This window comes from Rhinoderma darwinii, chromosome 1, assembly GCF_050947455.1.
Source record: "Rhinoderma darwinii isolate aRhiDar2 chromosome 1, aRhiDar2.hap1, whole genome shotgun sequence".
NCBI lineage: Eukaryota > Metazoa > Chordata > Amphibia > Anura > Rhinodermatidae > Rhinoderma > Rhinoderma darwinii.
In genome coordinates this window covers 499,053,478-499,197,656 of record NC_134687.1, presented here as the reverse complement: position 1 = coordinate 499,197,656, position 144,179 = coordinate 499,053,478, and the positions used below count along the sequence as shown (strand labels likewise).

The 144,179-nt window shown below is 43.7% G+C and overlaps 1 protein-coding gene across 1 annotated transcript; it reads left to right on the top strand.

The window, feature by feature from the left end:
- Positions 1-26,819: 26,819 nt before the first annotated feature.
- SLC27A6 (solute carrier family 27 member 6) lies at positions 26,820-125,346 on the top strand. The gene is made up of 11 exons (XM_075835818.1): positions 26,820-27,048; positions 27,138-27,769; positions 42,008-42,217; positions 42,685-42,843; positions 58,905-59,029; positions 103,584-103,778; positions 106,188-106,278; positions 108,411-108,609; positions 115,493-115,590; positions 120,925-121,055; positions 123,938-125,346. The coding sequence occupies exons 2-11, from the start codon at positions 27,289-27,291 to the stop codon at positions 124,112-124,114; spliced, it is 1,866 nt and encodes a 621-aa protein (XP_075691933.1). The 5' UTR covers positions 26,820-27,048; positions 27,138-27,288; the 3' UTR covers positions 124,115-125,346.
- The last annotated feature ends 18,833 nt before the right edge of the window (positions 125,347-144,179 follow it).

Sequence of the window (144,179 nt, the reverse complement as noted above, 5' to 3'; positions counted from 1 at the left end):
GACGCCGTCATCACCTTGTCACCTGGTTCCCACGTCCTGTCTAAAACAACATCATCATCATAGCCTTCCTCATCATCCCCGCCACTTCTGTCACTGTGTTGTGAATGTGATGTAACATCATGGCGGGCTCCATGCCCCCCCTCATTACTGCGTCTGCCACCACGGCTACCACCACCAACACCCCCACTACCGCAGCTATGCGTCTCGGACACCGCTTCCACCTCCACCACCGCCGCAACACACTCCGTTGGCTGACTCGCGGAAAACAAATCATCATCATCACTATGTTGTTCAGTATCTTCCTTCGCACCCGAGGAGATGTCTCTTAGGACTCTCAGGAAAGATGGCTCCCCGCTAGGAAGGGGGAGCGAAGACATAGATGATGGAATGGAAACACTAGAAATACCTATATTACTACTGTCACTGTGCCAAGGAACTGTAGAGGATCTGGAATCCAACGAAACCTGGCTTGAAGCCAGATCGTCAGAGTCTTCCTGCTGAGATGACCGCGAGCCAGCCAACCAGTCCACAATGGCCGTATTGTCTAAAGTAACCCGCCCACCGGAGGAGATGGACAAGTCTGGCTTGCTGATAATGCTACTACTACCAGCAGGCACATGGCTGCTGCTACTAGTGGAACTGGGCACATATCTTGTGCCACAAATGCTGGTACTGGGTCTGGCACCAACAGATCCAACATTTGGACTGGAAGAGGAGACGGCATGGGTGTTTTTTCCTCTACCCCGTCCTTTCACAACCTTTTTTTTACCAGACATTTCACTGCTGGAGTGCAGCAAGATGAATCAAAACCTGGGGGATCAGCCCCTTCTAAAAGCGTATTCGCACACTGACACTGGCTTGGCAAATGGCAATGAATGAGAATTTCTATCAGCCACGCTGCAGTGCACTCAGGGAATGCTGGGCGTTGTAGTACTACGTCTACTACAAAGGCTGCCTGTATTGCAAGTTGGATTGTTATTTGTTTGTTATGTTAACGGCCGGGGATGAGCCCCTTCTAAAAGCGTATTTACACTGACACTGGCTTGGCAAATGGCAATGAATGAGAATTTCTATCAGCCACGCTGCAGTGCACTCAGGGAATGCTGGGCGTTGTAGTAATACGTCTACTACAAAGGCTGCCTGTATTGCAAGTTGGATTGTTATTTGTTTGTTATGTTAACGGCCGGGGATGAGCCCCTTCTAAAAGCGTATTCACACTGACACTGGCTTGCCAAATGGCAATGAATGAGAATTTCTATCAGCCACGCTGCAGTGCACTCAGGGAATGCTGGGCATTGTAGTACTACGTCTACTACAAAGGCTGCCTGTATTGCAAGTTGGATTGTTATTTGTTTGTTATGTTAACGGCCGGGGATGAGCCCCTTCTAAAAGCGTATTCACACTGACACTGGCTTGGCAAATGGCAATGAATGAGAATTTCTATCAGCCACTGTGCACTGACTCAGGGAATGCTGGGCATTGTAGTACTACAAAGCCTGCCTGTATTGCAAGTTGGATGCAACGGGGATGAGCCCCTTATAAAAGCGTATTCACACACTGGCTGAGTAGTGAGTAGTGGATGAGCCCCTTCGATTGCTGGATTCCTGCCTTTTAGATTCCTAAAGCTTTCCCTTTCTGCACAGAGATGCTACCCCTACAGCTCCTGTCTGTAAAATGGCCGCTGAGCTCCGTGCATAGACTTTTATTGCAGGCTGGAGCCCACCCCTATGCTGCCTCCCGATTGGCTGGGAGAGCCGTTTGCAAGGCATTATGGGGTAGCCTGATGTCAGGTGATCTTGTGAAATCCTCCATTTTAGATGTAACATGTGGCAGGCGCCAAAATGTAGCCGGGTTCGGTCAAAACGGGTTCGGCCGAACCCGGTGAAGTTCGGATTCGCTGCGAACCGAACTTTTCCCGAAGTTCGGACCGAAACCGGGTTCGGTTGTCCCGGTTCGCTCATCTCTAATCACAACAGTGGAAATCCCCAAAAAGTAACCTCATTTGGGAAACTACACCCCTCAAGGAATTTATTTAGGGGTATAGTAAGCATTTTGACCCCACAGGTTTTTTGCAGAAATTATTGGAAGTAGGCTGTGAAAATGAAAATTTTTTCAAATAAAATGTAGGTTTAGCTAATGGTTTTTCCACAAGGGCGAAAGTTGAAAAAGCTCCACAAGCTTTGTAAAGCAATCTCTCCTGAGTAAAACAGTACCCCACATATGGTCATAAACGGCTGTTTGGACACATGGCAGGGCTGAGAAGGGAAAGAGCGCCATTTGGCTTTTGGAGCTCAAATTTAGCAGGAATGGTTTGCGGAGGCCATGTCGCATTTGCAAAGCCCCCAAGGGGACAAAACATTGGAAAACCCCACAAGTGACCCAATTTTGGAAACTACACCCGTTGAGGAAATTATCTAGGGGTATAGTGAGTATTTTAACTCTACACCATTTTTGCAGAAATTATTGGAAGTAGGCCGTAAAAATGAAAAACTAAATTTTTTCAAATAAAATGTAGGTTTAGCTAATTTTTTCATTTCCACAAGGGCGAAAGGAGAAAAAGCTCCACAAAATTTGTAAAGCAATCTCTCCCGAGTAAAAGATTACCCCACATGTGGTCATAAACGGCTGTTTGGACACACGGCAGGGCTCAGAAGGGAAAGAGCGTCATTTGGCTTATGCAGCTCAAATTTAGCAGGAATAGTTTGCAGAGGCCATGTCGCATTTGCAAAGCTCCTGAGGGGACAAAACAGTGGAAACCCCCCACAAGTGACCCCATTTTGGAAACTACACCCCTTGAGGAAATCAAGGGGTATAGTGAGCATTTTGACCCCACAGGATTTTTGCAGAAATTATTGGAAGTAGGCAATGAAAATGAAATGTAGGTTTAGCTATTTTTTTTTTCATTTCCACAAGGGCAAAAGGAGAAAAAGCTCCACAAAATTTGTAAAGCAATTTCTACAGAGTAAAACAGTTCCCCATATGTGGTCATAAAAGGCTGTTTGGACACACGGCAGGGCTGAGAAGGGAAAGAGCGCCATTTGGAGCTCAAATTTAGCAGAAATGGTTTGCGGAGGCCATGTCACATTTGCAAAGCCCCTGAGTGAATAAAACATTGGAAACCCCCCAAAATTGACCCCTTTTGGGAAACTATGCCGCTCAAGGAAATTATTTAGGGGTATAGTGAGCATTTAAATAAATGATGCAATAAAAAATCCATGGATGTGTGATAAACTTTGAAGCACTCCTTTATACACAGGCAAGGCTTTTCGGGGCAGGTGTCGCACTGATAAATGGTGTCTTTTCTTCTCCCCCTTTTGTAGCACATTTTGCACCTTTTTTTGGTCCTTCCCTTTTTACCAGTGGAGGGGATTTCGCTGGGAAAGTGTTGTCCTAGTACAATACGTGGACCATTGCTTCTAGAAATACTGGGTCCCTCCCCTTCCTGGTTCCCAAATACAAGGGCCTTGATAACCAACTCTTGAAAATTAAGGAACGTCCCTGTCCGGCCTGCACATTGGTATAGCACGTAAGCGTTATACAATGCCATCTGTACCATGTGCACGGCTAGCTTTTTGTACCACACCTTTGTTTTCCGCATGGCACTGTATGGCTTTAATACTTGATCCGAGAGATCAACCCCTCCAATGTACTTATTGTAGTCCAGGATGCAATCTGGCTTGGGGGTCATTGTAGTGCTACCTCGTACAGGTACAGGGGTGCTGCCGCTACCGTGTATTGTGGTCAACATAAGGACATCCCTCTTGTCCCTATACTTGACCAGCAACATGTTCTCGCTATTTAGTGACCTGCTTTTTCCCTTTCTTATTTGTTGTCCAATCAGAGTTTTAGAGAGGCTTCCCTAGTTTTTGCGCACGGTGCCGCATGCTACAGTACTTATGGTGGAGAGACAGTTAAATAATGGGATGCTGGTGTAGAAGTTATACACGTAAATGTGATAACCCTGGTCCAGCAGTGGGTGCACCAAATCCCACACTATTTTCCCACTAACTCCCAGGACAGGGGGACATTCTGGAGGTTTTATCCTGGTGTCCTTCCCTTCATAAACCCTAAACCTGTAGGTGTACCCATAGCTACTCTCGCACAGCTTGTACATTTTAATTCCGTAAATCGCCCTCTTGCTTGGCAGGTATTGGCAGAATTTTAGTCTCTCCTTAAAATGTACAAGGGACTCGTCTATTGCTATGTTCTTTTCGGGGGTGTAAGCTTCTTGAAATTTGGTGCAGAAATGATCAATGACTGGCCTGATTTTGAATATGCGGTTATATGTGGGGTCATCACGAGGCGGGCACTGTGCATTATCATTATAATGCAAAAATTCCAGAATCATTTCAAAACGTGTCCGGGTCATTGCCATGCGATTAAATGGGGTGCTGTATAAAACGTCCGTATTCCAGTATTGCCTAATCTCTGGCTTTTTTACTAGGCTATATGTAGCACAAGGCCCCAAAATTGCATAATCTCTGCTGCCTCTATGGGGGTCCACCTAGCAAATGATGACGTGGGGTTTTGGGCTAAAAATTGCTGGGCGTATAAATTTGTCTGGGCCACCATTACATTAACAAAATCCCCAGAGAAAAAGACCTTGAAAAAGTCGTGGTGCTTTTCTGCTTTCATTCATAGTTTTTACTGCTGTTGCGCGAATAACGCGCGTCACACGGAAGTGCTTCCGTGTGCTGGGCGTGATTTTCACACACCCATTGACTTCAATGGGTGCGTGATGCGCGGAAAACGCACAAATATAGGACATGTTGTGAGTTTTACGCAGCGGACACACCGTGAAAATCACGGACAGTCCATGCGAGGCGCGTGAAAATCACGCGCGTTGCACGGATGTATTATATGTCTGTCTAAATAAGCCCTAAAATTGTCGCAAGGCTATAAAAATTTTAGTGAACGAACTTCAGTTAAAAAAAACTGAATGTCCGTCACTAATGGATCCTAACTATAGCGCTGTAAATTTATACTAAAACTGTCACTACGCTATCAAAAATTTAGTGACCGAACTTCAGTTAAGAAAAACTGAATGTTCGTCAATAATGGATGCTGACTATAAGCCGTAAATTTACTCTAAATCTGTAGAAAAAATATATAGCTAATACTTCTGCTATATATATTTTTTACAAAACGAACGTCAGTAAATGTCCGCTACTTTAACGCCCTTAAGTTACTCTTTTTTACAATTATATAAAAAAAAAAAAGAGGCCCAAAAAAAACCTGCGTCAACAAATTACCACTGAGGCTGATTATAGACTCAGCACTCAGTAGCCGCAGGGCACACACAAAAGATGGTGCAGTAAAAAACGGACAAAAAAATAAAAAACCTGGTCCAAAAATTTAGCACAAATGCTGATCAGTGACGGCGGTCACTGATCAGTGCTCAGCGGTCACAGGATGCACACACTAAAATGGTGTGTACAATGGGTACAAAAAGACAAAAAAAAAAACTGCGTCAAAAAAATTACAACAGATGCTGATCAGTGTTGGCGGTCACTGATCCGCAGTAAGCGGCCGCAGAACATAAAAAGGGGAAGAGGGGGAGGGATACAGGGATAAGAAATTTCGGGACAAAACTAGTGCTTCTGCTAAAAAAAAAAAAAATCAGCAGCAAAACAGTTGATGATGATGACCACAGCAGAGGTGATCACACAGCAGCAGGAAGCAGACGGATGAAGTCGTCACAGCAGGATCGCAGCACAGAAGACCTCAGAACTGGTACGTATCAGCTCACAGACGGTCACACCAGCTCTGCTCACTGTTCCTAACCGGAATGAGGTGGGCAGGGCTGGTGGAGGGTGTTTCAAAACCCTGCCATGGCTGCGAATGGTCGGTCGATGCAGACCGACCAACCGTAGCGATCGTGGGGGGGGCATCACCGCCATTTTTTACATGGAACATGGTAGGAATTGGTGCTGTCCTAGACATCACCAATCACCACCATATCACTGTATGATTGATTTGAATTGATTGAATTGACCGGCCAATGGCGGCGATCGCTGATGCGGGGGGAGGCAACACCCCCCTGGGCATCGTGTACAGATGGCCTGCTGTTATGAACAGCAGCCATCTTTACTTTAAAACTTTCTTATTTTTTACTATAACCGTTTTCCCGTTTGTCGTAAGTATACGACATTTTGCGGGAAGCACTGGCTTTCCATGTCGTATACTTACGACACATATTGGAGAGGGGTTACCTGTCTCCTCTTCCCATGATGAAATAAAAGCAGGCTTAAAGAGGCTCTGTCACCATATTATAAGTGGCCTATATTGTACATGATGTGATCGGCGCTGTAATGTAGATTACAGCAGTGTTTTCTATTTAGAAATACGATCATTTTTGACGGAGTTATGACCTATATTAGCTTTATGCTAATGAGTTTCTCAATGGACAACTGGGCGTGTTTTACTATATGACCAAGTGGGCGTTGTACAGAGGAGTGTATGAAGCTGACCAATCAGCGTGATACACTTCTCTCCATTCATTTACACTGCAGATCGCGATATAGTTATATCGCTATATGCAGCCACATAAACATGCTATAACGCTACTCATGTGTCATGACAATGAATATATATTACCTCCAGCCAGGACGTGTGTATTCAGAATCCTGACCACTCTGTGATTTACAGCATAGCAGGCGTAGCCTCGCGAGATTACGCTGTAAGCTGTCATTCACAGTGAGATCTCGCTGTGCTGTGCTGTAAATCACAGAGACGCTACAGAAGTGTCAGGAGAATGAATACACATCACATCCTGGCTGGAGGTAATGTATATTCATTGTCATTACCACCGTGTAATAAATTGTTGCATACCTGCGTGTGATGTGGAAGTAGAACATCTTGGAATTTTTTATAATAAATTAACGGAAATACATCCGGGCCTGGACTTTTCCCTTGCGGAAAACTGGCTATGATATTTCGCACCTCTTGAGAGGTAATCGGCGCTATAAGTTTATCAGCAGAGTCCGAATCAATGGAGGGGAGTTTGAGAGATGGCAAGAAAGTAGCAGTAGCTTCCTCTTTACAAAAATTAGAGTCGGTAGGTTCAGAATCTGCCAAATTATAATGTCCAGAATAAAAGGTTTGGAATGTCTGTGCAATATGTGTTGTAGAAGAAAAAAGATTACCCAAGTCATTCTTGACCGAAACTATGTGAGATCGCTCTCTAGCTTTTTAAATTAAGCGTGACATAAGTTTTCCCCCCTTATTACCATGTGCATATATTCGGTGTTGCATATAAAGATACGCCTTAGCAGCCTTAGCGTTCAGGAACCTCTTAAGAGAGTCTCGCAATTTGGATAATTTCTCTTGAGCTAAAAGGGACGCTGATCTCTTATGAACACGTTCCATGGAAGCTATTTGTGCCAACAAGGAATCAATCTCCCTCTGTCTGTCTTTCTTATCCTTGGAACCCAAAGCTATCATAATACCCCTAATATAGGATTTGTGTATTTCCCATATCATAGGGTGATTTCCATTATCAAGAGAGTTAATCTCAAAGACAGTTTAAAGATGTTGTTTGATGTGATCACAGTCACTATCTTTGTCCAAGAGCGACTCATTTAACCGCCACCTCCACTCCTTAGGAGAAAGTGACAACAGCGAGACAGTGACCGAGGAGGGACAAGTTGTTTTTTTTAATAGCACCATTTTGAGGTACATATTATTTATTGATTAACTTTTATGAACTTTTTTTTGGGGGGGAATAGAAAAAAAACAGAAATTTCGCCACACTTTTTAGCGTCCTAAATCTACGCCGTTTACCGTGTGGTATAAATAACACAATAACTTTATTCAGCGGGTTGTTATGATTGCAACAATACCAAATTTGTATTGATTTTGTATGCTTTACTACTTTTACACAGTAAAAACGCATTTTTTTCAAAATTATTTGTTTTCGTGTCTCCATATTTGAAGATCCATAACTTTTTTATTGTCCCGCTGATGCAGTTGTATGAGGGCTTTTTTTTTTTGCGGGAAGACTTGTAGTTTTTATTGGTACCATTTTGGAGTAGATGCGACTTTTTGATCACTTTTTATCAAATTTTTTTTAAGTCAGGATTCACAGAAAACAGCAATTTTTCCATAGTTTTTTATTTAATTTTTTTACGGCGTTCACCGTGCGAGTTAAATAATGTAATAACTTTATATTCGGGGTCGTTACGGATGCGGCGATACTAATTATGTGTAACTGTTTTACTTTATTTTGTTTTTTTAATAGTAAAGCAGTTTGTAAGGGGAAAAAGTGGGTTTTTAATTTTTTTTTCAAATTTTTTTTTTTATTAACTTTCTTAAACTTTTTTTGTACTTTTTTACTAGTCCCACTAGGGGACTTTAATATGCGATCATCCGATCGCTATTATAATACACCGCAATGCTTTTGTATTGCAGTGTATTTCTGCCTGTCCATTTAAAACGGACATGATCTAGCAGGCATTCACTACAGGCAAACCTGGGGACCTAATAAAGGCTGCCATCGGAGACACAGACACTCGGCGATCTTATCGCCGGGTGTCAGTGGGATGAGAGGGAGCTCCCTCCCTCTCTCCAAAACAACTCAGATGCGGTGCACGCTATTGTGCACCGCATCTGAGGGGTTAAACGGGTGAGATCGATACTTATATCGATCTCACACGTTCGAGCAGGGAAGCCCCTAGCTCTCAGCTACATCTGGCAGCTGAGAGCAGGGAGATTTGACAGCTACCTGCTCTGTTTACTTATTCTGATGCAGCACCATAAAAAGGCTTATGCATCAGAAAAAAGCCCATTAGCGGCCACCGTGAATAGGTGTATTGGTGGTCACTAACAGGTTAAGGGGTATTTACCTACATGTCCTTGGGATAGGCAGGCATACGGGTTTTCACTGACCTATGTTTAAAGTAATTTAGAGTTGGTATTTTTGATAAAGTTAATAAAATATTATTTAATTACTTATTTAAATTACTAAAGCTGTGGCCGACCCCTGGCTCAGTCCCACTTTCAAGGAAGTCATGTGTCAGTTTTAATTATTAAGGGTTATTTAATTTAGCTAGACTACCGTTTGGTTTTAAGTAATTCATATGCATACAGTCCTATACATCCTGCCTGATTCTGTCTATCCTCTGCTTTTAGGGAAACCCTTGTATGTATGCCTCACTTATCAATTGGGACTTAGAACAAACTCTACAGTGGGGGCCTTGCTGTTGTCACGGACACTGGGTTTGTGGACCCACTAGGCCGCTCTGCCGTAGCGGGGAGGCAGCTGACCAGGTCACAGTCTATGTGAAAGTAATATGGCAGACAGTAATGCTTAGGTACCTGAATTAGTCCGGACGGTGGCTGTGGCTTCAGCACGGATGGAGGCAGGTGCGGCAAGTGGCACCAGACGTGGCGGGCAGTATCCGATGAGCGGTAGACCCTTGATGTGGCAGATGGCACTTGACGTGGCAGATGGCACTTGACGTGGCGGATGACACTTGATGTGGCGGATGGCACTTGACGTGGCGGATGGCACTTGACGTGGCAGATGGTACTTGACGTGGCAGATGACACTACGGGACCCAGCCGGATGGAGCGGAAGTTGGCGCTGGCATCTCCCAGGAGGGAGACGGAGGCCAGCGCTCACAGATCCATGGCTGCGGGCATCGGGAGGTGAGTAAACCCGACGGCCCGCGGCCATGGGCGCTACAGCTGTCTATCTAGATCTCTCATCGAAACGCATTCCACATCCCTGTATTCAGTTTAACAGAAATTTACCAGTTTACCCCCTATGTCTCCTGAGTCTGCTGATTTGTTGTTATAGCCTTAACACTACATGACTCAAATAAGTCGAGTCGCTTCTCCCCTTATGTAAATCTACCCTCTCAAAGCAGACACTGAAACAGAGTTGGATTTTAATGGCCACAGCAGCCGTTTATTATTTTAAATAACAATAACTTTAAATACCATAATTTTGAATCCCCAAAAAAGGGGATACATCATAACAACAAATAACCCACTGCGACCCTATCAGGGTCATAACATTATAAACCAACCAGAATGACAGGGGCAAGTCCTTGAAGCCACCGATACTTAATTTTGGCCATCTGCCCACAAATACCTTACCCCCAGCCGTAACCCGGCCCAGGAGCACCAAATTACCTTTTTGCAGATGACCACCATATATATATAAATATATATAACCCAGCTTTCAAAAGGGGTAACACCCTAAGAAGCCGACAAATTGGGGGTGCATCCCGTGATGCATTCCCCCCCACCACTTTTTACGACCTACTTCAAGGACTCCCCCCCGCAGCTGCAATGACAAAATTTAACCTCCCCCAAAGACAAATGTCAATAAGCAAATAAACTTTGACGAGAAGAACCACCATCCGCAGCAACCTCTTGCCGCGGTCAACCGATCCACATCAGGGCGGGCGGGCGGGAACATGTTCCTGCTTCTGTGTCCTGGCGAAGAGAGGGAGAGCACAAACAGGAAACAGGTACATCCCCTTCAATCCCCACCCCTTCTCACCCAAGCCCTCCTGCTGTCCCCCCCCTCTTCCTCTCATAGGCCAGCCAACTCTGTGTCCCTCCCATCTATTTTAGTCATGGAGGCCTTCCCTTATTCCTTTTTTCTTCTTTCAGTACGGCCTCTTCTTGACTCAAATAAGTCGAGTCGCTTCTCCCCTTATGTAAATCTACCCTCTCAAAGCAGACACTGAAACAGAGTTGGATTTTAATGGCCACAGCAGCCGTTTATTATTTTAAATAACAATAACTTTAAATACCATAATTTTGAATCCCCAAAAAAGGGGATACATCATAACAACAAATAACCCACTGCGACCCTATCAGGGTCATAACATTATAAACCAACCAGAATGACAGGGGCAAGTCCTTGAAGCCACCAATACTTAATTTTGGCCATCTGCCCACAAATACCTTACCCCCAGCCGTAACCCGGCCCAGGAGCACCAAATTACCTTTTTGCAGATGACCACCATATATATATAAATATATATAACCCAGCTTTCAAAAGGGGTAACACCCTAAGAAGCCGACAAATTGGGGGTGCATCCCGTGATGCATTCCCCCCCACCACTTTTTACGACCTACTTCAAGGACTCCCCCCCGCCAAAGCGAAACAGGCCTTGACCACCTCACGCCTGCGAGCTCCTCCACACTCCCACCGCTCGCTCAATTCCATCGGTCAAAGCCAGACTCCACATATCCATCCCCACCTCATTGAGGTGCACACCGTCCTCTCTCCAGTACCTGCCTGTCCCAGCCTCCAGATCCCAGTGGCGCACCGCAACCCCACCATTACACGTCACGAAGCTCGATATGGCCCTATTAGCCTTAATGCGAGCCTTGTTAATTTTTCCCACAGAACGGGCCATCCGCCAGCTCTTCCTAGGGACCATCTCGGACCACACCGTCACCAATTTAGGATAAGTTGCCCATAAGCAGAGCAAATCATGCTTGACGTCCCGTACCAACTCCCGGAAAGGGCGTATACCCAAATCGTTGCCTCCCACATGCAACACCAGTACCTCCGGCGCCCTGTCAAGCAGTACAAAATTGTGAAACTCGGGCAATACCCTGTTCCATGTCATTCCCCGTATACCCATCCACCTCACAACCGCCGCGTCCCGCGAAATCCTGAGCTGTCGACCGTCCGGCCGTACATCCGCGCGAAGGGCACCCCAGTACACAAAAGAATGTCCCATAATCCACACCATGCATGAGTCACGGCCTGCAAAACAAATGAAGAACATACACGCACCACCTCTTGCTGCCGCGTACCATCAATACTCAGGCGGAAACGCACGCACCCGGAACATGCTATACATCAATATATCACAACATGTTCAAGCGCACATAAGAACGGAAACGCGCCGACTCCCAACGCCCTATCCGCTGCACGCCTGCATCATCTAAACCCCATCTCACCGCCTCCGTCGCTGCCCCTATCCGGAAAGAATGAGACGAGTATTGCTCTGCCTGCACCCCGCTAGCCACCAGACACTTTCTGAAAACCGAAATAAACTGATACCGCGACAGAAACGAGCCATCCTCGTGCTGCAGCAACGGCCCGTCTGAGAGATCTAAACCCGCCAAGTACTCCTTGACACACAACACTGGACAAACCGGATTCTTTGGGACCGCCAACAAAACCACTCGACGTCCTGCCCCTCCTTGGTCCGTTTTGGACCTTCGCAACACTATCTCCACCCTGTCTTCATACAAATCGACATTATCCTGCAACAAGCCCCCCGCTTTTACCGCACTGGGGGAAACCAATTCCCCTACCCGAAAGGCTCCAAAAAATGCTAACGCAAAAGCCAACCGGAAAAGCTTGCTCTCATACTCCGAACGACACACCTGCCGCACCACCACCTCCAGGGAACACAACAATTGAAATGACACGGGACGCCTCTTATCCCTCACCACTACACCCCGTCTCAGCCCCTTCAATGCCTGGCCCACCAAGAACCGCTTCGTGATATCTACCAACCCCCGTAACTTACAACCGAAAGCAATGGCCGCCACGAAGCGATTAACCTTAGCGACCGTGCAACCCCGGGCAAACGCATCCCCCAACCAAAACAGCAAGGCCACCATCCTATCATCATCCGAGCACACATCACCCAAAGATCTCACCCACTCCTCCCATTGCCTCCATCCAGCCGCATACGACGACCACGTCGCACTGGCCAGTGAACGTTTAATCAATGCACCTGCCGCCTGGATACCAGCTCCCACAGATGACTGGGACAGTCCACCCCTGTTAACTCCGCGTCCGGGACCAGCTGCCGGAAACGATCCCACTGCGAGCGAGAAAGCGCGTCAGCAATACAATTCTCTACCCCGGGAACATGCACCGCCACCACCCATGCATTTAAACTCAAACAGCATCCAATTGACGAACGTTTTTGGAATCAACCTGTACCGTCTCTTTTCTTCCTCATCCTTTTTCGTTTCATCCCGCTTCACCTTATCTAAATTAAACTTCTCCAGCGGAAGCAAGGAAAAAATCTCCACATACTCGTCTTTCCAAATCCTTTCCTTTACCTCCTGCTTTAAATGCGCCCCTAACGGGCCCTCATAACAAACATAAACCTCCCCGCGCACACGATCATCAAGACGCACCCCATCAACCTCCTTTGGCGAGTCTGTTTGAACCGCCGCCGCCACTGCCACCGCTGCCCCGGCATTCAACCCCCCACCGTTTTGACGAACCGGAGCGCTTCCAACACTGCCCCCCCACACCGCGACCGGCGCCACACCTGACGGTTCTTGGGAAGGGAAACCACCTAGCCGCCCCACTAACACTTTTAAACATCCCACTAACTCCGCCAAACTATCCCCCGCACCCGCCTGTAGCGACGAGACCCCCGACTCCGCCGCGACGCCCCCCACCACGACACCCTCTACACCGATACCCGACATCAATAAAGCTGGAAATGGTAACGTAGGTGTCAACTCACCAGGCTGCCCAGGGGCTGTGAACCCGTCAGCCGGACCCCCATGTCCACGTGGAGAGGCCCGCCGCTCACCGTCCTCCAATGCTCCGGACTCCCTCTGGTGCTGTCCGCATTGGCAATGTGTGCACGGGGAATTCCGATTTTCGTCTGAGAAAAGGGGGGGTGACATCGCATCATCCAATTGGCCGAGCTCCAGGTCATGCCTCATCCGTCCCGCTGAACCAGCTCCAAGCTGTTCCGTCCCTGGCACTCCAACCACCGACCTCATCCTGCGACCTCTGGTCATTTCCACCTCGACGACACCATGAGCCGACCCTCTGGCTGGCACATCGCCATGCAGGGTCGCCGTTGCCCTTCCGCCACGTGCTGAAGAAGGAGAGGATGTGACCGGATGAGAGGCCGCGTCCTCCTCGCCGCTGCCGCCGGGCGCTGCCGCGTTTTGGGATTCCTCCCAGGACCAGACGAAAGAGCAGCGGCAGGCCGCCCTGGGGTCTGGCCTGCAGGGTCCACTGATGGGCTCCTCTTGCGCCGCCGCGCCCGCGGGATGTCTTCAGGACTCAGCCTTGCGGGCGGGCGCGAGCGCCTCGTGCTGCGCGTCACGCCGGGAGTGCCAGCCCTGGCCTGAGTCATGGGGGAAACGGGCTCTCCTCTTCTCCTGCCCGACCCCCTGGTACGCCGGTCCTGTACCTCGGCCTGCTCCAGCAGCCCCGCGACCACCGGCATGACGGAGCGCTCCCCGCTTGCTCCAGCCGACTCTGCTCGCTCCAGGACCGGAGCGCCCGATTGTCCCTGCAGCAGCGTCGCCACTCGTGCTCCGAGCCATCCAGGACCCTGAGAGGCTGCCGCGGCCCGCAACAGCTCCATAGCCTCCTCATCAGACGCAGCAGGGGTAACAAACATGTTCCTGCTTCTGTGTCCTGGCGAAGAGAGGGAGAGCACAAACAGGAAACAGGTACATCCCCTTCAATCCCCACCCCTTCTCACCCAAGCCCTCCTGCTGTCCCCCCCTCTTCCTCTCATAGGCCAGCCAACTCTGTGTCCCTCCCATCTATTTTAGTCATGGAGGCCTTCCCTTATTCCTTTTTTCTTCTTTCAGTATGGCCTCTTCTCTCATGCTGGTGCTGTCGCACCTTTCCTGCCGGTTAAGGACACGGTGCCCAGAAGATAGTGGTCCAAGGAGGTTTTTGATGTTGTATCATCCTGTGTTCACAATACCCAAAATAGTTCTGCTGGATCTGAGCCTGCCAGTCCCTGATCTTCCTCCCTCTGCCTGTAGCAATCCTCTCATGAAGAGAGATGTCAGAGAGGTAGTAAACCTAGTCCTCAACTCTTTCCTGCTTCTTGGTAATCTGAAGTTGAGTCTGAGTTTCAGGACATTTTAGACTCTGAGGAAGCAAATTGGGAAGATATTGGTTCTGATGAATCTGAGGACATCCTTGACTCTGGGGAAGTGGATCGGGAAGACTCTGATCATGAAGATGTCAATGTTCCAGCCCTTCTCCACTCTGGACCTAAGAAGAGGGGGCTTAAGTGTAACGCCTGCACTCGTCAACGTACTCCGTCTCCTAGCAAATACAGCTGACAGGTTACTTTTAGTACACGCTGGACAATTCCTGAATCTCCACACTGCCGTGCACATGCACTCACTTCCTGCATCTTATAGGGCCAGCACATGCACCCAAATCCATCCACAGCCTATCAATGTCAATCACCAGGTATATTAGTCTGCTTCACTGGTCACACCATGCCTGAGCAATATTGGAACAAAATTGTTTGTATCATGCAAAGGTTCCTGTGTGCATCTGATTTCAGTCCTTGTTGTCAGTCTGTATCCAGTTATCCGTTACCAGCCTGTATCCAGATCGCTATTGCCGTCTGTTGTCAGCCTGTGTCCAGTTATCCGCTACCTGCCTGTATCCAGCCACCCACTACGGCCTGTGTCCTGTTATCCGCTGCAAGCCGCTACTCCCATCAGTGGAGTAGCTCAGTGGGTCCACAGCCCGCTGGTTGCAACATCTATATACAGATATAGCCTTCTTTATCTTGACTTTTGATGCATTAAATACGCAGTGGCAAGAAATTGCAACTTTACTTGTTAATGACTTTTCAATGGCTTTTGCTGTGTGATACCATGCTTCAGCAAGTTATCAGTCAAGATAAACTTGGTTACACCTGTAGATCTCAGTATGGTAAGAACAAGTTAAGGATGTAGCCATCTTTACCTTGACTGTGATAACTTGCTGCAGCGTGATATCACGCAACAAAAGCCATGGAAAAGTCATTGAAAAACTCGATATAAAGGATTTTGCCACTGTGTATTTTATGCTTTAAAGGGAAGGTGTCACAAATTTTTTTTTTTATATATATAATAATGCTTTTAGTATGTCATTAAAATAAATTTTATTTATTTGGGTTTTTGTATTGTACTTTTTACTTTTTTCTTTCTTTTACTTCTCTATGGGGGCTGCCATTTTTTTTTCATCTCTGTATGTGTCGATTAACGACACATACAGAGATGGAATACGGCACATACATTACCATAGAGAATGCGAACGGGAGCCGTTCCATCCACTATAGTGTACGTCATCTGTGTGGGAACGGCCCATGCGCCGCTCTCACACAGACCAAAAGGAAGGTTTTTGGTAGAGCGACATCCGGCGCCATTTTCATGTGGACCGGAAGCCGCGGTCGGACAGTAAGATGACGACTTCCGGTCGCGGCTTCCGGCCATATGTTGAAGGCAGCGCAGACGCAAGGACTAGGAGCGGAGGCGGCAGTGGCGGCAGGAGCAGGTAAGTTATGTTTGTGTATGTGATGTGTGTGTATGTTAGTGTTATACAGTCTGATTACCACTGTATCTAATCCTCCTACACTGTGCATTCGCTCAGAAAATGGCGGCACATAGTGTAGGAGGTTTGAACATTCAACCCCCTCCTTTCTCCTGCCACTAGCCAGGATAAAGGAGGGGGGATTGTGTGAGGACACTAGAGCGAGTGTGTCTACTCCAAATTTGCAGCTTAAAGCAATGAGGTTGCTTTACCACATGCCAATGCTGCAATCTTTGGGAATTGCTCCCTCTAGTGACCAGCACATGGAAATGTTATAAATTAGAATCTAACTTATAATATTTCCTGACTAGTGAAAAAATAAAAAAAAATAAAACAATGTGTAATCATTTATCTACAAACTGTTTAACTGAAAAAAAAAAATTCTGTTATATATATCTGTATGTGCAAAAAATATTTTTTGCCTGCAGAATCTCTACATAAAATAAAAGTGTAAACATTGCGTGTCTGTACATTGAAAATATTTGCGAAAAAAAATAATTGGGGGAATGAAGGATAAGTGATAGAATGCATTAAGATCGTTTTTGGAATTTTTGTCTGTTTGTTTGTTCACGCATCACGTAAAAACTACTGACCCAATTTGGATGGAGTTTTTAGAAAAATATATGAGTCAACTTGAAGTATAATTTAGTTTTTATTTCATCGCAATCGGTTCACTCAATCAGAAGATATGCAAATTTAATGTTTTCAAAAATTCATTTACATTGCATTAGTACAACAACAACAAACACATGGAAACCATGGCAACCAATCACATTTTTACTTTCATTTTGTATTGTCTTGGAAGAATAGACACCAGTAGGTTGCTATGGGCAACTGCTCCAAATTTTATCTATACTGATTGTTATATAAGGGAGAGGTTGCAATCAATCAGATTGCTGCAAATTGTCCAAGCTGCCTCAGATAATTGCAGCTGTGATCTTATTGGTTGCTAAGGACAACAACTCCAACTTTCGTCTATATTGTTTTTTTTATGCATCGGAGGCACATATAACTGCCAATCAGGTTGCTGCTTTCATTCTCCTAGCGGCTTCACAAGAATCTAAACTGTAATCTGATTGGTTGTTATGGACAGAAGTTCCAACATTTGTCTGTACTGGATATTACACATAGAAGAGAGATAAAGCAACCAATGCGCTCGCTGCTTTCATGCACCTAGCTGCCTAAAAAAACTGTAATCTGATTGGTTGTCTCAAAGGGCTCGGACAGCGGCCTCTCAGTCTCAAGAGAGTAAATGCCTTCCAGAAAAAGATCAAATATTTCTCAATATAGCAGAAATGCAAAAAGAATGAGACTAATTAGGTCTCAAGAATCTGAAGAAGATCGTGAGGCGACACTTACTGCAGCTCAAGAACGTCAGGCCAGAACTTGCGCATCAGAAACTTCTACCCACTGTGAGTCTCGGCTAAGTACACAGCGTGCTCGCATGGCGGCCTCTCGGTCTCTGGAAAGTAACAAGGAACGCGAAGCGTGACTATCTGCTGACCGACAGCACCATGCGTCATAACGCGAGTTTGAAACTTTCACCGACAGAGAATCTCGCTTGAGTTGTCAGAGAGCTCGCACAGCGGCCTCTTGAGAGCTTGAAAATAGTGAGGAACGTGAAGAGCGATTAACCTCCGATCGCAAACGTCACAATTATGCCAGAGCTCTCGAAAGCGAAGACCAATATCAATGACGATTGGAATCAGCTAGAGAGAATTACAAACGCACGCGCCAAGATAATGAAAGTTATTTATTGACTGAAAGGGAAAGAGTAGATGAAATACGGCAGGCAGAAACAGCAGAACAACTTCAATCACGCTTAGAGGCTGATCGAATTTGACACTCTCTTAATAGAATGTCTATTTCATCAGAAGATTCAGATGAGTCTCAGGGCTTATTTCGACGAACGTGATATACGTCCGTGCAACGCGCGTTATTTTCGCGCGCCCCGCACGGACCTATATTAGTCTATGGGGCCGTGCAGACTGTCCGTGAGTTTCACGACATGTCCTATATTTGTGCGTTGTTCGCGCATCACGCACCCATTGAAGTCAATGGGTGTGTGAAAATCACACACAGCACACGGAAGCACTTCCGTGTGACGTGCGTGATTCGCACAACAGCAGTAAAAAGTATGAATGAAAACAGAAAAGCACCACGTGCTTTTCTGTTTACAAACATACAAACAGAGCGTCATAATGATGGCGGCTGAGCGAAAATCACGCAGCCACGCATCATACGCGGCTGACACAAGGAGCTGTTAAGTACCTTTTGCGTGCACAAAACACCGCATTTTTTGCGCGCGCAAAACGCACACGCTCGTGTAAATCCGGCCTAAGGAGTATGGTGCGACAAACAATGTTGTTCCTTGGGTCAATAAGGAAACAGCAGGTTTTATGTATTCCCCTGGATTGACTATGCTAAATTTGCTTCCGTAGGTGGTATGGTCGTAATTTGCAATTTTTGCGGTGCTCTCAAATGGAGAAAATAACCAAATGGAATCTGTTCTTCAAGTGGTAAAGTTCACATTGAAAAATGTAAAGAACCTCCAGAGCTTATAAAACAACTTTTAAATGGTGACTATCCACAATCAAAACACTTCTTAGAGAGTATCCGTTTATATAACAGCGCATTCCAAATGACATATTTTGGGGCAAAATTTATTACAGAGGGAACATTCATGCCAACCTTCAAGTTGCAAGGCCAAGTTTACCATCTCATCAGATTTTTGCTACCACAAAATGTCTTCAGATTTATTTAGTATCAGATTAAAATGAACAGGCCATTATCAGAAATCAGAACTTTCCACAACTAAATAGTAACCTTATATCTCCACTTCAAAACATCCTGCATCAGGTGAATCCGTATGTGCATAGTTTCAAAGCTGCATTAGGCTATGTTCACACGGAGTATTTTGGGGGAGGAATATCTGCCTCAAAATTCCGTTTGGAACTTTGAGGCAGATATTCCTCTCCCTGCACAACGATTTTCGCGGCAATTATCGCGCCGTTTTTCGCCCGCGCCCATTGAGCGCCGCGGGCATAAAACAGCGAGAAATACGCTTTCTCCTGCCTCCCATTGAAGTCAATGGGAGGTCGGAGGCGGAAGCGCCCGAAGATAGGGCATGTCGCTTCTTTTTCCCGCGAGGCAGTTTTACTGCTCGCGGGAAAAAGACGCCGACGCCTCCCATTGAAATCAATGGGAGGCGTTCTCGGGCCGTTTCTGCCGAGTTTTGCAACGCGGTTTCCGCGTCAAAAAACTCGGCAAAATACCCCGTGTGAACATAGCCTTACAGTCTATTCCGCAGGGGCAAAGCAATGATTACAAAATGATCATCTGCGCAGATAGACATTCTGTTGCTGAACACCGCGCCAGGTATAATGCCCCCGTCACAGATGAAGTTGCAGTGGTTTTAGTTGATGAGGAGTGTGATAGGCGTGACATCGTGTTGCGCACTCACAACAATCACCTGCAATGCATTATCAAAACACACAGAGCTTACGACGCCCTGCAATATCCTTTAATTTATTGCCACGCCGAAGATGGGTACAATTTTGGACTCTACCAAGTTAATCCTACTACTAGGGTAACAAATTTTCATTAAAATATATAAGCCCAGCAATTTTATTCATACCTGCTGCAGATAAGGTGTAATCGTTTTATCTATTTCGGGGATTGTTCAGCCAATTTATTGTTGGCATGTATGCGAAACAGAGATGGAGCATTTAGTGTACATACGCGCTGAAGATTACGTGCATCTGTGAGACGCCATGCAACAAGATAATAACGTGGAAAACTTAGGGGGCGATTAGTTATCCTGCCATCCAGTTTTACCGGTGGTCCCCCTTACATGCATGAACACAAGATGTTTTCTGCTATGTCCAAAAATACGGCCGGACTGACCTTTTCATAACATTCACAACTAGCCCAAAGTGGTACGAAATTTCCCAAGAACTTCTCACCGGACAGGCGTCTTATGATATTCATGATATTATAGCCAGAGTTTCCCACTTAAAACTAAAGTTGATTATCGACCTGATCACAAAACAAAAAGTTTTTGGTTCAGCTCTTTGTTTCATGTACAGAGTTGAATGGCAAAAGCGAGGCTTGCCACACGCCCACATTCTCCTATGGCTGCAAAAAAAATTTGTCACGATGCTGTTGACACGGTCATAAGTGCTGAATTTCCTGACCGGACAAAGGATCCGATATTGCACGAAATTGTAAAGACGCACATGGTTCATGGGCCATGCGGCTCTTTAAATAGAAACACACCTTGCATGCAGGAGTGTCATTGCTCTAAAAGATACCCTAGAGCGCTATTTGAGCAAACGATGTCGGGGGAGAACGATAACTGTTGTATCGTCGTAGATCACCCCTACAAGGGGGGTTTCACAGCTACAGTCAGGTTACATCGTCAAGAAATTGTTTTGGACAATCGATGGGTTGTATCCTATTAACAGTGTTATTAAGAACATCTCAAGCTCACATCAATGTCAAAATATGTAACAGCGTCGAAGCAATCAAATATATATGTAAATACATCAACAAGTAGTGACCAGGCCACGTTTGCGTTGAGAAATAATAATGAATACGACGAAGTCACGAGGTTCCAATCTGGCCGATATATAAGCTCTTCTGAGTCGGTGTGGCGCATTTTAAGCTTCCAAATTCACGAGAGACATCCGCCAGTGATGCATCTTGATGTTCACCTTGAAGGCGGGCAACAATTGTACTTCAACCCTAAAAATGTGGCAGAGCGGTTAGAAAATCCGAGACAAGCCACTTTGCTGGTATACTTTGTAAAACAGATGATTTCGCAAAAACACTGTTATATAACGAAGTTCCGTCATATTATACAGTACTTATAATAAGCAGCAAGGTGTTTTCAACCGTAGAAGACGTGGAACAGCTGTGAATGGTGAGCCCGGCATTTTAAAAGAACACGTTATTGGAAGAGTCTATACGGTGCATCCAAACAACTCTGAATGCTATTACTTACGCTTACTTCTACATACAGTGCAAGGACCTACTTCGCTTGCCGAATTGCGATATTGAATATCCTACTTACCAGGCTGCTTGCCGAGTGTGTCACTTGATAGATGGTGATCAGCATTGGCATGGCACTTTGGCCGAAGCATGCGTCAGCGATAGTCCACATCGCTTGCGTGATTTGTTTGCCATTTTGCTGTTTTTTTGTGGACTTTCAGATGCTGCACCGTTGTGGCAAAAATATCAGTAGAAATTAGTTGAAGACTTTTTCAGGAATACACAACTAAACAATAACGGCAAACTGAACAACACGTTGCGTGAAAGTAATATGAATCGATGTTTGCTGACGATCCAAGACATAGTTACATCTATAGGGGTTAATCCTGTCTCTCAATATGGTATGCCCGCACCAGCTTTAGACGGGGAACGCATTAACAGGGAGTACACGGCGGAAATAAACTATAATCCTATCGGAACTGGTCGAAACATTGCAAAACGTTCTCAAGTCTGCGTGTGTCATAGCATAGATGGTACTTTGGGAGAAATCCTGTTTTTAGATGCACCCGGTGGGACGGGAAAAACATATCTCACCAAAGTCATCTTGGCCCAATTACACAATCAAAGCAAAATTGCTCTTGCTGTTGCTTCATCGAGCGTAGCAGCCACATTGTTGCCTGGAGGCAAAACCGCCCAATCAATGTTCAAGATCCCGATTGACTTGAATCTTACGGAAAGCTCAGCGTGTAATGTTTCTAGAAACAGCGACAAAGCAAGGGTTCTACGCGATTGCTGCTTAGTAACATGGGACGAGTGCACTATGGCAAACCGTAAAGCGGTAGAAGCAGTAGATAGAACCTTGCGAGATATCAGACAAAATGACCAGCCCATGGGTGGTATGACAATGCTTTTCTGTGGCGATTTTAGGCAGACATTGCCAGTCATACCACGAGGAACGAGGGCAGATGAAATTAGAGCCTGCCTAAAGAGCTCAAGTCTGTGGTGCAACGTTATACCGATGCATTTAACAATAAATAGGCACGGGTGCGAACAGGAGGCAACCCAAATGCACAAGAGTTTTCAGATTCAGTACTAAAAATTGGTGACGGCACGTATACGCAAGAAGAAGGGAAAGTTTTGCCTGATAACTTATATTGTATTGTTCCATCACTAAAAGACCTAATTTCTTCTGTGTAAATTGACCCAACGCAAATAACAAATCATGAAAAGTCTTGGCTATGCGAAAGAGCTATTTTGACCCCTCGCAACAACCAGGCAGCAGCAATAAATGCTGAAATATTGACGTGTGTTCATGTGGTATGTGCAGAATATATCTCTATCAACAGAGTCATTGAACAAGAAGATGCTACCAACTAATTTTTTAATTCCCTAAGCACACCCGGTCTTCCGTCACACAAAATTAATTTAAAAGTCGGCGTCCCCATAATTCTTCTTAGAAATTTAAGCCCACCAAAACTATGTAACGGAACCCGACTAAAAATCACAAATCTACAACAAAACGTGATAGAAGCTGAGATTTTAACGGGATGCGATCCTCATTCCAAATAATATTCCCTTCAGTTTTAAACGTGTAGTTTCCTGTCAGCTTATGTTACGCTATGACCCTCAACAAAGCGCAGGGCAAACGCTGCACGTTGCGGTTGTGGACCTCAGTGTCAGCTGCTTTGCGCACGGCCACTCTATGTGGCTCTCTCCCGTGTTAGGAACTCCACCAATCTTTATGCACACATCCCTGGTGGTTCTACTGCTAACATTGTTTACAGGGAAGCATTGTCGTAGTGAACTTGACTACTGAAAGAAAACTATTTTTAATTGAAGCTTGTTTATTGTCTTTGTTTTTTTTCACTTTGTTTTGAGTATAGTCCAAGGCTAGGAATATACTTATAAAAAAAACAGCATCGGTGCGTTTTTCAGTGGTCTGCGCGTACGAATTTGCGGGCACAGCTAGTATCACATAAAAATTATAAACATAATAGTGGGGAACATTTGGAAACATATGAAGAAACAGCTTATGCTCTGTTCATACATCTTATGCTCTGTTCACACTGTATATCACTAATAGGCCGCATAGAGGCAATTAAAATGTCCATTTGCCTAAATCTCTCTACCTCTTTGACACAAGTCTATGTCACTAGCCCCCGAGCCATACAATCCTCTTTTCTTAACATTATCTGGAATTTTAAGTGCCATCGCATCCCTAAGGCCGTTCGTACCACAAGCACCTTACAGGGGGCTAGCCCTCCTTGACATCACGCTACACTATTACAGATGTAGCCGTCTTTAGCTTGACTTTTAACACATTAAATACACAGTAGAAATATCCCTTATCTTCACTTTTTCATTGACTTTTCAACGGCTTTCGTTGTGTGATATCACGATGCAGCAAGTTATCAGAGTCAAGGATAAAGATGGCTACATCCATAGGCTGCCCTCCTATGCCGTTTAGCTTCTCGGTCTACCTTACCATCCTACAACAGGTGGACCGAGGTGTAGAAGCCATGGCTAGCTCTGATACATCCCAGCTCCCTGACCTGGTGACAGGCACCTGGGTTCAGTCTTGTGCCCTCTTAGGACTAATGTCATTTTTGAGAGAGATCTGGTATAATTGCAGAATCTGTTTCCAGCTGTTTACCCTACACTCCCCTCTTACACCCTTCTTATTCACCCCGAATCCTCCTGAAAGAATAACATCTACAATACAGTTTTGGTATGCTGCTGGATATTCCTTATATGGGAAAGCTCTTAGTATTTCCTCATTGAAAAACACTTTGTCCTGTCCCGAGCATCTTTTGGCTATCGCTAGATAGTCCATTACTTTTAATTACTGTTGGGAACAATGATTGCCCCTCAACTCTATTTAAACACTTTTGCTTACTCTGTGGGCCTGTAATCTGAAATATATAGTTCACTTAATAGTTTAACCACTTGTTCTGGAATTGATCATTCTCTATTGGGAGGAAATACGCTATTCAGGGACGTACTTGATCGGACTATCACTCTAGATCCATTGACCTATGTCCTGAATGTACCTCATAAAGACCAAAGCAAGTCTAGTACTAGGCTGCACTTCCACATTTTCACAGTTGCAAAGTGTCTTATTGCCCTATTTCGGAGATGTTCTGCTCCACCCTCCAGGGTGGACCCGTACACATGTATAAACGACCTCCCTTCTATGAACTATCTGATGGCCGTCATCCTCAATACTACTGACGAATTTCAGAAAACTTGGACTCTCTGGGACTCAATATTGCACCAAGACTCACCTTTAATGTCTACAATCACATGTCCTCTTTGTGTGGAGTCTGTTATGGGATCGACATATAGATTGCTAATTCCATATGCATATTTCTATCATTCAACATTTGCCATATCAGGCTCCATGTTGTGTTTTTGGAGTGATAAAATATTACTTTTCATCTTTATTTCTTGTTTGTGATGACAATGTTAAAAATCTAACATTAAACTAAAGGATATTCACACTTTTGCAACCATTTTTTTTTATTACTTATGTATTATTTATGTAAAATAAATATATCCTCTGTCTTTTATCTACAGTTATTGTGCAGATCTGCGTGTCTCCCAGTGTTGTCTAAGCATGCAGTTATGTTTAATTTTCTTACGCCAGTATCACACACACAGTTTTTATGCAGTTTTAGCTCAGTTTTTTTTTAGCCAAAAAGGGTATGTTCACACGGCAGCGTCCGTAACGGCTGCAATTACGGGGCTGTTTTCAGGAGAAAACAGCTCCGTAATTTCAGCCGTAATGGCATGTTGAGGCGCTGTTTGCTGCGTCCATTATGGACGTTGAATGGAGCTGGTTTTCCATGGAAAACGGCTCCATTTACGTCTGAAGAAGTGACAGGCACTTCTTTGACGCGGGCGTCTTTTTTCCGCCCCACCTTTTGACAGCGGGGCGTAAAAAAAATGCCTGTGTGCACAGAACATCGTAAGACCCATTCTAATGAATGGGCAGATGTTTGCCAACGCTATCGAGGTGCATTTTCAGACGTAAATCGAGGCGTAAAACGCCTGAATTACGTCCGTAAATAAGCCGTGTGAACATACCCAAACACAGAAGTGGACACAACAGAAAGGAGATGCATCAGTCTTTTCTTTATACTTTTCCTTCCTTTTGGATCCACTTTTGGCATTGGCTCCAAAAACTGAGCCAAAAAGTTCCACAAAAACTGCATCAAAACTGTGTGATCCTGGCCTTACAACTGTCCCCTACTACTTGAATGTATATCAGCAAGAAGTATGGGGACAGACTAGAGGATATAGTAGGGGAACAAACTACAGACTGCATTATTAGACTACATAATGTTTGTTTGTAGTCTATTACTATAGAGATGCATACGTCAGTATAGTTGTTGTAAACATAAAATGGTCTGAGATTTTTAAAGAAGTTTTTTTGCAAAGTTACTTTATTTTTATTTTAGATGCATTGGTGCAATAAAAAAAAAAAGCTCCACAGCTCTTATAGTACAGATGTAGCCATCTTTAATATGACATGTTAAATACACTGTGGCAAGAAACTAAAACGTAACTTTTTCCAGAAAACCCTCCCTCCAGGAGTGAGGAAGCTGAGATGTTTTCCTACCTATCCTTACTACAATTCAGCTTGTATTCTCTTTTATCACCAATTTAGGTTATTATACAACTCCTTTTGTCTTCTCTTACTGCTGTATACACTCTAAATAACAATGTCTAATATATATATATATATATATATATATATATATATATATATATATATATATATATCTACATAGGAAATAGAATAAAGTTGAATAGACCCTCTATATCCAAGCTGTCAGCAGCACATTAATCAGAGCAGAAACTATAAAGTCAGATGAATCGTATTATAACAAATAGAATAATGCAGTATAATAATCAGCTTCATTATGTCCTTCTACATAAGGCACACAGAAACTCATTCCGACACAAAGTACGGCTTTCCCAAATAATACTTGGACCATCATTAGGATATCTTTATCACACGGATCATGCTGCCTGTGAGTTTGTATGTTTTGTATTTATTTATTTTTTGCTGTGAAAATAGACTATTTACTGCTTGGGGAAGTATCAGCTTGCATCTATATCAATAGGTAACATGTTACAAAACAATGATTGAATCCCGTTAAATATTTTATAATAGCGTTCTATAGGAAATAGTGTACTTGAGCCTTTATCTGCAACGCATGGTAATAAATAGATGTAATGTGAATAATCAGCTTAATTCCTCTTATTAAATCTTAGATTCTCCTATGTCCTACACTGTGAGCCTGAGAAGCTACTTTAGCTTAACAGTTTATTGTATAACATGCTGCACTTCCTCTTTGTTTCAGCTCCCCCCCCCCCTGTTAGACTTCCTTACAATCCTTCATTGCAATGAGCAGGCGTTTATCTGGGTGTTATCTAAGCTTTGGCTTGTAAACAAGAAGGCGGTGGCTTTAGATGACTTGGGAGTGGACAGATTCCATAGCTCATAGTCAAGTTGCATCCCCTTTTTTGAAAGAAATAAGCCCATTATTCTTTCGTCTCAGGCTGTGGGAGATGTGTCAGCCCTGCAGACTTGCAGAGAAAAGCATGGAATCCAGAACAAAGTGTTCTTCCTTTTATCAGGTTATGTAAGGAACTCTGTGGACAGGACCCGCACTCAAAGAAAGGAGTGAGAACAGAACAAGAAGAGATTGTCCTATTACTCCCATATTCTGAAGTTTAACACCTACAGGATCAAGGTATATTTCATACTTCTCAGAATTTATTTCTGTAGTTACTTTTACGGAAAATATAAGTGGTTATTGATCTTCTACTGTCTTTATTTTAGATTCCTGGAGGCATGGATAGTTGCCATCACTAGTGATTTATGGCACCTTCCAGAAACAGCGGTCTTCCTTTTTGTGTAGTTCTTCATTGAATAAATTAATTGTTTTTTGTGCACATATATTATATATAACACAATTTTGTTCACTAGTCCTATGGCTCTAAGTTGGATTACTGGACTTGTGGCAGGCTTGGCAGCTCTTCATTTCTTACAGAAGAGATTTTACCCATACTTCTGGCTTGATCTGAGATACCTGTTGAAAGTAATCCGCTATGGCCTTCAGATTGAGAAGTATAAAAGGACAGGTCATGTGGTGAGTGTTGTAGAACACTTTGTGCAGCAAGCCCAGCGCATCCCTGATAAGGCTTTTATAATATTCCATGGACAGGTCCACACATATCGTGAAATGGATAGAAGAAGCAATAAGTTGGCCAAAGTTTTCATGAAGTACACAACACTGAAGAAAGGTGACACTGTGGCTATGCTTATGAACAATGAACCAGACTTTATTAATGTTTGGTTTGGTTTGGCTAAACTTGGATGCCTGGTGGCGTTTCTTAACTACAACATCCGATCCAGATCCTTATTGCATTGCTTTCATAGCTGTGGAGCGAAGATCCTTATTGTGGGAGCAGGTAATACAGTCAACATGTCAGTAGGTTTCATAGACTTTTTAAATGTAGTAATATGATATACGTAATAGGATGCTATTGCTAAAAAAAAAATCTAAACAAATAATCAATGTATTGAAATATTGAAATATTGTTTAGTAATGAAGATTATTGAATGGGTTGGACCTAGGTGCAAAAGAAAGCTCACATAGATTTTAAAATACTTCAAGTTGGGAAATTCTGACCATTCCTAGTCTCCACCTAAGGCCTTAGTCACACGATCGTGTTTCTCATCAGAGTGATATTTTAACAACAGACAGCACATTGACCCATGCAATTCAATAAGGGTTTTCACACATATGTGTTTTTTCACAGAGTGTGTCCCCGTTGCGAGAAACTCACTGCATGTGGTATTCTGGTCCGTTTTTGCTGACCAGTCTCGTCCATTTAAGTCTATGGGTGTGTGAAGAAGATGGACAGCACTCAGATGACATCCATGTGCTGTCCGTTTTTCACGTATCAGTTGCTAAATAAATGTGCTTCTTGCATAGGAGAAACATGGACAAAAAAAATGTATGACACAGGAAAACCTCACGGTCGCAAATCAGACAGTCATATGCATAAAAAAAACGGCCTGTTTTTGCAGACTAAAATCAGACACGCTCATGTGAATAGGGCCTATATTCTATCAAATTGTTCCCTGATCTGACATCAGTATATAATGAAGCCGGCAGTGAGAATCTGGTGGGAATTTCAAACTGCATAGAAAGAATAGATGCAGCTAGTTAATGAAAGGGATTGATGCTGATCCATTCACTTTTACCTGACAGCTTTCTCCTGTGCCATCCAAAGGTAAATTGTAAGGCATTGGGAATGTAATAAAAGCAATATTTATTAATCCACCATGGCATAGCTATAGAAAGGCAACATTTGGGAAACTTGGAAAAAAATGATATGAGACTGAAGCATCTTGTTTCCATTGATATGCCCTGATAATAAATATGGCTGTTAGGCTATTTCTTATGTCTTTGAATTTACATTGGATATTGTGTCTCTATCCTGGTTGAATCTCTAAGTTAACATGGGCCTTGCCAAAGTGATTCTGAGGACTGTATCCCATTTACTGTTCTCAAGTGAGAAACACTAAACGGAGGATGACCTCATATGGGTCAGATGGGAGTACATACTTTTCAAATGTATAACTGTTGAGCCAACAATTGTTAAACATATGCAGATTGTGACAGTTTTAGAATGGAGTACCTAAGGCTAAGTTCACACTACCGTTGACTCCCGTTTAGGTCTCTTCTATCAGACCGAATGTCAAAACAGAAAACATTGCTTCCGTTTAAATTACCATTGATTTCAATGGTAGTTCTTTTTGCTGTGGGAACCCAGCCTAAGGGTATGTGCACATACAATCTCAAAAATGTCTGAAAATACGGAGCTGTTTTCAAGGAAAAACAGCTCCTGATTTTCAGATGTTTTTTAAGCCACTCGCGTTTTTCGCTGCGTTTTTCGCTGCACTTTTTACGCTATAGATATATACAGATATATATAAATATATAAATATATATATATATATATACACACACACACACACACACACACACACACACACACACACACACACACACACACACACACACACACACACACACACACAGTATATTGGATTATTCTATAAACCAGAGATAAAATATTGCACAGGAATAAACATTCTTTTGTTTAAAAATTATAGCACTGTTAAATGTAACACTTGTGCAAAAAAAACTTTTGGTTTTTCTTTCCCTTTAAATGGCATTCTCTGTGATGAAGTGGTTAATTCATGACAAAACAGGGCCTCAGTCAGGTGACGCCCTGTTCCTGTTCTCACTGCCATGTGTTCTTTTACTACGAATCTCATGCATTTCATAACAGAACTTGAGCCAAGAGTGCAAATCTGGAAAGACCAACATATACTGCAACAAGCATTGATCTAGTGTAATAAGGAAGGACGCTTAGAATTCTTTTACATATACACTTGACCTTTCTCTATATATATAAAAAAATGAAAAATAGTTTCTGTTAGCGTGTTCTAGCTATTTTTGAGGTACGAGGTCAGGTTGTCTGACTACTAGAGTTTACAGTCCATCATACAGCCGGTGTGTACCTAATACTTATTAGAAAACACAAATTTATAGGTGTATATATATATACACACAGAAGATTTGTTGCAGACATTTCAGCAAAAAAGGTTCCTGTCTGTGAACATACCCTTAGGGAATATTTACATGAGTCATTTCCTTGGCTTTTTTTGCACATTTTTTACATAAATGTAACTGTTGTGCAGCAATATTTAAAATCACAATGAAAATGTTAAAGCAACAATGCACACCCTTAGGCCAGAACCCCCCCCCCCCAAATAAGCAGCGTCTACGCAAATACATTAAAAAACATACCGCATTTCAATTTCTGAGAAATTTTATTCCGCAGAATGTCAATTGTATTTGCGGCAACGCTGCTTATTTGTTGCGGGTTTTCCCCATTGAGTTCAAAAAGAGGTAAAACTCGCAACAAATAGCAGTTGTTGCATTTCTTTCGGCGGGTTCACAGCGATTCCGCCGCAAAAAACACAACTCAGAAAAATAAAAAGTCTCATTCTTACCCAGAAGTCTGTCTGTATTCCTACTTCCAGCACGGCCTCCTGGAATGACGTTTCACCCCATGTGTCCGCTGCAGCCAATCACAGGCTGTAGCGGCGGTCAAATAGGATGAAATGTCATCCTAAAAGGCCGGCCTGGATTATGTCAGAGGGCTGGCCTCCTGGAATGACTCTTCATCCCATGTGACCGCCGCTGCAGACAATCACAGGCTGTAGCGGTCTCCTGGGATGAAATGTTATCCCAGGAAGCTGGCCTGCTAGCAGGCTGGCTAGGTGCTGCAGTTTCTTCAGCGGACACGCCGGGCGAAAAACTGCACAACAATTTGGTGCAGTTTATCGCATGGAATTCCCTGAAGCAGCGACAGATACGCATGCTTTTACGCAGCATATCCAACCCGTGTGAGTCTTTCCTTTATACTTTTCTTTCTTTTTAGATCCACTCCTGGCATTGGCTCAAAATACTGCCACAAAATATGCATGTGTGATTCCAGACTTTTATGGCATGGTAGCAATAGTGGTGCAGTTCTTAAAAAGGTTTTATGAATTCAATATTTAGTCTTCCTTGAACTAAACTTTAATACCAAAGTAAATTTACAATGTTCTCTTTTTAGATATTCACAGATATACAGATATTCCCCTGCCACACATAGAAACCCTGCTAACCTTCTTAACATTTCTTGTACGTCTTCTCCTGTCTCTTTTAACTGTGCTCTCTGGAATTCTCGGTCCGTGTGCAACAAGCTCACCTTTATTCACGACTTATTCCTTTCTAACTCTCTCAACCTCCTGGCTATTACAGAAACATGGCTTCACCTGTCTGACACTGCTTCCCCTGCTGCTCTATCTTAGGGTGGTCTTCATTTCTCTCATGCCCCTAGACCAGAGAACAGGCAGGGTGGAGGAGTAGGTATACTTCTTTCTGCACAGTGCACTTTTCAGGCCATTCCCCCGGTCCCCTCACTCACATTTCCCTCTTTTGATGTCCACACCCTCAAGCTCTTTCGCCCATTCTCCCTCAGAGTGGCAGTTATCTACCACCCCCTGGGCTCACCACGTCAATTCCTGGATCATTTTGCTGCCTGGCTTCCACAATTCCTATCATCTGAAACACCAACTCTCATCATGGGTAACTTTAACATCCCCATTGATAACCCAATCTCCTCATCTGCCTCCCAGTTTCTATCTTTAACCTCCTCCCTAGGTCTGTCACAACTTACTAACTCTCCTACACATGAAGACGGGCAGGGGCGTAGCTAAAGGCTCATGGGCCCCGATGCAAAAATTCTTACTGGGCCCCCCCCCCCCGCAAACTTCTCATGGCCGACGGTCCGCAGCTTTCAGCTGCATCGCTGGGTCTCCTAAGTGACCCAACAATGCAGCACTAGCAGCCGGGGGCGTCACTAAGGCTGGGTTCACACACCCTATTTACGGACGTAATTCGGGCGTTTTAGCATTGAATTACGTCCGAAAATGCGGCTCAAAAGAGTTGGCAAACATCTGCCCATTCATTTGAATGGGTCTTACGATGTTCTGTGCCGCCGGTCATTTTTTTTTACGCGCCGCTGTCAAAAGGCGGCGCGTAAAAAAGACGCCCGCGTCAAAGAAGTGCCTGTCACTTCTTCAGACGTAAATGGAGCCGTTTTCCATGGACTCCATAGAAAAACAGCTCCGTAACAGCGAAAGACGCCTGCACATGCCATTACGGCTGAAATTACGGTGCTGTTTCCTCCTGAAAACAGCACCGTAATTTCAGCCGTAACGGACGCTGCTGTGAACATACCCTCAGGGCTTAAAATGTCAGGGAAATAGCCCCAATACATATGTGTCCGCCCAAAAAAAATGTGTGTATAGGACCCTATAAACTATGGATAGGATTAGATGCAGTGGCCCAGCAGACAGTATCACACATGATAGGATTAGATACAGTGGCTCAGAAGGCAGTATCACACATGATAGGATTAGATACAGTGGCTCAGAAGGCAGTATCACACATGATAGGATTAGATACAGTGGCTCAGCAGACAGTACCACACATGATAGGATTAGATACAGTGGCTCAGAAGGCAGTATCACACATGATCGGATTAGATATAGGGCCCAGCAGACAGTATCATACAAGATACGATTAGATACAGGGCCCAGCAGACAGTATCACACATGATTGGATTAGATACACAGCTCAGCAGACAGTATCACACATGATTGGATTAGATACAGGGCCCAGCTCGCTGACATTGCATCTCCAGCGCTGGACCCAGGATAGGTAAGAATAATAATTTTGCTTCTTTATGTGTTACTGATTATTTTTGTGTGTTTGTGTTTTTTTACAGGTTCGGTTGTTGGACTTCGGATGCGAGGCCTTCAATGACGGCGTTTTTTTTATTCTCAATAAAATGGTTAATGAGGGTTGTGTTTTTTTATTTCAATAAAATATTTTTTCTATGTGCTTGTATCTTTTGAAACTTTATTATCACCGCCTTAGTAATGGCCGCTGGCTGATTGACAACCTCCATTACTAAGGCGGGGCTTAATGTTAGCCGGTGCAGAGGCTACACTAACCCCCATTATTACCCCGGTACCGACCGCCACCAGGGGTACTGGGAAGAGCCGGGTACGAACCAGTACCCGACCATCTGCAGTGACGGTCAGACACCAGGGCGGCCGCAGGCTGGTAGTATTAGGCTGGGGAAGGCCAAAAACAATGGCCCTTCCCACCCTTGTAATGCTGCCTGCTGCTGCTGTGTTGTATCTGGCTGGTTATGAAAATTGGGGGGGACCCCACATCCAATTATTTATTTATTTTTAAATGACGTGGGGTCCCCCCCATTTTTCATAACCAGCCAGATACAATAAAGCAGCAGCAGCCTAGCATCACCAGGGTGGGAAGGGCCACTGTATCTGGCCTTTCCCCTCCTGATAATACCAGCCTGCGGCCACCCCAGTGGCCGACCATCACTACAGATGGTCAGGTACTGGATGGTACCCGGCTCTTCCCAGCACCCCTGGTGGCGGTGGGTACCGGGGTAATAAAGGGGGTTAGTGTTAGCCTCTGCATCGGCTAACACTAAGCCCCGCCTTAGCAATGGATGCTGTCAATCAGCCGGCGGCCATTACTAAGGCGGTAGTAATATAGTTTAAAAAAAAACACAAAGACATAGAAAAAATATTTTATTGAAATAAAAAAAAACACACAACCCTCATTAACCATTTTATTGATAATAAAAAAAAAGCTGTCATCGAAGTAGTCCTGGAATCCGCCGTAGTCCAACGACCGAACCTGTAAGAAAACACACAAAAAATGATTAGTAACACGTGTGTTAGGCTTGGATACAGGGCCCATGTGTGATACTGTCTGTGGGACCCTGTAGCTAAGCCTACCACAACGTAGGCTTAGATACAGGGTCCAGCAGACAGTAATCTTATACAGTATAAGATTACTGTGTGCTGGGGCCCTGTATCTAAACCTACAGTGTGGTAGGCTTATATACAGGGCCCATCAGACAGGATCACACATGCGACATGTATCTAAGCCTACCATGTGATTGGCTTAGATACAGGGCCCAGCAGACAGGATCACGCATGGGCCATGTATCTAAGCCTACCATGTGATTGGCTTAGATACAGGGCCCAGCAGACAGGATCATGCATGGGCCATGTATCTAAGCCTACCATGTGATTGGCTTAGATACAGGGCCCAGCAGACAGGATCACACAATCTGTGATCCTGTCTCATGGGCCCCCTAAGCCTGCTACATCGTAGGCTTAGGGGTTGTACAGTCCCTAAACATTGATGGCCTATCCTCAGGATAGGCCATCAATAGCTGATGTGTCGGGGTCCGTCTCCCGGGACCCACAAATCAGCTGTTTTGAAGGGGCCGCAGCACTCGTACGAGAGCTGCTTCCCCTTCATTTCACTACTCGCTCACACTGAGAATCGCCGACAGGGATTCACAGTGTGACCGGAATGAAGTGACAGGAATGAAGGGGAGCAGCTCTCGTACGAGTGCTGCGGCCCCTTCAAAACAGCTGATTGGCGGGTCCCGGGAGTCGGACGCCGCCAGTCAGGGCTAACCTTACCTTCCTCTTCGGCCGCGGCGGGAGTTCTGTCGTCTCGATGCTGTGCGCGGCGCATAGCGCTGTGACGTCATGCGCTGCGCACAGCGCCTGACGTCAGGACCTCCGCTGCGATCCGGAACCAGGAAGGTAAGTAAAATATGTTACTATAGTAACAGGGGCCCGCTGCCCGAGTTACTATAGTAACTTTTTATTGATGTGGTGCGGGGGGCCGTGGGCCCCCCTGGCTTCGGGGCCCGGTCGCAATTGCGACCGCTGCGACCCCTATAGCTACGCCAGTGAAGACGGGCATGCACTTGACCAGGTCTTCTGTCTCTCTGCTCAGTTTCTGACTTTAATAATTCCCCTCTCCCACTCTCTGATCACAACCTTCTCTCATTTACTATCAAAAATTCTCTGCCTCCACAGGACATGCCTACCTATCAGACATACAGAAATCTACATGACATTAACACCCAGCAACTCATAGACAGTCTACAGTCCACTTTGTCCCCTATCTCTTCCCTCTCCTGTCCCAATATGGTCACCAAACATTACAATAACACTCTCATAAATTCATTGTATGAAGCAGCCCCCCTTACACTCCGAACTACCCGGCAAAGACGTACAGAACCCTGGCACACGCCTCAATCCCAGTTCCTTCAGCGGTGCTTGAGATGAACGTCTGTGGAGAAAATCGCACTTGTCAGCAGACTTCCTCCATTACAAATTTATGCTGAGAACTTATAACTCTGCCCTTCACAGAGCCAAACAAGTCTATTTCACTTCTCTCATCTCCACACTATCTCATAATGCAAAACGCCTCTTTGATACTTTTCACTCCCTCCTTAGTCCTAAAGTGCAGACGCCAATCACAGATCTCAGTACTGAAGACCTGGCCACTTATTTTAAAGTTAAAATTGACAACATCCAGCATGATATTATCTCCCAGTCCCCTCAGGCACCGATCCCCTTCCCTCCCGCACTCCCTCTTCTTTACTTTCAGCATTTGATCCAACAACAGAAGAAGAAGTCTCTAGGCTCCATTCTTCTTCTTGTCCTACCGGCCCCAGTGACCCTATCCCCTCACACTTCGTCCAATCCCTCTCCCCGGCTCTCACTAGTCACCTGACTTAAATTTTTAACCTCTCCCTTTCTTCTGGAATCTTTCCCTCCTCTTTTAAACATGCCGTTATAAATCCATTACTGAAAAAAACAACTCTTGTCTCATCCAGCGCTGCTAACTACCGACCAGTCTCTAATCTCCGCTTTATCTCCAAACTCCTGGAATGTGTAGTCTACTATCACCTTATCCGCTATCTCGCTATTAACTAATTTCTTGACGCCTTACAATGTGGTTTCCGCACTCAACACTCCACAGAAACTGCCCTTACTAAAGTCTCAAACGATCTCTTGGTGGCTAAATCTAACGACAAATACTCTCTACTGATTCTTCTGGATCTCTCTGCATCCTTTGACACTGTAGACCACAAACTCCTACTTAAAGAGGCTCTGTCACCAGATTTTGCAACCCCTATCTGCTATTGCAGCAGATAGGCGCTGCAATGTAGATTACAGTAACGTTTTTATTTTTAAAAAACGAGCATTTTTGGCCAAGTTATGACCATTTTTGTAGTTATGCAAATGAGGCTTGCAAAAGTCCAAGTGGGTGTGTTTAAAAGTAAAAGTCCAAGTGGGCGTGTATTATGTGCGTACATCGGGGCGTTTTTAATACTTTTACTAGCTGGGCGTTGTGATGAGAAGTATCATCCACTTCTCTTCAGAACGCCCAGCTTCTGCCAGATCACGCTGTGACGTCACTCACAGGTCCTGCATCGTGTCAGACGAGCGAGGACACATCGGCACCAGAGGCTTCAGTTGATTCTGCAGCAGCATCGGCGTTAGCAGGTAAGTCGATGTAGCAATAGCAGATAGGGGTTGCAAAATCTGGTGACAGAGCCTCTTTAACATGCTCCACTCTATTGGCCTTAAAGACACAGCTCTCTCTTGGTTTTCTTCCTATCTCTCTGACTGCTCGTTCAGTGTGTCATTTGCTGGTTGTACTTCTTCTCCTCTTCCTATCTATCCAGGTTCCCCAGGAATCAGTCCTAGGTCAGCTTCTGTTTTCTCTCTACACAGCCCCTATTGGACAAACCATCAGCAGATTTGGCTTCCAGTACCATCACTACGCTGATGAAACCCAATTATATACCTCCTCACATTACATCACCCCTGCTGTAATACAAAACACCAGTGATTGTCTATCCGCTGTTTTTAACATCATGTCCTCTCTCTATCTGAAACTAAATCTTTCTAAAACTGAGCTCAATGTTTCCCCACCATCTACTAACTTACCTAAACCTGATGTCTCCATCTCAGTGCGTGGCACTACCATAGCTCCTAGGCAGCACGCCCGCTGTCTTGGGGTTATTTTTTAATCAGATCTTTCCTTTACTTCACACATTCAATCACTTTCACGCTCCCGTCACTTTCACCTTAAAAACATCTCCAGAATCCGCCCTTTTCTTCCTCTGGAAACAGCCAAAACGCTCATTGTCGCTCTGATTCACGCTCGTCTTGATTACTGTAACTCATTACTAATCGGTCTTCCATTCACTAAACTCTCCTATATCCAATCGATCTTTAATTGAGCAGCTAAGCTCATCTTTCTGACCAAGCCCTATACCAAAGCTTCTACCCTCTGCCAGTCACTGCACTGGTTGCCCATACTCTTCAGAATTAAATTCAAACTTATTACTCTGACCCACAAAGCTCTCCACAGTGCTGCACCACCTTACAGCTCCCTTAGCTCTGTTTACCGCTCTACATTCTGCCAACGACCTCAGATTAACATCTGCCATAATCCAAACCTCCCACTCCCGTCTCCAAGATTTTTCTTGTGCTGCACCAGTCCTCTGGAATGCGCTACCCCAGACAATCAGAATAATTCCCAACTTCCACAGTTTAGACGTGCCCTGAAAACACATCTTATTAGACAGGCCTATTCCTTTCCCTGGCCCCCCTTTACATTAATAATGAGGCCCCTTCATTCAGCAGTATCCCCCACACTCCTTGCACCCTAATACACTTCATGTCTGTCATACACTGACACTGATTGGTGACTGGCAGGGATGCAAGATGCATCAAAACTTCGATACTGTTTCGATACCGTGCACCCCCAAACGGTTCGATACCGTTACTTCATGTATTTTTATACTAAGCTGTGCGGCTGCACAGCTTAGTATAGTAATACATGAATGTATGAGAGCGGGGCTGCAGCTGTGTAATACAGTCATAGGCCCTCTCCTGAGTCCTGACAAGTGTGTGTGTGTGCGCGGTCAGCATGATGTGATGCGGCCAACGCTGCACTAATGAGCGGTGGCACTGAAGACGAAACATGGCGGGCGCACTGCAAAACACCCCCATGCCTGAACCACCGCTCATTGGTGCAGCGCCGGCCGCGTCACCTCATGCTGACCGCGCGCGCACTTAATGTAAGGAGCGGGGCAATGGCTGTGTTACACAGCCGCAGCCCCCACTCTATAACAGCGGAGTTCAGAGAAACCTCTCATCTCCACCGCTATTCTCCTGAATGCTGCGATCAAAGATGACCACAGCATTCAGAGGTAAATGAGAAGGGAATCCCTGTGAAACGATTGAGGGCCATACCATATATGGGCAGACAGCCCATGCTCCATTGAAGGATCCCAGGTCTGTCTTACCATATTTCCTGTTAGGGCATACTTAGGTATGCCCTAACAACTACCTGTGTACTATCCGTACACAGGCTAATGTATTGGCATATAGATATATGCTAGTACATTAAAGTTTAAAGATAAAGTAAAAACATAGAGGCAATATTAAATTTTAAAAAATACACATCCACATTTTTTACAATAAACATTAAAGTAAGTCTCAATACATAAAATATACACATATTCGGTATTGGCGCGGCCGTAATAACCTGCACAACTATTTTTTTGCATCATTTATGATGTGTACACTGTAAAAAAATAAAATAAAAACTGCTTTCTTTCACTTATTTTGAGGCACGAGGTGTGATGAATTTAACCTCCATGTGCCTCACATTAATAGTAATTAACCCCATCATGTACCTTACACATTAACCAATTATGACTGGAAAACATGATGGGGTTAATTACTATTAATGTGAGGCACATTCAAAATTGATCACATCTCGTGCCTCACATCAGAAAATGGAAGAACTTTTTTTTTTATTACTGTTGGCAAAGTATCGTTTTGGTATCGAAATCGCAATACTACACAAAGTATCGGTATCAAAGTCCAAATTCTGGTATCGTGACATCCCTAGTGACCGGCTCATGCAGCTTTATGTATACTACCCCATATGTATAAAAGATGGCTGGACTATTGTGCTTAAGCATTTTTTACACTTTGTAAATAAATTGCAAGCTCTTGTGAGCAGTGTCCTCACTCCTCCTGTTTGAATGTAAATTCGTCTTTTCAATATGTAATGTCTTATTTTGTCTGTACAATGTACCCCCTGAACTCTAAAGTGCTGCGGAATATGTTGGTGCTATATAAATAAAAATTATTATTATTATTATTATTATTATTATTTTATTCAGCACTGTCTGAAAGGCATGTTCAACCATACAAGTGACTCTATGGATGATGTGCAAACATAAAAATCATAATTTAAGATCCACAGAGTTAGGGCTTATTTAGACGAACGTGTAATAAGTCCGTGCAACGCACGTGATTTTCACGCGCCTCGCACGGACCTATATTAGTCTATGGGGCCGTGCAGACTGTTCGTGAGTTTCACGCAGCGTGAGTCCGCTGCGTAAAACTCACGACATGTCAAATATTTGTGTGATGTTCGCACATCACGCACCCATTGAAGTCAATGGGTGCGTGAAAATCATGCGCAGCACACGGAAGCACTTCCGTGTGACGCGCGTGATTCGCACAACAGCAGTAAAAAGTATGAATGTAAACACGTGCTTTTCTGTTTACAAACATACAAACAGAGTGTCATAATGATGGCGGCTGCGCAAAAATAACGCAGCCACGCATCATACGAGGGTGACACACGGAGCTGTTAAGTACCTTTTGCGCGGGCGAAACGCCGCATTTTTTGCGCGCGCAAAACGCACACGCTCGTGTAAATCTGGCCTAAGGCTGTGTTCACGTCATGGTTTGGTTTAAAATTCCAGACAAAATAGCGTAGCATGCAGCGCTATTTTGTCCAACAAAGAGACGTAAACCACAACGGTGCTGTTGGTGTCCGTCATGTGACGGATTCGTCACTGCTGTAATTTTTGTGTTTTCCTATGACGGAGCACAATAACAGAAACCTAAGCTGTATGGGTAAGTGTGGGTACACAAATAGTTTATAGAATTTTTGCAATATATTATTATCATTATATTGAAATAATAATATTAATAATAATAGTTCATTATTAGGGTGACAGACATCAGAAAAGAAACAGTAATGTTGCATGTTAGTTACATGCAGGTTTAACCGTTATTTTACTACATTTTTTATTTAAAGAATAATCTGCACAGAATGTTGGACCTAAAAAATGGCATGACGTTAAAAGGTGGACAATGTCTTTAAGTTCTATTGTGGCCAGGAGCTAGTTGGATTCAACATTTATATAGAATTATAGAGTTTTTTGTGCTTATTTAAAATGATTCCTAATGCTGTATGTAGACAGGAATTAGTTAAAACTGAGAAACAGATAAAAACAAGGGGACATATACAAAAACACCGAAAAAGGCCATACTTACAAATGGACACAGCCAGGTCAGAAACGCTGATGAAGGAGAGTGAGCAGGTGCTTTAAATAATAATAGCCACTCCCACTAGTCTTGAGGGGAGTGGTGTGTGTGGTGCATGGGATGTGTAGTAAGAAATAATAAATGAATAGTGTGTGTGCAAGTGTAATACTATAAGTGAAGTATAGGGGGCAGTAATGAGAAGTGCCTCAATAGAAATAAATGGATAATGGGGTGCAAGTGTGTGAAACATGGAGGGATAGTGTGTACGTCATGAGGCACAACGTGTATAGCCAGGTAGAAGCCTATTTGTGACGCCTTGATAGTTCATAGAGCGGGCTACCCTGCTTGCTATGCCAAACAACAACACACCATGCTCTCCCAGCATCAAAGACCCGGCTGTGTCCAAGAGAAGCGAATATACGTAATAATGAAAAATACCTGGGGTATTAGTAATCATTTTGGCCAAAAGGACGCAAGCTCGCCATCCACGACAAGGTTCCCCAGACTTGCGAGTCCCTAACTCCCTAACTGGAACTTAATGTTCCTGATATACAAACCAAACAGATAAAAACAAGGGGACATATATACACAAAAACACAGAAAAAGGCCATACTTACAAATGGACACAGCCAGGTCAGAAACGCTGATTAAGGAGAGTGAGAAGGTGCTTTAAATAATAATAGCCACTTCCACCAGTCTTGAGGGGAGTGGTGTGTGTGATGCATGGGATGTGTAGTAAGAAATAATAAATGAATAGTGTGTGTGCAAGTGTAATACTATAAGTGAAGTATAGGGGGCAGTAATGAGAAGTGCCTCAATAGAAATAAATGGATAATGGGGTGCAAGTGTGTGAAACATGGAGGGACTGAGAAACTGAGAAACATACACAGAATGGATGACAGGTTGGCTATTTGGGGTTAAGAAACATATCCTAATCCCCTAGCTTACATTGAGGAGCAGCCCATATTGAGGAGAGTTTGTACAACCAGACTACATCTTTACCCCTTGGTGCCTTGCACCGTACACTTATGGAACCGGAAGTCTGCCATTTAAGGGTCTTTATTTATTTATTTATTTATTTATTTGTTTGAATAAAATGCATTTATTTAAAATAACTTTTCTAAGTTAATTTGATTTAAAAAAAATTCATCATTTCACTTCAGCAGCTTCTATGTATCACAGTATATAGAAGCTGCAGAATCCCATTCACAGCCGAATTCATCAGTGAGCTCCTCTGAAGCATCGGTCTGCAGCGCTCCTGAGCGATCTTCTAAGCTCAGTTCTGATCAAGTCAAAGGGATATTCCGATGCATTATTTGTTAAAATTAAAATAGTAAAACAGACAGACAAGTAAAGAGCATTTAAAAGTGAACAAACATAAAAAAAATATGTATGTTTGGTATCCCTTAAACGTAACAACCCGCAGTATAAAGTTAATACATTATTTATACTCCATGGTGAACAGCAAAAATTAGGGAATTGCTTTTTTTTTTTTTTTTTTTTTTTAAATATGCAAGTTAAAAGCTAAGATATATGGACACCAAAATGGTGCATTCAAATGATACAACTCACCCCACAAAGAACAAGCAATCATATACAGTATGTATGTAAATAATAAATTAAAAATCGTTGTGGCTGTCGGAAAACAGTGAATCAAATTGAAACATTACCTGTGTCTTCAAGGCCAAAATTGTCTGCATTTTTAAGTGGTTGATGTTTTCTGAAAAAAAACAATGAATAGAAACATTGTTTATTGGTTAATTAATTGATTGATCTATTTATTTGATTTATTTTACAAGATATGCTTGAATCATTGGAAGAAATCCTGCCAAGTCTACAGGAAGACAACATTTCAGTTTGGGTAATGGCTGCAGAAACAACTCTTCCAGGTGCGGACACTATTCTAGACAAACTCGAAGATGTAACGGATGAGCCTGTGCCCCAAAGTCTGGGCTTTGTCAGCAGCATAAAAGCTGCAACACTGTTCATTTTCACCTCAGGGACTACAGGTATGAACATGTGATATCCTGTATTGACCTGTTATGTAATGCACATTTATTATATTTAAAAACTTTAAGAAATAGCGCAAAAGTTTATAATTTCGATATCTGGGAAGAAAAAGAATATTACTGATGAAATGTCTACAGTTAACCCTATGAATCCACATTCCATGATCTGACTTTATTATTTAACTATTTTTATAAAGTAATTGTCGGTAGGTCCCCTACTTTAAATTATATGCTGTTTACAATTAAAGGAGTTGCATGAGATTTTAAAAAAGTGACTTCTTTCGTCCAGAAACAGCGCCACACTAGTCCATAGGCTGCGTGTTATTAATTTAACCTCTAGATAAAATTTGAGTAAATATGGGATTCATCTGTTATGCTATATGATGTTGATCTGTATAGATATTGCTTTGATAAATGGACTACAGAAACATAGCGTTAAATGAGAAAATGTTCTTTATTTCCTACAGGTCTCCCTAAAGCAGCTGTTATTAGTCAGCTACAAGCACTGCGAGGGGCTGCTGGCATATGGGCATTTGGAGGCACCCCGGATGACATAGTGTATGTCACTCTGCCTTTGTACCATAGTGCTGCGTCTCTCATTGGAATTGGTGGATGCGTTTATCTAGGTATGTTTGATTTTTCTTCCACATGTTATTATAGTGTTTGCACATTATCAACACTATTTTAGACGTTAAGAACTGTTATTGCTGTATCTTTGCCAATGTACACAGTAAGTCAAGAATAAGTACCCTCCAACCACATCCTATGTTGAACGTCAACTTAAATGTTCACTTTTTAACACCATAAAAAGAAATAGAAAATATTGAATCAGCACCGCAAAATGTACAATTCCCTGACTGCCCCGATTTCACCTGAAACATGTAAAAGTCCGTCTTCAGAAGGCTAGGTTATTTTATCACAATCAAACCCCAATAAAGAGATGTCAGCATATTAATACTGAGATTCTTTCTTTATTGTTCCACACAATAACACCACAAAGGGACATTTCGGTTCATAGCATGTGGAGCCTTTAAAGGTCAGAGCTCTCTTCTTTTTGTTATAGAGCGCTCCAAATTCCCTCTATAAGCATATATATAGGCAGATATTTAAAATATAACAGAGGGAGCTTAGGCACTGACTGCATACTGTTTTATTATTGAGCTTAAAGGCTATGTACACCTTAAAAATAAATGTATTTACTTTTTTATATTTTTTTAATAAAAATGTCAGTGTATTTGGTGCAACATTGTAATTACATTTTATTAAAAAATATTTTTACTTTTTGAGATACAGCTGCTTTGTATCCTGTATACAGAGCCGCTGTATCGTTCGCTGAATCCTGTACATGGGTTCAGTGTCAGCGGGCCCTGCGTGTTTCTGACACGCAGGAACAAGCTGTTACCAATCACATCTATGTTTATAACTTAGATGTTACATAGTTCGTACGTTTGAAAAAAGACATGTCCATCAAGTTCAACCAAGGGATGGGAAAAGGGAAGTAAAACATTTCTACACATAAGAGGTTATATTTTTTTGTTCTAAGAAATTATCTAACCCTTTTTTTAAAGCCATCTACTGTCCCTGCTGTGACCAGCTCCTGCGGTAGACTATTCCATAGATTCACAGTTCTCACGGTAAAGAAGGCTTGTCGCCTCTGCAGGTTGAACCTTTTTTTCTCCAGGCGGAGGGAGTGCCCCCTTGTTTTTTGAGTGGGTTTTACATGGAACAGGATTTCACCATATTTTTTGTATGTGCCATTAATAGATTTATATAAGTTAATCATGTCCCCCCTTAGTCGTCTTTTTTTCAAGGCTAAATAGATTTAGTTCTCTTAATCTTTCTGTAATGACAGGGATAGGGAAACAGACAAGTGAGCCCTAATCTACACTCTAGTCCCTGCCTACTTGCAACGACCCGCCCTAGGCGACGGGGTACAACTGGGTGACGGTCCCTACACTCAGTAAGTGCACGACAGACAACCAGACAAGGAAACACAGAATAAAGGGAAACGGGGCAGTTGCCCACGGCAACACCGTGAGCAACAAGAGAAGTAAACGAGCCGAGTCAAACCAGGAGAGTACGAGGTACCAAACGCAGAGCAGAAGAGTAGTCAGTAAGCCAGGGTCATATGAAGCAGGGTCAAATAGTACAGAAGCTGCAGCAGGGCCAGGAAACCAAAAGAGAAGATTCACAAGCAAGGAGGAGCAGGAAAGGCAGGTATAAATAGACAGAGGGCGGGAGCTAGCTCCATCTGGCCAGACTGTGATAGGCTCTCCCACTCCTAAGCCTGCCATCCTGAGTGGTGGAAGATGGAGTCAGTCTCACAGACATAGAAGCAGGTGCAGACTGATTACCTATGGACGTGGATACAGAAGCTGTGCCTGGCGGATCCTTAACAGTACCCCCCCCCTTTTATGAGGGGCCACCGGACCCTTTCTAGATAGACCTGGTTTATTGGTGAAACGAAGGTGGAACCTCCTGACCAATACCCCAGCGTGAACATCCCGGGCGGGTACCCAAGTCCTCTCCTCAGGGGTGAGAACGGGGACAGGAGGTTTCCTCGAGGGAGCCAAGGACGGGGAGCAGCGTTTAAGGAGGGAGGCATGAAACACGTCGTGTACTCGAAAAGATGGGGGCAACTCCAGTCGGAAGGAGACAGGATTGAGGACTTCAATGACCTTGTATGGCCCTATAAACCGGGGAGCAAACTTCTTGGACGGGACTTTAAGGCGCAAGTTCTTAGACGATAGCCACACCAGATCCGCGACCATAAACAAGGGGTTAGCAGAACGTCTTCTATCTGCCTGAGTTTTTTGTATGCTCTGGGACGCCTCTAGGTTCTTCTGAACCTGGGCCCAGACTGTGCACAGTTCCCGATGAACGACCTCTACCTCGGGATTGTTGGAACTACCAGGTGAAACGGAGAACCGTGGATTAAACCCAAAATTACAGAAAAAGGGGGAGACCCCTGACGAGTTACTGACCCGGTTATTAAGGGAAAATTCGGCGAGGAGAATGAATGAGACCCAATCATATTGACAGTCAGAGATAAAACACCTTAAATATTGTTCTAGAGACTGATTAGTCCTCTCGGTTTGGCCTTTAGTTTCAGGATGGAAGGCAGAGGAGAAGGACAGATCAATCTCCAACTTTTTACAGAAGGCTCTCCAAAACAAAGAAACAAATTGTACCCCTCTGTCAGAAACAATATTGACAGGGACCCCATGGAGACGCAGGATGTGTTTGACAAACAAGGTAGCTAACGTCAGCATTGGGTAGTTTTTTGAGGGGCACAAAGTGGCACATCTTACTGAAGCGGTCTACTACAACCCACACCACCGACTTGCCTTGAGATGGAGGCAAATCGGTGATAAAATCCATGGAGATATGGGTCCAAGGTCTCTGGGGAATGGGCAAAGAACGTAGTAAGCCCGCTGGTCGGGACCTGGGAGTCTTGGACCTAGCACAAACCTCACAAGCGGCGACGTAGGCCTTAACGTCTTTAGGCAACCCAGGCCACCAATAGTTTCTGGCAATGAGGTGCTTGGTACCCAGGATGCCTGGATGACCAGATAGTGCGGAGTCATGATTTTCCCTAAGTACCCTTAGCCGGAATTGCAGGGGAACAAACAGCTTGTTCCCAGGAAGGTTCCCGGGAGCTGAACCTTGATCAGCAGCAATTTCAGAGACTAAATCAGAATCAATAGAGGAAATGATTATACCTGGAGGCAAAATACAAGCAGGATCTTCCTCCGAAGGAGGGCTGGCCATAAAGCTACGCGACAGTGCATCAGCCTTAATATTTTTAGACCCAGCCCTATAGGTAACCAAAAAATGTAATCTGGTAAAAAAATAACGCCCATCGAGCTTGTCTCGGGTTTAGCCGGCGGGCCGATTCTAGGAAAACCAGATTCTTGTGGTCGGTAAGGACCGTTACCTGGTGCCTAGCCCCCTCCAGGAAGTGGCGCCACTCTTCAAATGCCCATTTAATGGCTAAGAGTTCGCGGTTGCCAATATTGTTCATAGAAAGGATGCCCTGGAGTTGGAAAAAATACAAAGAAGAGCAACGAAGCTAATTAGGGGCATGGAGAATTTAAGTTATGAGGAAAGATTGAAAGAATTAAACCTATTTAGCCTTGAAAAAAGACGACTAAGGGGGGACATGATTAACTTATATAAATATATTAATGGCACATACAAAAAATATGGTGAAATCCTGTTCCTTGTAAAACCCCCTCAAAAAACAAGGGGGCACTCCCTCCGTCTGGAGAAAAAAAGGTTCAAGCTTCAGGGGCGACAAGCCTTCTTTACAGTGAGAACTGTGAATCTATGGAATAGCCTACCGCAGGAGCTGGTCACAGCAGGGACAGTAGATGGCTTTTAAAAAGGGTTAGATAATTTCCTAGAACAAAAAAATATTAGCTCCTATGTGTAGAAATTTTTCCTTCCCTTTTCCCTTCCCTTGGTTGAACTTGATGGACATGTGTCTTTTTTCAGCCGTACTAACTATGTAACTATGTAACTATGTAACTATGTAATATCATAGTTACTCTCAGTGGGCGAAAACTTCCTGGAGAAGTAGGCACAGGGACGGAGATGGGTGAGGGACCTGGTACCCTGGGACAAGACAGCCCCCACTCCCACCTCGGACGCATCAACCTCCACGATAAATGGCTCCATTTGGTTGGGCTCAACCAACACCGGGGCCGAAATAAAGCACTTCTTAAGGGCCTCAAAAGCCTGGACAGCCTCAGGAGGCCAGTGGAGGAGATCAGCACCCTTGCGAGTGAGGTCCGTAAGAGGCTTAGCGATGACCGAGAAGTTAGCAATAAATCTCCTGTAATAATTAGCGAACCCCAAGAAGCACTGTAACGCCTTCAGGGAGGCAGGTTGGACCCATTCCGCCACAGCCTGGACCTTGGCGGGGTCCATGCGGAATTCATGAGTTGTGAGGATTTGACCCAAAAATGGTATCTCCTGCACCCCAAACACACATTTTTCGGTCTTCGCAAACAGTTTGTTTTCCCGAAGGACCTGGAGCACCTTCCTGACATGCTCAATATGGGAGGACCAGTCCTTGGAAAACACAAGTATGTCATCAAGGTACGCTACAAGAAATACCCCCAGGTAATCTCTTAAAATCTCATTTATGAAATTCTGGAAGACCGCGGGAGCATTACACAACCCAAAGGGCATGACGAGGTATTCAAAATGACCTTCGGGCGTGTTAAACGCAGTCTTCCACTCATCCCCCTCTTTGATGCGGATAAGGTTATACGCCCCCCGTAGATCAAACTTAAAGAACCATTGGGCCCCCTGAACCTGATTAAAGAGATCAGGAATCAAAGGAAGGGGATACTGGTTCCTTACAGTGACCTTATTCAAGTTACGGTAGTCAATGCATGGCCTAAGACCACCATCTGTCTTCCCTACGAAGAAGAATCCAGCACCTACCGGAGAAGTAGAGGGGCGAATGTAACCCTTGGCCAGGCATTCCTGGATATACTCTCTCATGGCTTCACGTTCGGGACAAGAGAGATTAAATATCCTACCCTTAGGGAGCTTAGCTCCTGGTACCAAATCGATAGCGCAATCGTATTCTCTATGAGGAGGTAACACTTCGGAGGCCTCCTTAGAGAAAACATCAGCGAAGTCCTGAACAATCTCAGGTAGCGTGTTCACCTCCTCAGGGGGAGAAATAGAATTAACAGAAAAACATGACGTCAAGCATTCATTACCCCATTTGGTAAGATCCCCAGTATTCCAGTCAAACGTGGGATTATACAACTGCAACCAGGGAAGGCCTAAAACCAAATCGGACGATAATCCCTGCATCAACAGTACAGAGCACTGCTCCAAATGCATGGAACCGACAAAGAGTTCAAAAACAGGGTTACGCTGTGTAAAATAACCATTAGCAAGAGGAGTGGAGTCGATACCCACTACCAGGACAGGTTTAGGCAAATCAAACAAAGGCATAGCTAGAGACATAGCAAATTCCACAGACATGATATTAGCAGACGACCCTGAATCCACGAAGGCACTGCCGGTAGCAGACCTACCACCAAAAGAGACCTGAAAGGGAAGCAAGATTTTATTTCGTTTCATATTTACGGGAAATACCTGTGCGCCCAAGTGACCTCCCCGATGATCACTTAGGCGCGGAAGTTTTCCGGCTGCTTATTCTTACGCCGAGGACAGGTGTTCACTTGATGCTTGTCATCCCCACAATAGAAGCAGAGACCATTCTTCCTGCGGAACTCTCTACGTTGTTGGGGGGACACGGAGGCCCCGAGTTGCATGGGTACCTCCGAGTCTTCCGTGGAAGAACGAAGCAACGGAACCTCGGGAGGCATCATGGGGGAGTCAGAGGAGAAAACACATAAACGTTCACGTTGTCTTTCCCTGAGATGTCGGTCAAGTCGTACCGCTAAAGCCATAAACTGGTCTAGGGAGTCAGAAGAGGGATAGCTAACTAGCAGGTCTTTCAGGGCGTTCAACAGACCCAACCTAAACTGGCACCTTAAGGCAGGGTCATTCCACCGAGGAGCTACGCACCACTTCCTAAAGTCAGAGCAATACTCCTCAACAGGTCTCTTACCCTGACGTAAGGTCACCAGCTGACTCTCGGCAAAGGCAGTCCTGTCAGTCTCGTCATAAATGAGTCCGAGAGCAGAAAAGAAAAGATCAACGGAGGAAAGTTCAGGGGCGTCAGGTGCCATGGAGAAGGCCCATTCTTGGGGCCCTTCCTGGAGCCGGGACATAATTATCCCCACCCGCTGGTTCTCAGAACCTGAGGAGTGGGGCTTTAAACGAAAATAGAGCCTACAACTCTCCCGAAAGGAGAGAAAAGTCTTCCGGTCCCCTGAGAACCGGTCAGGCAATTTGAGGTGGGGTTCAAGAGGTGAGGTGAGGGGCACTACCATGGTAGCATCAGGCTGGTTGACCCTCTGAGCCAGGGCCTGGACCTGTAGGGAGAGACCCTGCATTTGCTGAACCAGGGTCTCAAGGGGGTCCATAGTGGTGTGAGGGACCAGGGTAGAGTAGGTATATGGGCTTGTGATTATGTAATGACAGGGATAGGGAAACAGACAAGTGAGCCCTAATCTACCCGCCACTCAGTCCCTGCCTACTTGCAACGACCCGCCCTAGGCGACGGGGTACAACTGGGCGACGGTCCCTACACTCAGTAAGTGTACGACAGACAACCAGACAAGGAAACACAGAACAAAGGGAAACGGGGCAGTTGCCCACGGCAACACCGTGAGCAACAAGATTGGTGAACGAGCCGAGTCAAACCAGGAGTGTACGAGGTACCAAACGCAGAGCAGGAGCGTAGTCAGTAAAGCCAGGGTCAAACCAGGAGTGTACGAGGTACCAAACGCAGAACAGAAGAGTAGTCAGTAAGCCAGGGTCATATGAAGCAGGGTCAAATAGTACAGAAGCTGCAGCAGGGCCAGGAAACCAGCAGAGAAGAATCACAAGCAAAGGAGGAACAGGAAAGGCAGGTATAAATAGACAGAGGGCGGGAGCTAGCTCCGTCTGGCCAGGCTGTGATAGGCTCTCCCACTCCTAAGCCTGCCATCCTGAGTGGTGGAAGATGGAGTCAGTCTCACAGACATAGAAGCAGGTGCCGACTGATTACCTATGGGCGTGGATACAGAAGCTGTGCCTGGCAGATCCTTAACACTATACATTGTTAATGTGCTAAATGACTATTCTAGCTACAAACGTCTGTTTTTTAATGCAATATCTACATAGGTGTATAGAGGCCCATTTCCAGCAACCATCACTCCAGTGTTCTAATGGTACATTGTGTTTGCTAACTGTGTTAGAAGGCTAATGGATGATTAGAAAACACTTGAAACCCCTTGTGCAATTATGTTAGCACCGCTGTAAACAGTTTTGCTGTTTAGAGGAGCTATAAAACTGACCTTCCTTTGAGCTAGTTGAGAATCTGGAGCATTACATTTGTGTGTTCGATTAAACTCTCAAAATGGCTAGAAAAAGAGAGCTTTCATGTGAAACTCGACAGTCTATTCTTGTTCTTAGAAATGAAGGCTATTCTATGCGAGAAATTGCCAAGAAACTGAAGATTTCCTACAACGGTGTGTACTACTCCCTTCAGAGGACAGCACACACAGGCTCTAACAAGAGTAGAAAGAGAAGTGGGAGGCCCCGCTGCACAACTGAGCAACAAGACAAGTACATTAGAGTCTCTAGTTTGAGAAATAGACGCCTCACAGGTCCTCAACTGGCAGCTTCATTAAATAGTACCCGCAAAACGCCAGTGTCAACGTCTACAGTGAAGAGGTGACTCCGGGATGCTGACCTTCAGGGCAGAGTGGCAAAGAAAAATACATATCTGAGACTGGAAAAGATTAATATGGGCAAAAGCACACAGACATTGGACAGAGGAAGATTGGAAAAAAGTGTTATGGACAGACGAATCAAAGTTTGAGGTGTTTGGATCATACAGAAGAACATTTGTGAGACGCAGAACAACTGAAAAGATGCTGGAAGAGTGCCTGACGCCATCTGTCAAGCATGGTGGGGGTAATGTGATGGTCTGGGGTTGCTTTGGTGCTGGTAAAGTGGGAGATTTGTACAAGGTAAAAGGGATTTTGAATAAGGAAGGCTATCACTCCATTTTGCAACGCCATGCCATACCCTGTGGACAGCGCTTGATTGGATTTCATCCTACAACAGGACAATGAGCCAAAGCACACCTCCAAATTATGCAAGAACTATTTAGGGAAGAAGCAGGCAGCTGGTATTCTATCTGTAATGGAGTGGCCAGCGCAGTCACCAGATCTCAACCCCATAGAGCTGTTGTGGGAGCAGCTTGACCGTATGGTACGCAAGAAGTGCCCATCAAGCCAGCCCAACTTGTGGGAGGGCCTTCTGGAAGCATGGGGTGAAATTTCTCCTGATTACCTCAGCAAATTAACAGCTAGAATGCCAAAGGTCTGCAATGCTGTAATTGTTGCAAATGGAGCATTCTTTGACGAAAGCAAAGTTTGAAGGAGAAAATTATTATTTCAAATAAAAATCATTATTTCTAACCTTGTCAATGTCTTGACTATATTTTCTAATCATTTTGCAACTCATTTGATAAATATAAGTGTGAGTTGTCATGGAAAACACAAAATTGTCTGGGTGACCCCAAACTTTTCAACGGTAGTGTACTTGAAGAATGCTTTTGGATTTGTTTTACTATCCTTGGCCACCTGCCTTTCATTTTGTATTTTTGCTGATTTTATTACCTTTTTACAAATTTTATTAAGCTCTTTATAATTTACAAAGGCTACAGCTGTACCCTCAGATTTGTATTTTTCAAATGCCCTTTTTTTGTCATGTATTGCCCTTTTTACAGAAGGTGTAAGCCATGTGGGGTTTCATTTGAGTCGTTTATACTTATGTGATTGATTACATGTGGATTCTGCATGCCAGAGAAAAGCAGGACTCGAGGACACTGAACCCTTCTGTCCCGCTGACCTGACAGATTCAGGTCTCAGCGCATTATACAGCTGCTCTGTATACAGGATACAAAGCAGCTGTATCTTAAAAAGTAATTTTTTTTAAAATAAAAATTAATTAGAAAGTTGCATAAAACACACTGATAGACATTTTTATAATAAATCGTTTTTGAAGGTGTACATAGCTTTTAATGAATATACAATATTAGATCTTAACCCCTAAATACCAAGTCTATTTTGGCGTTAAACCTGCCAGAATTTTTTTGTTTTTGCTTTGCTGCATTCAGACATAACTTTTTTATTTTTCTGTCGACATAGCTGTATGAGGGCTTGTTTTCTTGCGAGATGAGTTGTATTGTTCATTGGCCCCATTTTTGGGGAAACATATGACTTATTGGTTAACTTTTATTAACTCTTTCTGGGGGTGAATGGACAATAACAGCAATTCCACCATTGGTGTTTGGATTTTAAATTTATGCCGTTCACTGTGTGGCATAAATAACATGTTATCTAACATTCTTATTGCTATGGGTATGATAGATTACGGCAATACCAAATATGTATAGGTTTTTATGTTTTATTACTTTTGCACAAAAAAAACTTTTTTCTCAAATAATTAATTTTTGCATCGCCGCATTCCAAGAGCCATAACTTTTTTCTTTTTCCATATATGTAACTTGTAACTTGTCAATATATTTGGGCTTGTTTTTTTTTTCGGGACAAGATGACGTTTTTATTGGTTCTAGTATTTCAAACTTATACCAAGTATTTGAAATTACCTTCCCCCTTTTTTTGTTTGTTAATATATTAGCTTGGACTATGGCTTTTTAAGAGTAAATCAATTAATACAATTATTTTTAACTGGTTGCCGACACAGGACGAGAATACTCGTCCTGAGCGGCGGGTGCTTGCCGCATTAGGACGAGCATTCTCGTCCTGACAGATAGTGTGCCGCGCAATCAGGAGCGGGGTAACGGCTGAAATACACAGCTGCAGCCCCGCTTTAACAGCAGAGAGAAGAGAAACCTCTTCTCTCTGCCGTTAACCCCTTGAATTCCGAGATAAAATTTGACCGCAGCATTCAAAGTGCAAACGAGAAGTGGGAAACCCCTTTGATAGCGTCACAGGAAAACCCTTGTGTGGCCAGACAGCTCAGTGTATATTGAAGGACCCCAGCGCGGTCTAACCATATTTCCTGTTGTTAGGGCATACTGCGGTATGCCCTAACAACTGCCTGTGTACAATCAGTTATGTGCCTGTACATTAGAGTTAAAATATCTAAATCAAAATGAAAAATCCCCTATGGGATTAACAAAAAAGTAAAACTAATTAATTTAATGTTAAATAGGAAAAAAAAAACAGTAAAAGAATACACAGAAATGTAATTATTTTAGGATTAATAAACTTTACAAAATATAATATGTCCCAAAACATGAAATAATAAAGACATATTTGGTATCGCCACGATCATAACAACCTGTACAACAAATGCATAACATTATTTATAATGATCGGTGCATGGTGTAAAAAAAAAAAGAAAATGAAAACTGCAGTGGAACTCCTTTTTTTCTGCATTTTTGGCAAAATAAAAACTTATATAAATGAAGCAATAATGTAAATGTAGCAGAAAATGACACCTACATAAAGTACAACTCTTCCCGCAAAAAATAAAGTCTCATACAGCTACATCGCACAAAAAAATAAAAAAGTTATCAAAAAAATTGTTCTGTCCTCAAGGTCAAAATTGGCTGGGCCTTTAAGGGGTTAACCTCTTGAGTAAAGAGTAAGAGTACTTGAATGTCTGCAGTGAAACATAATTGAATAACAGAGTAGAAATACGGTGATTGAAAATGAACAGTGAAAAATTTAAAGTTTGGTAATATTTTTTATTTTTACTTACAGAGACAATTAAATTTTTCTGGTTTGTTGTGGCAGCCATTTTTGCGAAAGTGACAACAGGAAGTGCAGCCACAGTGGTTGTCACCTTTGAATTGGCTTCTCAGGAACTGATTTTAAAACAGCCATTATTAGGCTGGGTTCACACGACCTATTTTCAGACGTAAACGAGGCGTATTATGCCTCGTTTTACGTCTGAAAATAGGGCTACTATACGTCGGCAAACATCTGCCCATTCATTTGAATGGGTTTGCCGACGTACTGTGCAGACGACCTGTTATTTACGCGTCGTCGTTTGACAGCTGTCAAACGACGACGCGTAAAAATACAGCCTTTTCAAAAGAAGTGCAGGACACTTCTTTGGACGTTTTTGGAGCTGTTTTCTCATAGACTCCAATGAAAACAGCTCCAAAAACGGACGTAAAAAACGCTGCGAAAACGGCGCGAAAAACGGCGCGAAAAATGCGAGTTGGTCAAAAAACGTCTGAAAAGCAGGGTCTGTTTTCCCTTGAAAACAGCTCTGGATTTTCAGACGTTTTTGGTCACTACTTGTGCACATACCCTTATTGGTTGCACATGCTGACACTGAGGGTATGTTCATATGCACAAATCAAAACGGCTTAAAATGACAGAGCTGTTTTCAGGAAAAACAGCCTCTGATTTTCAGCCATTTTTGGAGCTGAAACTATTTTTTGAGCCGTTTTTTGGAGACGTTTTTGGAGCTGTTTTTCGCTACCATTTTTTCACACGTATTTCGGAGCATTTACGCCCCAAAATATGCCTGAAAATACAGCGTGTGAACATACCCTAAGGCTGGGTTCACACGACCTATTTTCAGACGTAAACGAGGCGTATTATGCCTCGTTTTACGTCTGAGGGTATGTTCACACGGCCTATTTACGGACGTAATTCGGGCGTTTTTGCCCCGAATTACGTCTGAAAATAGCGCCTCAATAGCGCTGACAAACATCTGCCCATTGAAAGCAATGGGCAGACGTTTGTCTGTTCACACGAGGCGTATATTTACGCGCCGCTGTCAAATGACGGCGCGTAAATAGACGCCCGCGTAGAAGAAGTGACCTGTCACTTCTTTGGCCGTAATTGGAGCCGTTATTCATTGACTCCAATGAATAGCAGCGCTAATTACAGCCGTAATTGACGCGGCGTTCAAGCGCCTGCACATGCCGGTACGGCTGAAATTACGGGGATGTTTTCAGGCTGAAACATCCCCGTAATTTCAGCCGTTACGGACCCCCGCCGTGTGAACATACCCTGAAAATAGGGCTACAATACGTCGGCAAACATCTGCCCATTCATTTGAATGGGTTTGCCGACGTACTGTGCAGACGACCTGTTATTTACGCGTCGTCGTTTGACAGCTGTCAAACGACGACGCGTAAAAATACAGCCTCGTCAAAAGAAGTGCAGGACACTTCTTTGGACGTTTTTGGAGCTGTTTTCTCATACACTCCAATGAAAACAGCTCCAAAAACGGACGTAAAAAACGCTGCGAAAACGGCGCGAAAAACGCCGCGAAAAATGCGAGTTGGTCAAAAAACGTCTGAAAAGCAGGGTCTGTTTTCCCTTGAAAACAGCTCTGGATTTTCAGACGTTTTTGGTCACTACGTGTGCACATACCCTAAGGCAGTTTTACCATCAGTTTCTGAGAAGCTTATTCAAAGGTGTCAATCAATATGGCTGAAAATGGCCACCACAACAAAACAGTTGTAATAGTAAAGCATACCTCCCAACCGTCCCGGATCCGGCGGGACAGTCCCGGTTTCTCTCCGCTATTCCGCCTTCCCGTGCGGTCTGGAAAATGTCCCGCTGGGCGCTGCATCAAAACAGCTGATCGCTGCTGACTGCAGCAGCGATCAGAAGAAGGCAGGAGTCTTGCGGCGGTGTTCTCACTGGGATCGATGCCGGCACGGGAGTGGACCAGTACAGTCACCTGACCTGTCACCTGACCTGTCATCTGACCTCACCGGTTAGGTGACTGGACTGGTCCACTCCCGGGCCGGCATCAACACCAGTGAGAACGCTGCTGCAAGACTCCTGCCTTCTTCTGACGGTGAGTGACGTCAAAGCAGAGCGGAGATTGGCAGCAGTAGGGCCGGCTACCTCTACCGCTCTCTGCTCTGGCGGCATTGTGGCACAAAGTATAAGGGGGTTCTGTTGCGTTACCTACAAGTGGACTGTGTGTGGAGCTATCTACAGCGGGGCTGTATCTGGCACTATGTACAGGGGGGCTGTGTGTGGAGCTATCTACAGGGGGGCTGTGTGTGGCGCTATCTACAGGGGGCTGTGTGTGGCGCTATCTACAGGGGGGCTGTGTGTGGCGCTATCTACAGGGGGCTGTGTGTGAAGCTATCTACAGGGGGCTGTGTGTGGAGCTATCTACAGGGGTCTGTGTGTGGCGCTATCTACAGGGGGCTGTGTGTGGAGATATCTACAGGGGGCTGTGTGTGGCGCTATCTACAGGGGGGCTGTGTGTGGAGCTATCTACAGGGGGCTGTAGCTGGCGCTATGTACAGGGGGGCTGTGTCTGGAGCTATCTACAGGGGGGCTGTGTCTGGAGCAATCTACAGGGGGGCTGTGTGTGGCACTATCTACAGGGGGGCTGTATCTGGCACTATGTACAGGGGGGCTGTGTCTGGAGCTATCTACAGGGGGGCTGTATCTGTCGCTATGTACAGGTGGCTTTATCTGGTGCTATGTACAGGGGGGCTGTGTGTGGCGCTATCTACAGGGGGCTGTATCTGGCGCTATCTACAGAGGGGATGTGTGTGGCGCTATGTACAGGGGGGCTGTATCTGGAGCTATCTACAGGGGGGCTCTGGTGGATGATTTTTCCATTGACGGGTAGCAGAGTTATACAACTGGAAAAAAAAATCCCCATCATGTAACTCTGCTACCTGTCAATTGAAAAGTCATCAACCACAGGGTCTCCCTCTTGACTTTCATTGTTATCAGCCTTTTGGTTTGTCCTGCAGCTGCCGTGATGAGCAAATGTGAGGGTATGTTCACACGAGGTCATTACGTCCGTAATTGACGGACGTATTTAGGCCGCAAGTACCGGACCGAACACAGTGCAGGGAGCCGGGCTCCTAGCATCATAGTTATGTACGACGCTTGGAGTCCTTGCCTGGCTGCAGGACAACTGTCCCGTACTGTAATCATGTTTTCAGTATGGGACAGTTGTCTGGCAGCGAGGCAGGGACTCCTAGCGTCGTACATAACTATGATGCTAGGAGCCCGGCTCCCTGCACTGTGTTCGGTCTGGTACTTGCGGCCGAAATACGTCCATCAATTACGGACGTAATGACCACGTGTGAACATACCCTTATACCCAAGATAGGAAAAGTAACACAAAGACGATATAACCGGATCCATAATATCTGTAATATCCGGACAGTCTAGAGATCCGCAGTGAGAATTTGCGCGTGTTATTTGCAGAAGGATCTGGCCGTGATTTGATGTGTTTATGCGGGATATTGGGCGTGGTTAGGGGGCGTGGCTTAAAATGCCCCTCTTTTCCAAATTCAAAAGTTGGGAGGTATGGTAGAGTAAGCAAATAAAATATCTCTGTAAGTAATAATATTTGGGCAGTTTTTGTATGTATTTGCAGTGAAGCAAAAGAAAACCACTGGAACATGAGAGTCTCTGTACAAAAAGGGGGTTTGTACCCATTATTTTGGTAGGACAAACCATGTTCTATGTTCTTAGTTTCTGTATTGATTTTTATTGAAAGTGCTTTGCATACTTCATACAGTTTTTTTATTTACTCCACACACTTAATATTTAATACCTGAAAAGGAGCCTTTTAATATTCTCACAAAACAGTTTTGTAAGTTTTACACAAGTTTTAACAGATAAATACTTGTCTTTACAGTGTTACAGTTCACAAATGCCTTTCAGATGTAACTTTCATAATGTCCATAAATGTAAATTAATTGTAAAATAGCTCTAGGGCCAACTAAAACCTTAAAGGTGGAGAAATCTTCTCATAGCATATTTCTTTACTGTGTACTAGGACCCAAGGTATAGGTCTGATCTTGAATGTAAATTTTATAACATGTATTTTATTGTTAGGGCCTCTTCACATCAGTGTTGCCCTTCCATTGAGGGTTTTCGTCAGAGGTTTCCGTCTGGTAACCCACCAACGGAAGGGCAAACTGAAACCTTAGCTTCCGTTTGCATCACCATTGATCTGAATGGTGACGGAAACTTTGCTAATGGTTTCCGTTTATCACAGTTGTGAACGGGTTCTGTTGTTTTGATGGAATCAATAGCGCAGTCGACTACGCTATTGATTCCGTCAAAACGACGGAACCCAATCACAACGGTGACAGACAGAAACCATTAGCAAAGTTTCCGTCACCATTGAGATCAATGGTGATGTAAACCCAAGCTAAACTTTCCATTTACTAAACCAAAAAAGAAATGTCTCAAAAATTGCACAATTTTTTCATCAAAATATATATATATAATTTTATTAGTTCACATATGAACAAACATAACCCCCCTACAAATATATATTACAAACATATAAAAAACATTTATATAAAATCAACCAGGTTTAGCACCATCAAAATCATTTATCATAAGTTCATCCACAGATAGCAATAGTTACAAGCAGGGACAATAAATCAGAGAATGGTAACCCTGCCAGTATAATACACAAAATGAGTGTCACCCTCAAAAGTAAAAGCTAATGCAAGTCATTTTACCTGTGGAAGACATGATGGTAGTTGGACCGCACACCTGGAAAGAACACACCTCCATTAGCTTGTACTTTTGAGGGTGACACTAATTTTGTGTATTATACTGGCAGGCTTACCATTCTCTGATTTATTGTCCCTGCTTGTAAGTATTGCTATCTGTGGATCAACTATGATAAATGATTCTGATGGTGCTACACCTGGTTGATTTCATATAAATGTTTTTTATATGTTTGTAATATATATTTGTAGGGGGGTTATGTTTGTTCATATGTGAACTAATAAAATTATATTCTTTTTTTAATGAAAAAATTGTGCACATTTTTGAGACATTTTTTGGGGTTTATTTTATATTCATATTGTTATATCTTGATTATTTAATTATGTTAAGGATGTATATAGGTTATTATAGGGTTTCCATTTACCTTTCCGTTGAGGGGTTAACCCGACGGAAACCTCCGACAGAACCCCTCAACGGAAGGGCAACGCTGATGTGAACAGGGCCTTAGGCTCCTTTACAAGTAATTTAAGAATGCAGACAAATGTCTCCATTTATCCTAAATTATTTCTTTTTTTATACATAATGAACAGGATCAACGTGTGTATTGAGGAAAAAGTTTTCAGCAAGCCAATTTTGGGTTGACTGCAAAAAATATAATGTTACAGTGTTTCAATACATTGGGGAGCTGTGTCGCTATTTATGTAAACAGCCTGTGGTAAGTCTGAAATGTTACAATTTACCATCTTAGATATTTAAGTGTATTCTGATTGTATATATCATTATTGCATTACAGGTTTGTATATGTGAGCGGTATAAGGCCTGATGCACAAGGCATAGATACCTCTACAACGGAATGCAAAGTCCCTATGGTTCCATATTACAGAGCCATGGGCTCTCCATAAATAAACTCTTCCGTAATACAGTGGACATATGCAAGAATTTATTTCTCATGGATTCCATATGATTTGTGAGAAAAAATCTCTATATGCCTTAATATTAAATCAGAGGTATACAGAGGTATAGAATGGGCCCATAGATTTTTATCGGTGCAATATTACGGATCTGAACAGCATGCTTCCATAATATTTGAATAATTTTGATAAATAAGATTGGTATTTGAGGAATATGAGTAATATACACTGGCTTAAACCTGTGTTGCAATGTCAGTCATTGCCAACTTACAAAAGTCATTATGTAGCTGGAAATAGATGTAGCGTTCACAGTACTTTATTATGAGCTGAGAATACTACATGTGGGGTCTGAAAAAAACCGTGATTTACCATAATATAAATGATTTTCCATACATACTGTGTGAAATATCTAAGAAAAAAGCTTGAAAATGCCTTAATAGAGGAGGTGAAACGGTGTGGTTCCATGTTGCATGAATAAATTCACTTTATTTGAGTGCTGCTTCACGTTCTCTTTTTTGGATAAGAAAAAGCTGAATGTTCATGGTTTGGAGGCAAATATTCCCATCTGACCAGCTTAATGCAAGACGTGTGCTCAATATATATCACCTAGGAAATAACCACCCAACCCCAAACCCAGGTGACCTGACCAATTCAGCTTGTAAGTGGAAGGAATTGAAGAGGCTGTATATTAGGAGCACTTACGCCAGTTTATCCTCTTATGGACTTCATGGCTCATTTCAGCCTCCTGATCAGCATCCTTATCTTTTCAGTGACCCTCCCTTTTGACATTGTGTTATCCACTCGTGCTCTTATCCCCAAAGGCACTCTTACTCACTGTCATACTAACCGATTTAGCAGGTGCTAACAAGTTGTGCCTCTTGGAACTTCCTGTGGATGACATGGCTGTGTGCATGAAAATTTCTACTCTTCATTCTCTGGACTTCAAAAGTAATTTTATGTACAGGCAGGTAGGGCGAGTGAGGTGTAGGGTTTATAAGTGGCTGAAGTGAGCCATCACATGTCTGGTGCCACCAAAATGCCTGCAACAAGAGTCATGTTGAATGTTGTTGCAAACACACACTTCTTGCACATATACATTTCTTGGCTCGCGATGTGAGTAATATGGAAAAGCTGCATTGCTGGTCCCAATGGCTCTGAAAAATATGGGGCACAGAGAATGTGACAGTCAAATTATGTACAGAGTAGCAGCCCCTTATTGTAGATGGTTGAAATGATGAAGGTCTGGATTAATGACCCCTTGGATCCTTAATCTGTCTGTGGGGCACATCATTTACATATACAGTTTCAGCTTTTTGTTCAGTACACCTACAGTCCTCTTTCACAGCCCGAAATGGGCTGTATATACGAGCTCCGATCAATGTTGATCGACGCTCGTTTGCTCCTTTCACAAGGAGTTATGTTTGGGGTCGATCGATGGTTACTATGATCACTCGTCCTCATACATTTCTATCATGTCCGCAGCACACCTCCCTTACACAGGGAGATGTGCTGCCAACAACGATAATATTTCTTGCAGCATAAACTATACAATCAGACGATGAACAAGCTAGGTCAATTTGCTCTTTCATCGGCTGATCGTTGCCCTGCTTACACAGGGCAATGGTCGGGAATAATTTGCCTGAGTAAAAGGGCCTTTAGGAACCATGTAGTGGGTAAAATTGATAAATTAGTTTAGCTTTATTATGGCATCTTACACATTTTTAGGGACCTGTTTGATTGTAGGCTTTCTTTAAATATATATTGTGTGTTCTAATGTTTTTTTCATTTAAAATATACAGTAGATTTGCCTTTATTTTCAAAATTTTCTAGACCACTTTGATCATTAGAGATGTCATTACATTTCTAGAATTTAAAGGCATAGATTAATCAGTGTTCTCCAGTAAGGAGGTCTTATATTAGATGGTATTGTGTTGTAGTTGATACTTAGGTATGTCGTTTTCTGTATATTTTGTAAATGCACCAGTAGGACCACATTGTTTGCAGTGCCAGAATTCCAAGTCTCGACCTCTGACATAGAAAGCAATATTTGTGTACTTAAGTGAAGTTATTTTCACTAGTCAAAAGAAATTAAAAACTGTAACATTGATATACTCCAATATTAATAATAATAATAATAATAATAATAACCTTTATTTGTATAGCGCCAACATATGCTTTATGGCCTGTTCACATCAGCATTGTCTTTCCGTTGAAAGGTTCCGTCGGAGCTTTCCGTCGGGGGAACCCCTCAAAGGAAAGGCAAACGGAAACCATAGCTTCCATTTGCATCACCATTGATCTCAATGGTGACGGATACTTTGCTAATGGTTTCCGTTTGTCACCGATGTGAAAGGGTTCAATTTTTTTGACGGAATCAATAGCGCAGTTGCAGTATCCATCACTATTGAAATCAATGGTGATGCAAATGGAATCTATCGTTTCCGTTTATCTTTCCATTGAGGGGTTCCCCCAAGGGAAAGCTCAGACGGAACCCCTCAACAGAAAGACAACGCTGATGTGAACAGGCCCTTACAATTGGGGAAGAAGCAAATCATAAAAAATAATCAAACAAATTAATAAACAATGAGATAAAAGAAGAGAGTTCCCTGCCTGTAAGAGTTTGCAATCTAAATTAAATTGGCGTAGTGACACAATAGGTACAAGGTGCTAATTTTGTGCAGGGATCCAACTCCTTTTGTTGTCAAGGGGAACATAAATAAATCTGTCTAAACCAGTCACCCATCCAGTATCTGAGCCAACATACTGTAGACACAAAAGGCAAAGCGATGTGCAAGAGTATCTATTTGATGAAAGGATGTAGTAGAGATATCTGTGAGCAGGTCAGGTCGTGTATGGGCCATAAAATATGGTTATGTGACATAGACCTACTTAAGAAATGAGTTTTAATGTTTGGACCAAGACTGGAGACATCCTGCAGATGGGAGTGAGAGGATCTAATAAAGGAAGATAAGAGCCATTGGTCATTTTCTGAGCGAAGAGCACAAGTGATATGGTAAACAGAGATGAGAGTGGATATGTATGACAGTGCAGCATTGTGAATCACTTTGTAGACTAGTAGGGGAGTCTTAAATTTAATTCTACAAGAAACATAAAACTAGTAAAGTCGGAGACAGGGAGCAGAGACGTTACTATAACTGCTAGACAGAGAGATAACCCTGGCCGCTGCGTTCATGATGGATGTAATCAAAGCCAGTTTCAATAAGTAGTGAGTTACAGTAATCCAGGCGGGAAATGCTTAGGGCCTAGATTAATATTTTAGCAATGTCAGTAGTGAGGTAGGGACGGATGCGAGAGATGTTTTCTAGATGACGGCTGCAGGATTTGACAATTCACTGCATGTAAGGAAGAAATTACGAATCAGAGTCAAATATAACTCCAAAACATTGGGCGTGATGTCTAGGAAGAATGTTGGTGTTACAGACAGAGAAGAAGACATCTGGTTTAGGTGAAGATGATGGAGGAAGCTCTGTATTATAGAGATTCATTTTGAGATATAAAGAGGACATGACAGCAGAGACAGCGGACAGACACTCATTAGTTTTTAGGAGAGCAGGAGAAATGTCCTCGGAGGATGTATAGCATTGGGGGTCTTAAGCGCAAAGAAGATACTGGAAACCAAAGTCTACCCGACTCGGATTGTGTAGAGAGAAAACAGGAGGGGGTTCAACACTTAACCTTGTGGAACTCTAACAGAGAGGAAGTAGAGCCAGACAAAGTGTGGTCAGAGAAATAGAAGGAAAATCAACATAGTATAGTGCTCTTTAACCCTGTCATGACCAAGGGTCACTGATGCCCCTGTGTCCAGGTCAAATTTTCCATTTCTGATGTGCACTTCTTTAAACGATAATATCTTTGAAACCGCTTTGAATATCCTAACTATTTTTACTTTGTTTTTTACAAGACTTATGAGGCTTAAATTGTTGTTTTAGTTAATTTTAGTTTAATTAATTCCATGTTTAAATTTTTTATTATGAGCAGACACACATATATATATATATTGTAGCAGTGCAGCTACTAAGGGGCTGTATTGCTCCCAGTCTAAGGAAGACCTGTATTGCCAGTCTGTGGGAGTCAGAGGTTCTGGTAAGAACATATGTTTGTTGTGAGGTGCTGGGCAGAAGGCCTTTCACCCTGATAGCTAGGGAAGCTGTATGTTTAGTTAGAGGCTGTGCGGCTTAGGGTTTATTTTTGAACTGTTTTGTAAAACTGCTTTTACTGTATGAAAACTATAAAGCTGGTTACAGCCAGTTTCATACCGAATCCACTGTCTTGGAGTGAAAATTCTTAAGTGTGCCAACTATCTTACCCTGGAGATGGTGATCCTGTGAGCTAACTTACCCCAAGTTGTCACAAAATATATATATATATATATATATATATATATATATATATATATATATATATATACACACTGTTGCAGCTCTTTAACAGTTAAAGGGGTTGTCCGAGATACCAAAATTTTTTCAAAAACTGTGTCATACATTACCCCTTATACAGACAACCTAAATAAAGCATTATTTTAAAAAAAAATTCTACTTAGCACATTTCTTCTTTGAATTTAGCACAGTTTGTTTACATGCAGTTCATCTCTGGTTTGTTGATCTTTCCTTGTTATGAAACTTTTTTCCCGTGCACGCTCATTGCAGGCTGCAATGAGCGTGCACGTACCTTCCAAGAGTTCATGTGAGCTTTCCTTGCTCCTCCCGCTGACCTCCTTCACTGGACTTGTCTCCTTGCTGACATTCTTGAAGGATGATGAGCAAATGTTCTCCTCCCCATTATGTTTTTCACATTTATGTTTTCTTTCTCTTTTCAGGTCTATAAACCTCTTCGTGTCTCCCCTCACCCTCGTCCACCGTCTTCTATCTCATGTCTCTCTCCACTAAGGCCATGTTCAAACAGAGTTTTTTTGCCGGAGGAATATCTGCCTCAAAATTCCGTCTTGAAGTTTGCGGCAGATTTACCTCTCCCTGCACGTTGATTTTTGCGTCATTTTTCCCGGAATTTTTTGTGCGCTGTTTGCGGCTTTGTTTGCGGTTTTGTTTGCCGCTTTGTTCGGGCCGTTTTTCGCTTCGTTTATCTTGGCGTTTTTTGCGTCTTTTTTTGCTGTGTTTTCCGTTGCGTTTATCGTAGCCTTTTTTGTATCGTTTCTTTTTTTGCATCGTTGTTTGCGGCTATTTTTGCTGCGTTTTTCGTTGCGTCTTTCGTGGCGTTTTCCCAGTTGTTTTTCGCGGCGTTCTTTGCCTCTTTGTTTGCGGCTTTTTCCGCGATGTTTTTCGCAACGTTTTCCGTGGCGTTTATTGTAGCCTTTTTTGCGTCGTTTTTCGCCTCTTTTTTTGCGTCGCTGTTTGCGGTTTTTTTTTCTGCGTTTTTCGTTGCGTCTTTCGTGGCGTTTTTGCCTCTTTTTTCGCGGCTTTATTTGCAATGTTTTTCGCGGCGTTTATCGTAGCCTTTTTGGCGTTGTTTTTGCGGCTTTTTTTGCTGCGTTTTTCGCGTCGTTTTCCGTCATGTTTTTCGCCCACGGCAATTGAGCGCCGCGGGCATAAAACAACGGAAATACGCTTTCTCTGCCTCCCATTGAAGTTAATGGGAGGTCAGAGGCGTAAACGCCCGAAGATGGAGCATGTCGCTTGTTTTTCCCACGAGGCAGTTTTACTGCTCGCGGGAAAAAGACGCCGACTCCTCCCATTGAAATCAATGGTACGCATTTTTTACAAGTTTTGCTACGCTGTTTCCGCTTAAAAAAAAACAGGCGGAAACATCCCCGTAATTTCAGCAGTTATGGACGCCCTCGTGTTAACATACACTAACAATGTAGGCTTAGATACAGGACCCCAGAAGATCTTATCCAGTTCAGGACCGGGCTATTTTGCGCCTTCAGGACCAGATACCGTTTAGCCATTTTTAGCACGTGTTAGTTAAATGGCTATAACTTTTTTATTTGTTGGGCTAACGACGTGATTTTTGCGATGTTTTTTCTGTAGACAATGCAGGTTTCATTTTTTATCGTTTTTATACACACCTTTTTTGCCATTTTAGAATTTTCTTTCATAAAGTTTGAAAATAATAGTAAAAAAAAAAGCTTTTTTACGTTTCAGCTATTTTTTTTTGGGTAATAACATAGTTTTACCCTAAAATATACCTTTTATTTGTGATCGTCATTGTCTACCGTAAATTTTTATATATTACATGTCTATATTAGGGTACTAGGGTCAGCGCTAGCGTTACAACAATGATTGGCGGGGGGAACGGTATTTTTTGGGGTGGGTATTTTATGTGTATTTATTATTTTTTTTTTTTTTGCACTTTACTTTATTATTTTTTTATTACTATGGTCTGTCCCCCAAAGGTCAGAAAAGACCTTTGGGGAACTTTATATATTTTTTTTCTTTCTTTTACATGTTTTTCCACTGTAACTGGAGCTGCACAGCAGCCCCAGTTACAGGGGAAATCAGCCCTCTCATAGTGACGATTGTCACTAATAGGGCTGTGCTGGGTCTAGTAAGACCCAGCAGCAGTCTGTCAGTAACGGCACCCGGTGATCATGTGACCAGTCACATGATCACCGGGAGGAATAGAGACAGCGGCGCGGGGCCGCTGTCTCTATTCCTATACACAGCGTTCATTGCGCGCTGTGTAAAAAGACATCGGAGAAGACAGAAGCAGCTAAAGCTGCTTCTGTCTTCTCCTCAGGGTCCCCGGCAGTCACTGACAGCTGGAGACCCGACATTCAGCTGCCCGATCGCGCGGGCAGCAAGTTAAAACCCGAGACGTAGAAAGTCTATGGCTCGGGTTTTAAGGACCCGTCCCTGACCGCTGGCCGTAAAAATACAGCCAGCGGTCGGGAACCAGTTGTTAAACAGTGTACGGTGTCCCGCGGGCCGCAGATAACAGCCTCAAGGGCTGCATGCGACCCGTGTGCTGCATCGTGTTGTATAATTCCCTATCAAAGCCTACTATGTGTAGGCTATGATAGGGGAAGAACTAAAAGTACAGAGGTCACTGTACCTTTCTAGTCCGCGGGTGCCGTCCCTCTTCACTTTTTTCACTGTGAACACGCATAGGCGCGTTCACAGTGAAAAGATGCATAGGCTGGGCGGGCACGCGCAGAAACGTCACGTCTCCAGTGACGTGTCGTGTCCCATCCGAGGTCTCGCTGGGGCGAGACCATGTGATCGGGACACGACACGACAGTGGAGGAGGAAGAAAACGTGACATCAGAAGACATGTGATCGGCAGAAAAGAGCTGCCAGAACGGAGAACAGAAGCAAGATTGCACAGGTAAGTATATTAGGGAATACTTAATGTGTGCATTGTGTGTTTAACTTTAAAATAAAAATATATCTCGGACAACCCCTTTAACCTTCTTCACTCTCCAGGAGAGAGAAGAAGACTGAAGAGTTAAAACAACACTTTTAGTACCTTATCTGCCCAGATAATGAGCACACCTGCTCCTTTATCTCTGGGCAGAAGCCTACGGAGGGAGAAGGAGGGGGAGGAGCTGACACACACGGGGAGAGAGAAAAGTGCAGACTGCTACATTGTGAGCAGCGATGCACTTGTAACTTTAGTTTAATAAAAAAAATGTTTGTTTTATAAAATTAAGTCAAAGAGGTGTCGGCACTTGTAAAGGGAGCCAACACTTAGATTAGTGCAGAGCTGCTCACGCTGAAGCAGGTCTTCACTCATTAAACCCCGATCACGCTGCAAACGTCTATACACGTGCTAACTGCACGGGGCATCAGCAGTTAGACCGTATATAGCCGCATGGCAGTCGTGAAGGGGTTAATCTAAAGAAGCAGTTAGTTGCTGAGTAGTCTATTCAATTTTCCTTTGTGCTAATGTTATACATCTCCCCTAATATGTCAAGAATTTGAATTGTACTATTGAAAATATAATCAAAATTTCTTGATGATACGTATTAGGGTTTTTAGGCCTAACAAGCTTTTGTCGTTTGTAATGCAGCACGTAGGTGTTTGTGTCATTTCTGCCAGCTGCTATAGCTGAAAGCCCTTCTTTGTTATCTACTGCAGTGAAAATGAAATTCTCTAGTGAATCGAGAACAGGAATGTGGTCACTTTCGCCCATTGAGCCGTGTCTCTGCCTCTATAGTGTGTTCTGACTGCTGTTTCAAAAGAACTTTTGTCTAACACATATGATGTAAAGAGATTCCATAGTATTTATAAAGTTAGGCTTCAAATCAAAGTCCGGGCACATACTAGGGTCATGTACTGTAATATAATAGGGCTGTTAATTCTTCAAGGTATGTCCTTAACACTACAAGAAATAATAAAATTGTTGCATGTTACTGGGCTGTAAAGGGAAAGTTGCCAAAACCACGCCCCCTTCTCTGACATCACTTTTTTCTCTGCAGCTATTTTCTGAAGCTGCACCTCACAGATTTCCTCCTCTTCCCATCTTCTGTGTTAACTCTGCACATAATACAGTTATATAGTTGCCACCATTTGAAAAAAAATTCCAGGGACACTTAGGGTGTGGCTTCTTTGGTGGTTCTGTCTTATGGGGCAGTGGCTTATCTGGTGGGAGTGGCTAATGGGGGGGATGGCTTCCCAACATTTCTGCATACAAATAAACAAAAGTTTCTGCACTAGTTTCACTGACAACTATTATGGCGGCCAGTATCTCTCTCGGGTTATCCAGTTGTTTAAAGGCAGGTGATATCTTACTTTATCACTAGGGCTAGGTGGTATGTGCTGACCACTACTGGTAGCATAAAAACAAGTGTAGATAGTACCACACTCCGTGCCCCTTGTAGATGGTGCTCCACACTGCCCCCAGCAGATAGTGCCACACACTGCTCACAGTAGATATGGCCACACACTGCTTCCTGTAGATAGTGCCACAGTGCCCCGCTGTAGATAGTGCCACAGTGCCCTCTGTAGATAATGCCACAGTGCCCTCTATTGATAGTGCTGCACAGCCCCCTGTAAATAGAGCCACACAGCTCCCTGTAGATGGTGCTACACAACACCTTTTTATATAGTGCCACAGTACCGTCTGTAGATATTGCCACATTCCCCTATGTAGATATTGCCACAGTGCCCTCTGTAGATATTGCCACACATTCCCCCCTGTAGATAGTGCAACAGACTTCCTGTAGATAGTGCAACACACACCCCTGTAGATAGTGTCACCCCCCCTGTAGACAGCACCACACCCCCTTGTAGACAGCGCTACACCCCCTCCGTGTAGATAGCTACATTGGGGTTCCCTCTAGGAGTGGAATCCCCAGCCAGAGCGTTACCGATGATTCCTCTCCTGGAGGAGAAAGTGGCGTCAGGGGCTCCTCCAGGAAAGGAATCATCGGTCAGAGCGTTGCTGATGCTTTGGCCAGGGATTCCTCTCCTGAAGGAGCCCTTGATGACACTGTTCATATATGGGACACATCTAGGAGCGGATTCCTGTCCTGGAGGAGCCCCTGACGCCACTGTCCATAAATGGGGTCACCTCTAGAGCGGAATCCCCAGCCAGAGAGTTGGCAACGCTCCGGCCAGGGATTCCTTTTCTGGAGGAGCCCCTGACGTCACTGTCGATATATGGACAGTGACGTCAGGTGCTCCTTCTGGAACGGAATCACTGGTCAGACCATTGACGATGCTGTGGCCAGGGATTTCTCTCCTGGAGGAGCCCTGATGTCACTGTTCATATATGGACAGTGACATCAGGGGCTACCTCTAGGAGCGTTGCTGATGCTCTGGCCGGGGATTCCGTTCCTAGAGGTAGCCTCTGATGTCACTGTCCATATATGTACAGTGAAGTTAGGGGCTCCTCCTAGACCGGAATTCATGGCTAGAGCGTTGCCTAGCTCTAGGAGCGCAATCTCAGACCAGAGCATCGACAACGTTCTGGCCCGGAACTCCGGTTCAGGAGGAGCCCCTGACGTCACAGTCCATATTTGGACAGTGACGTCAGGGGGCTTTTCCAGAAGAAGAATCCCAGTCCAGTGCATCGGCAACGCTCTGGCTGGAGATTCCGCACCTAGACAGGGGCTCCTTCTAGGACTGGAATCCCCAGTCAGAGAATTGCCGATGCACTGGCCAGGGATTCCTCTTCTGGAGGAGCCTCTGACGTCACTGTGCATATATGAACAGTGACATCAGGGGCTACCTCGAGGAGTAGAATCCCCGGCCAGAGCGTCGGCAACTCTCTGGCCGGGGATTCCGCAACTGGATGAGTTAATGGCAAAGCAGGGAGCGGATAGTTTCCTGATCTGCTATAATATTTAATTGTATCTGTGTCCTGAGGTCAGTTGCCGGCAAATTCGAGACTGTTGGCAACCGTTCTGTTAGGGTATGTTCACACGACTTCTTTTGCATGCTGATTCTGGCGTGTTTTCCACATCAGAATCAGCGTGGAAAAGCCTCTATTTTGTCTTTCATTGTTTTCAATGGGAATCAGCACAGTAGCTCACACAGTGCTAAATTTTCCATGCACTGACTCAAAATCCACAGTGCTGTAAAAAATAAAGTGTCTTGGTCTATCTACCCATGGAATCTAACCCTAAAAATTCTATTGAAATCAATGGGAAGCGGAAAAAACAGAACCAAATGCCTTCGGCCCTGTTTTGAGCACTGTGTTCTGCATTAAAAAGAACAAAAACCTGCTCACTGATTTTACTGATCAAAATTAATGTGCAGACTCTTTGACAAAGGGAACTGAACCATGGCAGCCATAAGACCACGTGTCCCGTACCACAGAATGGAAATTGTATGCTGTCAACTGACATTCACCACAATCATCATGAGGAGGCACTTTTTACTCCACTTCACCTTCACTTGACTCTCTTACAGGTCTCTAGAGCTACCCTCTGCCAGACTGTTGCTCATTTACAGGTTTTTGAGATTTTTTTTCCAGAAAAAAAGCTGAGCTCTGTTGTTGCCACAGTACTAGTATGTAAAAAATGGCACCAGGGATGAAGATGGGTAGAGTTTTCCCGGTACTATGGGCTAGGTCAGTGGGTTGTTTTAAAAAAAAAAAGAAATTTGCAGGAAAACCATGCTAAAAAACAGTGTTATTAGCAGCATCAAAATCTGCATGTATTTTGAAATCAGCCAAGGTCCTGGCAAAACTGCCGGGATCAAAGATAACTCCGATCGCGGCAGTCTAACCCCTTAGATGCCGCGGTTAATAGAGACTGCAGCATCTAAAGTGTTTGACAGAGGGAGGGTGCTCCCTCTGTCAGCCCATCAGCATCCCGTGACACAATCGCAAGGCGCAGATAGGTTATCATGGCAGCCAGGGGCTTAATCAAAGGCCACCAGGTCTGCCATTAGTATCTGCCAAAAGCATGGCCTTATAGGTTCCCTGTCAGTGTAACACAATATAATATGTATTGTACTATGCATTATACAAGCGATCAAACAACATAATTGGTACCGCCGCAATGACCCGTAGAACAAATATCACTTATTAGTTATACAGTGCATTGGTGTAAAAGAAAGCAACGAAAAAAACAATGGCGGAAATGCTGTTTCTATTTTGCATTTTTCCTAAAAAAAAATAGGTAATCAATAAATTATATGTACCCCAAAAACAGAACAAATAAAAACAACTCAAATAACAATGGCAAACGTCCTGTTTTTTTAGTTACCCTCAAATGGTGCCATTGAAATATATAAATTGTCCCGCAAAAAACAATCCCTCATACAACTACATTAACAGAAAACTAAAAAAGTTATGGCTTGTAAAAATGCGACGATGAAAAACAAAAAGAATGCTAATAAGTAAGTCCTTAAAGTGTAGCTAAACGTTTAAAATGTAACAAACTTCTGACATGTCATAGTGACATGTTAGAAGTTTTGATTGGTGGGGGTCCGAGCACTGAGACCACCACTCGTGTGAGCGCTTAGCCGCTTCGTTTCTGTTTGGCTTCTTCTGGAAATCCGATTTATCTGAGTACGGGCTTATAGACTTTCTATTAAAGAGGCTCTGTCACCACATTATAAGTGGCCTATCTTGTACATGATATGATCGGCGCTGTAATGTAGATTACAGCAGTGTTTTTTATTTAGAAAAACTATAAATCTTGACGAAGTTATGACCTATATTAGCTTCATGCTAATGAGTTTCTTAATGCCCAACTGGGCGTGTTTTACTTTTTGACCAAGTGGGCGTGGTGAAGAGAAGTGTATGACGCTGACAAATCAGCGTCATACCCTTCTCCCCATTCATTTATTCTGCACATAGTAAACCTGCATTGTTCACTATGTGCAGTTACTCAAGTGTCCTGACAGTGAATATACATTACCTCCAGCCAGGACGGGATGTGTATTCAGAATCCTGACACTTTTCTCTAACGTTTGTGGCTGATTTACAGCAGTGCAGGCGCTGTCATTTACAGCGAGACTACGTCTGCTCTGCTGTAAATCAACCATAAACGTTAGAGAAAAGTGTCAGTATTCTGAATAGACATCCCGTCCTGGCTGGAGGTAATATATATTCACTGTCAGGACACTTGAGTAACGTTTGTGTGTGTATGTGGCTGCACATAGTGATCTAGTAAGATTACTATGTACAGTGTAAATGAATGGAGAGAAGTTTATGACGCTAATTGGTCACTGATTGGTCAGCGTCATACACTTCTCTTCACCACGCCCACTTGGTCAAAAAGTAAAACACGCCAAGTTGGGCATTAGGAAAGTCATTAAAATAAAGCTAAAATAGGTCATAACTCCGTCAAAATTTATAGTTTTTCTAAATAAAAAACACTGCTGTAATCTACATTACAGCGCCGATCACATTATGTACAAGATAGGGCCCTTATAATGTGGTCACAGAGCCTCTTTAAGTCCGTTCATTCGTCACACGAGTGCTTCAGCTGCTTTGTTTTAGCGATTGGTGGGAGTCTCAGTGCTCGGACCCCCACCAATCAAAACTTCTGACATGTCACTATGACATGTCAGAAGTTTGTTAAACGTTTACCTACACTTTACAGCATACGTAACTATTCAGATTACATTTCAGAATAAGCTGTCATATGTGTGTACATGAGGAATAACACTATTTCTGGCCACTATATGTCTTGTATTCTGCATTGTTTTAAATGTTTACCCTTTGGAGAAGGCTCTAGCTCTAATTCTCAGTTTTCCCTGAGCAAGTGAGCAGATCCTAAGGCTGGGTTCACACGACCTATTTTCAGACGTAAACAAGGCGTATTATGCCTCGTTTTACGTCTGAAAATAGGGCTACAATACGTCGGCAAACATCTGCCCATTCATTTGAATGGGTTTGCCGACGTACTGTGCAGACGACCTGTTATTTACGCGTCGTCGTTTGACAGCTGTCAAACGACGACGCGTAAAAATACAGCCTCGTCAAAACAAGTGCAGGACACTTCTTTGGACGTTTTTGGAGCTGTTTTCTTATAGACTCCAATGAAAACAGCTAAAAAAACGGACGTAAAAAACGCCGCGAAAACGGCGCGAAAAACGCCGTGAAAAATGCGAGTTGGTCAAAAAACGTCTGAAAAGCAGGGTCTGTTTTCCCTTGAAAACAGCTCTGGATTTTCAGACGTTTTTGGTCACTACGTGTGCACATACCCTAAGGGTATGTTCACACGGCGGGGGTCCGTAACGGCTGAAATTACGGGGATGTTTCAGCCTGAAAACATCCCCGTAATTTCAGCCGTACCGGCATGTGCAGGCGCTTGAACGCCGCGTCAATTACGGTCGTAATTAGCGCTGCTATTCATTGGAGTCAATGAATAGCGGCTCCAATTACGGCCAAAGAAGTGACAGGTCACTTCTTCTACGCGGGCGTCTATATACGCGCCGTCATTTGACAGCGGCGCGTAAATATACGCCTCGTGTGAACAGACAAACGTCTGCCCATTGCTTTCAATGGGCAGATGTTTGTCAGCGCTATTGAGGCGCTATTTTCAGACGTAATTCGGGGCAAAAACGCCCGAATTACGTCCGTAAATAGGCCGTGTGAACATACCCTAACTGTTATCATGTCTGCCATACACTGCACACAGAGAAGAGAAGAATACTGCACTCTTATCTCTATCAATCACATATACACTATATGGACAAAAGTATTGGGACACACCTCTTAATCATTGAATTCCTGTGTTTCATTCAGTCCCATTGCCACAGGTGTATAAAATCAAGCACCTAGCCATGCAGTCGTCTTTACAGACTTTTGTGAAAGAATGGGTTGCTCTAAAGAGCTTACTGAATTCCAGCGTGGTACTGTAAAAGGTATGGTTTTATGCATTGCAACAAGTCAGTTTGTGATATTTCTTCCCTCCTAGATATGATCAACTGTGTGTGGTATTATTGCAAAGTCGAAGCATTTAGGAGCCACAGCAACTCAGCCATGATGTGGCAAACCACGTAAAGTTACATAGTGGGGTCGCCAAGTGCTGAGGTGCATAGTACATAAGTCGCCAACACTCTGTTGACTCAGTAACTGCTGAGTTCCAAACCTCTTCTGACATTAACATCCTCACAAAAACTGTGCCCCAGGAGCTTTATGGCATGAGTTTCCCGGGCCGAGAAGCTTGATGCAAGCCTTACATCTTCAAGCACAATGCCTAGCATCAGATGGAGTAGTGTAAAGCTTGCTGTCACTGGACTCTGGAGCAGTGGAAATGTCTACTATGGAGTGATAAATCACGCTTCTCTATTTGGCAATCAGATGAATGAGTCTGGGTTTGGTGAATGCCAGGAAAACATTACCTGCCAGAATGCATTTTGTCAACTGTAAAGTTTGGGGGAGAAGGGATAATGCTAGGGGGTTGTTTTTCAAAGGTTGGCCTAGACCGATTAGTTCCAATGAAGGAAAATCTTAATGCTTTAGACAATTGTATGCGTCCAACTTTGTGGTAAAAATCTGCCGAATGCTCTTTTCTGTTTCAGAATGACTGTGCCCCAGTGCACAAAGCAAGCTCGATAAAAGCATGGTTGGGTGAGTTTAGTGTGGAAGAACTTGACTGGCCCGCACAGAGCCCTGATGTCAATTCCATCACACACCTTTGTGATGAACTAGAATGGAGATTGTGAGCAAGGCCCGCTTGTCCAACATTATTTGGGAGGTCCAACACAACTCTTCAGGATGAATGAGCAAAAATTCCCAGAAACACACTGCAAAATCTTAGAAAGCCAACCCAGAAGAGTGGAAGCTATTTAGTTGCAAAGGTGGGACCAACTCTATATTAATGCCTATGGATTAAGAATGGGATGTCATAATAGCTTCTGTAGGTGTAATGTGTAGGTGTCCCAATACTTTTGTCCATATAGTGTATATAAAAGCTGCAGCAGCATGGAGGAGATTATACAGCAGTAATGAGCAGTGTAGCTGAGAATTCACAAAAGACTGCACCTGAAAGGGCAGGGTGTAACTGTGAAATGGGAGAAGGTAGCTAGGAGGTTGGAGATGTGTGTAAACTAGGGATCGGGGGAAGGACAACTACACATGCAGAAGGTAAGATAGTGTAGACAGAGAACTGGGACTTATTAATAAAGCTGGGTCTGAAACGGAGGGAGAAGGTAAAAAATTTATTAAGGATAAGTCTAAATTTAAAAAAATCTCTAAATTGTATTCTAACCAACGCTAGAAGCCTGACAAATAAAATTGATGAACTGGAATTAATAATGTTAAAGGAAAAGTATGACATAGTGGGGATAACTAAGAAATGGCTGGATGATAGCTATGACTAGGAGGTTAACTTACAGGGTTACAGTCTGTTCAGGAAGGTTCATAAAACAGAAAGGGGGAGGGGTCAGCCTTTTTGTAAAGTCCTGCCTAAAGCCCACACTTCGAGACAATATAAGTGAGGGAAATTATCATGTGGAGTCTCTATGGGTAGAAATACATGGAAGGAAAAACCATAATAAAATAGTGCTAGGGGTTTACTATAAGTCACTAAATCTTCTAGTAAGGCAAATAGATGAAGCAATCGCAATAAGGTAGTCATTATAAGTGACTTCAACTACCCAGATATAAATTGGTAAACTGAAACCTGTGGATCTTATAAAGGAAACCGGTTTCTGTTGACAACTAAAGATAATTACCTTTCCCACCTAGTGCAGGACCCTACTATGGGGAGGACACTTTTGGACTTAATATTAACCAATGGACCTGACCGAGTAACAAAGGTGCAGGTTGGTGGACACCTCGGAAATTGTGACCATAATATAATTAACTTGTCTTTCAATAGGATGTTTTGTCAAGGAGCCACAAAAACACTAAACTTCAGGAAGGAAAGGTCTGATCAACTTAGAGATGCCCTTAAAGAAGCACTCCCATGAAAAATTGTATTGCTTTGCCCATTTGTAATGGGCATCTTGTACATGTATATGCTATTTATTTGTTCGAGCGTATAGTTTTCAAAACACAGGCTCCCTGTTCGGTAACGTGATCTCTAATCTGGCTGGCCGATTCACACAGCTTCTTATGTGTGGACTGGAAGCCAGTCTATGAAACTCTGAATGACTGGGACGATGATCTCAGGGATAGGAGTACAGATACTAAATGGGATATTTTTAAAAGCATTTTACATTTTGACATTTTTATTATGATAGTTACATACCTTATGGGAATAAAAGGGTTAGGAACAGAAGGAAAAACAACGTGAATAAATAAAAATGCAAGGAGAGCAATAAATGATAAAAAACAAGCATTTAAACAACTAAAACAAGAAGTCAGTGAAAAATCACTAAAGAGATCTAGGGAAATATATTATAGTATAGTATCGTATAGTATAGTATTGTATAGTAAATATTAGAGTATATTATGTAAAAGAAACTATATAGAGAGAAAAGCAGGAGACAGAGGGACTCATTGCTAAAGAAAGTGAAACTATCCCAAAAATGCTATTCAATGACATAAATGATAAAAAGGGTAAAACTGAAAGTGTTAACCCATTAAAAATAAATGAGGAAGAGATTGATGAGGAAAAAGCAAATTTGTTAAAAAAACAAACAAACACCTTTTTCCACTGTGTTCATAGAGGAGAATGAAATGTTAGGTGAAATGCAGAGGAGTTAAGTAAATTCTCCATTAAATGTCACCTGTCTAACCCAGGAAGAAGTGCAGAGCTGCCTTAAAAAGATTAAAATAGACAAATCACTGGGTCCAGATTGCATACACCCCTGAGTTCTATGGGAATTAAGTACAGTGATGGACAGGCCATTATTTCTGATATTTAAGGATACAATAATGACAAGGATTGATGCATAACAAAAGTCATGCTTATTTTCAAAAAGGGGTTAAAAAGTGAGTCTCGTAACTATACACCTGTAAGCTTCACCTCTATTGTGGGTTAAATGTTTGAAGGTTTTCTAAGAGATGTTATCCTGGAGTATTTCAATGAGAATAAAGGTATAACTCCATATATGCCTGGGTTTATGAGGGATCAGTCCTGTCAAACTAATCTGATCAGCTTCTATGAGGAGGTAAGCGCTAAACTTGACGGGGTAAGGAATTGGATATCATAAATCTTGATATTTCCAAAGCATTTGTTACTGAGCCACATAAAAGGTTGGTATATAAAATGAGAATCCTGTGACTGGGGAAAAATGTGTGTAAGTGGAAAACCGAGGGTGGTTATTAATGGTACATTCCCAGATTGGGTCACCGGTACCCTGTGGGGTACCACAGGGGTCAGTACTGGGCCCTATGCTGTTTAATATGTTTATTAATAACCTTGTAGAGGAGGATAGTATTCTATTACAAATAGATTTGGAGAAGTTGGAGGCCTGGGCAGAGTAGTGGCAAATTAGGTTTAACACCGATAAATGTAAGTCTATACACTTGGGAAGGGAAAATATTATTACATAGTAAATAAAAAAAAATACAGCTGCTGAAGATTATGGGGTGCATCAAAAGGGGCATAGAGGTAACAAGATGAGAACATAGTTCTACCACTTAAAAAATCTTTAGGAAGAAAGCACATGGAATATTGTGTACAGTTTTGAGCACCAGTGTACAAGAAAGACATAGTAGAGATTGAGCGGGTTCAAAGGCGGGAAACTAAAGTAATAAATGAAATGGGTGAACTACAGTACACAGGAAGATTATCAAAATTCGGGTTATTTAGTTTAGAAAAAATATGACTGAAGGGTGACCTAGTAACTATCCATAAATATATCAAAGGTCAATACAAAGAGCTTTCTTATGATTTATTTATACCCAGGACTGTAACTTTAATAAGTTATCCTTTACGTAGAGGAAAACAAATGTCTACACAAACATAGAAGGGGATTCTTTACTGTAAGAGCAGTGAGACTATGGAACTCTCTACAAGCAGAAGTTGTTATAGGGAATTCACTGAAAGAGTTCAAGAGAGGCCTGGATGCCTTGTTGAGTATAATTATATTACAAGTTATGGTTACTAGCTTACTGGAGATGGGTTGTTGATCCAGGGATTTAATCGGATTGAAGTCGGGAAGTAATTTTTCTCTAGGTTGAAGAAAGTTGGCTTTTGTGTCATTGGGGTTTTGCCTTCCTCTGGATCAATAGTACAGAATAATAGGCTGAACTGGATAGATATGTATTTTTTCGGACATGCAAATTATGATACTATGATAACTCATACCTGCAACTGCAGCATGTGTCTCTCACTCACTCTGTTCCCCCAGTCTCCATAGACTTCTATGGGAAGCGTGTCTTAGTCTCTCTCTCTCACTCTGCTCCCTCCTCCTGATCCCCACTCCCCTCTCTATAGGCTTCTATGGGCAGAAGCATCTGTGTCTGTGTCTCTCTCTCACTCTGCTTCAGCTCCCTCCTCCCCTCCTCTATTTATAGACTTCTATGGGCAGCAGAGTCTATGTGTCTCACTCGTCTCCCCATTCCTCTCTTCATAGATTTCTATGAGCATCAGCGTCTATGACTTTAACTCTGCTCACTCCAATTGCTCCCCCTCCCCACAGACTTCTATGGGTAGTGTGTCTGTGTCTTCCTCTCTCTGCTCCCTCCTCCTGTTTCCCACTCCATAGACTTCTTTCGGCAGCTTGTCGGTAACTTTCTCTCACTGCTCCCTCCTCCTGCTTCCCCTTCCCCTCTGGAAGTGAAGTGACACCCCCCCCCACACATCCTGTAGTCCATCTCCTCTTCTCTGTTACTAGAGACAGGTTTTGCTTAACAACAGGAGGTGGACAGCAGATTACAGGAAGGGAGAACCTAGTGGCAATAACTTCATACAGAATTTTCATGGATAAAACAAATGAATTTTAACAGTAAGTAAATTACAATGTTGAGATATACACAGTCGTGTCACATTATTATGAGCACCTCCTACTTTCAAAGTCGGCAGCGCGTAGCCCATGAAGGAAGTGATGTGTCGTGGGCTGGCTTGGTGTGTGATAGACTGTCTGAACACATATCACTCGTTGTTGCCATGGGTAAAAGGGGCGCTTTAGCAGAGTTGTAAAAAGGGGATGATTATTGGTTTTCAGGCCAAGGGTGGCAGTATTTCTCAAACAGCGCAGTTTGTGAACTGTCCATGTGCTGCTGTTGTGAAAGTGTATAGTGAGTGGACAAATGGCACTATTGGGAATAACTGACATGGAAACTGCGGAACACAACGTGCCATTGATGTGAGAGGCGAATGTCAGCTACGAAGGGGCGCAGGGGCCGAACGACACGCTACGGTGAAGCAGCTCACTGTGAAAATCAACCAGGGGGCTACCAGATGTGTGTCTAAAACAACCGTTCAGCGAAACCTACTGCGTATGGGGCTCCGAAGCAGATGGATGATTATCGCTCCTATTCTAAGAAATGTGCACAGGAAAAAAAGGCTTCAATTTGAACGGCAGTATCGGAAGTGGACCACTGATGATTGGCAAAGTGCTGCCTTCTCTAATGAGTCATGTTTTCTGCTTCATCGTTCTGATGGACATTGGCGTGTCAGGCGAGAAACATCAGAGAACAAACACCCTGCAACCATTGCTGGAAGAACACAAGCTGGTGGCGGCAGTGTTATGGTCTAGGGAACTTTTTCATGCCATTCTCTGGGTCCACTCATCCATGTGGAAGGCATTTCGGTATGAATCCAACGTTGCAGATCACGTCCACCCATACATGCTCTTTGTCTTCCCTGGGGCAGATGGAATATTCCAGCAAGACAATGCGACATGTCACACGGCTAGAAATGTCTGACAGTGGTTGGAAGAGCACAACTAAGACTTCCAAGTACTTCCCTGGCCCCCTAATTCGCCAGACTTGCACCCAATAGACAGGGCCGGCCTTAGGGAGTGCGAGCTGTGCGAGCGCACAGGGCGCTGAACCCTCCCAGCATGCAGAGGGTGCCACTGGGCTCTGCCTCTACTCTGTGCTCTGTTCTTAGTGACACACACAAAATAAATAGCCGAGGAGCAGAGGAGGAAGCTCCGCCCACAGCCCATCCTGCACGAAGCCTGTAATCCTGTCAGCAAGGAGATATGGTGAGCATCTATGTGTGTCTGTGTGTCTCTCTGTGTATACAGTATGTGTCTCTGTGTTTGTATGTGTATATGTCACAGTGTGTATGTGTGTGTGTGTGTGTGTGTGTGTGTGTGTGTGTCTCCATGTGTTTGTCTCTTTGTAAAAGTGTGTGTTCAATATTAAAGTAGAACAGATAAAGCGAAGATATCTGTGCTGCCTCCAATATACCCTGCTACCCCTATATACCCTGCTGTTCCCTATATATCCTGCTGTCCCCTATATATCCTGCTGCCCTGCTGCTTCATATATACCCTGCTGCCTTCTATATACCCTGTTGCCCCCTATATACCTTGCTTCCCCTTATACACTCTGCTGTCCCTTATATACCTGTAATGTCACGGTAGGGAGAAAAACAGGGGAGCCCTAATCTACCCGCCACTCAGTCCCTGCCTACTTGCAGAGCCCGTTCTAGGCGACTGCGTGCAACTGGGCGACGGTCCCTACGCTCAATAAGTGAACGACAGACAAACAGACAAGGGTACACAGAAGCTAAGGGAAATGGAACAGTTGCCCACGGCAACACCGTGAGCAACAAGAGTAGTGAACGAGTCGAGTCAAACCAGGACTGTATGAGGTACCAAACGCAGAGCAGGAGAGTAGTCAGTAAAGCCAGGGTCAATTTGAAGCAGAGGTCAATAGTACTAGCAGGAACAGCAGAGCCAGGAAACCAGACAGAATCACAGGCAAAGGAAGAGCAGGAAATGAAGAAATAAATAGACACAGGGCGGGAGCTAGCTCCGTCTGGTCAGGCTGTGATAGGTTCTCCCACTCCTCAGCCTACCAGCCTGAGTGGTAGCAGATCGAGTCACTCTATCAGACCTAGGAGCAGATGCAGACTGATTAACCACGGGCGTCGACACAGAAGCTATGTCTGGCAGATCCTTTACAGTACCCCCCCTTTTATGAGGGGCCACTGGACCCTTCCTAGGTGGACCTGGCTTATTGGGGAACCGAAGATGGAACCTCCTGAGCAATACCCCAGCGTGAACATCCCGGGCGGGTACCCAAGTCCTCTCCTCAAGCCTGTATCCTCTCCAATGGACCAGGTACTGGAGAGAGCCTTGGAACATCCTGCTATCCACAATCTTGGCCACCTCGAATTCTATCCCTTCAGGGCTGAGAACAGGGACCGGAGGTTTCCTCGAGGTAGCCAAGTACGGGGATCAGCGTTTCAGGAGGGAGGCATGAAACACGTCGTGTATTTGAAAAGACGGGGGTAACTCCAGCCGGAAGGAGACAGGGTTAAGGACCTCAATGACCTTTTATGGCCCTATATACCGGGGGAGCTAATTATTTTGACGACACTTTAAGACGCAAATTTTTTGAAGATAGCCACACCAGATCCCCGACCACAAACAGAACGTCTTCTATCTGCCTGAGTCTTTTGTATGCTCTGGGACGCCTCTAGGTTCTTCTGAACCTGGGCCCAGACTGTGTACACTTCCCGATGAACTACATCTACCTCGGGATTGTTGGAACCACCAGGTGAAACGCAGGAGAACCGTGGATTAAACCCAAAATTACAGAAAAAGGGGGAGACCCCTGACGAGTTACTGACCCGGTTATTAAGGGAAATTCGGCGAGGGGAATGAAGGAGACCCAATCATATTGACAGTCGGAGATAAAACACCTTAAATATTGTTCTAGAGACTGATTAGTCTTCTCAGTTTGGCCATTAGTTTCAGGATGGAAGGCCGAGGAGTAGGACAGATCAATTTCCAACTTTTTACATAAAGCTCTCCAAAACAATGAAACAAATTGTATCCCTCTGTCAGAAACAATATTGACAGGAACCCCATGGAGACGCAGGATGTGTTTGACAAACAAGGTAGCTAACGTCTTGGCATTGGGTAGATTCTTGAGGGGAACAAAGTGGCACATCTTACTGAAGCGGTCTACTACAACCCACACCACCGACTTGCCTTGAGATGGAGGCAGATCGGTGATAAAATCCATGGAGATATGGGTCCAAGGTCTCTGGGGAATGGGCAAAGAACATAGTAAACCCGCTGGACGGTACCTGGGAGTCTTGGACCTAGCACAAATTTCACAAGCGGCGACGTAGGCCTTAACATCCTTAGGCAACCCAGGCCACCAATAGTTTCTGGCAATTAGGTGCTTGGTACCCAGGATGCCTGGGTGGCCAGATAGTGCAGAGTCATGATTTTCCCTGAGTACCCTTAGCCGGAATTGCAGGGGAACAAACAGCTTCTTCTCAGGAAGCTTCCCGGGAGCTCAACCTTGATCAGCCGCAATTTCGGAGACTAAGTCAGAATCAACAGAGGATATTATTATACCTGGGGGCAAAACACAAGCAGGATCTTCCTCCGAAGGAGGGCTGGCCATGAAGCTACGCGACAGTGCATCAGCTTTAATATTTTTAGACCCAGCCCTATAGGTGACCACAAAGTTGAATCTGGTAAAAAACAACGCCCATCGAGCTTGTCTCGGGTTTAGCCTCCGGGCAGATTCTAGGAAAACCAGATTCTTGTGGTCGGTAAGGAGAGTTACCTGGTGCCTAGCCCCCTCCAAGAAGTGGCGCCACTCTTCAAATGGCCATTTTATGGCTAAGAGTTCGCAGTTGCCCACGTCATAGTTACTCTCAGTGGGCGAGAACTTCCTGGAGAAGTAGGCACAGGGACGGAGATGGGTGAGGGACCTGGTACACTGGGAAAAGACAGCACCCACTCCCACCTCGGAGGCGTCAACCTCCACGATGAATGGCTCCATTTGGTTAGGCTGAATCAGCACTGGGACAGAGATAAAGCACTTCTTAAGGATCTCAAAAGCCTGGACCACCTCCGGAGGCCAGTGGAGGAGATCAGCAACTTTGCGAGTGAGATCCGTAAGAGGCTTAGCGATGACCGAGAAGTTATCAATAAATCTCCTGTAATAATTAGCAAACCCCAGGAAGCACTGTAACGCCTTCAGGGAGGCAGGTTTGACCCATTCAGCCACAGCCTGAACATTGGCAGGGTCCATGCGGAATTCATTAGGAGTGAGGATTTGACCCAAAAATGGTATCTCCTGCACACCAAACACACATTTTTCGGATTTAGCAAAGAGTTTCTTTTCCCGAAGGGCCTGGAGCACCTTCCTGTCATGCTCAATGTGGGAGGACCAGTCCTTGGAAAACACAAGTATGTCATCAAGGTACACTACAAGAAATACCCCCAGGTAGTCTCTTAAAATCTCATTTATGAAATTCTGGAAGACCGCGGGAGCATTACACTACGCAAAGGGCATGATGAGGTATTCTAAATGACCTTCGGGCGTGTTAAACGCAGTCTTCCACTCATCCCCTTCTCTGATTCGGATAAGGTTATAAACCCCCCGAAGATAAACTTAGAGAACCATTGGGCCCCCTGAACCTGATTGAAGAGATCAGGAATCAAAGGAAGGGGATACTGGTTCCTTACAGTGACCTTATTCAAGTTTCGGTAATCGATGCAGGGCCTAAGACCACCATCCTTCTTCCCTATGAAGAAGAAGCCAGCACCTACCGGAGAAGTAGAGGGGCGAATGTAACCCTTGGCCAGGCTTTCCTGGATATATTCTCTCATGGCCTCACGTTCGGGACAAGAGAGATTAAAAATCCTACCCTTAGGGAGCTTAGCTCCTGGTACCAAATTGATTGCGCAATTGTATTCTCTATGAGGAGGTAACACTTCGGAGGCCTTTTTAGAAAAAACATCAGCGAAGTCCTGAATAAACTCAGGTAGAGTGTTCACCTCGTCAGGGAGAGAAATAAAATTAACAGAAAAACAGGACGTCATGCATTCATTACCCCATTTGGTAAGATCCCCAGTATTCCAGTTAAACGTGGGATTATGCATCTGCAGCCAGGGAAGGCCTAAAACCAAATCGGACGATAATCCTTGCATCACCAGTATAGAGCACTGCTCCAAATGAATGGAGCCAACAATGAGTTAAAAAACAGGGGTATGCTGCGTAAAATAACCATTAGCAAGTGGAGTGGAGTCGATAACTGCCGAGGACAGGTTTAGGCAAATCATTCATAGCATAGCTAGAGACATAGCAAATTCCACAGACATAATATTAGCAGAACACCCTGAATCCACGAAGGCAGTGCCTGTGGCAGACCTACCCTCAAAAGAGACCTGAAAGGGGAGCAAGATCTTATTAGGTTTCATATTTACGGGAAATACCTGTGCGCCCAAGCGACCTCCCCGATGGTCACTTAAGCGCGGAAGTTTTCCGGCTGCTTATTGTTACGCCTTGGACAGTTGTTCACTTTATGCGGAGCTCTCTACGTTGTTGGGGAGACACGGAGGCCCCGAGTTGCATTGCTTCATCCGAGATTCCCGTGGATGAACGAAGCAACGGAACCTCGGGAGCCATCATGGGGAGCCAGAGGAGAAAGCACAAAAACGTTCAAGTCGTTGTTCCCTGAGACGTCGGTCAAGACGTACCGCTAAAGCCATAACCTGATCTAAAGAGTCAGAAGAGGGATCGCTAACTAATAGGTCTTTGAGGGTGTTCGACAGACCCAATCTAAACTGGCACCTCAAGGCAGGGTCATTCCACCGAGAAGCTACGCACCACTTCCGAAAGTCAGAACAGTACTCCTCAACGGGTCTCTTACCCTGACACAAGGTCACCAGCTGACTCTCGGCAAAGGCAGTCTTGTCAGTCTCGTCATAGATGAGCCCGAGAGTAGAAAAAAAAGGTCAACAGAGGAAAGTTCAGGGGTGTCAGAAGCCAAGGAGAAGGCCCATTCGCGGGGGCCGTCCTGGAGCTGGGACATAATTATACCCACTCGCTTGCTCTCAGAACCTGAGGAGTGGGGTCTTAATCGAAAATAGAGCCTACAACTCTCCCGAAAGGAGAAAAAGTCTTCCGGTCCCCTGAGAACCGGTCAGGCAACTTGAGATGGGGTTCAAGAGGTGAGGTGGAGGGCACTACCTGGTTAGCATCACGCTGGTTGCACCTCTGAGCCACGGCTTGGACCTGTAGGGAAAGACCCTGCATTTGCTAAGCCAGGGTCTCAAGGGGGTCCATTGTAGTAGGAACAAGGGTAGAAAAGGTATATGGGCCTGTGATTAAGTAATGTCGGGGTAGGGAAACAGACAGGGGAGCTGTAATGGCAGGAAGGAGGTGAAGGGAACAAGTGAGCCCTAATCTACCCACCGCCCTGTCCCTGCCTACTTGCAACGACCCGCCCTAGGCGACGGGGTACAACTTGGCGGCGGTCCCTACGCTGTCTAAGTGCAAGGGAGTACAAACAGGGAACATGCAAGGGAATACAGTAGCCCAAGGAACGCCGTGAGGAAACGGAGCGGTGAATGAGCCAGTCAGGATCAGGAAGTAGTGGAGTATACAAACGGGAGCACGGAGCAGAAGCAAGCCAGGGGCAGAGCAACGCAGGATAAACGGAACTGAAGCAAGGCAGAAGCACGGCAGAAGCAGGCTGGAGCAAGGCAGCAGTGGGGACAGGAATCCAAGAAGAATAACAAGCAAGGAGGAAGAGAAAACGGCAGGTATAAATGGACAGGGGGCGGAGCTAACTCTGACTGACCAGGCCGCGATAGGCTCTCCCACTCCTGAGCCTGCCACCCTGATTGGTGGGAGCAGGTGTCAGTCTCAGAGGTCTGGCCTCAGTTGTCGACTGATTAATCCTGGGAGTATACCCAGACGTAGTGCCTGGCAGATCCTTTACAGTACTCCCCCTTTTATGAGGGGCCACCGGACCCTTACTAAGAGGACCCGGTTTAGTGGGGAAGAGAAGGTGGAACCTCCTGATCAATACCCCAGCGTGAACATCTCGAGCAGGTACCCAAGTCCTCTCCTCCGGCCCGTATCCTCTCCAATGGACCAGGTACTGGAGGGAGCCCTGGATCATCCTACTGTCCACAATCTTGGCCACCTCGAATTCCACCCCCTCAGGGGTGAGAACGGGAACAGGAGGTTTCCTCGAGGGGGACCAGGACGGGGAGCAGCGTTTCAGGAGGGAGGCATGGAAGACGTCGTGTATGCGAAAGGATGGGGGCAGCTCCAGACGGAAGGATACAGGGTTGAGGACTTCAATGACCTTATAAGGTCCAATAAATCGGGGAGCAAACTTCCTGGACGGGACCTTAAGGCGCAAGTTCCTCGACGACAACCACACCAGATCCCCGACGACAAACCGGGGGTTAGCAGAACGTCTACAATCAGCCTGAATCTTTTGTACGCTCTGGGACGCCTCTAGGTTCTTCTGAACCTGGGCCCAGACTGTGCACAGTTCCCGATGAACGTCCTCTACCTCGGGATTATTGGAACAACCAGGGGAAACGGAGGAGAACCTAGGATTAAACCCGAAATTACAGAAAAACGGGGAGACCCCTGACGAGTTACTGACCCGGTTATTCAGGGAAAATTCGGCGAGGGGAAGGAATGAGACCCAATCAAATTGACAGTCAGAAATGAAACACCTTAAATATTGTTCCAGGGATTGGTTAGTCCTTTCCGTTTGGCCATTAGTTTCGGGATGGAAGGCGGAGGAGAAGGATAGATCAATCTCCAACTTTTTACAAAAAGCTCTCCAAAATAAGGAAACAAATTGTACCCCTCTGTCCGAAACAATATTGACTGGGGCCCCATGGAGACGCAGAATGTGTTTCACAAACAAAGAAGCTAACGTCTTGGCGTTAGGTAGTTTCTTAAGGGGCACAAAGTGGCCCATCTTGCTGAAGCGGTCTACTACCACCCACACCACCGACTTGCCCTGAGATGGAGGCAAATCGGTGATAAAATCCATGGAGATATGGGTCCAAGGTCTCTGGGGAATGGGCAAGGAACGTAGTAAGCCCGCAGGTCGGGACCTAGGGGTCTTGGACCTAGCACAGACCTCACAAGCGGCGACGTAAGCCCTAACGTCTTTAGGCAACCAAGGCCACCAATAGTTTCTGGTAATGAGGAGTTTGGTACCCAAGATGCCAGGATGACCAGATAGAGCGGAGTCATGGTTTTCCCTGAGTACCCTTAGCCGGTATTGCAGGGGGACAAACAGTTTGTCCCCAGGGAGGTTCCCGGGAGCTGAACCTTGATCAGCCGCGATGTCAGAGGCTAAGTCAGAATCAGTGGCAGAAACAATTATACCAGGGGGTAAAATACAAGCAGGATCCTTCTCAGAAGGAGGATTAGCCATGAAACTACGTGACAGTGCATCAGCCTTAATATTTTTGGACCCAGCCCTATAGGTAACCAAGAAATTAAATCTGGTAAAGAATAGTGCCCAACGAGCTTGTCTAGGATTAAGCCTCCGGGCAGATTCTAGGAAAACCAGATTCTTGTGGTCAGTAAGGACCGTTACCTGGTGTCTGGCCCCCTCCAGGAAGTGCCGCCACTCTTCAAAAGCCCATTTAATGGCTAAAAGTTCGCGGTTACCAATATCATAGTTACTCTCCGTGGGCGAAAACTTCCTAGAGAAGTAAGCACAGGGGCAGAGATGGGTGAGGGAGCTGGTACCCTGGGACAAGACGGCACCCACTCCCACCTCAGACGCGTCAACCTCCACAATAAATGGCTCCCTTTGGTTGGGCTGAACCAGCACGGGGGCCGAGATAAAGCACTTCTTGAGGGTCTCAAAAGCCTGGACGGCCTCAGGGGGCCAATGGAGGACATCAGCACCCTTGCGAGTGAGGTCCGTAAGAGGCTTAGCGACGACCGAGAAGTTGGCAATAAATCTCCTGTAATAGTTAGCGAACCCCAAAAAACACTGTAGCGCCTTCAGGGAGGCAGGTTGGACCCATTCCGCCACAGCCTGAACCTTGGCAGGGTCCATGCGGAATTCATGAGGAGTGAGGATTTGACCTAAAAATGGTATCTCCTGTACCCCAAACACACATTTTTCGGTCTTCGCAAACAGATTATTTTCCCGAAGGACCTGGAGGACCTTCCTGACGTGCTCCACGTGCGAGGACCAGTCCTTGGAAAACACCAGTATTTCATCAAGGTACACTACAAGAAAATTACCCAGGTAATCTCTCAGAATTTCATTAATAAAATTCTGGAAGACGGCAGGGGCATTACACAACCCAAAGGGCATGACTAGGTATTCGAAATGACCTTCGGGCGTGTTGAACGCAGTTTTCCACTCATTCCCCTCTTTGATGCGGATAAGGTTATATGCCCCCCGTAGATCGAACTTAGAGAACCATTGGGCCCCCTTAACCTGATTAAAAAGATCCGGAATCAAAGGAAGGGGATACTGGTTCCTTACTGTGACCTTATTCAAGTTCCGATAATCAATGCACGGCCTAAGACCACCATCCTTCTTCCCCACGAAGAAGAAGCCAGCACCTACAGGAGAAGTCGAGGGGCGAATGAAACCCTTGGCCAGGCATTCTTGGATTTACTCCCTCATAGCTTTACGTTCAGGACATGAAAGATTAAATATCCTCCCCTTAGGAAGCTTGGCACCAGGCACCAAATCGATGGCGCAATCGTAATCTCTATGAGGGGGCAACACCTCGGAGGTCTCCTTAGAAAACACATCAGCGAAGTCCTGAACAAACTCAGGAAGCGTGTTTACCTCCTCCCGGGGAGAAATAGAGTTAACCGAAAGACATGACATCAGGCATTCACTACCCCATTTGGTGAGATCCCCAGTATTCCAATCAAACGTGGGATTATGCAGCTGCAACCAGGGAAGACCTAATACCAGATCGGACGATAATCCCTGCATCACCAGTACAGAGCACTGCTCCAAATGCATGGAGCCAACACGGAGTTCAAAAACAGGAGTATGCTGAGTAAAATAACCATTAGCAAGAGGAGTGGAGTCAATACCCACTACCGGGATAGGATAAGGTAAATCAATAAAAGGCATCTTTAGAGACATAGCAAATTCCACAGACATGATATTAGCAGATGAGCCCGAATCCACGAAGGCACTGCCAGTGGCAGACCGGCCAGCAAACGAGACCTGAAAGGGAAGCAAAATCTTATTGCGTTTAGTATTAACGGGAAATTAAAAAAGAAAAAGAAAAAAATGTTCCAGGAATATAGCTAGGCACTCTTGGGTTGGATAAAATTTAACAAAATATTTTATTTATGAATCCAGATAATACCGGCAATATAAATTTATACAACAACAGTTTAAAATATTTTTCTCCTGGCCAGGAAAAGAGACATATAATAGCACCTCTATGCTTCTATAATATCACCTCATGAGTATGTATGTAAACATCATATATGCATGGAACAAACGGCTCTGAAGAAATCCCGTACTGGGATGAAACGCGTCAGCTGTCTCAATCAGACAGGGCGGGTAGTGACGTCTACACTCTGCCCTGTGAACTCCTGTCCAGTGTTGGAGATACCACGTGGAAGGAGACATACGATAGAATTTTAAACTTACCTGGCTGCCAGCATGTGATCTTGCCTTGCCGGGCCCGTGTCTCTCGGAGTACAGTGGTGAATGCCCGTGGAGACCGAGGGGAAAAAATCCTCAATTGATATGATGATGGAAATTTGGAGGCTTAAATGAAATGTATGGCCATACAGGTGAATTTTGCCTTTTGTTGAAGATCTTGATCTTCCATCTATTGGACCGACTGCTTCCATGCAAGGATTCCTGGCATTCGCTGGATGTTCAAGGTAAAAACCTCTAAACCTCTAAAGCTAAAGATTGAGGGCTACATATTGACCCTAAAGGTCTGTGAAAAAACTACCTATCACCATAGGGTTTATAAAAATCAAGGATCCGCTTATGGGGGAAAAAAAGATATGCTGCAAATTATATCCCCTTAACATATGGGACTGTTTTCCTATTTTTGAGATTTTTACTTCTTACAAAAAGAATGTCTTCAAAACACCATTACCAACCACTCTGTATAGGAACTCTGGCCACTTTGTGATAAAAATAACATATATGGTTGAAAATCGCAAGTGTGAACATAACCCAGCGTTTTTGTTTTGAAAATTGTTATCTTCCCAAATTTGTTCCATGCATATATGATGTTTACATACATACTCATGAGGTGATATTATAGAAGCATAGAGGTGCTATTATATGTCTCTTTTCCTGGCCAGGAGAAAAATATTTTAAACTGTTGTTGTATAAATTTATATTGCCGGTATTATCTGGATTCATAAATAAAATATTTTGTTAAATTTTATCCAACCCAAGAGTGCCTAGCTATATTCCTGGAACATTTTTTTCTTTTTCTTTTTTAATATTATTTATCAGGAATGGCACCGTGCTATATTATATTGCAATTTTGGGTATGTTTAGGTATGGTTTTGAATAACCACATCTTTTTTCTATTAACGGGAAATACCTGTGCGCCCAAGTGACCTCCCCGATGATCACTTAGGCGCGGAAGTTTTCTGGCTGCTTATTCTTGCGCTTGGGACAGGTGTTCAGTAGATGCTTGTCGTCCCCACAATAGAAGCAGAGACCATTCTTCCTGCGAAACTCTCTACGTTGTCGAGGGGACATGGAGGCCCCGAGTTGCATAGGTACCTCCGAGTCCTCCGTGGAAGAGCGAGGAGACGGGACCTCGGGGGGAATCGCAGGGCAGTCAGAGGGGAAAACATTGAAACGTTCAAGCTGACGTTCCCTGAGACGTCGGTCAAGTCGTACTGCTAGGGCCATAACCTGGTCTAGGGAGTCAGAAGAGGGGTAGCTAACCAGCAGATCCTTCAGGGCGTCAGATAATCCTAACCTAAACTGGCACTTTAGGGCCGGGTCGTTCCACCGAGAAGCTACGCACCACTTTCTAAAATCAGCACAGTATTCCTCAACAGGTCTCCTACCCTGACGTAAGGTCACCAGCTGACTCTCGGCTAAGGCAGTCCTGTCAGTCTCGTCGTAAATGAGACCGAGGGCAGAGAAAAACCGATCAACGGAGGAAAGTTCAGGGGCGTCAGGAGCCAAGGAGAAGGCCCACTCTTGGGGCCCTTCCTGGAGTCGGGATATAATGATACCCACCCGCTGGTTCTCGGAACCTGAGGAGTGAGGTCTTAGGCGGAAATAAAGTCTGCAACTCTCCCGGAAGGAGAGAAAAGTCTTACGGTCCCCTGAGAACCGGTCAGGTAACTTGAGGTTGGGTTCTAAAGGTGAGGTGAGGGGTACTACAAAGGCAGCGTCAGACTGATTGACCCTCTGAGCCAGGGCCTGGACCTGTAGGGAGAGGCCCTGCATCTGCTGGGTCAGGGTCTCAAGGGGGTCCATGATAGCGTCAGCGTAGAAGAAATGGTAGACTAGGTAACGGCTTGTTATTATGTAATGGCAGGAAGGAGGTGAAGGGAACAAGTGAGCCCTAATCTACCCACCGCCCTGTCCCTGCCTACTTGCAACGACCCGCCCTAGGCGACGGGGTACAACTTGGCGGCGGTCCCTACGCTGACTAAGTGCAAGGGAGTACAAACAGGGAACACGCAAGGGAATACAGTAGCCCACGGAACGCCGTGAGGAAACGGAGCGGTGAATGAGCCAGTCAGGATCAGGAAGTAGTGGAGTATACAAACGGGAGCACGGAGCAGAAGCAAGCCAGGGGCAAAGCAACGCAGGATAAACAGAACTGAAGCAAGGCAGAAGCACGGCAGAAGCAGGCTGGAGCAAGGCAGCAGTGGGGCCAGGAATCCAAGAAGAATAACAAGCAAGGAGGAAGAGAAAACGGCAGGTATAAATGGACAGGGGGCGGAGCTAACTCTGACTGACCAGGCCGCGATAGGCTCTCCCACTCCTGAGCCTGCCACCCTGATTGGTGGGAGCAGGTGTCAGTCTCAGAGGTCTGGCCTCAGGTGTCGACTGATTAATCCTGGGAGTATACCCAGACGTAGTGCCTGGCAGATCCTTTACAGGAGCCCTAATCTACCCACCACTCAGTCCCTGCCTACTTGCACGGCCCGTCCTAGGTGACGGCGTACAACTGGGCGACGGTCTCTACGCTCAATAAGTGAACGACAGACAAACAGACAAGGGCACACAGAAGCTAAGAGAAATGGGACAGTTGCCCACGGCAACACCGTGAGCAACAAGAGTAGTGAACGAGCCGAGTCAAACCAGGAGTGTACGAGGTACCAAACGCAGAGCAGGAGAGTAGTCAGTAAAGCCAGGGTCAATTTGAAGCAGAGGTCAATAGTACTAGCAAGAACAGCAGAGCCAGGAAACCAGACAGAATCACAGGCAAAGGAAGAGCAGGAAATGAAGATATAAATAGACCGAGGGCGGGAGCTAGCTCCGTCTGGCCATACTGTGATAGGTTCTCCCACTCCTCAGCCTACCAGCCTGAGTGGTAGCAGATCGAGTCACTCTATCAGATCTAGGAGCAGATGCAGACTGATCAACCACGGGCGTCGACACAGAAGCTGTGTCTGGCAGATCCTTTACAATACCCTGTTGCCCCTATATACCCTGCTGCCCCTATATATCCTGCTGCCCCCTATATAACCAGCTGACTCCTATATACCCTGCTGCCCTCTATATACCCTGCTGCCCTTATATACCCTGCTGCCATTATATAACCTGCTGCCCTTATAGACCCTGCTGCCCCTTATATACACTGCTGGCCCTTGTATACTCTGCTGCCCCTTATATACTCTGCTGCCCGTAATAAACCCTGCTGCCCCTTATACACTCTGCTGCCCCTTATATATATGCCTGTGTGTGTGTGTGTGTGTGTGTGTGTGTGTGTGTGTGTGTGTGTGTGTGTGTCACTTTGTGTTATCTGTGGTAGGTAGCATCTACTGCATTATTTGTGCTGGGTATATAAGGGTCTGTTTGTGAATATGTTTTCGTGCTTGTATATTTGTGCCGTTTATGTATTTGTATATGTTCCTGTCTGTGTATTTATCTGCGCGTGTGTGTGTGTGTGTGTGTGTGTGTGTGTGTGTGTATATGTGTCTGTACGTCTATATATTTACCTGTATGTATGTATGTATGTATGTATATAGTCCAGAATGTGTGTATGTATATTTGCCTGTTTGTCTAAATATCTGTCTTTATGTATGTACAGTATATATGTTCCAGTATGTGCATGTCTACATATGTGGTTAATTTTGGTTTGTGTAGGGGGCGGCAATAGAGAGTCCCGCACAGGGCGCCACCCAACCTAAGGCCGGCCCTGCCAATAGAGCATCTATGGGACCACCATGATCATATTGTTTGCTCTATGGATCCTCCCCCACGCACCCTCCAGCAAATGTAGGATGCATTGCAGTCAGCATGGCTCCAGATACCTGAGACAACCTACCAGCACCTTATTGAGTCACTCCCAGTCAGTCTAGCTGCTTTCCATGCTGCACATGGTAGTTACTCTGGATATTAGCTGGTGGTCATAATAATGTGAGTCGACTGTGTATATATGTGTATATATATATACTCTGATAACTTGCTGCAGCATGATATCACACAACAAAATGAAATGAAAAGTCATTCAAAAAGTCAAGATAAAGGATCTTGTCACTGTGTAATTAATGTGCTAAAGGTCAAGATAAAGACGGCTACATCTGTATATCTGTATATATGTATGTATATATATATATATATATATATATACAGGGCCGCCATCAGGGGGGTATTAGGGGTACTGGTGTGAGGGGCCCGGCCAAACCTAATTGAAAGGGGGGCCCGGCAACTGCCGCGACTTGCCATTGGTAGCAAAAAACGGGCCCCTGCAATGGGGCCCGTTTTTTTCACCACAGAATGTCGTGAGCTGCGGGCCCTCCTCTCGTCATGGGGGCCGTCGAACCGCGCGCGACCGATCGCGCGCACAAGGAAACTAACGCGCGTGCGCACTCGCGAGCATCCGCGAGCACACACCCACGAAAGCCTGCACTCGAGACCGCCCGCGCACGCGCCCACGAAAGCGCGCACCCGCGGAAGCGCACGCACCCGCGATCGCAAGCGCGAGCACCCGCGATCGCCAGCGCGCGCACCCACGTTCGCCAGTGCGCGCAGCCGCGGACACACACATGCACACAACTTACCTGGAGCCTGGCTGGAGGTGAAGGACTGGACGTCTGGACCGAAGACATCACCTGAAGAGGACTGGAGTGGGAGCCAGCAGCTCTTCAGACACAGTGAGTAAAGTGTCTGAAAGTGCTGTTTATGTATGGCCCTGTTCACACAGAGTATTTTGCAGGCAGAAAAAAATCTGCCTCAAAATTCCTTACAGAATTTTGAGGCAGATTTTGACCTGCCCACACTATCTTGCCGCGTTTTTTTGCTGCGTTTTTTGCCCGCGGTGATTGAGGACAGCAGACAAAAACGCAGCGAAAAAATGCATTTTCTGCCTCCCATTGATTTAGATGGGAGGTCAGAGGTGGAACCGCGGCAAGAAAGGACGTGCTGCTTTTTCTTTTTTCCGCGACTGGCTCCCATTAATTTCAGGTTAAATCAATGGGAGACGGTTTTGGAAGTTGTTTGGTGCTGATTCTGACGCAAGGCCCAAAAACTCTGTGAACTGGGCCTTATTGTTAGGGCTTATTCAGACGAACGTGTAATACGTCCGTGCAACGTGCGTGATTTTCACGCGCCTCGCACGGACCTATGTTACTCTATGGGGCCGTGCAGACTGTCAGTGATTTTCACGCAGCGTATGTCCGCTGCGTAAAACTCACGACATGTCCTATATTTGTGCATTGTTCGCGCATCACGCACCCATTGAAGTCAATGGGTGCGTGAAAATCACGCCCAGCACTTCCGCAGCAGTATAAACTATGAATGAAAACGGAAAAGCACCACGTGCTACAAACATACAAACAGAGTGTCATAATGATGGCGGCTGCGCGAAAATCACGCAGCCACGCATCATACGCTGCTGACACACGGAGCTGTTATGGACCTTTTGCATGCGCAAAACGCCACGTTTTTGCGCGCGCAAAAAGGACACGCTCGTGTAAATCAGGCCTTAGGGTAGGAACACACTAGGCATGAACACTGTGGATTTTATGCAACACATTTTATTGTGGAAAATCCGCAGCATATTACAGTCGCAGCAGAGTGGATGAGATTTGAACAAATCTCATCCACACGCTGCAAAAAAATCACCCTGCAGTGTGGCTTTTTAAGCCGCAGCCAATGTATTCTGTGGAATCGCTGCTCCTCTGTTGCGGAAATGCTGCGGTTCTGCCGCAAAAATCACAAATGAGAAAAAAAAAGGTACTTTTTTAAATTGATAAAAAAGTTTAGACTTACCCCGGCAGTAGTCCTGGTGACGCGATCCTCTATTCTTAGCGCTGCCCCGCCTCCTGTCATGACGTTTCATCCCATGTGACTGCTGCAGCGGTCACATGGTCTACAGCGTCATCCCAGGAGGCGGGGCTACGTTCAGAAGAGAGAGATGCGTCACCAGGACTACGGCCGGGGTAAGTCTAAACTTTTTTTTCCCTGCAGGATTCCCGCAGCGTACATGCCTCACGAAACCTGCGCCACTATTTGGTGCGGTTTTGCTGGCAGAATTCCCTGCGGCTACCAGGGCGGATAAGCTGTGTAGTTTTACTCAGCATATCCGCCTAGTGTGTCACTTATGATGTCGCTCCTGGAGCTGCTGCCTGTCTCTAAATAGGCAGTTGGTCCAGTAGAATTTGGAATTTATTTTTTTTGTGAACCAGCTTAAAAAAATACAAAACTTTTGTGTTAGGGCCTGTTCACATTACCGTTCGCTTCCGCTCCGGGGTTCCGTCTGAGGTTTCCGTTGGGTGAACCACGCAACGGAAAGTGAAAGTGACAGCACAGCTTCCGTTTCCGTCACCATTAGCGCAGTCGACTACGCTATTGATTCCGTCCGAAAACCAGCCGGAATGGTGACGAACGGAAACCATTAGCGATGTTTCCGTCACCATTGAGATCAATGGTGACTGAAACGGAAGCTGTGCTGTAAACCTCAGACGGAACCCCGGAGCGGAAGCGAACGGTGATGTGAACAGGCCCTAACACAAAAGTTTTGTATTTTTTTAAGCTGGTTCACAAAAAAAAGAAATTCCAAATTCTACTGGACCAACTGCCTATTTAGAGACAGGCAGCAGCTCCAGGAGCGACATCATAAGGGACACACTAGGCGGATATGCTGAGTAAAACTACACAGCTTATCCGCCCTGGTAGCCGCAGGGAATTCTGCCAGCAAAACCGCACCAAATAGTGGCGCAGGTTTCGTGAGGCATGTCCGCTGTGGGAATCCTGCAGGGAAAAAAAAGTTTAGACTTACCCCGGCCGTAGTCCTGGTGACGCACCTCTCTCTTCTGAACGTAGCCCCGCCTCCTGGGATGACGCTGTAGCCCATTTGACCGCTGCAGCAGTCACATGGGATGAAACGTCATGACAGGAGGCCGGGCTGCGCTAAGAATAGAGGATCGCGTCACCAGGACTACGGCCGGGGTAAGTCTAAACTTTTTTATAAATTTAAAAAAGTACCTTTTTTTCTCTCATTTGTGATTTTTGCGGCAGAACCGCAGCATTTCCGCAACAGAGGAGCAGCGATTCCACAGAATACATTGACATGCTGCGGCTTAAAAAGCCAAAAGCCACACTGCAGGTCCATTTTTTTTGCAGCGTGTGGGTGACATTTTTTCAAATCTCATCCACTCTGCTGCGACTGTAATACGCTGCGGATTTTCCACAATAAAATGTGTTGCATAAAATCCGCAGTGTTCATGCCTAGTGTGTTCCTACCCTAAGGCCGGATTTACACGAGCGTGTCCTTTTTTGCGCATTCAAAAGGTCCATAACAGCTCCGTGTGTCAGCAGCGTATGATGCGCGGTTGCGTGATTTTCGCGCAGCCGCCATCATGATGACACTCTGTATGTTTGTAGCACATGGTGCTTTTCTGTTTTCATTCATAGTTTATACTGCTGCGGAAGTGCTGGGCGTGATTTTCACGCACCCATTGACTTCAATGGGTGCGTGATGTGCGAACAATGCACAAATATCGGACATGTCGTGAGTTTTACGCAGCGGACTCACGCTGTGTGAAAATCACTGACAGTCTGCACGGCCCCATAGAGTAACATAGGTCCGTGCGAGGTGCGTGAAAATCACGCACGTTGCACGGACGTATTACACGTTCGTCTGAATAAGCCCTAACAATAAGGCCCAGTTCACAGAGTTTTTGGGCCTTGATATTGACTCGGACACTGCGTCAGAATCAGCACCAAAAAACTTCCAAAACCGCCTCCCATTGATTTAATCTGAAATCAATGGGAGCCAGTCGCAGAAAAAAGGAAAAGCAGCACGTCCTTTCTTGCCGCGGTTCTGCCTCTGAACTCCCATCTAAATCAATGGGAGGCAGAAAATTCATTTTTCACTGCGTTTTTTGTCTGCTGTCCTCAATCGCCGCGGGCAAAAAACGCGGCAAGATAGTGTGGGCAGATCAAAATCTGCCTCAAAATTCGGTGCGCGGTTCCAGGCGGTCGCCGGTGCGCATGCGCGGGAGTTTGCGGGTGCGCGCGATCGGTCGCACGGGCGGCGGTATTTGACGGCCCCCATGACGACCCCCATGCTACCCAGGGCCGCCATCAGGGGGGGTATTAGGGGTACTGATGTGAGAGGCCCGGCCAAACCTAATTGAAAGGGGGGCCCGCAGCTCATGACATTCTTTTGGTGAAAAAAACGGGCCCCATTGCGGGCCTGTTTTTTTTCTACCAAAGGCAAGTCGCGGCAGTTTGCCGGGCCCCCCTTTCAATTAGGTTTGGCCGGGCCTCTCACATCAGTACCCCTAATACCCCCCCCCCCCTGATGGCGGCCCTGGGTACCATGATATAGTGCTGGACGGAGTACCGTTAACAGGCGGTGCCACGGTAGGGGGGCCCAGAAAATTTAGCTGTAGGGGGCCCTGAAATTCCTGATGGCGGCCCTGTATATATATATATACAGTGAAGGAAATAAGTATTTGATCCCTTGCTGATTTTGTAAGTTTGCCCACTGCCAAAGACATGAACAGTCTAGAATTTTTAGGCTAGGTTAATTTTACCAGTGAGAAATAGATTATATAAAAAAAAAAAAAGAAAATCACATAGTCAAAATTATATATATTTATTTGCATTGTGCACAGAGAAATAAGTATTTGATCCCCTACCAACCATTAAGAGTTGAGCCTCCTCCAGACCAGTTACACGCTCCAAATCAACTTGGTGCCTGCATTAAAGACAGCTGTCTTACATGGTCACCTGTATAAAAGACTCCTGTCCACAGACTCAATTAATCAGTCTGACTCTAACCTCTACAACATGGGCAAGACCAAAGAGCTTTCTAAGGATGTCAGGGAGAAGATCATAGACCTGCACAAGGCTGGAATGGGCTACAAAACCATAAGTAAGACGGTGGGTGAGAAGGAGACAACTGTTGGTGCAATAGTAAGAAAATGGAAGACATACAAAATGACTGTCAATCAACATCAATCTGAGGCTCCATGCAAAATCTCACCTCGTGGGGTATCCTTGATCCTGAGGAAGGTGAGAGCTCAGCCGAAAACTACACGGGGGGTACTTGTTAATGATCTCAAGGCAGCTGGGACCACAGTCACCAAGAAAACCATTGGTAACACATTACGCCGTAATGGATTAAAATCCTGCAGTGCCCGCAAGGTCCCCCTGCTCAAGAAGGCACATGTACAGGCCCGTCTGAAGTTTGCAAATGAACATCTGGATGATTCTGAGAGTGATTGGGAGAAGGTGCTGTGGTCAGATGAGACTAAAATTGAGTTCTTTGGCATTAACTCAACTCGTCGTGTTTGGAGGAAGAGAAATGCTGCCTATGACCCAAAGAACACCGTCCCCACAGTCAAGCATGGAGGTGGAAACATTATGTTTTTGGGGTGTTTCTCTGCTAAGGGCACAGGACTACTTCACCGCATCAATGGGAGAATGGATGGAGCCATGTACCGTCAAATCCTGAGTGACAACCTCCTTCCCTCCACCAGGACATTAAAAATGGCTCGTGACTGGGTCTTCCAGCACGACAATGACCCGAAACATACAGCCAAGACAACAAAGGAGTGGCTCAAAAAGAAGCACATTAAGGTCATGGAGTGGCCTAGCCAGTCTCCAGACCTTAATCCGATCGAAAACTTATGGAGGGAGCTGAATGTCCGAGTTTCCAAGCGACAGCATCGAAATCATAATGATTTACAGATGATCTGCAAAGAGGAGTGGGCCAAAATTCCATCTAACATGTGTGCAAACCTCATCATCAACTGCAAAAAATGTCTGACTACTGTGCTTGCCAACAAGGGTTTTGCCAACAAGTATTAAGTCTTGTTTGCCAAAGGGATCAAATACTTATTTCTCTGTGCACAATGCAAAAAAACATATATCATTTTGACTATGTGATTTTCTTTTTTTTTTTTATATATATATATATATATAATCTATCTCTCACTGGTAAAATTAAGCTAGCCTAAAAATTCTAGGCTGTTCATGTCTTTGACAGTGGACAAACTTACAAAATCAGCAAGGGATCAAATACTTATTTCCTTCACTGTATATATATATATATATATATATATATATATATAAAATGTATGCTATTAGATTAGCATAAGTTGTTTGAAAAGTTAATGTCCATTTAAGGGGTTAAAGGGGTCTTCCAGGTTCATAATATTGATGGCCTAGCCATCAATATCAGAACGGTGGGTGTCCGCCTCCCGTCACTGTTGCCAAGCGACCGATTGAAAGAGCCGCAGTGTACCAGTGAGCACTGCGTCATCTTCATTATTTACCAGGCACAGCACCATAAATTTGTTAGTGGCTGGTACTTCAGCTCACTGAAGCTCAATCCCATTTAAATTAATGGGACTGAGCTGCAATACTAGACCACTGCGAAATGTATGGCACTGTACCTACTAAACAATGAAGGGGACGCAGTAATTACTGGAGTGCCGCAGCTCCTTCAGTCAGCAGATTGGTTGGACAGCCAGGATTTGGACCCCCACCAATTTGATATTGATGGCCTATCCTAAGGATAGGCCATCAATATTTTAATCCCAGAAAAACTGTTTAACAATGAGTGCTCTTTGCTCTGTTTCAGTTAATTCAGTTATATGGTCCAAATGCAGGAGAAAGCAGGAAGCTCCCAGTATTAGCAGTATTATATGTACAGTGATTGAGGGGGGTGGACAGAGCAGAAAGTCTGTTAGGTGCAACTTCAGCCAATAGCTGCAGAGTACTGAGTGAAGTCAGAGAAGGGTGTGTCGTTTCGGCAACTTTTTCTGAACAGCCCAGTAATATGCAGCCATGTGATATTAGGAATTTATTTTGCTAATTTTGTCCATTTTGCTAATTATGAAAATTTGCCCGGAGATTTACTGAATAAGCATAAAATATATATTGGACTGCTTATGTTGTACACTAAAAACTTCAAAGTGGTCTCAAGGGATGATCTAGGGACTGCTATTTGCAGTTTTATAACTGTTCACACCCTGTGAGGATGTTTGTACAGGGACAGGGGCTCTACAGTACCAATCTAGAGTTACAGGTCACCTACTAAGGGCCAGTTAGAGAGAAAATGGAGCCCTGGGCAACAAGCAAAGTAGCCCCCCTCATCTTGACATTTTTAGACAGTTTTCTCGTAATTTCAGCACAAATAATACCAGAATAATACTGCCATATACAGTCCACATAATACTACCACATAGTTCTCAAATAATATGCAGTACCAAAATAATAGTCCCTCAAAGAGCCCATATAATACTGCCATATAGTTCTCAAATAATATGCTGTATCCAAATAATAGTCCCTCAAAGAGCCCACATAATATTGCCATATAATTATTACATAATTGAATGTTTTGGTTTGTTGTTGTTTATATAGAGCCAACATATTCCACAGTGCTGTACATTGTTATCACTTGCAACACACAATCATACAATTAAGTCTCCAAATTATACCACCAAGCACTGCTAAATAATAATGGGTGCAGTTTAATTTGCGTATGGGCTCCCTAGAAACACGGGCCCTAAGCAATTGCCCATTTTGATACCCCCTAAAACCAGCCCCATACCTACTTATAAAAGAAAATGCTAAATAAATTGCCAGCAGTATCACCACACCCACACAGCCAGAGGTGTAACAAGTAATGACAGGGCCCCCTAGCAACATTTGGAATGGGGCTCGTTCTATCAGAAAATAATAGGCTTTTGGTTACTTTGGTCTCCGCTCTGTCCCCTGTGTCTTGTCCTCCCTTTCTTGGTCTCCCAGTCAGCTACATTTAATTTCCCACTCTTGCCTTCCATTACCCACAGTTATAACTTACTGCGCCCTACCTCTGAATAGAGATGGGTTCTTGTAGTTGCTATACATGATACCCTAATAGTTAGGTCCACGCACACACCATCTTAACTCATACATCAAACCCAGACATCATCGGCACCATCTTTACATCTCACAAAAATAAGACGCAACTTAAAAATCTCTACTCAAAATCTCTAAATGAGCAAGACAAAATGGTGGCATATTTATCAGAGGCTTTTCCTAATGAATAATACAGATAACTAGTGTGATATAACTGCTACTACGTTCACATATAGTAAAGAGTTGCAAAATCACATATTAATTACTTTTTACATCTTTAGAGATAGTAGAATTGATTTGGACAGGTATAAGATCCTCCGCGGAATTTGTATTTTGGAGAAACAACAGTAAATAGTAAAACCAAAGGGGTGTTAGGGCGGGTTCACACATGGCGGAATTTCACTTAAATTCCGCTGCGGACACTCCGCAGCGTTAATCCGCAGCGGAGCCGTTTCTCCATTGACTTTCACTTTAATTTAGCAGTGTTCGTTTACACGATGCGTACAATTCCGCTGCGGAGCATAGGCTGCGGAGCGGAATTTGGTGTCCGCAGCATGCTCTGTCTGTTGCGGAGCAGTGGCGGACTGGTTGCGGACTCATGGCGGAATTTCTCCATTGACTTCAATGGAGAGTCAAAATTCCGCAATGAAGTCCGCAGATCTTATGTGTGCTGCGGAGCGTATTGTTTTTACTACCATGACATTTCTTCATTCTGGCTGGACCTATGTATTTCTAGGTCTACAGCCAGACTGAGGAAGTCAATGGGGCTCCCGTAATGACGGGAGCGTTGCTAGGAGACGTCTGTAAATAGTCACTGTCCAGGGTGCTGAAAGAGTTACGCGATCGGCAGTAACTGTTTCTGCACCCGGGACAGTGACTACCGATCTCAATATACATGTATCTGTAAAAAAAAAATATAAGTTCATACTTACCGAGAACTCCCTGCGTCTGTCTCCAGTCCGGCCTCCCAGGATGACGTTTCAGTGTAAGTGACGGCTGCAGCCAATCACAGGCCAAGCACAGGCTGCAGCGGTCACATGGACTGGTGCGTCATCCAGGGAGGTCGGGCCGGATGCCGAAAGAGGGACGCGTCACCAAGACAACGGGCGGTAAGTATGAATTTCTTTGACTTTCACTAGGGAAAGTGCTGTCCCTTCTCTCTATCCTGCACTGAATAGGGAGAAGAGAAGCACTTTTCCTGCAGTCCGCAGCGGCCAGTCCGCATCAATTTTCTGCACATTTTGTGCAGATCCGCTGCAGAATCTGCAACGCAGATTCTGTGCGGCATTGATGCGGACAGTTGCGGAGGAATTCCGCCATGTGTGGTCATGCCCTAAAAGTTAGATCTCATTTATTTATATTCTATGTAACATATTTTAATTCTTAAATATACTGTTGGAGGAAAGCACACATCATAAGCAAACACATATAATAGCAGTGGGATACAAAAGAGGCTGATCCCATCCGAAAAACCGAGGAAATGTAAAACAATTGATTGCTGTTAAATCTGATTTACTGTAACTGTTTCTTTATACCTCCAAGTACAAATACATGTCAGGCAGAGAGCCTTGGAGATATGTTAACTTGTGGAGACAGAGAATCTAATAGTTTGGCATTTATAATCCCAGATTCACATATTTAGGTAATAGGCAATTAAAGGTAAAAAAAAAATATGCTTGATTTCTTTAAAGCAAAATTATTTCGTTTATTTGCACTGAATTTTTGATGAAAAATTACTTATGTTCAGAAAAATCAAGAACCAGGAAATAAAACAGGCTATTGCCATATTTGTACCAACAAAGTACATAAAGTATTGAAAATTCAAATAAGGGTTAACTCCAAACCTGAGCCACAGCAGTTCTAGAATATAGAATGGGCAATTGCCAACAAAATTGGGGAGCTTTATTAATATTGTCTTAAAGATAGACAGTATAAGACTAGACCAGACAGGCAGAAACTAATCCAATTAATGAGAATGTTGTACCATAGCTTTTTCAATTGCATTCCTATTGACTTCAATGGTAATGCTTCCCTTGCAAATGGTTTCCGTTTGCCTCCGTTCCGTAAGGTTTTTATGTTTTTTGGCGGAATCAATAGCGTAGTTGACTGCGCTATTGTTTCCTCAAAGAAAAACAGAAACCTTACGCAACGGAGACACAAACGGAATCCATTTGCAATGGAAGTATTACCATTAAAATGAATGGTAATGCAAACAGAAAGCTATGGTAACCATTTGGTTTCCATTCGTAGGTTCCCTTGATGGAAAGGTCTAACGGAACCCATGAACGGAAGCCCGACGCAGATGTGAACGAAGCCTTAGCAATATGGAGAACATGATAAGTTCTCCATATTGCTATTGTACACAATAGCATAAACAACACAGAAACCACATTGCATGGTCATAGTTACTCATATTTGTGTCAGTTTTTATTGCTTAAATGCACTAAAATACAGGAATTAACCAGCTATCATTCCAAAAAATGCACATGGAACACTTTTTTTCAGCACTGGGACTGTGTTTTCTACAAGGGAAATCATTTGAGTTTTTAGACCACGTTCAAACATGACAGATTTGCAAAAGCTTTCATTGTATATCTGCTGTCGGGGTGAATTATATATTCCACTTTATGGTATATTGTGTGCTTACTCAGAGAGAAGATGAAAAGGATCACAAGGTCCGCATGGCTGTTGGAAATGGTGTCCGCAGTGATGTATGGAAAGAATTCATCACAAGATTTGGAGACATAAAGATGTGTGAGCTATATGGTGCCACGGAGGGTAATCTTTGTTTCATGAACCACACTGGAAAAATTGGATCTGTGGGCCGCAGCAATTTCTTTTACAAGGTAAGGCAATGTGCGAATAATTTAATATCAATTTTTTAAGGGTATCACTGCCAAATATATATTGTTCCCCACTTTTTAGTTTAAATTTACTTCACCTGTGAAGCTATATTATGTTTTGATAAAGCGTTCACCTTCCTTATGTGCTATTTGTACTATGGCAATGCAACAGCTCTTTTTTATGATAAAAAAAAGTATTCATGATTAAGTTGCTGCCAGTAACAACATGTGTACAGTTAAATAAAACCTCCCAATAAAATGTTTTTTTTTACTCTAATGACACTAGAAGTGAGTAGTATTCTGTTACATTTAAATGATAAGGCACATATTGTAGAATACTGACGATGTTAGTGCTTCAGATCATCCATTTTGCTCACACCAAACAATTGAAAAATGAATGTCATATCTTATACACATTTAAACATTTACAAAAGAATATTACACAGAAGTTGGAAACTCAGCTGGTTATACATATAAGATAGCTGCTAGCCAAATTCTCGTTCATCAGACATCTATATTCCCAGAAATTCCCATAAACATGCATGCTTGGCTCAGCCAAACATGCATATTTATTTCAATGGAGAGAGGAAGACAAGGCGATGCCAATAACCTCTGGCAGCATCTCTCCAATAGAACAAAAGGAATCCAACAAACTTAAAACCTCTGTGGACAGTTGGGAAACTCAAACACCCATTAGATTGTCAGTGGACCATTTTGATGGAATTCACAAACATTACTCTAATGCAGGGGTAGGCAACCTTTCTAGTATGGCGCGCTGATAAAAAAAATAAAAATCTGAGATGAATTACAAAGATGCGCCATGCTACTGAACACCTGCCTAGAGGAGGGGAGGGGGCACATAGGAGAGACTGCGGCTACTAAACACCAGCTTTGGGGGGGTGCACATAGGAGAGACCGCTACTGATCATCAGCTTAGATGAGGTGGTGAGGTGGGTGCACATAGGAGAGACTGCTGTTACTGAACACTAGCTGGGGGGGGGTGCACATAGGAGAGACCGTGGTTATTGAACATCAGATTAGGGGAGGGGAGGTGCACATAGGAGAGAGAACAGCCAGAGATATCCTGGGGGGGGGGGGTGTTTGGCAGCTTTTTCTCTTATATGAAGAGATTTCCTTGGGGGTCCGGGACATACAAAGTGGAAAGAGCTGCCAGGCATTTAATTGTGGTGAGGGTGGGGTTGACAGAGACAAAGATACTTAAAATCTTTGCCACTGTGACATTGATTTCTAGAGTGACCTTAACCTACCTTTACAGAGACCAGTGATGGCTCTGGAGCTGATCACCAGGACTAAGAGCAGCGATTCATTATACGCTTGGCAGCACTGAACAGTAGGACAAAGAATGGTGCTGCACTGTGTAATTGCCAAGCACACAACACAGCGCCACCCAGAGTTCAGTGCCGAGAAACACGGAATGAAGTGCCGCTCTGCTCTTCTGTTTATCAGTGATCGGTAAGCAAGTTGAAACTAAAGCACCGCTCTGCTCTTCTAAGGAAGTGGTGCTCCGCTCTCCCGTGTTCAGCGCCACAGCATACAATGAACCTGGACACCGGGAGAGGGGAGCATGCCAGAGACCAAGGCCCCACATGCTAGCTGTAGAATGGGTGCCGCAAGTTGCCGACCCCTACCCTAATGTGTATGGTTAACATGGATTCTACTCACTTCACAGCAATTTGTGGAAAACGTTTTGACCCTACGTACTGCTTAAGTTGTTATATTTATTAAAGAGAACCTTTCACCTCCCCATACATGTGCAGCATGTAATAGGCAGGGCTTCACAAACACTGTCTCACTTGACATTTTTTTTCTATCTTCCTCCGTTTTTTACATATCGGTGCCGTTATATTTGGCGCCCGATATGTAAATAAGCCCCTGAACTGTCAATGGGGCGTTTCTATCTAACTAAATGGCGAGGGGGCTTTACCTCTTCGCTTTGACACTGTCCAATCAGCTACGGACAGTGTCAGGGCGGCTTACGCTGTGTTCCCTCCTGCGAGAACACACACAGACTGGTGGTTCTGCAGAGAGCACTCTCTCAGTCTCCAATGGAGACTGTACAGAAGTGATGTGTGAATGAGCCGTTAGGGAGAAAAGTCCCCCCACCAAGGATCTTGATAGCCTGGTAAATTAGAATCAAAAAGGGTAGAGTCCTCATCTAACAATGAAAACCGTGACATGTCTTGGAAGAAAAGGAGACTGAGCAGGCTTGGTATTAAAACATAATCTGCATTGTATCATTTTTACTTTGATGGAATTTAGTGTACATCAGTGGAAGGTAGTGTAATGATGACCATGTGTTTTTTTTTTATATTTAGACAAAATTTTAAGTTATTATACATTATTATGAACGTATTTGTGTTAATATATCAACTTGATTTATCTTGTTCCCAGCTTGTCTTTCCTTTTGAATTAATTAAATATGACATTCAAAAAGATGAACCAATAAAAAACAAACATGGCTGGTGTGAAAGAGTCAAAAAAGGTAAATAGTATTAGTTAATGTATAGCTATTATCTTACAGGGGTTCCAACATTTTTATAAGTAGAGCTTAATCAAACCAATAAGTAAAACACAAGTACGCTCTAAATGACTAATTTCAGTATTGGGAATAATTTTATACCCAATATATTGCATCCCCCACATACTGTCTATCTTATATCTCCAACAAATCTTGACATTACTGTAGACACGTCCAAGGAGTCCAAGCTTCTTATATGTCCCATGATGTAGCCATGGCAACCAAAATGAAAATATCCATCTATATATAACACATCTGGAGTTCAGTCTTAGAAGATACACCTAAAACAGGTTTTTTTGTGGGTATTGCGGGTGAGGAGAGGCCCATATGACCACTGTGATTTAAATGGTACAGCACCCCATCCGATGCACTGTACACTAAGTGTCAGACTGGGGTCCCTTGGGCCCACCAGAGGAGATAATCCTGAGGCCCATCCTCCATCTATACCCACTATACAGAATATGTGCACATTCACTGTTAAAGAGGTTTTCCTGCGATTAACATTTGTCACCTATTCACAGAATACACTTGCCTGTCTCCGTGGGCCCCATAGACATTAAATGAAGGGGTAGTGCATTCAAAATCCTCTCCAGGACCAGACAAATTGTTTTTATGCTTTTGTTTTTTCCTCCCTGCCTTCAAAAAGTCATAACTCTTTTATTTTTTTCATTGACAGCCATATGAGGGCTTATTTTTTACGGGACAACTTGTACTTTCTAATGGTACTATTTGCTATTATGTGTAATGTACTGGGAAGCTGGAAAAAAAATCAGAATGGGGTGGAAATGGAAAAAAACAGCAGTTCCGCCATTTTCTTATGGGTTTCTTTTTTATAGTGTTCAATGTACGGTGAAAATTATACGTTACCTTTATTCTGCGGGTCAGTACGATTATGGTGATACCAAATTTCTATCGTTTTTGTTACGTTTTAGTGCCTTTAAAAAATGTAAATCTTTGCCATATTGTGACACCCATAACTTTGTTTATATTTCTGTGTACAGAGCTGTGTAAGGCGTTCTTTTGTACCTGGAAAGACGTAGTTTTTATTAATATCATTTGGGATGTCTGGCATTTCGATCACTTTTTATTGAAAGTTTTTTGGGGGTTGAAGTGGCAAAAAACAAAAGTGATTCTACCATTTTTACCATTTTTCCCGCTATGACGTTCACCGTTTTGGATAAATATTTGTATATTTTTATAGTTCGGGCATTTTTGGACACGGGGATACTTAATGTGTTTATGTTTATTTTTGTTTATTTATTTTTATATGGGATCTAGGGAAAGGGGGGTGATTTGAATTTTTATAGTTTTTTAAAACTTTTTTTAAATTTATTTTTTTTAACTTTTATTTAGCCACCCTAGGGGGCTTCAACCTGTGATAATTACATCGCTTATGCCATAGACTGCAATATCATAATATTGCAGTCTATGGCAAAATTAGTGCATTGTTATCGAGACCTGCCTCAGGCAGGTCTTAATAGCAATCTTCCTATAGCAGGGCTGGAAGCGTTCACAAGGCTTCCAGCTGCTATAGAAGTACCCTGGCTCCCGCGACGGCCCGAAGTGAAAGGGGCAGTAAAAACCCCTCAGATGCTGGTGGTCACATTTGACACAGGCATCTGAGGGGTTAAATGCTTGCGATCAGAGATGTTTCTGATCGCAAGAATTACCGCTGGGTCCCTGCTGTGTGACACAGCACAGAGCGGAGCTCTGAGCGGACGCCATCTATAAATTCCCTTTCCCGACGTAAGCATATTAGCGATGGGAAAACGTTAATTGCATCATATTCTTTGTTGTTATCATTGCACCTACAAGACATATTATCAATATGGTTTAATACATTATTACTCAATAATCCCATAAGAAATAACACAAATTACAATTAATTGGGTTCAAAGTAATCCCCAAAGGAGGTTGTCTTCTGCTGGATCATTAGGGCCTAATATTGTGTCAGAGACAGTGCACACAGACGGTGGGCTTGTTAGAGTCTGTGTACACTGTATATATGAATGTGCAATATATTTTATATATGCATTTATTTGTAAATTAATATATTTTTTTTTATCTTACACCTTCCCCTACTTACCCCACCCAAGGTGAAACTGGACTTCTGATATCCAAGGTGAATCATGCTAATCCTTTCTTTGGTTATGCTGGAAACAAAAAGCACACAACCAAAAAACTATTGTGTGATGTATTCAAGAAAGGAGATGTTTATTTCAACACTGGTGATTTGATGGTCCAAGATCACGACAATTTTCTCTACTTTCGTGACAGAATTGGGGATACGTTTAGGTCAGTGGTGACAAAATATGTTGATGTTTTCCTTTCTTCTTAGGTTATGGCTCCTCATTGACCTTTGATATTTCCCCAAAAGGGGAAAAGCTTGTGTGATAATTCTGACACGGTCGGAATTGATCTGATCGTAGCCAATCACCTCTGACTTTTTCTGTAATCAGGAAACATAAAGTCAAGTGCAAGTCGTAATTCTTGAATGCTCCAAAACTGCTCCATACATCACTGCATTGGTGCCCTCGTGGCGCAATCGCGGACTGCCAATTGGTTTCCATTGCACCCCAGGGCCTAAAGAAGGCCACCAGGGCTGTCATCTGTATATGCCTATTAGGCTCTGCCAGAGGCAGGCAAAAATACACACCAATACAGTTATACACATGATCAAGTCTCCTAGTGGGACTAAAAAATAATGATAAAAAAAATAATTTAAAGTAAAAAAACAAACAACTTCCTTCCCCTTACATAATTACATTTATTATGAAAAAAAGTGGGGGGAAAAAAGAGCACAGAATTGGTATGGCCACAATCATAACGAACCATACTATAAGACTAGCGCATTGTTTATAACGCAATAAATAAGATAAGCGTTGGATCGGTGGAATAGTGTTTCATTAATCACCCCTTCATAAAAAGGAATAAAAGTTAACCAATGCGGCCTATGTACCCCAAAATTGTACCAATGAAAACTACAGCTCGTCCTGCAAAACACAAATCCATATGAAGTTCCATCGACAAAAAAAATTAAAAAGCTATGTTTGAGAATTGTTACAGCAAAATAAATTCATTTCTAAACTTCCCCTTTATTAATAAGCAGCAAAGATTAATAAAACACAATGACAAGTAAACTTTTACATAGTCTTACCTTTAGAAATATAGAACTGTCATATATTAATTTGCAAAAAAAAACACACATATACGCAGTATAACTGTTGCCCTACATAGTTAGAGGAACGGTATAAAGGCAGCAGATGTAAAAGAAATTGTGCAACTGGGCTACCAACACTTGGATAACTAGGCTCATTGTGATGGCATAAGATGAGATAGGGAGGGCTGAGGAGGCTGGGGCTGAGTCAGAATGTACAGTATGTCAGAAGTCAACAGCTATGATTTCAGTGCTGAGGTCAATGACCTTGAATAGTTTGAAAGGGAACATAACACATTGAGCTGTTTCCTTTAAAATATATATATGCAGAAGTATTGAAAAACTACACACCCTTTCACCCATATTATGCCAGCGATAAACCACTTTGTTCTTCCAAATACAAATTTATGTTATTTTCCACCCAAAAATTATATTTAATGCTTGCTTAAAGCGAATGTTCACTTTTAAATATAATTAAATAGTTAACATATAGAATTAAAGTATAAAAAAATTGTTTGGAAAAGGGTAAAAAAAAGAGGGAGAAAGGGCGCTCCTCTGTGGTGATGTTGTATTTACTCTTGAAATATCTTTTTACGGTGAAGTTGTAATCGACTCACCTGGTTTGGTTGTGCAGGATCATCAGCACAACTTGACTTAATTGCTCGTCTGGTAAACTTTCCAGTACACTGTGCAAGCCTCGGGAGCGGACCCACGGTGGATGCCTCCAAGCCTGGAGTTTCCTCGACGTGGTCTTTTTATTTGTTTTTCGGGATATAGAAAAAAGCTCCTTGTTTCGGGCGCTTCTGTGTAGCAGGATTTTCGTTCACTCCAGACCCATTTTTTCTGATAAAAATGTTTTTTATTTTTGCATAAAAATAGCTTTTTTATCTGCCTGACGAAGACACCGGTCCGGCGTTGAAACTCGTTGCAGTCCATGTACATTTTATCCTTTTATGTTTCTTAGTTTTTACACACGTTATGCAAAAATAAAAAACATTTTTATCAGAAAAAATGGGTCTGGAGTGATCGAAAATCCTGCTACACAGAAGCGCCCGAAACAAGGAGCTTTTTTCTACATCCCGAAAAACATATAAAAAAATTGTGCAACTTTGTAAATACATCTTATACTTATCCTGAGTTACATTCTGTATTATAGTACATAGCTGCATTTACAATTCCACAGACCTCAGGACTGAAATCTCCAGCAATGCTTGATAGAACAATGTCTACACAGAGCTTGTTTTGATGATTTTTATTCTTGGAAGTGTACTCATTCCACCAAGCATTGTACAGTAATATGTCACACTGCATAATATGAATGCAAATAAAATATTGGATATCTTTTGTTGTCAGCGCTGTTCCCGGTATCTATTCTCACAAAGTAAATCTCCAAGTTATGGAGGTAACAGAGTGAGGGAAAGAAGAAGCCTCCGGAGTAAACAATGTAGATCCAAACATAGATAAATATGTGTTTAATTAAAAATTCTTCAAACAGTAAACAGCTACGCATTTCGAAATCATACCGATTTCATCCTCAGGCTGGTCAAAACACACATCAGGAGTTGCAACTGTAGCACAGTTTAAAAAAACAACAACAAAAAAACGGGCTGGGGAGTCATGGGTTAAAAGGACATATTGGGTCAGTCTGACTTGTCATACATATGATAGAATTATCCACCCACATATGTTGTCTAGATAAAATAAAATAAAAATCATGATGAAAGCAACTGTAGCAATGTTCCTAACCTTGTATACAATTCAGGTGTATAAAAAAAAAATGGTAAAATTACTAGCAGTAATGAAGTCGGGGATCGCCAGGGAACCTGCAATTTCCGTTCCTTGGAAAGCTGGGTGTTTCTTATTATAGCGTAAACTAGCATCCTGTATTGGATGTCCAACTATTTCGCTCTGCTGAATTGTTCAGACTGTGTACCCGAGTGTCTCTAGTTGCTGGGATGCTGTCTGAGATAGTACAGAGAACAGGATTTGGCGTCCCATATCGTCACAGAGATGGGACTCGAAGTAGAAGAGCTTTAATGGAGCTAAACAGATGCGCTGTGGGGGAAGCGCCCTGGATATATGCGGACGGATTTCTGTTTGATAAAATAGCACCTTCTGGAGGATGATTTATTTAAGGTGGAGATAGAAAACCAGATAATATAAGTAATTAGGAAAGGATGGCAAGATGTGAAAGTAATCTGACCTATGATGGCTGATCGAAAAAGCTAATATATAGGGCATAGGGGGGGCGGGGTGACAATGATAATAACGTAAAATTTATAATGTTCTCTGTGTATCTAAACACCAGAAGTGTGCAATAACGGTGTATGTAACTAAACTGATAGATGTCCGCGTGCAATATTGGTTCTAGATGGTTAGGATTGGAGGTCTGTTTATTAGAGGGGTTGAAAAAAACGTATAACATGAACTCTTAGATGATGGTCTCAGAAATTTCGTTTAGACCATTGGGTTTTAATGTCTCTGATTTATACATCCAAAAGACTTCTTTCTTACATAAGTTATCGTAGCTGTTGCTACATGAAGAATCTTTGTGCTCAATTGGTGTTATGGAATAACAACCAAAGGAACCACTGTTGGGCTCCTGGACGACGGGCACCTTTACCTGGTTTGGTCGGTGCGCAATATTTAAAATGAACATTTTACAGTGGATTTGTAATGATGGGGGTAGGGAAACAGACAAGTGAGCCCTAATCTACCCGCCACACCGTGTACCTGCCTACTTGCAATGACCCGCCCTAGGCGACAGGGTACAACTGGGCGACAGTCCCTACGCTCAATAAGTGCACGACAGACAAACAGACAAGGGTACACAGAAGTTGAGGGAAATGGGGCAGTTGCCCACGGCAACACCGTGAGCAACAAGAGTGGTGAACGAGCCGAGTCAAACCAGGAGTGTATGAGGTACCAAACGCAGAGCAGGAGAGTAGTGAACAAGCCGAGTCAAACCAGGAGTGTACGAGGTACCAAACGCAGAGCAGGAGAGTAGTCAGTAAGCCAGGGTCGATATGAAGCAGGGACAAATAGTTCAAGAAGCTGCAGCAGGGCCAGGAAACCAACAGAGACGAATCACAAGCAAGGAGGAACAGGAAAGGCAGGTATAAATAGACAGAGGGCGGGAGCTAGCTCCGTCTGGCCAGGCTGTGATAGGCTCTCCCACTCCTAAGCCTGCCATCCTGAGTGGTGGAAGATGGAGTCAGTCTCACAGACATAGAAGCAGGTGCAGACTGATTACCTATGGGCGTTGACATAGAAGCTGTGCCTGGCAGATCCTTTACAGGATTTTGTATCTCTTCCAAGCTCTGCCCATCCACATTCCTCGCCCTTTCTTCCAAACCCTGTTGTCTATACTACATAGTTTAATATGGGTGGGGAAACCAGCTCTTATTGCCCGCTCTATGCTTTTACGTGCTAAATGTGAGGGCAGTGTTTGCCTACCGGATTTTGTGTCATACCATCAGGCCTCACATTTATCGCAAATTCTGGACTGGTGTAGACATGCTGGGGTTAAATAGTGGGTGTCTATGGAACAGACCTTCCTTGCTGTCCCTCTGCAGATACTACCTTGGTTAGGCAAACACATTCCCTTATCGGCACGGACACACCTGACTATTGGGCCCACCTTGGCGGTTGTGTCCCGGCTCTTTCCTCGGAAAGAAATCTCACCGTTCCCCTCCCCATTGTTTCCTATTCTGGGTAATCCTGCATTCCCTCTTCGACAGGAACGGGGTCCATTCCAGCACTGGTTGCGGGCAGGTAGGAGACATGCGGCTCATTTCATTCAGGACGGGAACTGGATGTCTAGCCAACAATTAGCGTCTCTAACAGACCCTCACTCCTTTACCTTTTGGCAGGTTACTCAGCTGAGACATTTCCTCACGTCCTTACCTAACCGATCGGCTTACTCTCGGGATAGTTCCCCTTTTGAGCTTCTTGGCACGGGCACAGAACATCATTCGCTGTCTCGACTTTATGCTCTTCTGATTTCTCCTTCCAATCTCTCCACACCCTCCTACTTGGTTAGTTGGGAGAGGGACTTGGGTCTCACGTTTACTGCAGAACATAAGGACAGTTTGTTTACAATTACACATAAATCCTCCATGGCTAGCAGATTCCAGGAGGCAGGATTTAAGATCTTGTCGCGCTGGTATAGAGTGCCTTCCAGATTGCACGCATTAATACCTGCCATCTCCCTGTTGTGTTGGAGATGTGGAGAGCATGTGGGCACAATTTTACACATCTTCTGGGATTGCCCGAAGTTGACAGACTTCTGGTTGGAAGTGTGGCGCATCTCCTCCAAATTTACGGAATTCCCCCTTTCATGTTTTCTGGCCTTCTTCCTGCTCCATCTGTGTGATATTCCATTGAATACGTACCGGCGCTCAGTGGTTCGTCATCTGGTGAATGCAGCTAGAGCATGCATTCCTGCGCTGTGGAGACAATCTTGTCCTCCGTCGATTGGTATGTGGTTCGGCAAGATTCTGGAGATTATGAGAATGGAGGATCTCACTGCATTCATGAGCGGGACCCATGCTAAATTTCTCAAAACCTGGCATCATTGGATTAGATTTACATTTTCTGTGGAATTTCGGACCATTGTTGCCTCTTGACTTTAATTCCTCTGGTCTGGTGCTTTATGTATATTCCCTATCTTATCTTTTTTTCCCTCCGCTTTCCTTTGTCTTTCTGCTTCTTTCTATCTTCTTTTTGCCCTGTTCTTCTTACTGGTAGCTGTGCATGTCTGCTGGTTTCAGGGTGCACAGGATGGTTTTCCTGGTGAAGTTTTCAGTTGCTCAATACTGTTTTTTCGCATCTACTGTTGCTGCATATATTGGCCTGCGTGCCGATGTTTGTGCTTCTCATGTATGCACTTTATTATCTTTTGCGTGTTATTGAAAATGGAAAATAAAATAATTTATAAAAAAAAATCAAAGGAACCACTGAATAATAAGCATAATGCATAAGCATTCAGTTAGACTGCTAAAAGGGTTTTTCAGCGATAAAAATAAATAATAAAATAGCCCAAATTATACAATAATAAACTGCTCAACATACTTAGAATTCTTCATCATTCCCTCGCCACCGCTGTGCTGGTCCTCCGCTACATCACTGTTAGACTCCTGTGCAATGACTCGTTGTCCAAATAGCTTGGATATTGTTTCCAACAACAAACAGCTGCAAGATAAGTAATGCAATGTATTTCGAATGTTGCGTTAAAAAAAATGGATAAATCCAGGACCTCCTTGTAGTAAGATCACTAAGGTTTGTAAAAGTTTTCTACAAGGAGGTGCTGGATCAATCACTTTTTTTTCGACATGGTATTTGCCGATCTTTGAAGCCAGGAAGGAAACCGTGCACTCCTGACATTCAAAAGACACAGGGATAAAGCTAGAAAGGAGTTTTAGATAGTGGTAAGCATTAAATACATTTACTACATATTTAGAATGTTGCTGAAATTTTATATACATTGTATTGTTATGTAAACTGAAAAATGATGTTTAAAGTTGGATGGACCCTTTAAATGTACTCATTATTACAGATGGGTAATGAATTATTTATATTTTCATAAACCTTATTACTATCATACAGATATGTCTGGTAGACTGGACCGTAGCAGACATGCATGTTCCTTTAGAGTAGATTTACCCTTCATAACAAAACCATAAAAACATCATTTTATATATATATATATATATATATATATATATATATATATATATATATATATATATATATATATATATATATATATATACAGAAAAACGAAAGGCTTGAGAAAGGCTCTAGTGGATAGAGCTGAAACGTCGCACTTGGGTACGAATAAAGTACCCTCTTTTTCACTGATTTCTATGGTGTGCTGCCTATTTTTTTGATCTTTTTTTGATATCTATATATATATACAGTTATATGGCATTAGGTTGTGTTGTACTGTATAATTTACTGTTTACCTTGTGCAAATATGGTAGGTACATTTTTTACTAAAACTATGGCTCTTCTTTCTAGGTGGAAAGGAGAAAATGTTGCTACTACTGAAGTCTCTGATATAATTGGAATGCTTGACTTCATACAAGAAGCCAATGTCTATGGAGTGGGGGTACCAGGTAATAATATTTCCGGCTCCTGTGCTACATTATCTGATGATAGTATAGGATAGAGGGGGCAGATATTGAGCTCAGGGATACAATATTTTCTATGATTTGGTTCATTATTTTCATATAAAACGCTGTTTAAATGCTGCCAGGAGTCATAGAGAAAGCTTGTGAGTCAATTCCGCCCAACAACTCAGATCGACAGACAGCTTTCCCTCTGAGTGTATTTACAGCTATATTTATTTATATTTATTTTATCTTTTGAAAACTATGTCCTTCCTGAAATTTAGTTAAAGGAGCACTCCCACAAAATCTTTTATTCTCTGGCCCATTGGAAAGGCACATTATTTGTATTTGTCAGTTATCCACTCCCTTCTGATCCTCAGCTTTGTCAAATGACCAGCAATAGGACTCTCCAACGGACACCGCGTCTCATGTGTGGACAGGAAGTCAGTTTCTCTATTCATTACTATCACAGCCTCGATGTGAATCTTATGGGAATGAATGGAGAAACGGACTTCCTGTTCACACATGAGACGCCTTGTCAGTAAGAGAGTCTTATTGCTGGTCACATGACACAGCTGAGGATCATATAAACCAAAATCGAACAAAAGGAGCATATAGACTAGAATATATATATTGTATCAAAAAGATGTTTATTTATTAATTTAAGCAACAACAAAGATAAAAACACAAATATATAATGTATTACAAAAATAAAAAAATTATATCAAAGACCAAATATTCAACGTCATGGTTTCCATGGAGTGAGATATATTATTTTGCTACATTAGGTAAAAGCAGCATGGCAAGGAATATACGTTATACATCTATAAATAAAGGTCAGTGCATATCACAATAGAGGTGTATTGAATCATCACCTTGTAAAGCCTCTGACATCAAATATGCATGCATATAGTACTGAAACCTTGCCAGGAAAAGAAAAGATTAGACTCTTACTCACATGAAATAAAGTACAGTGCAGTAACTGGCGTGTATGCCGCCTCGACGCGCGTTTCTAGTTAGTTCTTTTCAGGAGGCGTGTTCATGAGGTGATCAAGGATGTCTTAAATATCTCTAAATATGATTATTATGTGTAAGTTTGGATATAAATATGTCATTTTAGGAGAAACAGCTCTGCATGCCACCTCCAAGATGGCCGACGGGACTTGCACAGTGAGGATTCCTATTGTGCTCTGCTTTGCATTTCTTAGCCCCACTTCCGCAGGATGTGCTGCAATGTCATCACGATCTTCTCTCGACAAGCTATTTATACACAAGCTGTACTCCCTATGTATTCATTGGTTCACATAACCTGTCAAACAGATATGTTGACTTCCATTGGCTCCAGTCATATATTTAAGACATCCTTGATCACCTCATGAACACGCCTCCTGAGAAGAACTAACTAGAAACGCGCGTCGATGGCGGCATACACGGCAGTTACTGCACTGCACTTTATTTCACTCTATTGTGATATGTACTGACCTTTATTTATAGATGTATATCCGCAACGTATATTCCTTGCCATGCTGCTTTTACCTAATGTAGCAAAATAACATCATATCTCACTCCATGGAAACCAATGTGGCGTTGTATATTTGGTGTTTGATATAATTTTTTTATTTTTGTAATACATTATATATTTGTGTTTTTATCTTTGTTGTTGCTTAAATTAATAAATAAACATCTTTTTGATACAATATATAAATATTCTAGTCTATATGCTCCTTTTGTTCGATTTTTGGTTTATATCATGTCTACTTAGGACCCATATTGTAAAGGATCTGCCAGGCACAGCGGGGTTAACTCCCAGAACTAATCAGTCAGCACCTGAGAATACATCCCTGAGACTGACTCCTGCTTCCACCATTCAGGCTGGCAGGCTTAGGAGTGGGAGAGCCTATCGTAACCTGGCCAGACTCAGCTAGCTCCCGCCCTCGGTCTATTTAAGCCTGCACTTCCTGTCCCTCGGTGCTTGTTATTGCTTGTGTTTCCCTCCTTGTGGTTTCCTGGCCCAGCTACAGCTCCTGCTATTTTTGATCCTGCTCCATACAGACCCTGGCTTACCGACTACTCTTCTGCTTTTCGTTTGGTACCTCGCACACTCCTGGCTTGACTCGGCTCGTTCACCACTCTGGTTGCTCACGGTGTTGCCGTGGGCAACGGCCCCTTTTCCTAGAATCTGCCCGGAGGCTAAACCCGAGACAAGCTCGATGGGCGTTATTTTTTACCAGATTCAATTTTTTGGTTACCTATAGGGCTGGGTCTAAAAATATTAAGGCTGATGCACTGTCGCGTAGCTTCATGGCCAGCCCTCCTTCGGAGGAAGATCCTGCTTGTATTTTGCCTCCAGGTATAATCATTTCCTCGATCGATTCTGATTTAGTCTCTGAAATTGCTGCTGATCAAGGTGCAGCTCCCGGGAACCTTCCTGAGAACAAGCTGTTTGTTCCCCTGCAATTCCGGCTAAGGGTCCTTAGGGAAAATCATGACTCCGCACTATCTGGCCATCCAGGCATCCTGGGTACCAAACACCTCATTACCAGAAATTATTGGTGGCCTGGGTTGCCTAAAGACGTTAAGGCCTACGTCGCCGCTTGTGAGGTTTGTGCTAGGTCCAAGACTCCCAGGTCCCGACCAGCGGGCTTACTGCGTTCGTTGCCCATTCCCCAGAGACCTTGGACACATATCTCCATGGATTTTATCACCGATTTGCCTCCATCCCAAGGCAAGTCGGTGGTGTGGGTGGTGGTGGACCGCTTCAGTAAGATGTGCCACTTTGTGCCCCTCAAGAAACTACCCAACGCCAAAACGTTGGCTACCTTGTTTGTCAAACACATCCTGCGTCTCCATGGGGTCCCTGTCAATATTGTTTCGGACAGAGGGGTACAATTTGTTTCATTGTTTTGGAGAGCCTTCTGTATGAAGTTGGGGATTGATCTGTCCTTCTCCTCTGCCTTCCATCCTGAAACCAATGGCCAAACGGAGAGGACGAATCAATCTCTAGAACAATACTTAAGGTGTTTTGTCTCTGACTGTCAATTTGATTGGGTCTCTTTCATTCCCCTCGCCGAATTTTCCCTTAATAACCGGGTCAGTAACTCGTCAGGGGTCTCTCCTTTTTTTTGTAATTTTGGGTTTAATCCACGGTTCTCCTCCGTTTCACCTGGTAGTTCCAACAATCCTGAGGTAGAGGTCGTTCATCGGGAACTGTGCACAGTCTGGGCCCAGGTTCAGAAAAACCTAGAGGTGTCCCAGAGCGTACAAAAAACTCAGGCTAATAAAAAAAAGTTCTGCTAACCCCCTGTTTATGGTCGGGGATCTGGTGTGGTTGTCGTCTAGGAACTTGCGTCTCAAGGTTCCGTCCAAGAAGTTTGCTCCCCGGTTTATTGGGCCGTATAAGGTCATTGAGGTCCTCAATCCTGTCTCCTTCCGGCTGGAGTTACCCCCGTCTTTTCGGATACACAACGTGTTTCATGCCTCCCTCCTCAAACGCTGCTCCCCGTCCTTGGCTCCCTCGAGGAGACCTCCTGTTCCTATCCTCACCCCGGAGGGGGTGGAATTCGAGGTGGCCAGGATTGTGGACAGCAAGATGGTCCAAGGCTCCCTCCAGTACCTGGTCCATTGGAGAGGATACGGGCCCGAGGAGAGGACTTGGGTACCCGCCCGGGATGTTCACGCTGGGGTATTGGTCAGGAGGTTCCACCTGCGTTTCCCCAGTAAGCCAGGTCCACTTAGAAAGGGTCCGGTGGCCCCTCATAAAAGGGGGGGTACTGTAAAGGATCTGCCAGGCACAGCGGGGTTAACTCCCAGAACTAATCAGTCAGCACCTGAGAATACATCCCTGAGACTGACTCCTGCTTCCACCATTCAGGCTGGCAGGCTTAGGAGTGGGAGAGCCTATCGTAACCTGGCCAGACTCAGCTAGCTCCCGCCCTCGGTCTATTTAAGCCTGCACTTCCTGTCCCTCGGTGCTTGTTATTGCTTGTGTTTCCCTCCTTGTGGTTTCCTGGCCCAGCTACAGCTCCTGCTATTTTTGATCCTGCTCCATACAGACCCTGGCTTACCGACTACTCTTCTGCTTTTCGTTTGGTACCTCGCACACTCCTGGCTTGACTCGGCTCGTTCACCACTCTGGTTGCTCACGGTGTTGCCGTGGGCAACGGCCCCTTTTCCTTGCTTGTGTTCCTTGTATGTTTGTCGTGTTTGTCGTGCACTTACTGAGCGCAGGGACCGCCGCCCAGTTGTACCCCGTCGCCTAGGGCGGGTCGTTGCAAGTAGGCAGGGACAGAGTGGCGGGTAGATTAGGGCTCACTTGTCCGTCTCCCTACCCCCTGCCATTACACATATGCTGTTCCCTTCTCATTTGAGACAGACTATTTTTAGGACTAAGTAAACAGCTGAGGATCAGAAGGGAGTTGATAACTCACAAATACAGCCACCGGTAAGAAGATTACCTTCACTACAATTTACATAATGTGCCTCTCTAATGGGCCAGAGAATAAATAAATTAGTGGGAGTGCTCCTTTAAACGCTTATCGAATTGAAGGCCTTCAATTATGTCAGCCTTTCCCTTATTTCCCTGAAGCTACAGTATATATATTAAAGGGAAACTGTCTACAGTCGTGACCCCCTTAAGCTGCTATCAATGCTATAGTATATAGGGGCTCGAGAGACATTTTTTAACATACTCATATGCGCCAGCAATAATAAAGCGTACCTTAGAAAAGTCTAGATAGGAGGGGTTGCTGCTGAAATCACAGGACACTTCCCTGCTGAAGAAGTGCCTCTTGTATCTTCCACTGTCCCCTGCAAAGACATCAATCACTGTCCTTCTAATGAAATGCCCCACGGACACTTCTAAAGTATGTTGCATATGGCGCAGGAGTTATTAGACTGTTGTTTTCTAAAGTATGCTATATTGTTATTGGATCTGTGTGCTATCTGCAAAATAGAGAGAGAACCCAGGATCTGTCTCTATTTTGGATATAAAGTTTTTACACCATTATGCATTGCAGTACTATAAATATGAATAAATATTAATATTTGCAGCAACATTAAAACCTCTTTTGGCACTTTTTGCAATCCACAAACAGATTTTCGGCAGAAATGGAAAAAGGTTGTGTTGCATATTAGTTACATTATCTATATGTCCATGATAAGCATCCTATAGAATCAGGACAAAAGCCAGGACTGGCTAAAAATACTGTATGAAAGTGTAGTGGCGAGTCTTGTTGGACAAGGATTCATTGTTCTCTCGCTTGTTATGCACTATATAGATTTCACTGTACATAAACTTTGAGTAAATTCTGAGTTATGTATATGCTTCTTGTTTTCTTGTAGACAATGAGGGAAAAGTTGGAATGGCATCAATTATTCTGAAGCCTGGTCAGTCATTACATTTAAACAGCATCTATGAGCATATTGTGAGCTATCTACCTGGATATGCGTATCCACGATTCTTAAGACTTCAGGTACTGTTGCTTTAAATATATCATATATTAAAAAAAATCCTGATAATTCCTGTAATTTGGTTTAACGCAAGAAAAGTAACTTGATTTTCTTGTGTTTTAACTGATTTACAGTCTACATTTCTCTAAGATTTTTTTCATAGAAGGTTAATATATATATGAATATATATAATGTTTGTTTTAATTGTAATCACCTGGTAGCAGATTTTTAAGGCTATGCTCACACTGGTGTTACTTGCTTACCAATAGAGGTCCTGGTATCTTTAACAGCAAGAATAATGCACTCAGCCTAAATTTTTGCCGTCAAAATTACTGGATCCGTGATAAAAACGTGACCCAACCGATTATAAGTCAATGAAGTCCTCCAGCGCTCTTTGGGATCCATTCAAAAACAGGTCTGTCATAACTGTCGTGGCTACATTAATAAAGGAAGTCATGACCCTAGTGTGAACAGAGCCTGACACAAACTTTCCCTATTCATAGAAAACTGTTTTGGTTTTTTTGCCAGTACTATGCACTTCAAAAATTAATTAAAAACATTATCCTTCTCTAGCAGTGACCACATAGGTTTAAAGCTTCTAAATAGTAGGGCAGGCTATTGTCAATTTGCAACATGCTACAAGATAATCTCATTAGAATAGTAGGTAGAGGATTAGAATCACAGAGATGACAGCTCTATTGTTCTCTTGATAGGCCCAGAAAAAGATGTCCTAAAGTCACAGGGGCAATGACAAATGGAAAAATGAGCGAAAAAGTATAGAATCGGCAACATAATTTCTAAGGGAGTCAAAACAATCCAATATATAATTTCCCACATTTAACATACGCCATACTAATCTGTTGTGGGAAACCCCTTTTAAGAAATTGTATTTATAAATTATACAGCACAATATATACTTATAGAGGCAGTGCTATAGATCCTGTATAGAAACAATGTATATATGTTATTTCTCATCAGATTCATATCAAATGACAAACTCCAGTGTCATGTATGTAAATAACACTTATAAATGGTGTCACCAACTACCGATTTTACAAAACCTTTATCATCTGGATTTTATAAGGTGCTAGAACTCTTCTGTATTTACTACTTTTAATTGACAGTACATTACAATAATTATATCACATAAAAAGGGTTCTTCAGAGGTTAGTCTGCCCCAAACCTTGATACTGAGGAGTTTCAGACCCTGTGTGGAGAGGTGTCAGCACCCAAGTGGCCACATTCCATAGATCATCACAGTATAACAGCCAACCTATACAGATGGACGTAAGATGCCCTGTGCTGTACCATCTGTTCGCCCCCATATGCTGTACGGTCATACAGTGTACAAATAACCATACCATTCAGGGACTAATGATAAGCTCCTTACAGTATGGTGCCCAAACAGTGCTATACGTTGGACAAATACAATTGCCTGATTAAAAAACAAAATCATACAGTGCTCAAATTATACCAACATACAGTGATCAAATAACTCCATACATGAAGTAAATTATAAAATTTAAATTAAGATTAGTCATGGCCAGAAGCCTTGGCTGCTAGGCCATCTATGTTGCCTCTTTCATCAGGGCCAGCCAATGCGCTATGCGTGGCGGTAAGGGTACGTTCACACAAAGGAATTTTGCAGGCGGAATCCGCCTCCTATTCATTTCAATGGGAGTCGGACGCTTCTTTTTCCAGCTGCTGACTTTTTCCGCTAGCAGGAAAAGGAAGCATCCTGCTCAATCTTTGGGTGTATTCCACCCGTACCTCCCTTTGATGTCAATGAGAGGGAGAAATCATTCTGTCGTCGGCAGGAATAGTTCCACGGCAGATTTTGCGGCGGGACCCGTTAAGCAAAATCCTCCGTGTGAACTAGCCCTAAGAGTCACACACCCTTAAGGCCAACCTCTTTCTAGAATTGGCTATCTGGACATCACTAACCTGACCAATGCTTTAAGCATCAGATCAATCTAAACATCTGTTCTACATCTTCTTGAAAAAGGGTGCATGCACATATTGGGTCCGTTTAACCCAATCAAAGATATACTGACCAATCATATGCCAAAAGGACACCCTTTTGGCATATGTCTGTCTATTAGAAGTCTACAGGCACGACAGACATATATGTTGGGAGAATTCGTATACAAGAAGGTCAGTGTAGGGTCTCAAGAACACATCCGTGGCCCTTTATACGGCCGCAAATCACTGATTCGCAAAACACGGACCGCACACGGATGGCTTCCGTGTGCAGTCCGCAGTTTTAATGGACCAATGAATAGAATGGTCGAGACTGATCCGCAAAAACGGACAGGAATAGGACCTGTTCTATAATTTTTGGAATGGACACCACTGATCCGTGAAAATAACGGAAGTGTGCATGGCCACATAGAAATTATTGGGTCAGTGTGCTATCCGTTAAAAAAAACGGATAGCACACTGAAGAAACTCAATGAAGTGTGCTGGCGGCCTAAACCTAACGTTACCGTTACTTTATTATATGTGCTATCCTTAGACTTCCAGTGTCATAGATGGAACACGAATCATCGTGCATAGAGTAAAAAAAAGTTAATACACATTAACCTGCTGAACCATATCATGAACTTTCAAGATTATATATGATTTAGTCAAAGCCTCCTGTGACCTTAAAGGTGCTGATATGTGCAGTGTAATCACCGTTAAAGAGAGAACTTTATTGGATTAACTTTTAGCCAAAACCTTCAGTATGGAATAGATACAGATTAAATCCAGGGCTTGTATAAATTAGACTGGACAGATGACCTCGGCAGGCTGTCTGAACTTCTGCTCCTTCTGCAATTACCCGATTTACCAATACCAAGACATCCAAGATTGGATACCCAGCATTCAATAGCCTAATTGTTGTATGTGTTCTATTTTTTTGTAGGAAAATATGGAACTCACTGGGACTTTCAAACAACAGAAATTCCGTCTTGTGGAACAAGGATTCGACCCGTCGATAATATCAGATCCACTTTACTTCTTAGATGATTCTCTAAAGTCTTATGTGCCAATGACCAAAGACATTCACAATAAAATCACAAGTGGTCTGTTAAAACTCTAATTTTCCTTCAAATATGCAAGCAAAATATTCCTACTTGGCTGAAATATTGAAACTGTGATGTTTTAACCTGCTACAAATGTTTACCTGTCTACACCTCATTAAAATTAATGGTTACTGCTAAAATACGGGGTAGGTATGTCGTTTTTACATAATACTTGTATAGATGGAATTAGTTCAACATTTTTCCCACCTACATACCAAGGACACTACTACAGTGACAATGACATACTAAACATACTTGTGTCTTCTTCTTATGTGTAGTGTTATAATAATATGAACAATACTACTTATGATACAGAGGGTGTCTATATCTTATCATGATTTATTTACAAGGCCGACTGTCATTTTTATTCAAGTATTATGTTGAAATGTAACAGCTGAGAAGAATGCCAACAATCAGTGGTTGACTCAGTGGGTACTGTGCTAGGTACTTAGGCAACCTTCAGTTTCTGAAATGTTTTCACTCCTTTTGCCATTACTGAATTATATTCTGAAGTTCGAATAGGGACCTAGAGGCCAGTAGACTTGGTAAACCTCAGCTCTGCTATTCAGCTGAAAGAACAGTAGTTGCTATAGATTAGCTGTATGCAGCATATCTATATCACTATGCCCATAGCAGCATAATTATAGGGGTTGCAGAGGTTGCAGTGACACATGAGCCTGGAGCCTGAGGGGCCCAAAAGTTTCCTCTGCCCCCAGAGGCGTTGCTTGAAGTCCAGCAAAAAGGGGGCGAAACATCTGAGTGGGCCCCAACCCAGTGGGATCCCCCAATGCATGTTTACAACACCAAAGGCGCATCCAGCAGGGTCAGTTTATGTAAACAGCGTACTTTGCTGTGCTACTCTGTTTCTGTAAACTTCCATAAAAAGTGAACAATTGTGTTACGGAAACAGCGTAGCATAGAAATCTACGCTGTTTCCATAACTGCTAGATTATTTAGGTCATTCCCATTATAGTGCCTCCCCACACAGTATAATGCCCCCATAGTGCCCACCACACAGAATAATGCACCTGAAGTGTCCTCCACAAAGTACAATGTCCCCATAGTGACCCACACACAGTATAATGCCCCCATAGTGCCCCCACAAAGTATAATGTCCCCATAGTAGCCCCCACACAGTATAATACCCCCATAGCTGCCCTTAGACAGTGTCAAGCCCTCATTGTGGTCTCTGCACAGTATATTGACCCATTAGTGGTCTCCAAACAGAATAATGTCCTCATAGCAGCCCCACACATCCCCACACAGTATAATGCAACTATAGTGCCTCCCCACACAGTATAATGCCCCCATGGTTGCCCCCACAAAGGGGAATGCCCCTATAGCTGCCCCCATAAAGTATGTTGCCCCCATAGCTGTTCCCCATACCTAGTATAATGCCCCCATAGTGCCTGATAAAAAAAAATAATAAAACAAATTACAAACATATCCTGGTTCCCATGAAGAGTGGAGGAGATCCCCCTGCTCCTCCAGTCTGTGCAGTCTGTGGCTCAGCGCAGACAGGCGCGATGACGTCAGTGCAATTTTAAAAAATACAAACATTTACAGGAAGAGTTGAAATTAAAAAAGGACCTAGCAGCTCTCCTGACATGCCTCTGTTAGTGCATACTTGCATTCCCCATAAAATAACTATTCAAAGCATCTTTTTTTGAGCTGCCCATACACTTACAATAGCTGTTGTCATTTGGCCGACAGCTATTGCTCCCGACATGCACGCTTGGCTCGGCATGTGTTTTCAATGGAAAGATGGGAATGAGCCACTGCCAGACACAGATTACGGCAGCGGCTTATTTCCCCGTGGGAACAAAGGATCAGGCATTTTGAAATCCAAGATGCCTGATCCTTCTTTTCCACACATCTGCTGTCAGGGGAGTGTCTGGATGACGCCATACACATCAGATAGTCAACCAGTTCCTGTGGAAAATGGCAGGTTCGGCCAGCTTTCATCTAATGTATATGGGCATTTTAAGAATTCTGCCTTCCTGTTATTCCACCTTGAAATATGTGCCTAAAATGACAAATGGGCGTTCCTATTCTCCTTGTCAATAGGGTCTGTCACACGGTCAGATTAATAACACTTATTTGTTCATCTATTCATACATTTTTAAGAGAAACAACAGAGGAATGGGACAACACAGAGTTTAAGCAATTGACAATATTAAAGAGGTGATAGTACGTGTTTGTTACTATATTATACTGCATATTTTGCCTTGATGCAGTTTAGTTTTACAACAGTTAATATGGATATCACAGAGACCATTTATCCTCAGAATCCTTATTTTCATCCCGCTGACATTCAAATGATAATGCAGCTCTAAATAAAGAACTGACTATTTAGATATATACAGTATGATGTATATCAAGGACTATGGATATTAAGATCAATCTCTTAAAAAAAAGAGTCTTACAAGCACCCTAATAAATTATTTTCTGGCCCTGCGATTTGCTAAGCACAATATCAAATATATAAGTGACACATACAGATCACCACACTGCAAGTTATGGTGGCAGAAAGAAGGTACATATATTTTTGCTAAAGTTCTTCTGTAAGTATATTACTCCTGGTATGTGAAGGTATCTATAACATCATTGTACACTTACAATAGTATAATGTACAGTTTTTCCGTAAAATGTGTGTATTCTATACAGTTAAAGAAGCACTCCCACCATTTTTTTTATTCTCTGGCTCATTAGAGAGGCACATTATGTAACTTGTGGTGAAGGTAATCTTCTTACCGGTGGCTGTAATGGAGAGTTATCCACCCCCTTCTGATCCTCAGCTTTGTCATGTGACCAGCAATAGGACTCTCCAACGGACACCGCGTCTCATGTGTGGACAGGAAGTCAGTTTCTCTATTTATTACTATCACAGCCTCTATGTGAGTCTTATAGGAATGAATGGAGAAACGGACTTCCTGGTCACATGACATATGAGGATCAGAAGGGAGTGGATAACTCATAAATACAGCCACCGGTAAGAATATTACCTTCATCATAATTTACATAATGTGCCCTTCCAACAGGCCAGAGAATAAAAATTTTTTGCGGGAGTGCTTCTTTAAAATCAACATATCATAAATATCAAACTGGTGATAAAACAGTAAATAGGATATTTTTTGTTTGTTTTCGTCTGTCAAATGAATAATTGTAAAATCTGATTTTATTTGATACTGAAGGTGCAATTGTCAGAAGCACTGTAAATGATCAGCTTAGTAATAAAATCTGACAACAGTTATGGTAATTTGTCTCATTATTGATCTCATAGTAATGTGAACTTTCCTATCATTATTGGCTACTCCTTCATAAACTATATCACATGTGCTTCTCGTGATGTGGCAACACATGTAGTCTTGTGGTTATCATGTGATATTGAGACTGTGCCTGTTATGCAATCTTTTTACATGAATTATCTTTTTGGAAACATTTTTATACAAATATGTCACTAATATGTACGTATAAATAAATGTTCAACCTCAGGAGATCCCTGCAAAAAGAGCTGTTAAATGAACCAATATCAGACATTTTTTCCTAGGAATTAATTAATAAAATGGAAATTGCATGTTCCTGGAAGTCACCGACAATTAGTTAAAAATAAACTGTCCAGGATATGATAAACTGGTGTAATATGAAAGGAGATGTCCATAGACTCATGGATATTCTGAAAAAAAAAGAGGAGAGGACAGTGGCACCCAGTCCATGTGTTCTTCATTGATAACAGATTTGAATTTAGGGGAGAGGCCAGTGGTACTTCTACTCACACTATGCTATCCTTCTATTGGAAGTACTGCTATTACTATTTCTAGTGCTATATTTTATAGGCACTATAAAAATATCCCAGTTAAAACTTGTTGACTTGACCTTGTTGTTATGGTCGGAATTATCACTGGTTTACAATTTACTTTAAATGTTGCCAATGTGTTCAAATTAGTGTTCCGGTTATATAAATACACTATTTGGCCTAAAATATGAGGGAACTTGACCATCACACCTATATGAGCCTGATGGATATCCCATTCCAAAACTATAGTTGTTAATATGGAGTTGGGCCCCCTTTTGCAGCTATAACAGCCACTACTCTTCAGGGAAGGCTTTCCACATGATGTGTGTGGGAAATTTTGTCCATTAGACCAAAAGAGCATTTGTGAGGTCAGGTACTGATGTTAGACGAGAAGGTCTGGCTAGAAAACGGTGATCCAATACATCCCAATAGGCTTGAGGTCAGGGCTCTGTGCAGGCCACTTGAGTTCCTCCTCACGAAACTCGTCAAACCATGTCTTAATGGACCTTGCTTTGTGCACTGGGGTACAGTCATGCTAGAACAGGAAAGGGTTTTCCCAAACTGTTACCACAAAGTTGGAAGCATACAATTGTCTAAAATGTCTTTGAATGCTGTAATATTAACGTAAACCCTCACTGGATATAAGAGGCCAATCCCTGAAAAACAGCCACAGACTCCTGCACCAAATTTTAAAGTAAGCACTATACATTACGGTAGCATTCTCCTGGCATCTGAGCAGTTGCTACTTCTAGACACTACCACATAGCACTTACAATTGACCGGGGTAGATCTAGCAGATCAGAAATTAAACAAACAAACAGACTTGTGGCAAAGGTGGCACCCTATAACAGTCCCACGTTTAAAGAGCCTGGTCTCTTCAATACAACCCATACTAGTATTAATGTCTATGGTGATTGCATTGCTGTGTGCTTGATGATATGTACCTGTTTTGCAATGAGTGTGGCTGAAACTCCTAAAATCAAAAAGTAGGAGCAATGTCCACATACTTATTGCAATACAGCGTATGTTATTAAGATTCCTTATGATATTTATTTCCTTTTCAAAATGGTCCTTATATGTGTTCACATTTTTGGCTAAATTGTAAGTTCTAGGCCATTAATAACTGTATTGTGTAATCACCCTGGACCATTCTGAGACACAATTCTGATACACAATATACAGTGTGTATCAATTCCTAGCACTTTTTTAAACTTACTACCTAATTTCACTGGCTTAGCACAGCTACTGTAACATTCAGTAACAGTGATTACATTAAAAACATAACTTCTTGCTTCCTAAACTTGCTGTTAAAGCATTATTCCCATCACATAAAGTGATGGCACATCACTAGGATATGCAAACTGTTTCTGATGGTGATAGTGCAACTTGAGTACCCTCAAGATCATGAGAATGAAGGGGCTGCTGCACTTGTTTAGAATTGCGACCCATTGACTGTTTTTACCTGCACAGCGGCACTCCTGGCCGTCAGCTGTGCAGGAAACTGTAGCACAGGCAGATTAAAGAAAAACGGGGTTGTGCTGCATTTCCCTACACAGCTGACAGCTGGAGTGCCGATGTAGAAGATTACTATGGTGATTATAAAGTGGGCCTGCATGAATACTATTTTACCTAAAATTATAAAATGCAAACTAATGAAGAACCAAATGGAGAGATATGTGGGATCGAATATTCTCTACCCTATAATAGAGTACATTATACTTTACTAATGCTTAATGTTGATGGAATTGACTTCCTTGTTATCTATTTCCTGTTCACATCCCGGGCCATATTAAATGCACCAGTAATCGGATCTGACTATGAGACTGGCCTTCTTTTACTGTTTAAACTTTGAGTAGCTTGTATTCACCTAATGAAGCATGCTATACAGCCCTGCCAGCATGCTAATCATGCCCATTATTGTGTCCCTGCTTCACAACAGCACTGTACGCAACAGGGACGCCTCATTGTAGAACTATGGATGAATGAAGGAAACTAAAAATGCTACCTTTCTGCTTATTTTAAGAATGTTAAGTTCAGTATATCTAATTGATCTAAACTGACAAAAATCTCGGTACCATTTTTATAAAAAAAAAAAATTCATTCAGTCGAATTATAGTCCCTTTAATGTAACTCTTGTCAGAGCCAACTTCACATGCCATAATGCCCAGCCCAGTGCAGGAGTGTATGATATAATCTATAAATGTTGGTATATCAGTGACAGGATAGATGGTGTGGGCCCCCATCCCACCTCTGGGACCCATACACTACATGATCCCTTATGGCAGCCAAATCTAGGAGAACTGACTGTGAATGTGCGTGGCCCTCTCCACTAATGTCTATAGGAGTTATGGAGACTGCCAAAGAAGTGACTTACTCAGACTTCAAAAGAAAGAGCCACACGCATACATGTAGCAACCTCTCCACCTATTCTTAGTTGGATAAGATTGCTGAACAGCCATAAGTAAGCTGCCATAATGCATACTCTTTTAAATATACTCATCGCTCATCATTCTTGCATGCTCTACACCACTGTGCACTGCCATAGACAATGACCAGAGGCTGGGGCCAGAGATAGGATATTGTCTGCTGTGTCACCTGGAAGTGAAGAGGACTCCAAAAATGAGGAGAGGTGAGTATCAGCATAGTCTGGTCTGTGGTCTATATTACTTTAGGGGTTCTGGTCTGGGGACTGTTATTTTAGGACAGGATTTCACAGCCTTTTATGATGCAAGGGCCACATTGTTGGATTTTACAGCTCCCAAGGGACGCAACAAAACTTAGGGGTGTCTCATCTGGGACATTTATGGCATATCCACTGTATATGCCATAAATGTTTGACAGTTAAAGGTTCCACATTTGAACTCCACCTATCGTGAAAACATAGAAACAACCTAGAAATTTCCAACTTACATAAACTACAATGGAGAGAGAAGCCTGCATCCGCGGCCCCCTGTCCTTCTCATCTCCTCTTTGGAGAGCCTGCCGTGGAAACAGGAAATATGCCATAAATGTCTCATATAGGAATGCCTCTTTACAAAAATCACTGTGGGTTAAACTGATGCACTGCGTAATGCCTAGTGAACAAGCTGAAGGGGCGGTACATGACTCAGGAATTCAAAGACCACCAAAGAATACCATGCACTGCCCCCTCAGGCCTGATCTAGGTATAATACTGTTTTGCCTTGAATGCTCCATTAATTTGCTTTAAATGTAACCCATACAGTCATGCTGTCTGTGCCCTGATGGTTGGGGGCCCCACAGAACAGCATCACAGGCTGCATGTGGCCCCTGGGCCACAGGTTGTGCACCCCTGTTTTAGGAGGTATTTATTTAGGAGGTCTGGGGGCATGTATTTATTCAGGTCTAGGATCTGTATTTGATTAGAGGATCAGGAGTCCGTATTACTTTAGGGGGTCTGTGTTTCTGTATTTTGGTGTGGGATAAAGGGGGTCTTATGCATTATTTGTGATTTAAATGTCATAGGTTATTGGCGTGTTCTAAATAAATGGGCAGGTCATAAAGTAAAAAACGGATTGTGACTTAACAATTCACTTATTGGATAAGGATCGTAAAAAGCAGTAACATGCACATATGACTATACCAGAAGGATACCTGGTCTGTGAGTTAGTGAACAAACATATTAGGCTGCGTAAAATGGGGGTACAACAAGAGAGAGAATCCAAAACTATAAATCACGGCTGCACAGATCACTTACATAGTTACATACAGTAAGTTGAAATAAGACACAGGTCCATCAAATTCAACCTTCCTCAATCAAAAACACGCCACTCATTGTGTAATGTCGCCGCCGGGTCTCATACCTCCTTCTTTCGGCAGCCTGCCTCTCTTCCGGGCCGCCGGCGCCTGCTGTTGTCCTCTGCTCGCAGCCGCAATGTCCCCAAAGTGCACACACCACTCTCCGCCTCTTAACCCCTTTGCGCACCCGGACTTAATGGCATGTCCTTGTGTGGGTGGTGATGTGTGGAGCGGGCTACACAGCTGACACCCGGGACTAGCAGCCAGGAAAAGAGATGAGTAAAAACCTGTTGGTTCGAAATGCTTAAGCGTCTCTTCTTGGGAATTTGATTTGTTTTCTTTGAAATAATATGAAATAAAGCACTTGTTTTTACTTCGATCGCATGCCGGACATCAACTCCATATTGTGTACCATCTGCCAGAGCCTTTTTCTAGTCTGCTTGGCCAGCAGCTACTCTGCTGGGACCACCACAAGAGGTAGCAACCAGGTAGCCCCCCAAAGCGAAAATCAGATCCCTGTATAGTGGTTAAACGGTGTAGACCGGGGCAGCTACCTAGACTAAGCCTTTAGAAGTGGCCCTATGCCAAACTGGTGGAGTAGCCCAGTGGGTCCACAACATGCTGGTCGTAACACATACTGTAGCTTGACTAATTATAACCCTCAATGCCATTCGTCATGAAATAAACATCTAGCCTTTTTTAAATGCTGAGATAGTATGTGCCATTACTACCGCTTGGGGTAGGGCATTCCATAGTTTGACTACTCTAAGGCCGGGTTCCCATGTAGCGCATACGCTGCAGAATTTCCACAATGGAATTCTGTGCGGAAATTCCGCAGCATTTACAATAGCAGCAAAGTACATGAGATTTAGCATTGCACAATCCAAAGGGCATCACGAGATATTCCTAGTGACCGTCTCGGGTGTTAAATGCGGTTTCCCATTCGTCACCTTTGTGATTATGGATCAATTTTTAAGCCCCGGGTAGATCCAGCTTTGTGAAAATCTTGGCCCCACGTATTCTGTCGAAGAGCTCTGAGATCAGCGGTAAGAGCTCTGAGATCAGCGGTCGAAGAGCACTGATATCTCTTGACAGTGATTTGGTTTAAACCACAATAGTCGATACAAGGCCGAAGAGATCCATCTTCCTTTTCCAAGAAGAAGAATCCGGCTCCGGCTAGAGAAGTAGATTTCCTGATAAACGTCCTCTCGTGGTTCTCCTTGACGTATGCCGACATGGCTTGGGTTTCAGGCAAGGAGAGAGGATAAACCCGTCCACGAGGAGGTGAAGCTTCGGGGAGAAATTCAATCGGAAAATCATAAGGATGATGGGGAGGCAGGACTGAAGACATCCGCAAAACAGGCATACTGTGGAGACAGACCAGAGAGTGACTGAGGTCCTGGGGACTGGACAGTACGAACCTGAGTCAGGCAGCTGTGTATCCCCAGGCAGAATCCCCACTGGAGGACCTCTCCGGAATTCCAGTCGAGGACAGGAGCGTGTTGGCAAAGCCATGGTAGTATCAGTAGGATTGGGTTAATAGCTTTTGTAAAAACATAAAAGGCTATTTGTTCTGAGTGTAGAACACCCACTTGCAACTTCAAGGGCTCTGTGATGGACATGATTGGGTCTGGCAGGGGTTGACCATTCACAGAAGCAACTGCTAGAGGTTTCTCCAGAGGAGTCGTTGACAAGGGTAGACGGTCTATTAAGGCCTGATGGATGAAGTTCGCAGCCGCTCCAGAGTCCTGATAAGCGGAAACAGAGTGTGATTCTTCACTGGAGGAGATTGCCACCAGAATCGATAATTTGGGATAGAATTTCACAGAAGTCTTCAGTCCACCTAGGATAGTATCTCCTATCAACCCTAGGTGCTGGAGTTTCCCAGCTTCTGGGCGTCCAGTGACGGGCATCCAATGACCCTTGTGGCCACAGTACAAGCATAGGTTAGCGGAGCGTCTGCTCTGCCGCTCCCGTTCAGATAGTCTGACTCTGTCAACCTGCATAGGCTATTCCAGCGCGACAACAGGAGAGGGTAGCAGGGGTCTCTGGAACTTAACTGCCAGTCTGCAGGACCTCCTTTCACGAAGAACCTCCTGGTCGAGCTCTTGGAACCTCTTGTCGATATGTGTAGCCAAAAGGATTAGAGCATCCAAGGGAGAAGGGAGATCATGGCCTTCCAGTTCATCTTTAATCCCTTCAGGACTGAGCCTGTTTTGGCCTTAAAGACAAAGCCAATTTTTTCAAATCTGACATGTGTAACTTTATGTAATAATAACTTTGGAATGCTTTTACCTATCCAAACATTTCTGAGACTGTTTTCTCGTGACATATTGTACTTTATGTTAGTGAAAAAATGTAGTCAATAAATTCAATATTTATTTGTGAAAAACACCAAAATTATTAAAAAATTGCAAACATGTGCATTTTTCTAAATTTGAATGTATCTGATTGTAAGACAGATAGTAATACCACACAAAATACTTGCGGGTTAACATTTCCCATAGGTCTACTTTATGTTGGCATCATTTTTTGAACATCCTATTATTTCTCTAGGACGTTACAAGGCTTAGAACATAAGCAGCAATTTCTCACATTTTCAAGAAAATTTCAAAAGCCTATAATTATAGGGTCCAGTTCATTTCTGAAGTAGCTTTGAGGTGCCTATATTTTGGGAAACCCCCATAAATCACCCCATTTTAAAAACTGCACCCCGCAAAGTATTTTAAACAGCATTTAGAAAGTTTCTTAACCCTTTAGGCATTTCACAGAAATTCACGCAACGTGGAGCTAAAATGTACAATTATAATTAAAAAAAATTGCAGAAATTCACATTTTAATCCATTTTTTATGTAACACAGAAGGTTTTACCAGAGAAACATAACTAAAATATTTATTGCCCAGATTCTGCAGTTTTTATAAATATCTCGCATGTGGTCCTAGTGTGCTACTGGACCGAAACACAGGCCACAGGAGCAAAGGAGCACCTCGTGGATTTTAGGGCCTTCTTTTCATTAGATTATATTTTAGGCATCATGTCAGGTTAGAAGAGGTCTTGTGGTGCCAAAACAAAAGAAACACCTCAAAAAGTCCCTATTTTGGAAATAGGAAATACACCCCACAAGGAATTCATCTAGGGGTGTTTTGACCCCACAGGTGTTCCATAGATTTTATTAGGACTGGACAGTGAAAATGAAAAATTTAATTTTTTTCCACTAAGATGGATCAAATAAAGGAGAAAAAGCACATTCTCCAGAGTAGGGAAACACCCCATATGTGGTCATAAACTGCTGTTTGGGCACACGGCAGAGCTTAGAAGAGAAGGTGCGCTATTTGGCTTTTAGAGAACAGATTTTGCTGGATTGGTTTCTCTGCACCTTGTCACATTTGCAAAGCTCCTAAGGTACCAGTACAGTAGTAACTCCCCAAAAGTGACTCTATTTGGCAAACTACACCCTTTGAGTAATTCATATAGGGTTGTAGAGAGCATTTTGACCCCACAGGTGTCTCAAGATTTTATTAAAAATGGGCAAATTCAGTCCTGCAGCATCGGCTGCCGGTAAGTGGGGAATACCAGAAGTTAGCGACCGCGGGCATTACAACTTTTTCAGCCTTCAATTAAAAGGTATAACTGATGTATACCGGCCTGACAGAGGCCAAAAAGACTGTTGGCTTAGGTTAGGCTAATGGAGCTCTATAGACACAATTATTGTGTACGTCGGGAGCTTTCCCGACGTACACGATAAAGATAATGCTGAAAATGATCTGTAAGGGAGTCAATACTAAATTCTAAAGGACCTATTGTGGTCTATTTCACCCTCTTTTATTACTTTCTCTCTGTATGATGTTTAACCATAAAGGTTAAGTTGAGTTTTCTCATAGCTTTATATAGATCTAAATCTCAAAATCTTCAGGGTCAAACTGTTCAGCAAGGCAGAAATGCAAACTTTTTGATAATAAAGATAATATAAAAATATTTGAGGGTATTCTAAGAGATGAACTACAAAAGTATATAGCAGAGAAAAGTCTAATAACTGATAACCAGCATGGATTCATGAAAAACAGGTCGTGCCTAAGTAACATGCTCGGTTTCTATGAGGGGGTAAGTGCAAATCTGGATATTGGTCATGCGGCTGATGTGATTTATTTGGATTTTGCAAAAGAATTTGATACTGTTCCACACAACAGTCTTGTTCTGAAGCTACAGACAAAAGGCATTGGGGGATAAAGAATTGGTTAAGGGACAGAAAACAAAGAGTGGTTATAAATGGAACGGTGTTAGGCCCAATTCTTTTAAATCTCTTTATTAATGACCTTGTGGATGGGATTGATAGCAAGGTGTCAGTTTTTGCTGACTATACAAAACTTTGTAGGATACTTAAAACTCAGCTTGATTTTAAAATATTACAGAAAGACCCAGATAAGCTGGCAGCATGGGCAAAAACATATCAGATGAAATTTTATGTTGATAAATGTAAAGTAATTGTAAAGGATCTGCCAGGCACAACTTCTGTGTATACGCCCATAGGTAATCAGTCTGCACCTGAGTCTATGTATCTGAGACTGACTCCATCTTCCACCACTCAGGATGGCAGGCTTAGGAGTGGGAGAACCTATCGCAGCCTGGCCAGACGGAGCTAGCTCCCGCCCTCTGTCTATTTACACCTGCCTTTCCTGCTCCTCCTTTGCTTGTGATTCTTCTCGTGTGGTTTCCTGGCCCAGCTACAGCTTCTAATTATTTGATCCTGCTCCATACTGACCCTGGCTTACTGACTACTCTCCTGCTCTGCGTTTGGTACCTCGTGCACTCTTGTTTTGACTCGGCTCGTTCACCACTCTTGTTGCTCACGGTGTTGCCGTGGGCATCTGCCCCTTTCCCTTTGCGTTCCCTTGTCTGTTTGTCTCGTGCACTTACTGAGCATAGGGACTGCCGCCCAGTTGTACCCCGTCGCCTAGGGCGAGTCGCTGCAAGTAGGCAGGGACAGAGTGGCGGGTAGATTAGGGCTCACTTGTCCGTTTCCCTACCCCCATCATTACATAATCACAAGCCCATATACCTAGTCTACCCTGCTCCCTGACACTACTATGGACCCCTTTGATACCCTGGCCCAGCAAATGCAGGGTCTCTCCCTACAGGTCCAGGCCCTGGCTCAGAGGGTCAACCAGCCTGACGCTACCATGGTAGTGCCCCTCACCTCACCTCTTGAACCCCACCTCAAGTTGCCTGACCAGTTCTCAGGGGACCGGAGGACTTTTCTCTCCTTTCGGGAGAGTTGTAGGCTCTACTTTCGCTTAAAGCCTCATTCCTCAGGTTCTGAGAGCCAGCGGGTGGGTATAATTATGTCCCGGCTCCAGGAAGGGCCCCAAGAGTGGGCCTTCTCCTTCTCTCCTGACGCCCCTGAACTTTCCTCCGTTGATCGTTTCTTTTCTGCTCTCGGACTCATTTATGACGAGACTGACAGGACTGCCTTTGCCGAGAGTCAGCTGGTGACCTTACGTCAGGGTAAGAGACCTGTTGAGGAGTATTGCTATGACTTTAGGAAGTGGTGCGTAGCTTCTCGGTGGAATGACCCTGCCTTAAGGTGCCAGTTTAGGTTGGGTCTGTTGAACGCCCTGAAAGACCTGCTAGTTAGCTATCCCTCTTCTGAGTCCCTAGACCAGGTTATGGCTTTAGCGGTACGACTTGACCGACGTCTCAGGGAATGACAGCTTGAACATTTTTGTGTTTTCCCCTCTGACTCCCGCATGATGCCTCCCGAGGTCCCGTTGCTTCGCTCTTCCACGGAAGACTCGGAGGTACCTATGCAACTCGGGGCCTCCGTGTCCCCCCAACAACGTAGAGAGTATTGTGGGGATGACAAGCATCAAGTGAACACCTGTCCTAGGCGTAAGAATAAGCAGCCGGAAAACTTCCGCGCCTAAGTGATCATCGGGGAGGTCACTTGGGCGCACAGGTATTTCCCGTAAATATGAAACGTAATAAAATCTTGCTACCCTTTCAGGTCTCTTTTGGTGGTAGGTCTGCTACCGGCAGTGCCTTTGTGGATTCAGGGTCTTCTGCTAATATCATGTCTGTGGAATTTGCTATGTCTCTAGCTATGCCTTTGATTGATTTGCCTAAACCTGTCCCGGTAGTGGGTATCGACTCCACTCCTCTTGCTAATGGTTATTTTACACAGCATACCCCTGTTTTCGAACTCCTTGTTGGCTCCATGCATTTGGAGCAGTGCTCCGTACTGTTGATGCAGGGATTATCGTCCGATTTGGTTTTAGGCCTTCCCTGGTTGCAGTTGCATAATCCCACGTTTGACTGGAATACTGGGGAGCTTACCAAATTGGGTAATGAATGCTTGATGTCATGTTTTTCTGTTAATTCTATTTCTCCCCCTGAGGAGGTGAACACACTACCTGAGTTTGTTCAGGACTTCGCTGATGTTTTCTCTAAGGAGGCCTCCGAAGTGTTACCTCCTCATAGAGAATACGATTGCGCTATCGAATTGGTACCAGGAGCTAAGCTTCCTAAGGGTAGGATATTTAATCTTTCTTGTCCCGAACATGAAGCCATGAGAGAGTATATCCAGGAATGCCTGGCCAAGGGTTACATTCGCCCCTCTACTTCTCTGGTAGGTGCTGGCTTCTTCTTCGTAGGGAAGAAGGATGGTGGTCTTAGGCTATGCATTGACTATCGTAACTTGAATAAGGTCACTGTAAGGAACCAGTATCCCCTTCCTTTGATTCCTGATCTCTTTAATCAGGTTCAGGGGGCCCAATGGTTCTCTAAGTTTGTTCTATGGGGGGCGTATAACCTTATCCGCATCAAAGAGGGGGATGAGTGGAAGACTGCGTTTAACATGCCCGAAGGTCATTTCGAATACCTTGTCATGCCCTTTGGGTTGTGTAATGCTCCTGCGGTCTTCCAGAATTTCATAAATGAGATTTTGAGAGATTACCTGGGGGTATTTCTTGTAGTGTACCTTGATGACATACTGGTGTTTTCCAAGGACGGGTCCTCCCACATTGAGCATGTCAGGAAGGTGCTCCAGGTCCTTCGGGAAAACAAACTGTTTGCGAAAACCGAAAAATGTGTGTTTGGGGTACAGGAGATACCATTTTTGGGTCAAATCCTCACTCCTCATGAATTCCGCATGGTCCAGGCTGTGGCGGAATGGGTCCAACCTGCCTCCCTGAAGGCATTACAGTGTTTTTTGGGGTTCGCTAATTATTACAGGAGATTTATTGCTAACTTCTCGGTCATCGCTAAGCCTCTTACGGACCTCACTCGCAAAGGTGCTGATCTCCTCCACTGGCCTCCTGAGGCTGTCCAGGCTTTTGAGGTCCTTAAGAAGTGCTTTATCTCGGCCCCGGTACTGGTTCAGCCCAACCAAATGGAGCCATTTATCGTGGAAGTTGACGCATCCGAGGTGGGAGTGGGGGCTGTCTTGTCCCAGGGTACCAGGTCCCTCACCCATCTCCGTCCCTGTGCCTACTTTTCCAGGAAGTTTTCGCCCACTGAGAGTAACTATGATATTGGCAACCGCAAACTCTTAGCCATTAAATGGGCATTTGAAGAGTGGCGCCACTTTCTGGAGGGTGGCTAGGCACCAGGTAACGGTCCTTACCGACCACAAGAATCTGGTTTTCCTAGAATCTGGCCGGAGGCTAAACCCGAGACAAGCTCGATGGGCGCTATTTTTTTACCAGATTCAACTTTTTGGTTACCTATAGGGCTGGGTCTAAAAATATTAAGGCCGATGCACTGTCGCGTAGCTTCATGGCCAGTCCTCCTTCGGAGGAAGATCCTGCTTGTATTTTGCCTCCTGGTATAATCATTTATTCTATTGATTCTGATTTAGTCTCTGAAATTGTGGCTGATCAAGGTTCAGCTCCCGGGAACCTTCCTGAGGACAAGCTGTTTGTTCCCCTGCAATACCGGCTAAGGGTACTTAGGGAAAATCATGACTCTGCACTATCTGGTCATCCAGGCATCCTGGGTACCAAACACCTCATTGCCAGAAACTATTGGTGGCCTGGGTTGCCTAAAGACGTTAAGGCCTACGTCGCCACTTGTGAGATTTGTGCTAGGTCCAAGACTCCCAGGTCCCGACCAGCGGGCTTACTACGTTCTTTGCCCATTCCCCAGAGACCTTGGACCCATATCTCCATGGATTTTATCACCGATTTGCCTCCATCTCAAGGCAAGTCAGTGGTGTGGGTGGTAGTAGACCGCTTCAGTAAGATGTGCCACTTTGTGCCCCTCAAGAAACTACCCAACGCCAAGACGTTAGCGACCTTGTTTGTCAAACACATCCTGCGTTTCCATGGGGTCCCTGTCAATATTGTTTCGGACAGAGGGGTACAATTTGTTTCATTGTTTTGGAGAACCTTCTGCAAAAAGTTGGAGATTGATTTGTCCTTCTCCTCTGCCTTCCATCCTGAAAATAATGGCCAAACTGGGAGGACTAATCAATCTCTAGAACAATATTTAAGGTGTTTTATCTCTGACTGTCAATATTATTGGGTCTCATTCATTCCCCTCGCCGAATTTTCCCTTAATAACCGGGTCAGTAACTCGTCAGGGGTCTCCCCCTTTTTCTGTAATTTTGGGTTTAATCCACGGTTCTCCTCCATTTCACCTGGTAGTTCCAACAATCCCGAGGTAGAGGTCGTTCATCGGGAACTGTGCACTGTCTGGGCCCAGGTTCAGAAGAACCTAGAGGCGTCCCAGAGTGTACAAAAAACTCAGGCTGATAGAAGACGTTCTGCTTACCCCTTGTTTATGGTCGGGGATCTGGTGTGGTTATCGTCTAGGAACTTGCGCCTTAAGGTCCCGTCCAAGAAGTTTGCTCCCCGGTTTATTGGGCCGTATAAGGTCATTGAAGTCCTCAATCCTGTCTCCTTCCAACTGGAGTTGCCCCCATCTTTTCGAATACACGACGTGTTTCATGCCTCCCTCCTTAAACGCTGCTCCCCGTCCTTGGCTCCCTCGAGGAAACCTCCTGTTCCCGTTCTCACCCCTGAGGGGGTGGAATTTGAGGTGGCCAAGATTGTGGACAGCAAGATGGTCCAAGGCTCCCTCCAGTACCTGGTCCATTGGAGAGGATACGGGCCTGAGGAGAGGACTTGGGTACCCGCCCGGGATGTTCACGCTGGGGCATTGGTCAGGAAGTTCTACCTTAGTTTCCCCAATAAACCAGGTCCACTTAGTAAGGGTCCGGTGGCCCCTCATAAAAGGGGGGGTACTGTAAAGGATCTGCCAGGCACAACTTCTGTGTATACGCCCATAGGTAATCAGTCTGCACCTGAGTCTATGTCTCTGAGACTGACTCCATCTTCCACCACTCAGGATGGCAGGCTTAGGAGTGGGAGAACCTATCACAGCCTGGCCAGACGGAGCTAGCTCCCGCCCTCTGTCTATTTACACCTGCCTTTCCTGTTCCTCCTTTGCTTGTGATTCTTCTCGTGTGGTTTCCTGGCCCAGCTACAGCTTCTAATTATTTGATCCTGCTCCATACTGACCCTGGCTTACTGACTACTCTCCTGCTCTGCGTTTGGTACCTCGTGCACTCCTGGTTTGACTCGGCTCGTTCACCACTCTTGCTGCTCACGGTGTTGCCGTGGGCAACTGCCCCTTTCCCTTTGCTTTGTGTTCCCTTGTCTGTTTGTCTCGTGCACTTACTGAGCGTAGGGACCTCCGCCCAGTTGTACCCCGTCGCCTAGGGCGGGTCGTTGCAAGTAGGCAGGGACAGAGTGGCGGGTAGATTAGGGCTCACTTGTCCGTTTCCCTATCCCCATCATTACAGTAATGCATTTAGGGCGCAATAATAGCATTAATTCATATACATTAAATGGAATATAACTGGGGATAATGGAACAAGAGAAGGATGTGGGTATCCTGGTAACAAATAAGCTAAGCAGCAGCACTCAAAGTCAAGTAGCAGCTGCAAAAGCCAATAGGATTTTAGGGTGTATAAAAAAATAAAATAAGAACCCATGATTCAAATGTAACATTACACCTCTATAAATCCCTTGTAAGGCCACAACTAGAATATGTAATTCAGTTTTAAGCTTCACATTGCAAAAAGGACATAGGCGTACTGGAGAGGGTTCAAGGGCGGGCAACTAGATTATTAAATGGGATGGGAGGTGTCCCTTACAATGAAAGGCTATAAAAATTGGGCTTGTTCATCTTGGAAAAATAGAGTCCAAGGACTCTATAAAGGACAAGGGAACACCCACTGCGTGTGGAAGAAAGACGTTTCAGACATCAATATAGGAAAGGGTTCTTTACAGCTAGAGTGGTCAAGCTATGGAATGCCCTTCCCCAAGAGGTAGTGATAGCAGATACTATGTCAACATTTAAAAAAGGGCTAGATGCTTATTTATTGACGAATGGCGTTGAGGGTTATAATTAATCAAGCAATGAATGACGGGTAATTTATTGAGAAAGGTTGAACTTGATGGACCTGTGTCTTTTTTCAACCTATGCAACTATGTAACTAAAGATGAGCAGTTGGTTTGTCAGTCAGGTTTATCATGTTGGATGTACAATCAGATCCATCATTGGTCAATATCTCCAGGAGAATATTTTGTGTTGGGCACCACCACTTTACAGACCATAAAGGCATCTAGAGCTGTGCCAACTTACCCTGTTTGCCTGTCATTTTTACTTATACTTGCATGTGATATTTTAATAACTAGAGATGAGCGAATCGATTTTACAAGAATCAAATTCTTTACGAATTTTCCAAACGTTTCGGATTTTCATTAATCTGAAATTTTTGGGTTCATCCCGCACAAATCACTCAAATTGGTGGCTGACATTTTACAGATCGGAAGACAAGAATACAGAAAAGGAGAATCACATGGCTTCGGGTGGTTGCCCGCGGGCTTCCCTATTATGCCTTGCAGGCAGCCCTCCCTCCAGCATAGCCAATCTTAAGGGGTATAGGTGTGAGTGACTGATGACAGTCATATGAGTTATTGCCACTAAAAACAGCTCTACCAGAAAAAGCTGCTGCAGCTAATTAGTGGATTAGTGTCAATGTGTGTGTTGCATAGTGAGGAGAAGAGAATAGAATGCTAGATTTACAATAATTTGATAGAGAGATAGATTTTAGAGAGAGATAAGTGTCAGTCAGTGTCAGTGTGTTAGTTAACGGAACAACCTAAAAAAAACCTTTAACCAAACCAAAGGCGTAAAGAAAGGGTCCCTAAAATACAAGTAGACAACCTAAACGCGAATCATAAGGGAACATAGCACCCAAAAAGAAATATGCAAAAAATAGAAAATCTTTATTAAATACAATATACAATGACATAATACAGAGTAAAAGGCTGGACCATAAAAGGAGACAGAAAGAGTAAGGTCAGATGTCAAATGACCTGGTGGCCTACAGAAACAACCAACCATAAGTAGCCAAGAACCACTAAAATAACTCACAACGATCAGAACATATTGAGTGAGCATTAAAATAATGACGTGCCCACATATGAAAATATGTATATATGGTAATGCTGACTGAGGGTATAGTAAATATTAAATCAAATGGGTATTATAAAAGAATATAATGAGATCCGAATAAAGATGATATGACAAACTAGAAGTACAGGCTAAAAATCCACGATGATGTACAAAAACTACATCAAAGCAGAAGTTAACACATACCCTGAGACATGGTGGGGAGTGAGACCGGCAACATCAGGTACTGGCAGAAAAAAAAGCGCCTCAACGCGCTTTTCGCCTTAAAGGCCGGCTTCGTCAGGAGGCTAAATGTAATAAAACTCTAGGGGTTTATATAAGAGTGTAGATGATGGCTCTCACCTGTAATGAGAGCAAATCGGCGCTCGACATGCATGTTGAGGAACACCCACATCACAGGACGCGCCGCACGCATGTTTCTTCTGTTATTTGTTTATTTGGATATCACTATTTCATCCTGTTATACCTCATCTACACTGTACTATATTGCATTATATGAAATTAGGTATATTTCATATACAGATATACAGCTACTACTATATGCATATATATATATATATATATATATATATATATATATATATATATATATATATATATATATACATATATATGCATTTTGGTCAGTATATGACAGTGGACAGGACACTTTTATTATCACTCATATGTAGTGAACTTAGATGCAATGATCGTTATCACCACATGAGGGCACCATTTTTAGTCATCTTCTATTATGTAACAATTTTCCTTGACAAGTAACATCAGACAATACCTATTTACAGTAGGAATCATCACCATTATCTTACGTGTGCACTTACGGACATATACCACGGACAAATACTATGTACCCTCAGATTGTGGTCTTCTCTTGCTCCTCGATATGCTGCTCTGTAGATCTCTGTATGCATTAATAATATAAATAATGTATCCATTTCTTATTTGTATTGTTCTAGATCGGTTATTCATTACCAATTATTGTAAATATCTGTAAATAATTATCTATCATCCATGTAGTAACTATATGATCTGTATATACCACCTATTAGTGATA

Coding starts and splice junctions, on each gene's coding strand:
- SLC27A6 (XM_075835818.1), top strand. CDS start 27,289: ATGGCTCTAAGTTGGATTACTGGACTTGTGGCAGGCTTGGCAGCTCTT. Junction 59,030..103,583: donor ATTTATGTAAACAGCCTGTG/GTAAGTCTGAAA, acceptor GTGCTTACTCAG/AGAGAAGATGAAAAGGATCA. Junction 108,610..115,492: donor AGAATTGGGGATACGTTTAG/GTCAGTGGTGAC, acceptor TCTTCTTTCTAG/GTGGAAAGGAGAAAATGTTG.